Source organism: Melitaea cinxia, chromosome 9 (assembly GCF_905220565.1).
Source record: "Melitaea cinxia chromosome 9, ilMelCinx1.1, whole genome shotgun sequence".
In the NCBI taxonomy this organism is placed as follows: Eukaryota; Metazoa; Arthropoda; class Insecta; order Lepidoptera; family Nymphalidae; genus Melitaea; species Melitaea cinxia.
In genome coordinates, this window is record NC_059402.1 from 10,962,252 (window position 1) to 11,084,147 (window position 121,896).

The 121,896-nt window shown below is 32.7% G+C and overlaps 10 protein-coding genes across 11 annotated transcripts; 4 read left to right on the forward strand and 6 right to left on the reverse strand.

Annotated features, from left to right (window-relative positions):
* Window positions 1-30,023: 30,023 nt before the first annotated feature.
* Window positions 30,024-32,070, reverse strand: LOC123656249 (signal recognition particle receptor subunit beta). The gene is made up of 5 exons (XM_045591955.1): window positions 31,857-32,070; window positions 31,550-31,716; window positions 31,064-31,203; window positions 30,706-30,837; window positions 30,024-30,403 (listed from the first exon to the last, which is right to left on the reverse strand). Exons 1-5 carry the CDS (start codon window positions 31,963-31,965, stop codon window positions 30,193-30,195), a joined length of 759 nt encoding a protein of 252 aa, XP_045447911.1. The 5' UTR covers window positions 31,966-32,070; the 3' UTR covers window positions 30,024-30,192.
* Window positions 32,071-34,512: 2,442 nt separating this feature from the next.
* LOC123656759 (pyridoxine/pyridoxamine 5'-phosphate oxidase-like) lies at window positions 34,513-37,844 on the forward strand. Of its 2 annotated transcripts, XM_045592418.1 has the most exons (6): window positions 34,513-34,572; window positions 34,865-35,004; window positions 35,989-36,145; window positions 36,387-36,486; window positions 36,721-36,980; window positions 37,562-37,844. In XM_045592418.1, the coding sequence occupies exons 2-6, from the start codon at window positions 34,929-34,931 to the stop codon at window positions 37,725-37,727; spliced, it is 759 nt and encodes a 252-aa protein (XP_045448374.1). In that variant the 5' UTR covers window positions 34,513-34,572; window positions 34,865-34,928; the 3' UTR covers window positions 37,728-37,844. The 2 variants fall into 2 exon arrangements, with proteins under 2 accessions (XP_045448374.1, XP_045448375.1); XM_045592419.1 differs by lacking the exon at window positions 34,513-34,572 and having other exon boundaries at window positions 34,625-35,004.
* Window positions 37,845-38,054: 210 nt separating this feature from the next.
* On the reverse strand, window positions 38,055-39,664 carry LOC123656758 (histidine protein methyltransferase 1 homolog). The gene is made up of 4 exons (XM_045592416.1): window positions 39,610-39,664; window positions 39,299-39,526; window positions 38,534-38,700; window positions 38,055-38,451 (listed from the first exon to the last, which is right to left on the reverse strand). Exons 1-4 carry the CDS (start codon window positions 39,662-39,664, stop codon window positions 38,059-38,061), a joined length of 843 nt encoding a protein of 280 aa, XP_045448372.1. The 3' UTR covers window positions 38,055-38,058.
* Window positions 39,665-42,636: 2,972 nt separating this feature from the next.
* On the forward strand, window positions 42,637-45,289 carry LOC123656760 (proteasome activator complex subunit 3). The gene is made up of 5 exons (XM_045592420.1): window positions 42,637-42,657; window positions 42,985-43,122; window positions 43,241-43,459; window positions 43,868-44,083; window positions 44,918-45,289. The coding sequence occupies exons 1-5, from the start codon at window positions 42,637-42,639 to the stop codon at window positions 45,059-45,061; spliced, it is 738 nt and encodes a 245-aa protein (XP_045448376.1). The 3' UTR covers window positions 45,062-45,289.
* Window positions 45,290-49,922: 4,633 nt separating this feature from the next.
* LOC123656761 (stress response protein nst1-like) lies at window positions 49,923-57,743 on the forward strand. Its single transcript, XM_045592421.1, has 4 exons — window positions 49,923-50,474; window positions 50,947-51,196; window positions 56,677-56,823; window positions 57,488-57,743. Exons 1-4 carry the CDS (start codon window positions 49,923-49,925, stop codon window positions 57,550-57,552), a joined length of 1,014 nt encoding a protein of 337 aa, XP_045448377.1. The 3' UTR covers window positions 57,553-57,743.
* A 144-nt stretch (window positions 57,744-57,887) lies between these two features.
* On the reverse strand, window positions 57,888-97,926 carry LOC123656134. The gene is made up of 22 exons (XM_045591843.1): window positions 97,875-97,926; window positions 90,989-91,206; window positions 90,449-90,604; window positions 89,060-89,243; window positions 84,855-84,869; window positions 73,325-73,485; window positions 72,329-72,460; window positions 68,446-68,625; window positions 67,875-68,243; window positions 67,022-67,778; window positions 66,773-66,906; window positions 66,373-66,531; window positions 66,117-66,295; window positions 65,913-66,045; window positions 65,706-65,824; window positions 63,351-63,418; window positions 63,111-63,238; window positions 60,105-60,335; window positions 59,308-59,512; window positions 59,017-59,168; window positions 58,523-58,732; window positions 57,888-58,283 (listed from the first exon to the last, which is right to left on the reverse strand). Exons 1-22 carry the CDS (start codon window positions 97,924-97,926, stop codon window positions 58,104-58,106), a joined length of 4,122 nt encoding a protein of 1,373 aa, XP_045447799.1. The 3' UTR covers window positions 57,888-58,103.
* Window positions 64,058-65,434, reverse strand: LOC123656516 (arginine kinase Lit v 2.0101). The gene has a single exon (XM_045592185.1). The coding sequence runs from the start codon at window positions 65,432-65,434 to the stop codon at window positions 64,058-64,060; it is 1,377 nt and encodes a 458-aa protein (XP_045448141.1).
* Window positions 97,927-104,364: 6,438 nt separating the features above from the next.
* LOC123656136 lies at window positions 104,365-106,806 on the reverse strand. Its single transcript, XM_045591844.1, has 5 exons — window positions 106,680-106,806; window positions 106,470-106,594; window positions 106,285-106,342; window positions 104,558-106,198; window positions 104,365-104,468 (listed from the first exon to the last, which is right to left on the reverse strand). Exons 1-5 carry the CDS (start codon window positions 106,804-106,806, stop codon window positions 104,365-104,367), a joined length of 2,055 nt encoding a protein of 684 aa, XP_045447800.1.
* Window positions 106,807-112,636: 5,830 nt separating this feature from the next.
* On the reverse strand, window positions 112,637-116,964 carry LOC123656440 (malate dehydrogenase, mitochondrial-like). The gene is given in 8 exon segments (XM_045592125.1): window positions 112,637-113,042; window positions 113,730-113,876; window positions 115,121-115,246; window positions 115,326-115,544; window positions 115,891-116,154; window positions 116,218-116,325; window positions 116,430-116,593; window positions 116,862-116,964. Coding segments are annotated over 8 exon segments (1,338 nt in total). The 5' UTR covers window positions 116,932-116,964; the 3' UTR covers window positions 112,637-112,802.
* A 930-nt stretch (window positions 116,965-117,894) lies between these two features.
* On the forward strand, window positions 117,895-121,528 carry LOC123656678 (the record flags this gene model as incomplete). Its single annotated transcript, XM_045592336.1, has 4 exons — window positions 117,895-118,854; window positions 118,948-119,016; window positions 121,216-121,305; window positions 121,481-121,528. Coding segments are annotated over exons 1-4 (1,155 nt in total), but the record flags the coding sequence as incomplete, so codon positions are not given.
* Between the last annotated feature and the right edge of the window lie 368 nt (window positions 121,529-121,896).

Here is a 121,896-nt window from a genome sequence, read left to right on the forward strand (position 1 = left end):
CAGTATATTTTATATTTCATTTTGCCAAAAAAATCGTTTTAATAAAAAGATTGTGAAATTATAGGAAGACTACTTCACACAATTACATACCGGTTTTTTTTTAGTTTGGTTGTCACGTACGGCATTTTCAAACATTCTTTTTAAAACGAAAAAGTATCTTGAATTAAGTATAAATTAATCTATTAACAAATGAAGCTAAATATCTCAATAATAATGAATAGGGACGATAAAAACGATAGAATAGAGCTTTCAAACAATTTTGGTAAACATTTATATTGAATATAAGGAAAGATCTTAATATCTTAATGTAAATGATGCAAGCCATAAAGATTATGGTGTTATTTTCTATGACATTTTTTAAATTGTTCTAGTTGTCGCAATATTTGGTAAAACATTAAAATAACAATAACTTCAGCGCGGTAATCTCTCTTTACCTCTTTAACGTAATTTTTAATTTAATGTATTACGACGAGATCAGAAGACGTCATCACCAGGTCTGCTGTGGAACGGCTGGGAAAGATTTTGGGAGACAGGAGGATTACCAAGAAGACTAAAGTCAGATTGATGAAATATCTTCTTTCCAATTTTTCTCTACGGAGTCGAAACTTGGTCTCTGAGACTGCAGGATTGCCGTAAAATCGACGCATTAAAGATGTAGTGCTGGAGACGCGTCCTAAAGATCCCGTGGACCGCGGTTTGCACCAACGTATCCATCCTCAGAGAATTTTGCATTAAAGACAGACTGTCAGCAACTGTGCAACTACGAATACTGAAATTCTTTGGCCACATCTCTAGAAATGAGAACTCAATGGAGAGACTGATGGTTCAAGGCCAGGTGAAAGGCACGCGGTCGATCACCAACCCGCTGGATAGACGTCATCACAAGAGCTACTGAGTCCACCATTGTCCAGTGTACTCGTGACGCCTCTGACAGACAAAATGGAAGCACATCGTTAGGAGAGCTACCCTCAGAAATGTTATCGACCCACCAAACACCCCACCATGTACCTCGTCAGCGCAACCACGACCACTCTGATGTGACACTCCTGAGTGTACGACTGAAGAAGAAATTAACAATTACTCTTTGATTATTAATACTTTTAATGTAAATCGTAAATTATTTATTGAATACTTTAAAAAAACTAGTCTCGATGAATATTCGTAAGTCTACAATATGAAAAACGAAAATATTAAAAAATAAGAGTTGAATATTGACTTATTACAAGTGATATCCTGTTTTGATGACATCAGTACTAAGTGGCATGTTCAATTCAACTTATTCAATATATTCTACACGCAAACATGAATCACGTTTTTTAATTATCAAATCAATAATCGAAATGCATATTAAATGATTGTCCTTTAATTCCGAGTTACTATCTTAATACGTACGTCGTAGTTTTAAAATTAAAATACTAGTTGTTGTAGTGAACACATAAACTTTATTTTATACTTTAATTTAGTTTAATTGCCTAGGTATTTACCTGACTCAACAGACGTTGTCTTTTTTTCATTCTAGTAAAGGGGCATAGCCAAATCTAGTTATAGGCAAAACTGCACCCAAGATGACTTTTCTGATTTATTTTTATTTCCTTAATTCCGTCTACCGCAGTCCACTTCTGAACATGGGCCTCCTCAATTTAGCGCCAAATATTGCATTCCGTCTACTAGGCTGAAGGATGATCTATTTACAAAACCCAGTATCGCGTTTGCTAGCTGTCATCGGTCTTTCCACGTTTTTTAATTTCTACTGGGAGTGCGGCTCTTCTATTTTCTGCCTATATAGACATCGTTTCATGCTTGTAAACATGTCTATGTCATCCTTTTGCGAGATAATTTTTAATTGTCGATATACATAGGCGAGGTCTCTTTTACAGGTTCTTTGCTCCGAATCAAATTTTAGTATTGCTCGTCTTGTCTCTTTGTTTGTTTCATCACCATTTTATCTTCCTTGGTTTAAAATTTAAAATTTTTATTTTATATCACATGAATTTCAATATGCAATAACTGTCATATGACAAAAAAAAACCCTCTCTAAACAAGTAATTATTGACTTTAACGTTGGGTACCTCATTACATATTTTGCTCCTCATTTTCCATGCAAAGTAACTGTTTCTCGACTATTATACTGCACTCGTCGTGTGACAAAAAGGCGAGCGTTGACCGGTTGCCTCTCGGTCATTAAAAACACATCAGTGTCCGATAAATTATTTTATTAAATGTCGATTCACACCTTTGCCGCGACTTGAGCGTGTCTAATGGAATGGATCCTTAAACAAGTTATGACTGGTTAGTTTGTCGTTGTTATTGTTAGAACATCGATGTTTCGAAAATAGTATAAAAAGCGTTCGTCGTGGTGGCGAAGCGGTAGGTGACTTTTTATGGCGTCTCTTTGAAATGTGCCGATACGTTTATCATATTATATTTGTAATCCTAATCGACTAGAGCTTTTTGGCTAAAATGATTTTTAAAATTCGTTCCAACTGACTAGTCATTTTTATTTTTATTACATCTTAAGGTCAAGAAGTAGTATTTTTATGTAAATATAAATTTTTATTCTTTTTAATGAACGTGCCTTCAGTATTTTTGTACTTTACAGAGATCCAATTTTTTTTGTAATATCCTTATAGACTTTTTAAATAAATTAACAATATCTATATCTTAGATAATATTTATATTATCGTTTTTATTATCATTAAATTTCAAATAAGCAGGTATATAGTAGAACGTAGCCTGTAAAATAAATGTCTTACAACAGCAGTAGTCGTGTAAATGAAAAACATGATCACAGAGGCAGTAACATGACTTCGCTTCCTTGGTGTTCCGAGCTGATTAATACTTTACAAGCTCTTAGTACTTATAACACAGAGCTACACAAAGACACATTGAGCTGTCAACGTAAATCTCACGATCGTCAAGGTTGTTACCACGGTGGTCTTCATCCTGTCAGTTTATTTTAATAAAACTAGACATATACCCGTGTATAAGGAATATGTTAAATGGATGATCCTTCTCCTATTAAGGAGAACAATTATAGATAGGCAAATAATTGAGAAGCATGGCGAATTAATCTTTTATAAATTACATAACTAAGAATCTTAAAGTAATAGTCCCATTAATGTTCCCATACCGAAAACATATGACCGGGAACATTACAGTCTCTAAATCAACACAACTTGAAATGCACTAGGATGATGTTATTATCATGACGCCAAAAAGAAATGTTCACTTTGGGTCGTATCCCCTAAACTTGTAGTCCTTTGTTTTCATGGTTTTCAACACGGTATACAGTAGGTAACTATTGCCTGTGTCATCATGACATCAATTATTTTTTTTTGTGTCTTATAATGTATATTTGTCTTTAATTTTTTTTAAATTCCTGACATACATTTTAGAACACTGTTTTTATCCGTTATTGTTGATAGATATAACTTTATTAATTTTTTTTTATTTTAAATAAAACAAACTATTTGTTAATTTATTTATTTTTTGTTTGTTACTTTACTCGTTATTTAGGTACTCAAACACGTTATCTCTTTAAATCACTTAATTTTGTAAAAAAAAATCTATTAGAGATGATTATTGGAAAATATTATATGTGAATTTCATGCTATAATTTAGATAAAGGGATTAAAAAATAATCATTTCAATAGCAAATAAATGTCAAACAATTTGACAGAACTCGATACTTAACGAGTGTGAAATCGCGGCGACGCGGACGTCTAGCGGTTATATAAACATAATCTTTATGAGCTGTTTAATTGGAAGAGGGCATTTATTTAATACGTTTTTATAGATTATCTAGACGAAGCTTAAGTCTATCTTTAAAGAGTCAGTCAAACGCATTAAGTGGTAATATTTAATGTTGAAGTATCGAGTTTTATGTATTGTGTAAGTCGAGTCGTAACATATTATGAGTTAAAGTCAATGAATAGAAAACATTAATTACAGCGGCAATTATAATTTCATCTCGAGTATTGCTTCGATGATGTACTAATAAACGGAATCTCGGTTTCTCTGTTATTACATTTACATATCATTGACAATATTCATGAAAGCTCTACTTTTAGCTCATCAATTTTCATTTTGGTCAGAACGTAGCAGTTTTGTAAGAGCTATACTCTTTTTAGTGATGATTTAGAATTAAATTTTTTTAAGTTCATAAAAAGATAAAATGGTATATATAAACATAATGGTAGTTTCTTTATACCTGTTTCTATATATATATTATATATATATATATATATATATATATATATATATATATATATATATATATATATATATATAATATATATAAGGGAAGATAGGAAGAATAAATAATAAAAATAATTTCACTGCGCTATGCTATATCCTCTCTTTTCAGTTGTAGTAATCAATCATTTCATATACTTTCTCTGTCATAAAGATATGACAGCTTATTTTTGATATACCTAGTTGATAATTAAAAAGTTATCAGCGATGTCCTTCATAACGCGCGGCGCGGACGTTAGATCGCGATACGGTCTGTGGTGCGCGGGCGCCGAGACAGATTCGCTTTGTACGTTCTATGGTAGCGCTAGCAATTTGTAGATAATGCCCAGCTCCATCGTTATATAGATACGTATAAATAATAGTTGAAAAACATTTTTTTTTCAATGATCAAAAAATCGTTATGGACTAGTTATTATTGATTATAATCAAAACAAATTTAAACAAAAGCAGATATTATTATCTACAATTTTTTTTTCTCTTATTTAGCTCAATAAGTTAAAATTTATTAACCGTGTGAAAACCGAATTAGCCAAAGGTAAAATTATCTAATGCTTAATTAAAGACACTTCAATTAATTGGTCTTTTCGACATTCACACATGTTTCCTTTTAAAAATATTTTATATATATTTTTTATGAAACCGACTAACACTAATCGATTAAATCTAGATTCAATAAGAACCGATAAGACACTCGAATAAAATGTTACAGTACCTGAAGTATTTTATTTTATTCAATTGTTTATTAATATATTCATAAGAGAGTGTTCTAATAACACCCACCTAAAAACATTTTGCAATCTAACCTTAGAAAATATTGGAGAAGAACGTCAAAAGATAGAGATTTCTGAAGATACCCATCTTAGATAAAAGTCAAACGTCACTAGAACCGACAAATGAATAATTTTATTATGTTTGCTCGGAAACGAAAAAAAATCGACTTAAATTACATATATAAAACGTATGATACAAAGTGGGTAGACGAGAAAATATTCAATTTAATGAGCGTTATCAAAGATTACTCTTAAAGTTGTTATTAGTTCTCAATCACAGGACCACTAGACAAGCATCAGTTTTCGATTAAAACATCAAAATCGGTAAATCCACTAAAAAGTTATGAGGTATAATAGAACGTAGTTCGGCGAAAAAATAGTTAAAATAGACGCGTTATTAGACCACACGATAAACGCCACATTCGATTAAAATAAGAATAATCGAAATCGGTCCACCTAGTAAAAACTTCTCAGGTATCTATATTCATAATCATTGTGTTTGCTCGCAAACGAAAAAAAAAACCGACTTCAATTACATCGACGAGTAATACAACGTGGATCGACGAAAAAATAGTCAAGTAACTACGCGTTATCAAAGATTACTCAAAAAGTAGTTATCAGATCTCAATAAAATTTATATGTGACCACCTGACAAACATCAGCCTTCGATTAAATTAAAAATTATTAAAATCGGTACACCCAGTAAAAAGTTATTGCGGATTTTCAAGAGTTTCCCTCGATTTCTCTGGGACCCCATCATCAGATCCTGGTTTCCTTATCATGATACTAAACTAGGGATATCTTCTTTTCAACAAAAAAAGAATTATCAAAATCGGTACACCCAGTAAAAAGTTATTGCGAATTTTCAACAGTTTCCCTCGATTTCTCTAGGATCCCATCATCAGATCCTAGTTTCCTTATCATGGTACTAAACTAGAGATATTTCCTATTCAACAAAAAAAGAATTATTAAAATCGGTACATCCAGTAGAAAGTTATGCGGTATAACACAACGTAGGTCGACGAAAAAAGCGTCAAGTAAAAACGCATTATTAGATATAACTCGAAAAGTAGTTGTTAGATCTCAAATAAATTTAAATGGGACCAATTACATTTGCATACACCACCTTTCGATTAAAAAAAAAAATTGTCGAAATCGGTCCACACGGTCAAAAGTTCTGATGTAACATACATAAAAAAAAATACAGGCGAATTGAGAACCTCCTCCTTTTTTGGAAGTCGGTTAAAAAATACAGTTGAATTGAGAACCTTTTCCTTTATTGCAAGTCGGTTAAGAAGTAATTATTATAAAGGTGATAAGAAATTAATCTCCAGTTAAACTAATGTTTAACGTACAGTGACATCGGCTGCCTTAACAGGCCACAATCTATCAGTGGCATCGATTCAATTAGCAGTAGAACAATGGCACTGCCGGCCGGAAAATGTTCCCGCACCATCCGAATCGCTCGACCGTGCGATCGCAAGAATGTAACTAAAAACTAATTAGAAAACAAAGGTTCTATACAATAAAATCATTAAGAAAGTTGTATGTGGCTATTCTTCAACGAGATCTTAACCTATACCTTATATTTCAATGTTGTATAATAAAACTAGATGTGCCCCGTGGTTTTGCCTTAATTTGAAGAAATAACATGATATGTATTAAAACGTCCGGTAGCCTTATAGCCTTACTCGGTAAGTAAATAAAAATAACCTCTTTCAATTCACATTAGTAGCTCCTGAGATTAGCGCGTTCAAACAAACAAACTTTTAGCTTTATCACTACATAGTATAAAACAAAGTCGCTTTCTCTATCCCTATATCCCTATGTCCCTATGTATGCTTAAATCTTTAAAACTACGCAACGGATTTTGATGCGGTTTTTTTTATAGATAGAGTGATCGAAGAGGAAGGTTCATATGTATAATAACATCCATTAAATAGTGGAAAAATACTGTTATTTTTGAAGTTTCTAATGTAATGTTGTAAATAATTACATTTTTTCCGCTTACATTGCAAACGCAGGCTGAACGCTACGAGACGTATCAAAATAATGTACTAAGTATTGTACACGTGGAAAAGATCTACAGAAAACTCCGCTATTGTATATGTCTATCTCTTATGGATATCCCACAATAACATTTTTTTGTCATTTAATTTTTACGACAAATAATGGCTAATTTTCCAAGCGTTTTTAACCAATACAGCATTAATCCTTCCTAATTAAATACCTTAAATACATTGTTGATTTAATATAGATCTATAAGGCCCTTTACAGCATATACTTTAAATGAATATTTTCGAAGATATTATAGATTTTAAAATTGCGACTACAACTATCAAAACTACTGGATCGATTTTAATCATTTTTTCAGTGAATGACATATATTTTATATCCGTGCGAAGCCGGAGCGGGCCACTAGTTGTGTATAATATACTAACAACGACTGTAGTCACATTTATGATATATCATGATATATTTTTCTCAATGTTAGATATTCAAAAACTAATGTAAACAACTGTCGGTTAACCTAATCATTAATAAATATTACTGCATTAAATTACTTACTAGTTGCGTCAAATATATTTTCTTTCGTTTATTTGAGAGCAATACTTATTTGTTAGTAATATCTAGAGCACCGATTAAAAATAATAATTATGAAACTGTAACTAGTATTTTTAATTGGCCTTTTATTCAGGTTGCCCTTTAAAAAAATAAGTTTAGCCAAAATTTGAAAGGCACCGCTTCAATAATAGTTCTAAGCAATACGATGAAGCAGTACCTACTGCTTGCTGTCTTTAGATATTTTGATAAATTAATATTAATTTATATAAAGGAAACTTACACAAATATTGTTTGTATTGTACGTATTTTATTGTGTATCATACATATATATATATATATATATATATATATATATATATATATATATATATATATATATATATATATATATATATACGGTGAACATTAAACTATTTGATGTTCGAGAAATATTTAAAAAAAAAATTGTATACTCATCTAGGTTGAAAGATTTGTGTTTGTGTATGTAGGTGGGAAAAAAGTCTGAACACATTTGTAGACAACAATGAATCATCAAATTTTCAAGGGAGCGCCAGTACCGTGACGGAGTCAACATTAAATCCATTTAAACTTTTTAACTTATGCATTAGATTTGTGGGACATTTAAATTTACTTTTTCCACGACATTATGTTAACATTACATTACACCTAAACCAAAGTTACCTTATAAAACCGAATCGTTTGTTATTTATCGCAATAAAAGTTACTGGTTCTAATTGTTTTTTTTTAATGTTAAATAGCCCATTTAACGAGGAAGGCTATAGACTCTAGGCTTCATAATATCACACTAGTACCAATAAGAGCTAAGCTTTAATTTAAAAAAAAAGGTTGAAATGAGGCCGGTCGCATTACAGAGTACAGACACACAAAGTTAGTTATTATGTACATTACAGTAACATATCAATGAATCGTAAGTGCCTACGTGTGAAGTATCAGATGGTCTAATTTATATTCAATTTGTACTAAAACAGAGAAAATGTGGGAAGTTCAATGATTTTAATTAATAGTCGTATTCAGAAATGGCGAGGGCGAACATGCGTAGGCGACACGCGTAACACAGTAAAGTTCATTAGACACCTATTTTTTTTAACGCTTGTATAAATAAATAAATGCTTGTAAATAAAATAGGGATTTTTGTTTTTGACATTATAAAAGCTGCAAAAGTTATTTAAGTACGAGTATATCAATATAGCCTCTTTGTATATTTCTTTGATGAACATATTTTGTACTCTGTACTCTGCTTGGAAGATTTTTTTTTATTTTCATTATAGAGTACAACTACCAAAATATTGTTGGTATTGTTATCGTTGTCAAAAAAACGTATTTTTAACAAAGAAGCAAATAATAATTTCCGGGATCGTTTTCAGAACGCTTGTTTTTTTTATTTATTTTGTAAATCAATTAAATGTATAATATATATTGTATACTAAGTTTATATGTATTCATGCACGAGCGTTCAACTCATCTGAATATTTTATATAGCTCGACTTGGAACACGGCTGACACGTTGTATTAATGGCTTGGATTCGAATTGCGATACTGCAATCATTATTCAGGGCTAATAAATTGAGACATCCAATTGACCATTGATTGCGAATGACACAACTTGATTAATTACAAGCTAATGTTATTCCAATGTATGTGGTGTAAATTTTGATGTTATTTATGTTTTGCAGTAAGTGTTATATTTAGAAAAGATTTGTTCACTTGTAATAATTAACCAAATAACACACATCAGCCTATCGCAGTCCACTGCTGGAACATAGCCACCGAATTTTCGCGCCAAAAATGGGGGTAGTAAGTATCTTATATGTTGTGTTTTTAAAAGAAACTTTTTTAAATTGAAATGTTTGAATACCATGTTACAATATAATATTGGAGATTCGAACGCGTTTATATCTGAAATTATCACTCGAATATGCTTCAATCGATTTATTAGTCTTACGTTCGATAGCCAGTTTTCTGAGAAGATTGAAAAACATATAACTTCCCACAATAACCATCAACATGTGAACCGGTACCTAAATATAATGTGGGTTGAAATGGTAGGTCTCAGGTAGTCTATATGTTTATTTTTACACAAAGCGAAAATTTTGTAAAAAAAAAGGTTTAGTTATCCGACACGTACATTAATGAGATATCTTAGTCCAGCTTAACATTTCAATTAATGCGATTAAGAAATTACACGTAATGATTGAATCGAGGCGCTGATTATGAGCGGCTTCGGCACAAATAAATAAAATAATCGGTAGCGTTTTGGGTCCTGGCACATGTCATGTGTCATCTTTTTCAAAATGATTAATATTCAAGTTATTTTAAGAGTACGCATTGTAGAACTTAATTAATAATATGTTTCATTATTTTATATTTCACAATAATTGCACAGTGTTAAAATCATTTTAAAGGATGTGAATATTAAAAAAAGTGATCAAAACGTACAAATTACACACCTACTTACTTATCTACACATTTATCTATTTAAATCTTTTAATTCCGAAATTTAACAGCAAACACTGTTTCGACACTGTGTGTTAATTTAATAGAAGAAAGAAATAATTGAAATAGAAGCAATATTTGAGAGTACTGAACACCTATTTTGATGTACAAACCGGGCTACGGCGACGCGAGGCATCCACGAGGCATCTCATTAAAGTGACGAGAAAACGAGCTACTTATACGGCAATCTGTGAATGGATAGTTAGCTTGTTATACATTGTTTCAGATGGGGCTTCTTTCCATGCATACAGACGGTAATTGGAGGACGCAATTGTATCTGTATACGGAAATACTCCAAAAACGCAAGTAAAAACTGGCGCAAAATGCCTATGCGAAAGGGCCGCGGCCTTACCATATGAGATGACAGCGCATTCGCGAGGCCAGCAAAGAATGATACAAAAAATAATTACGCCCATTGATCGAGGCTCATTAAAATGAGCCAATAGCGGTCTTCGGTATTGGAATACAAAAGGAAAACACTCGGGACAATTTGCTTCGGCGCCGCCACTTGCCCTCTCTTATTGTTATAATTCAAGTCGGCTACCGCTGGATTCAATTAGACAATCCGTTAGCGATAAAAGAGATTTTAATGGATTAATCTGCTGAAAAATTATTTTCTGATAACATGTTTTTTATAATGCTTTTGAGCTTAAACTCAAAAGGGCACCTATTCGAAGTAATTTATATATGAAACCTGTCCAATAAAAACTGCAGTTCCCGACTGTAACTGAAATTACCGTAATATTTGTACTCTTACTACTTTAATCATATTCGTTAAATATAAAAGAAATTAAAGCGATTTTTTATAAAATAAGATTTAAAGAATATAAGAAAGGGAAATTTCTGAACATATTGGCGTCTGTGTGTATAGTTCAGCAGTAGAGATTGTACATATTAATGATAGCTTCATTAATATACGAGTATACAACTAAAACATATTTTTTGCTGTAATCAGTATCTTACCGGTTTTGCGTATTCGTTACACATACGGTGGCACTCTCGAACGATATTTTACCTTTTTAATGTGAGCTTCACTTATCGCTACCATCGCTTTAATGAGCCCCTTCATGTCGTTATTAATTTTATACCCGTTTCGACCATGTTTTAGTGTCTTGTGGCGCTTAAAACTTTGATATCGTTTGCTTCCATCGAATGCTTCGTTTCAACTAAATTATATTAATTAATAATGCCTGTTGTAACACTCTTAAGCGGTAATGCGCTGCTAACCTGCGACTACTTTACGATTATTTGCTGAGCAGTAAGGTACAGTCACAGTATTTATTTGTGCATATTTTATTCGTCATAAAATTTTGAAATACAACGTTTGGATAATAAGAATGATTGTACATACCAATCGTTATTTTAAGACCACGAGTAATATAATTTAGATTTGTGTAATTTATTACTGAAGTAATTTATTTTCCAAACGACTTTAATTAAAATACTCAACGATAACTACTGCGCTATTAATAAGTGCTTTTAAAATTGCCCGTTACAATTCTTTCTCGTCCATTACTCGGCACCAATTAAAGCAAATTATAAAGCAGCTAGCTTTAGGTTATTTCATTAGTAACTTTATTTAATTACAAAACGAAAGGCTTATTTGGAATCGAGTGGATACTAATAAAGAATAGTATGATATCTCAATTCGAAGACACGACGATAAATACAAATTAATTGCAATTTCAAAGTAGCATTGTTGTTGTGAGTCCACGTCCAGGCAATTGACAGAGTAATTATGGATTCTCATCACCTCGCCGAAACAGAACCGATCACGTCCTTGTCGGAGATAAAAAGCGGTAATGTTAGTTAGTAGGATGGACGAGAGGTCCGGCTGCTTTTTACCGTTCCCGTATCAATGGAAAGCTGAATGGACGCGGCCGTACAAAAAGCGGCGTGCCGCGTGTCGCCATTAGTATGTGCGGCGAGATCTCAGCGTGAGCATTAATTTATTGGCAAAATTGTATTGAATAATGCACGTGAAGCTGTCGGTTCAATTTCTTGGAGAGCACGCGCTGTCTTCCTGTCCGTGCCGAAATTGTAGCTTAGAGGATGTCATGGAAGTGCTGTCACTTTTCAGTATGCAATTTTTCAAATAAATTTAGACGTATATGTAGACTAATACATAAATAAATGTAATTGCCACTGCAATATATAGCTTTTTTTTGCATTGAATTTCAATTAGACAGTTAAAACGAGTGTGCTTTAGACCACACGACTGAAGTAAAGCTTCTTTAGCTCCATCTAACTTATATCTCCCTCTCAACTTCCATTCGCCTCGCCTGATCACACTTTTCGTAACGCTTTTGTCACACATTTACCAGCTTACTTCCCAAGTCAAGCGTGCGTAAAGAAGTTCAAAAACCTATTACAAAGGTTATGTACGAATCGTTACTATTAAACTTATGATCTTATATAAAAATTCTCGTATCACAATGTTGGTTACCATACTCCTCCGAAACGGCTGGATCGATTTTTATGAAATTTTGTGTGTATATCAGGTAACATCTATTTTTAATACCCCTAAGTAACAGGGGTGGGGATTAAGGGAGCTAATAATATATATGGCAAAACAACGTTTGCTGGGTCAGCTAGTTTTATATGTTTTCCAGCATTTACGCGATATTACGAAAAATCATGATATAATTATTAATAAAATAACATGAAAAATTTAAGTACTTAATGAAAATTAAATATACAATTAAAAATAATAAATAATAATAATTTAATTGATTTTCACGTTTTATATTGATGAACGATAATTTTTATTCAATACATCAAATATGAATTACAAGTTTTAACGAATAATTTAGGTACATTTGTTTATATTGAAGAGAAGAAATTAAGTTAATGTCCAAAAAAATAAAAGTTATAATTGTGTTTGCAGGCAAACGAAAAAAAACGACTTCAATTTTATATACTACGACTATTATAACGACAAGTATATAATACAACGTAGGTAGACGAAAAATTAGTCAAGTAAATACGCATTATCAAAGATTACTCCAAAAGTTGTGATCAGATCACGATGAAATTTAAATGTGACTACATGATAAACACCGGCTTTCAATTAAATTAAAAATTATCAAAACGGTACACCCAGTAAAAAGTTATGCGGAATTTCAAGTTTCCCTCGATTTCTCTGAGATCCCGTCATCAGATCCTGGTTCCTTCTCATGGTACCACACCAGGGATATCTGCTTTGCAACAAAAAAGAATTATCAAAATCGGTTCATAAACGACGAAGTTATCTCTGAACATACATTAAAAAAATACATATACGATCGAATTGAGTAACCTCCTCCTTTTTTTGAAGTCGGTTAAAAATATCCAGTTTTATACTGTGTGTTTAATTAAATAATTAGAAGTAATTAAATAAATATTTTAACAGGCTAACGTGAAAAATATTAATCACACAGAAGTAGCCATGTAGCTATGTAGTCATTATAATTAATAGGATAAATGAATTTCTTAAAATTTAATAACAAAGAAGAATAATAAAGTTAGCTTTGAGTAAGAACTTGTAATAAATTAAATCAGTTTTTATACGTCTTCTTTTTATATATTGCAATATAAATATTTTCCTATTCTATTAACTGATACTTATTTTGAGTTATTCAGTAAAATAAACAGGAATTCGATAACATTATTTGTATTTGTTCAACGCAACACAAACGAACAAACTATTAAGTCAATGGAATTTAAATTTATTTTCTGAATTTAAAACATTATGAATGAAACATTTTCACTTTAAGATTTTATTCCTTCCTCCCAAAGTCCGTCTTACTCGTATATCGGCATATCATGTTGCATTGCAAGAAAAAAATAACACCTGACAATTTAACGAAAATACTTCTAAAGAAAATACAGGTAAATGTAACAAACAATTAAATAAAAAGGCTCCAAATGTTCGAAGATGACTTTAATTTCAATAAAATTAATACTGAAAATTATTAACGTATGTTTTGTGCCATTTTTTTTAATGAGCACCAGACATGGCGCAATTCGTCAGGGACATTTGTTACGTGCGAGCTTTGATTAAAATTACTGATACTGAAGAGATTTATGAAATTAATTTAAACGCATAAACGGATGAGCGAAATTGATAATCTTGGCTAAAGAACAATCGAAATTTAAAACTTGGTACGTTTATTTTATTTATTTAATTGAATGTCGAAATTCGAATGAACTGGTATTTTGATATTTATATACTTTGATGTTATCAAAAAGATTAAGATACAAATATTCTTAACATACACACATGGTAGTCTGTTCGTAATTTAGGCTACATAGTGCCTGTGTTTTAGGTAACATCTGACTGATATACACATTACTTTTTCATAATTAAAGTAACAATACTTTTATTTAAGTAATAATCATTACATTTCAATAAAACTGCACTAACTTTCCGCAATGAACCATTTAAAAAATGTGAAAGGAGACATACGAGTGCATATCAGATGACCGTGGATGGTCCCAAGTTTGCATACCGTCTGACAATTGACAACCGATTGACAATAAGCTCTCATTAAGTCTCTTTACGGAGTCAATGCCGGGCGAAATCCTCATTTGCTCTTTTTTGCTCATACATTAAAGAATTCATGTTTAATCCTTTTCGAACGAAGACTCAAATCATATTAAGATATGTTATATTAAAAAATATAATATTATTGTTTTTCTTATATCCAGATTCAAAACTTTTACAAATAAAGCTTAAAAATGTATAATAAAAAATAAAATGCTATAAAAAACTTAATTACAAATAAAAGGTATAACTTAAAAATAGTAATATTCTTTGTAGTATATCTTTAAGAAAAATACTATTTTTAACCGACTTCCAAAAAAGGAGGAGGTTCTCAATTCGACTGTATTTTTTTTTTTTATGTATGTTACATCAGAACTTTTGACTGGGTGGAGCGATTTCGACAAATTTTCTTTTAATCGAAAGGTGGTGTGTACCAATTGGTGCCATTTAAATTTATTTGAGATCTAACAACTACTTTTCGAGCTATATCTAATAATGCGTTTTTACTTGACGCTTTTTTCGTCGACCTACGTTGTATTATACCGCATAACTTTCTACTGGATGTACCGATTTTGATAATTCTTTTTTTGTTGGAAAGGAGATATCCCAAGTTTAGTACCAATGATAAGGAAACCAGGATCTGATAATGGGATCCCAGAGAAATCGAGGGAACTTCTTGAAAATCCGCAATAACTTTTTACTGGGTGTACCGATTTTAATAATTTTTAATTTAATCGAAAGCTGATGTTTGTCATGTGGTTACATATAAATTTTGTGAGATCTGATAACTACTTTTTGAGTAATCTTTGATAACGCGCAGTTACTTGACTATTTTTTCGTCGATCTACGTTGTACTACTCGTCGATGTAATTGAAGTCGGTTTTTTTTTCGTTTGCGAGCAAACATAATTATTTTTATTTTACAAAACTTATTGTTCAATTTGTTTTGCGTGGTTTGGTATCGATACAGTCAAAGAACAAAAGAATAATTGTTTATGCAGACAAACGAGAAAAAAATCGACTTCAATTATATCGACAAGTAATACAACGTAGGTAGTCGAAAAAATAGTCAAGTAAATACTCATTATCAAAGATTACTCCAAAAGTTGTAACCAGATCTCGGTGAAATTTAAATGTGACCACATGGTAAACATCGGCTTTCGACTAAATTAAAAATCATCAAAATCGGTACACCCAGTAAAAAGTTATGCGGATTTTCGAGAGTTCCCCTCGATTTCTCTGGGATCCCACCATCAGATCCTGGTTTCCTTATCATTGTACCACACCAGGGATATCTCCTTCCAAAAAAGAATTATCAAAATCGGTTCATAAACGACGAAGTTATCCCTGAAAATACATTAAAAAAAATATATTCAGTCGAATTGAGTAACCTCCTCCTTTTTCGAAGTCGGTAAAAAATGGTATAATATAATAATGCAACCCTACTTTATGTAATCGACCTTGGTTTTTGGTGCCATTATAACTAGGACAGATCATTTATTTTAACCAGATTTCCATCTGGACATTATATCTTGCTAAATAAATTGTTTCACATAATTAACTCCTATTGAGGTCTATGTTCAGCAGTGGACTGCGATATACTAAAGTGTGATGTGAAAGGCTATTTGAAATACTTGCTATATATGAATAATCATTTATTTCAGAAATAAATCCATATTCAAAATCAAATTAAATTATGTGTTAGTAAAAAATACACATAAAATAAAACAAAAAGAGGGTTAGTAACAATTATATTACATAAATTAAATAAAATTAAAATTTGTGGCTTCCGGTGAGACTCCCGTGCTAACAATAGTATTTCGCAGCGGGAGCATGGAGCTGTATCCAGCAATAAAGCAATGGAGAGTCCCATCGGTGAGCCAACACACTCAGGACGGTGTTCGATGTTCCGCGCATTCGCTGCCACAGTGAGGCGCACCGCTTTCTAATAATGATCACGTAGAAGCAATTAGTACGCGCCTCGGCGAACATAGACAACGCGCTACAGAAATATGGCAGACCGAAGAAAATCCCGAACGCGTTATTGTATTAGACGCGCAGTGCGCTGTATGCTCGCTGCGTGAAGTCGACTCACAGACTGCAAGTGTAGAAAAATAGACAGTAAGCTTTGAAAAGTCATTGTCTATACTTCCCAGAAAGTCGTTGTCGTGTGGTAAGAGCCATGTCTCTTGTAAGGCAATTATATCAGAGTTCCGACAGAGAGACCTCAAACAAGGGACAGACCGATGTCCATTTTTACAGTAGAAACTAATTATTCTACTTAAACCAGCGATCATTGTTGTTGATCATAGGTATTCCTTTGCATTTGGTCACTTTTATATCTTCCTTTAAAGTCTATAAAACGTCTAAACGAGACTCCTTACGGCCAGAATTCATCTTTTAAAAAGTATTTTAATTTACTTTTAGCCACATAGACTTTGTATGCATTTATATTCGTACGTCACATTTTATTTTTCATTATTCTTTATCACATCTTTCGCTATGTTATAAATATAATACGGGATTCTTATGTCCACAGCCTTAAAATTCACATTTGATTCGACAACGGGTTTTTCTTTGTTACCAACAAATTTATTTTTAAATTTCTTTTTTTTTCTACTAATATCCATTGTTTATTTTCTTCTTGGGGCTTCCATTCACAGTGATTTAAAACTTGAAATTAAGTTTTTATTTCCTGCGACCTGAGGTCATTGTAGCACGGCCCGTCTGACGGTTTTGTAGGCAAAGGTTTAAACGACGTATGAGTCATGCTCTCGCTCGTCACTGCCATCGCGTTATTTACCTTTTCAAACGGTTCGCTCACAATTGACTCAATGACGTTCACCGCTGACACACCGTTATTAACCTGTTCAGCCGCTGACGTTTTTTCCTTTCTACCCTCATCATAGTGCAGATTTTCTTAACAGTTTTTCATATCATAAAAATCCATCTCACGACTAATAGGATGCAACCTCATAGGTCTAAACTTTCTAATCTACAGGCTCCCCACTTCGGATTTATGTGTCTAGAGAAATTGTTTACAAACGAGACTTCTTTTAGTGTTTCAATGTCACTTTTCAATTTATTTAAATCTTCCTTACTTGCACAACACTGAGAGATATTATTAATACCCTGGCGCATTTTCACCAAATCCTTAAGGATTTGTGTTACATTTACATGTTCGAAAAGAACCGGGGATAGTCTTTGCAACTTCCGAGCAACCAATATCGGTAGAACTTCAGGATCAGCTTCCTTCAGTGTACATAGGATGTCATCAATATCTCTCAAAGTCTTCCCATCACGCTTTCTGGTCTTCATCTGCTTCAATAGGGGCTCATACAGTAGGCGTTTAGCAGTCGTAATATCACTTTGACAAAACGCTGTGACGCATATGTGGCTAATACTTTCTTCCATTACGTCCACAAATGAAGGTAAGCACTTCATTAATTACTATATTACATGATACACATTTTACAGTTGACAATATTTTGATAAACGTCATCTTTTTTTAAAGTGGGGAAAATCCATCATGGATACCCTCCGGCGCGGGTGCGCCAGAGGGTTATGTCAGAATCCTACTGACTAAAAAACCACCACGTGTGAGCAGCCTGGGTGGGGCGAGATGGGGTCACGCTAGCATTCGCCGCCTCGCCCCGGATAGACATGTCACCATATAGCTCAGGAATTAACCTCCGCTTGCACGTGTCAAACCGAAGTGATATAACAGATTGTCCAAACAGATAAAAATTTTGTGTTGTATACCTATAGACATGTTTAAAGAGAAACTATCTATACGTGCATTTGTACAGTCCACTATGATGAATGATGGTCAAATCAGTCGCAAATAAACTTGCATTCAAACTACACGTCGTTTTCTTAAAACCAATCGCCGCAAGCGAATATCAACCTTATTCAAATGAACACAGATAGTAACAGTAATTTTCTCAACTCACGGTCACTGTAGCTAAGGGCGGCTCTAGCCTTATTTACCTTCTTCATTTATCACTAATCCCTAATCCCTACTAATATTATAAATGTGAATCTAAGTTTGTTTGTAACGCTTTTATCGATAACTACCTAACATCATGAAACTTTGTACACATATTTTCAGAGGTATTAGAAGTAACATAGGATACTTTTATTTAAAAAAAAAAAATCAATGCGAGCGAAGCCGCGGGTAAAAGCTAGAAGTATATATACCGGTACCTTGCTTTTAACGCCCCTTTACAATCTGGCGCCCGGGTGTACCGCAGCCCTTAGCGTATAAGCCGGATAGTTGCCCCAATTTTTGAAAATGCTCTATTATTAAAGATAATTATTTATTATTTTTTTGTTCAAAGTGTATATCAAAGCGTAGGTAATTAATCTAATATATAGAATTCTCGTGTCGCGGTGTTTGTAGTTAAACTCCTCCGAAACGGTTTGACAGATTCTCATGAAATTTTGTGTCCATATCGGGTAGGTCTGAGAATCAACATCTATTTTTCATACCCCTAAGTCATAATGGGAGGGGGGGATTGAGAAGGTTAATAAAATATATGGCAAAACAACGTTTGCGGGGTCAGCTAGTCTTCTATAAAAGCCTGTTTTTTTAATATAATATAATGGAATAATATTAATTTGAGTAAATTCTGTTTTATTTGACCTCTGAAAATGCCTGCCTACTCCGGCGGATAGTCAGTCAGTCAGTCAGTCAGCTCAGCCTATTGCAGTCCACTGCTGGACATAGGCACATTGCTCGAAGACTTTCGTCTTCAAGCGTTGCGGAATCTTCGAAGTGAAGACTCGATGAATAGTAAGCCTAACGTAAAAAGGGATACTTGCCACATAAAAGAATAGATGGCTCTCTTAAGACTCTGATATATTTTATACCAATCTTATTTCATTTTCGGTTCCAAGGATATTTTTATATATTATTTAATTTTTTCCAAGGATATTGATTATATATAAGGTATTTTCCTAGAATCCTCAAAAACACAGTTAGATAAGTCGTTAATATTTTTTTTTTTATACACAGCTAATCATATTATAACTTTGAATCAATGACATAGTTAGGATTTCATTTTAGAGTTCCATCTTCTTAAGGTTCTTCTTGTTAAGCTAATATTTCGCTTGGGCTTAATCTAACGAGGTATTTTGCTAATAAGTTCTTATTTTATTTAAGATAAATTGCAGTAAAAAAAATAACAAAAAACTAGAAAAAATGTGTCTTTGCTCGTTTAAATACTTTTAGTCTTATAGTTGCGTATAGTTGAGAGCGCCCCAAGAGTTGTTTTAGGGGTAACTATCCGTAAAAGTCAATTGGGCAACTATCCTTTTTGCTACGGATACTTTCTTTTTCTATTTGAAAAAGAAATAAAAATTATTTAAAACTATTTAATTTGAACGCTAGTCAAAGTTACAACGCGGAAGATTTTTGGTTACACGGACTAAAACCTGAGCGCTTACTTTAATGGCTTATGTGCCAATAAGGCCTACTCGGGGTGCACTTCCGATTATGATGAAAAGCTAACACAATCGACAAGACTAACATAGTGCATTCGAAACTGAGCCGTGTATCCATCCCATCGAGGCAACTATCCGGCTTATAACCAACACTTTAGCTCTGACTCTGGCTGTAACCTTAATTGTAGGGTATGTATAAGTAGAGCTTACAAAAGACATAGTAAATAGTGAACGCGCAAAATCTAATTTTCCTAAACAAAATGACAGACAATATTCATAGATCATTGAGTTTGAATAATAATTCCCAGGGGCTTTAGCATACTCAAAATGAAGTAACATGCCACTATCTTTTCTGACAATTTACATTGTAATAAAGAAAATGAAGCTATAGCCAAAAGGATACATTTTTATTATGATTAAGCCGCAAACGTTGGTCATTTTTTGACATGACACTGATGAATATGCACTTTGCGGAGGCGTTTAACTCCTCACCTCGAGAACAGTCACGTCATTACTTTCCATGGTGTAACTGATGAGAAAATGTGAAGCTACGAAATATGCTTTATTAAGATACCAGGGTAGATTACCAATTAATGTATTAACATAGTCAATTTGTACGTACATTTACTTATTTAATATTAATTATTTTATAATGTTCATTTCAATTTAAAAAAGGGAGCCATAGAATGTAGTATATGATCAATATCGTCTAGCAGAAACATTATGTTGACTAAATTAAACAAAAGTGAAGTACCAAAGGAGCGACTTATGTATATTTAGACGAAAGAACTGGTCATGGTAAACTATGGTGGCCATATCAGCTCTACAGCCAGTCGTGCAAAAACCTGACTGCACCCAACGCTGGCCAGTTATTTGTCAAAAATAAAAATTATATCTCGATTATTATTTCAAGTGGGAAAGACCCCCGGCATCCGCTGTCGGAGCGATACAGGCGATAAAGCGACAATAAAATATATAAATAATTCATACCGGGAACGCGAGTATTGATTCGTAAGAACGTGTCTCAAATGTTTTATTGTCGATGGTATTAATAAATGGGGCAGATGCACGGCCCCGTTGTTCTTGCTGACACGATTGCGTCCCGCTTGGCAGTTCAATTAATAAAAATCAAATAACTCATCTGTATGCATAAAACAAAATGGAATGAGATTGCTTAAGGAATAAGCATTTTATTTAGGAAGGCGAGATGACTTTTAACAGAAACTTAATAAATGAAGACGGGTGTTAATCTTGTTCCTTTATTTTTAAGTTATGTTATGATGTTTACGCAAAAAATGAAAATAGCGTTACTGTTGTATAACATAGCGTAGTTTATTTTGTTAGGTCCCAAAACATTGTTGATTAAAAAAAATCAGCAAAATTTAAATTTTTTAGTAGTTTTGCAAAATTTTTTTAAAGGTGACACCGATAGACTATCTGAGTACAATATTTCACTCTAAGCTTAAGTGGCTTCCTATTCGTCTTCGTCGAAATTTACACAGTCTCTCATTTCTGTATTGTGTACTATTTAAACCAACTAGTCCTTTATACTTCGTCTGGAAATCTTACGCTTAGGATGCCTGTACCTACTGACCAAATATTATTGACGTTCATTTGCTGTTCAGGCTATTATTAGTAGTTTACCCTTACACTTTCGCAAAGCTCAAAGTATTGCTTCATTTAAAAAACTTGTAAAAGACCATTATCTGCGTCTTAATATGACTTAATTATATATATATATATATATGTATATATATATATATATATATATATATATATATATATATATATGTGTGTGTATTATTTACCGTGTACTTATATTATTGTTATGTACGTGTATATTTATACTTATAGGAATATTTAATTGTTTATTGTATATAATTATCTGTATTATATGAATCTTATTTTGTTTGATATACGTTTATTATACATCACCTACTTATTTCTTTTTTCCATTAATCCTAACCCTAAGGTTGCCTGGAAGAAATCGCTACCGAGCGATAAGGCCACCTCATTGTGCATTATACTTTTTTCTTTACAATTCTGTATTAAAATACTCTATGTGGTGTATAATAAAGAATAAATAAATAAATAAATAAATAAATATTTTATTGTAAATACGAATAGAAAGTTGTTTTTGAGTGCACTTATTTATTTGGAAATATTAAAAAAGAACCTTGAATAAAATCAACAAAGTGCTCAATAATCTTTATCTTTCGATTACCTACTAGTAAATATTTCTTCATCTGTGTTCAATAATAAAAATATGATGGACGATCGGTAAAAAATGAAACTTGTCACAAGCAATAATTTATTATTAATGCGTTGAAAAAATAAAAATGGAGTACAGTAGTATTCAATGTCGAGTAGGTACGTACATGACAGCAAATTTCTTGTATTACTAAGGAAAAAAAACCAGTAAATCGTCCAATGAGAGCCGGGGATTGGGGTGAGCTACCGTTGTAGGCGGATCCAATATTTCGCCTTTCTAGGACATTTCTTGTGCATATCTCAATAATGTACATTTTAATTATATTTTGTAACTGGCTTTTTATTTATAGCTGAAATTACAATGTAAATCGTTATCTCGGACAGTATTGTTTATTATAAGTTCTGAAAATGTGTAAACCTATTCGTATTTGCATTTCTGATTTTACAAGAAGAGCTATTTAAAATTTATAATGAAGACGTTTTTTAGGTACCTTAGATCTTTTTGAAATTATATGTTTTTACATCTAATTAAATAAATATGTCTAAATTAAAGCTTTAAGTTATGTCACTAAAAATTGTAGATACATTTAAAATCTATACAAATAAATAAAATTGAATTATCTGTATGTAATATTAAAATAACCGCTTATTACTAAATGCATATGGACGTACGGTACATATACCAAAATAACATTTTTACAATTTTTGTCTGTCTGTTTGTTCCGGATAATCCCTGAAACGGCTGGACCGACCTGATGTAATAAGAAGTAACTTAGGCTACTTTTATTTTAGATTTTTTATGTTTATTTTTTAACTTTTTTTGTTATATTCCACGAGGACGAAGTCGCGGGCACAGCTAGTACAATATATTGTGTCTATCAAGAACCCACTCATAGATGTATATAAAATTTGCTAACTAATTTTGCTAAGTTCTTAAGTTGTAAATTGTAAATATGTATAATGTTTAATAAACTATTTTAATTTTATTTAAAAATATATATTATTAGTAAATACAATAACCATATTTTTATAACCACATACAACCGTGCCGCTGTGTGGTTACAGCAGTTAAGAATGTAGCCACCCCCTCTCTTCCCGTGGGTGTTGTAAGAGGCGACTAAGGGATACCAGTTCCACTATCACTTTGGAACTTAAAAAGCCGACTAATTGCGGTATAACCATCCAACTGCTGGCTCTGAATACACAGGGAGCAGCTGTCTGCCCAACGTGGTTACTGGGCAAAACACATGAGTTCACATAATTTTTGGCGCAAACTTTTTGAGGTCTATGTCCAGCAGTGGACTGTATAAGGCTGAAGTGATGATGAAATAAATGAATATCTCTAGAAACCGTACTCGTTCATTCACAATTAAAAATCGTTTTGTTTACCTTCCATGAATTAACGAACCATTAAGTTTTTGTACTGACTTCATGTCGCTATCAGATCGTTTTAAAAATGTTATTTACAAATAAAAGCTTTTGCTACTTTTTAATGTAACATAGAGTCCCACCTGCAAAGTAATCATTTGTAAGTTTATAAATAGAGCTCGAATTAAACTTATTTACATACCAATCTACGCAATTTATAAACGTATGACCATCCATCAAATAAACGATTATAAGTTAAGATGAAAGTGGCCGCGGCACGAAGATTTGCTCCACAAAATGTCAACAAGACTGCTCGCCGACAAAGGCCCGCCTCGGCTGAGCATGCACGGCCCGCAACGGTTATTTTAAAATAATCGGTTAATTGCGCACCCTTAACGAGACTGTGGAAAATGATTGCCTCGTTGCTCGCACTTTTTCCTACCATTTTTATGTACTGTTAAAATTTTATAATAAAATATGTTTATAATGCAAGTAAAACAGAATAATTTTAACTCAGACGCATTAATAGCTCTGTCATCAACTTATAAGCACAATAAGCAAGAATTTCATTCTAGTGTGACAAAAACCAGCCATATTGTATATAAATATATAACACTTATAAATAAAAAGACTACTAAGTTATACTTAAAATTATTTCATACAAAAAATGTTAAAAAATGATTTTAATTCAAACAAAATGATATTCTTCAATATCGTAAGTATGCATATAAAATTAGTATCTTCAAGTATAACTACGTAAAAACGATTGTCTGTCACTAAATCAATTATAATACTTGAAAAGAATCTTAAAAAGCCATTTAATATAGTGCTATATCCACAATTATACCTACTTGTTTAAATAAAACTGAACAGCGTTTTTATGAAAACTACATGAATATTCAATATTTTGTTTTGCATGCTTCATATCTGGAAGGAGCAATAAGCTCTCATTTGTCGATAAATATTGAAATTTGCATACATTTTCAAGTCGGACCACACACGGGGCGGCACTTTTGAGCTGCCCACGTAACTGTGCGGTGCTTTTACGGTTTACTGCTCATCTGTGACGACACCCTGCCTCATCTCGGACTCGATTACACATAATTATGAGTAAAAATATTAATGATTATTTGTAACACGTATTGCAAACTCTCTTACGAATAGTTAAATGTGATTTAGTCACAAAAGTTTCCAGTAGGTTTAGATTATTCTTGTAAATTAGATTTTTATAATTAGACAATTTTCACGTTATATGCTAAGATGTTGATCTTTAGTCATAGGAAATTAAAATCTATTTTTAAAATCATTTTATGCTTGTTTAGTCGATCATTGTTTTTAAATTTGTTATTGGATAATTTTTAGGTTGGTTTTAATTATTGTCACATACATATCAAGATAAAATAGAAGAGCTTGAAAAATAAACCCTAAAATCAGAAATTTGTAAGAAATTTTACTATTAAGAATATATTTGAACATACCTATACATTTTATTTTATGTAATATAAAACTAATAGTAGTAGTAAACGACAGATTTGTTTTGTGATTAACAATATCATAGACGTTAGAAAATTCTTAACACCAACTTGTTTTAAAATAAAGAAATAATATTTAAATAATACAAATTTATTTTGCTGATGATAAAAATTTTATGGATTTCTTTAGTCACATTAACCAAGAAAAGTTATGAAGCGTTCAACGGAACGACATAAACGCTGAACTTATCAGCATATAAACTTTCCGTGTTAATCCATCCAGTAGCAATATAATTGTAATGAAAAATTGTTACGAGCGAACATAAAATGTACGTCTTCGAAGTCTGTGACTGGACTATAAACCTGCAGATCTGAGATAATTATTCGCAGTTTTAGATGTATCGATAAAGGTTAATTTGCTGCTAAAACGCGCTAAAGGAAGGAGTAACGTCGTAACCGTAAGACGTAAGATAAAAAAATATAAATTAATTTCGAAGATAACATTTTAGTAGCATAAACTTTATGCTATTTTAACTTAAGCGCTAATGTCATGCAAAAGCAAAACCCAAAGTAACTAACTATAGGTGATTTTAAAGATATTAGACTGACGGGGGATTCTTGGTAATAGTTTCTCAGTTGGTATAAAACCCTTAAACGTGACAAATACTCCATTTCGAAAGGAGGCTTATAATAAAACTTTGATAAATGATTTTATTAACTATCGATTATATTATATTAACTGATTTTACTAATATTTTATTAAAATAGCCACCCCTCTCTTCCCGTGGGTGTCGTAAGAGGCGACTAAGATAGGATAACACAGTTCCACTACCACCTTGCAACTTATAAATCCGACCGATGGCAGGATAACCATACAACTGCTGCCTTTGAAATAAACTGGCTGAAGAAGGGCAGCAGCGTGCTCACACGTGGTGGTTTTTAGTCAGTAGGAATCTGACGTAACCCTCTGGCGCCCTGCGCTGGAGTATATCGGGTATCCATGATGGATATTCCCCACGTAAAAAAAAGGGCAGCAGCGTCTTCGGTGCGACAAAGCCTGCCCTACGGTCACAAGCCCGATTGCCCAGCGTGGTGACTATGGGCAACACACATGAGTTCCCGGCATTTCTTGCGCGAACGTGATGATGATGATGAAATTATTTTATTAATATGTTTTATTATTTTATTTCAATATTATTTAAAATATATAGCGACTTAATAACAAAAAAAAAAAAAAATAGCTACTTAAATAAAATTTAGAAGTTTCTCTGGAAGTAGATTCTTTCTTGTAAAACTTAAGTACATACAGACATGTCCCGGATAAACTCAAAAAGTACTGCATGGATTTACATCAAAATTGGCACGAATATTATTAAGAAGTCGGGTCAACATATAGGCTACATGTTATCACACTATCACCTACGGGGAACGAGCAGTGAACCTTTATTTCTTCAACGCATTCTGTAACAACGCAACGTGTAATCCATCGACGCATATTTGAATGTTGTTGTTATTATATTAATTACCATTGTATACAATGGTAATTAATATAATAACAATATAATCTAGCTTCACATTATAAATAAAGACATTTTGTAGTATATTTAGTATGAGCATTGCTCCCGTGCGAAGCCGGGGCGGTTCGTTGGTTTGAAATAAGTAAATATCTACTACATACATTATTATTTTGTTCATTCGGTTAACTAGAAATACAGAAACTCTCAGAGAGAGTTAATTTACCCACGAATACTTAAAGGTAATCAAAATTTCATGTAATAAGACGAGATTCGTAAATCACCATACGTGAACGTACATGTAAATTACGTACAATAAGTTGTCTGCGTATGTGCGATTTCTTTTTTATATTAATTCCGCATTTCTGGGTCACAAAAACCTAGATTTCTATAATTGTGTATATTTAAACTATTTTGTAAACTATTTGTATAATTGTGTATAAGTATAGATACATACTATTAAATAATTTTTTGTTGTTTACAGAACTATATGTTGTTGTGGATGGTTTAGTTGTCAGTCAGTCTGCTTTCCTCTACACAGCTGTGGGTTCAATTCTCGCTCCGATTTTGGGTATCATATCACTATTGTCTTGAAGAAATGGCCTTCTTCATGTTTAAACACATGGTTATGCTTTTAGGGTTAGTTGTGTATGTATCAGTTAGGATGCAAGGTTGAGCTAAATTACAAAAAAAAAATCAAGCATTTACCTCAATTATTTACGAATTTATGATAAAAAACAACGCTAATGTCGAAAAACATTGAAAAAAAATCATCTCCATGGAGTGGTCTAGCTCTGGACTTAACAGTCTTTCCTGGGACACCTGTATATCAGCTCTTTTTTGTAAAAAAAATAAGTTATGTTGTTAAATAGTCATTTCGTTAATTTAAGTTCAATTTATTTTGGTTACTTTGCATGAGGGAGATATTTTTGCTATTAGCATTGAAGTAAGGCATAGTTAGAAATATATTACTCATAATGTCAGATTTTCAGATGTCAGCCCGACTGGTTTAGTAACTCAATTTGAATCACAGCCAAATAATAGATACTGCTGCTCTCAAATGGTGTTGTGTTCCTGTGGTGAGTAATATAGCAAGAACTCCTAAGGCTGGGTTATGTTATTGTGTTGTCGTCTATAGGCATCGGTAACTGCATTCAATTAGGCGGCCCGTACCTCTCTACCTCTGATAAACAATCCTATGTTGGTAGTAAAAATATGAAACGTCGTTCTTAATGGGTTTTATGAGTACACAACATATGCACAAAGTAATAATAAAAAGATATTAATACGTTAAATTTTTTATCAAAAGTCCAGGTGCTAAAAAGTATTGATGATATACTTTAACCCTCTTTTCAAATCAGCTTTCTCACAACCATGGGGACCACCAATAAAGATTGCATAAAGTACCTAATGATCGGAATATGACTAAACAAAAAATCGAAATCAAAGCAAATATTGATTATTCTAATTGTTATGTATGAATATTCATAAATTTTATTGACAGAAATCGATACTCTTTTTGTTTGATATTGCCAAAAAGGGTTAAGGGTAAAAAATAACATTGATCTATTGTTATCGACGATAGGTAAGGTGCAAATATGCATATTCATGACTTTATCATTACGGTAGGTCCTTTAACATCATTAATTTTATAATTGGAACCAGAGGCGGCGAATTTATTTGTATAGAAAATCCATTCCGTCAACGCGGAATCACCAACACTGCAGGCGCCAGCTCCAAACACCAGACAACGAAAACAAAATAATTTATTGCTTTCTTCACATCCACACAATTAAGGTGTTTTGAAATATTGTTCGGATCAGAGGCGGCTCGTCCTAAAGAGCGCTGGTGCAGTGCACACCCACTCCAAATATAGTCAATCTATATTTCTTTATATTAAATACTATACTATACTACATTAAATTATTTTCATTCTACTTTGCCTGGGCTGTGTGGTTACTGGTTACGGAAGTACAGAATATAGCCACCCCCTCTCTTTTCGTGGGTGTCGTAAGAGGTGACTAAGGGATACCACAGTTTCACTACCACCTTAAAACTTAAAAAGTCGATCGATGGCGGAATAACTGCTGGCTTTGCACAGGCCGAAGACGGGCAGCAACGTCTTCGGTGTGACAAAGCCAGCCCTGCGGTCACCAACCCGCCTGCCCAGCGTGGTGACTATGGGCAACACACGTGAGTTCTCGCCATTTTAGGCGCAAATTTGTGGGACCTGTGGGGTCTTAGGTCCTGGACTCCCGTGGACCATAAACCGGCGGACAGATGGTGGTTTGGTCGCCCGCCCTGTGGCGCGAAAGCGCGGTGTGCTGGCCGGGTTGCGCTAGCTCCCTAGAGCTGGCTTGGTTGCTGGTGCAATCCGGCAGACCAGTTGCGTGAGGGCCGGGCTGTGCTGGCTCCCTGGAACGTTTAGCTCGGTTGTCGGTGCAATCCGAGTAAACGAGCGTTGGAGATCAGGCCTGCCTGGCTTAGAGGGGGGACGCTCCTGGACATGTGTCCCCATTTTGCAGACGGTAGACTGGTCTGGTTGAACGTCCTTTACGTGGGGTGGCAGGCTGGGGGTCGGGCGATCTTCGGCTGGCTTGAGACCCCACACGTCGTCGGGAGGGGTGCTCTTGTGGGTGCCGGGGCCCAGATGTTTTCATTCAGGCCGGCCGCTGAGGCGAGGTGGTGCATGCTAGAACGACTTCATCTCGCCCCATTTAGGCGGAGGTCTGCTCACACGTGGATGGTTTTTATTCAGTAAGAGTCTGACTCCCCTCCGATGCCCCCTCGCCGGAGAGTGTCCATGAGGATTTTCCTCACGTTCAAAAAAAGGATCTAAGACCCCTACCACTCGCTGGAACCAGGCGAGTGGCGTTCCCCCATCCGCCAGCTAAGGCACGCGCCCAGTAAGAGATCCGGCAACTTTCTCTGGGGACGTTGCTATACCAACCGCAAGTTAAAAATAATTGTGTTTGCTCACAAACGAAAAAAAACCGACTTCAATTACATCGAAGAGTAATACAACGTAGGTCGACGAAAAAATAGTCAAGTAACTACGCGTTATCAAAGATTACTAATAATGGGATTGAATAAAGCTCGACTCGGCTATGTCTGTGACACGCCAGCGCCATGTCAATGGATATTTTTACAAAAATTGTGAGCATGTGGCATATGGTGATTTCGGCACAAACGATTGACTGTCTAGTGTTTGTCATGATCTCATATCTCTGAGTTTTTTTATTATGAGAACGTAAATAATTTTGTAACATTCGATAAGTGTGTATAATCACCTTATGGCAAAATAAATATTTTTATTTCATCAGACTGTTACGATTTTAGTAAAAATATGGTATCTAAGATATTAGGTTTAAAATAAAAAATTAAAATTTTATTTAATGTTTTTATTAAAAAATACTTTATGCATAAATATTTAAATGCAGCACTTTAACAATTAAGTCTTAAATTACACATATCAATCACATGTTAAGTCTTTAAGCATTATATGGGAAAGAGAACATAGAAAAGGCTGTGTAAAAATATATATTTCTGAACTTTTTAAAGTTTAGAAATCCAGTCTTGTAGCTCTTTTATGTCAGTGGGATTATCATCATCACTGACATTAGCAGAACATTCTAGGAAATCAACTTTGCAACTGAGGTGTGTAAATTCAAACTCTTTGCCGAGTTTGCCAAGATACGTGGAATTGTTAGTTTGGTTTGAATCAACTGACTGCAATTGACTGGACTTTGTAATACGCACGAGATTTCTGAAACAAATATCTTAGTATTAGCACTTAAAAAGATCAAAACACTTTTAAATTGACATAAAATATGATTTTATTTCATTCCTGCAGTTCTGAAAATTTACCTACTACCCTATTCTAAATTACTCATTTGTTTAAAATATAAATTCAAATAAAATGTCAAAAAACAAACATCACAGTTCAAAATAGCACACACTAGTTAAATTTATAATCACAAGTAAATTTATCGTAGTTTTAATCAAAGTAAGATAGTTCCAAAATGTTTTTCGTAGTCTATTATATAGTAAATTTTTCAATTATCTTACATTTCTTTTTCAAGAAGGCCTTTAATGACTTGACTGCCCTTTGCCATAGGCTGGTCTTGTTTATTGCACAAAATAAGCAGAGAAGGGCAGTTGCTTTGAACAACAGGATCTAGCAAAATAGTATACAAATATCTGAAATAGAATAAAAGTTAATGTAAAAATTGTCTTGGGAGGTTTAATTTAATAATTACTTTTTTATTGTAATTGTTTAAATTTATGTATTTAATTGTCAGTTCAAAAGCTATTAGTGATTTAAAGTTACTTAAGCTCTAAAAACAATAACAACAGATAAGCTTTGGAGTAATAATAGGTACATATATGTGTTGTCCTTTTTAAATTATTTGTTTTTGATACTTACTCAGCTACATCTCTGATCTCTTTCTGGATTGTGACAGAGTCTATAACATATACAATAGCCTTTGCACTATTCTTATATTGATCAAAGAATTTATTCCTTAGCCGTTCTTGACCAGGCAAATCTACAATCCTTAATGTTTTCTGTAAAATGAAAAAGTGACTAATATTAGTAACTGTCCAACATGTTAAATTTTGTAATAAATATTAACATTTCTTTATAAATATTGTCAAATACATATGTAGTTAGTTATATATAATTTTTTTGTCTGATGAACTGTTTTCTCATAACCATGGCTTGAAAATTGTTATGATTTCACACTGATTTTTTTTACTGGAATTATGTAATTCACTAAAAATCAGTATCCAGAAAAAGTACAATAGATGTTTCTAGAAGGGAATTTAATGCCCTACAAAAATAAAGTTTGAAAGTTATTCAAAGATAAAGTTAAGTTTTTTGATAAATTATATATATATATTTCTTACTTACATTGGATGTTATGTAGTCTTCAATGTTTTCTTTCATAGATGTAAATGTTTGTCTGTACTGAGAATAGACCAGCCTCACGAACAAAAGCGTCTTACCGGCATCGGATAATCCCGTTAAAAGAATAGAACGGCGCAAATGGCGACGTCGTGAAAAGCAATACCAAAATACTGCAAAAAAAAAATGACAATGTTGATTTTATAGAAGCTAAAAGTAATTAGAAATTTTGTTAATGTAGCAAAACTAAAAATGATAATGATGATGTGATGAGTTCTGAAATTATATATATTATTTAAAAAATACTACTTACGGAAAGTGAACAATAGAACGATCAGACTTAACAAGGTTATGTACCGAGGATCATTCAATACTGGTTCAGTGTGAATTTTTTCTTTTGTAACTTCAGATTCGGCCTCCATTATATTTTTAAATTTATTTAAATTAAATCCACAAGTATTTCTTTCAAAATTACTACAGAAAGTCAGGTTTTGCAAATCTTAGGCTTTGACTTTTGACATATAACGAGTGACGTTTGACGCGGTGTAAATAAAATTTGGCAGTTTTAGTGATGTGTAAGTAATCAAATTTATTTTTCTTCTAATATATAAAATTCTCGTGTCGCGGTGTTTGTAGTTAAACTCCTCCGAAGCGGCTTGACCGATTCTCATGAAACTTTGTATGCATATTGGGTAGGTCTGAAAATCAAACAACATCTATTTTTCATTCCCCTAAATGTTAAGGGTAGTCCACCCTGATTTTTTTTAATTTTTATTATTAGATAAATTATTTATTTTTTATTTTATTATGATTTGGCGTTGAAAAATACATACAATCCTAAATGTTCACCCTTCTACCACCAACCCCTATTTTTAAATAGCGTTTAGTGGCAAGACAACGTTTGCCTAGTCAGCTAGTATTCTTATTATATTTATTCTTATAAAGAATCAATTCTGTTTTTCAAGAGTATTCATGAATTAACGACTGCTTGTAATTTTTTTAAAGATATATTGCACTACTAAATAAATAGTGATCAAATAACCTAACCCTTTAAAGCTAGTTGCACAATAATATGCTTAACTTATGATAGGTGTATAAGCGTAGATATTTAACAATCGTTAATAGGAGTCCGGTTATTTTGGTGATATAATTACTTAAATTTATATTATATATTTATATATATTTATAGTTTTTATTTTTTATTTTTTATTGATATATATTTATTTCTGTATGTATATGTATGTATGTATATGTATATGTGTATATCGGAATGTATGTATATGTATGTAAATGTATTTGGTGTGCATTTACGTATGTGAGTATAATATATTCATGTGTATGTTACATAACATTTTTGCGCCCCATCCCACAATTCTTATTTAGTCCTCTGCCTAAAGGTTGCCTGGAAGAGATCGCTGTATTAGCGATAAGGCCGCCTATTGCAACTGATGCAAATTCTATTTTTATATATCATTTGTTATGTTATTAAAACCTTGTATTAGTGTGCGAAAGTGTAAATAAATAAATAAATTCATTATTTTATGGTTTTATACAATGGTCTTTAAATAAAGCTTGCATATGAGCTGAATTGAACAACCAACGACAAACAAATACATTAAACAAGTGACCCGCCCCAGCTTTGCATGTAGAGCACCTGTAAGGGGACACCCATTAATTGCGTGAGCTCAGAATGAGTGGGGAGGGGTCCAATGAAATCTCACCAAATCTCATTTAAATCGAGGGAGGGATAATCGAAAATCTCACCCCTACCTCAAAAAATATAAGATATTACAGATATTCAAAAATTAATATTTTGAGTGTTCATTTTGCCTGCTTAAATAAATATCATGGGTATTATTAAAAACATTTAGTTTTTTCTTCGAATTTAATTTAATTTAAGGGATTTGGTCACATGAACCAAATCCTGTTGTCAGTGTGAGGGGCTTGGATGGATATTTCGAACGCGTTATTTTGTCATATTATAGCCCTTTAATATTAGGTGTTTACCAGTTTACCTATGAAATTGCCGTTTTTGATGAAATAAGATAACGCACTTATTATTCTATATTTTTTATTTTTATTATTCAAAGCTACCCATGGAATCAATGCATTTGACTATAGCAGTTTTTAACACTTTGAGCAATTTAAAATTTTGTATAAATCAAAAGATATAGGAGTTTGAAAATATTGATAAATGAATTTTTTTCAACGACTTTATTGATTTTTAATTAAATAGTTTTAGGTGAGCAATTTAAAAGGACAACGTAGTTGAATTGAGCTATTGGAAATCTATCGATTAGTATTTTTTTTTATTACGAATACCCGCAATTTTTTTTTTTCCCATCATTGTCTATGCGCATCCGCAGCGCTCACCTGTCTTATGATATAAACGTTAAATTTGTTCAAACTATATAAAATCTATCGATTAATATTTTTTTTTACAAATATCATTATTTTATTTGTTCAAACTATTTAAATTTATTTAAAAATTAAGGTAAGTAGATCTGTTCCAAACTATGCTTGAGAAATTATAAATGCAACTTGAGCAGTTTTTTAACACTTTGAGCAATTTAAAATATTGTATGCATCAGAAGATATAGGAGTTTGAAATTATTGATAAATTAATATTTTTCAACGACTTTTTTTAATTCTAATTAAATAATTTAAGGTGAGCAATTTAAAAGGAGAACGTAGTTGCATTGAGCTATTGAAAATCTATCAATTAGTATCTTTTTTATTACAAATATCCGCAACTTTTTTGCTTCGCATCCATTGAGAACAAACAAACAGATAATCAACGTATAAAGAATTTTGTTTTATAGTATGTAATGACATTGAAGTAAAATATTCTCAGATTTTTTTAAGCTATACTTCTTATGGCACGTTAGGAAAAAATTAGGAGTCAATTTTCACGAACGCGCGCACACCGTCACGAAAAGAACCGACACCCGCAGAAACGCGAAAACGACGTAGTCGATGGTGTTGTGGGCCTTTAGTGGAACGCACCCATTGTGTTTGATTTTGAATTAATTCTTAATTTCTTATCAATTCTATCATAAATACTCTTTGAATTCTAGGTCAATATGAATACTACTTTACTGATAAGGTGTTGTTGAGTAAAAGAAAATATTTCGTTTTTCTAATCAAAAACTTTATCTATGTCATTAATAAATGTAAGATAAGATTTTAAAATAAGACCGTGACTTTAAATCACCTCTCTTGCTAGTCCGTCAATTAAATAGTATGTTGTGTTAATAATACAATTGTCGATTACGTTGGAGGTAACCTTACATTGAATTGCGTTTACATTTTTTTATTTAAGAAAACTTCGAGAATTCTAAAGAAACGCTGTAACTGTTGTAGTTACTAGTTATCATTGAAACGTATGGGAACAAAGTTTTTACAATTTTGCTACAGCAGACAATTAGCAAGTTTTCGAAAAATGAGTATTGATATTGGTGGTATGTTTTTATTTAATTATGACTTAAGATTTCTTTGATTTTGAACACCTGTAGTGTATTTTTTTTCTTCTTTTTGGTAAACATTTGTGAATGTTTGCCCTGAACATGTTTTTTTTAATGTTTAATCTTTATCAATTTTTTAACCGACTTAAAAAAAAGAGGTCACTCATTTCGACCGTATATAATATATATATATTTTTAAATGTACATTCGGGGATAACTTTGTCGTTTATGAACCGATTTTGATAATTCTTTTTTTGTTGGAAAGAAGATATCCCTGGTGTGGAACAATTGATAGGGATACCAGGATCTGATGATGAGATCCCAGAGAAATTGAGGGGAAACTCGAAAATCCCCATTAATTCTTACTGGGTGTACCGATTGTGATAATTTTTAATTTAATTGATAGCCGATGTTTACCATGTGGTCACATTTAAATTTCATCGAGATCTGATTACAACTTTTGGAGTAATCTTTGATACTCCGTGTTTACTTGACTAATTTTTCATCTACCTACGTTGTACTACTTGTCGATATTATTTAAGTCAGTTTTTTTCGTTTGCCTGCAAACACAATCATTTATCATAAATTATAACACATTGACGCCGCGTTGGCGCAATGGTTACAGCCATGGATTGTACTTGTTGCACTGGCGGTAGCGGGTTCGATCCCCGCGCATGACAAACATTTGTATTGGCCATACAGGTGTTTGCCGTCGTCTGGGTGTTTGTGCAGCCCTTGTGGGCCTCCCCACCGTGCCTCGGAGAGCACGTTAAGCCGTCGGTACCGGTTATTATCATGTACACCTGATAGCGATCGTTACTCATAGTAGGGAATATATCTGCCAACCCGCATTGGAGCAGCGTGGTGGATTAAGCTCTGATCCTTCTCCTACATGGGTAAAGAGGTTTATGTCCGTAGTGGGATATTAGTGGCTGAAGCGTATAACACATTGATATAAATTTTGTAATGTTTTATTTTTAGGAATGAGAATAAAATATAAGGATAGGGAAGAAACATTTCTGGAAAAGCATTTGGTATCAAAGGAACCATTCAATCAATTCAAAGCATGGTTTGAAGAAGCTTGTGCAAGAAAAGAAATCTTGGAACCTAATGCCATGTGTCTCGCAACTGCTACTAAGTATGCCAAATATATATATGTATATATATGTATATATATATATATATATATATATATATATATATATATATATATATATATATATATATATATATATATACATATATATCCTTAAAATTTTAATAAATTAAACACATTGATTTACTAAAAATGTTGTTGTTTTGTATAATTAGTATGATTTATTGAAGGGGATTGAAAATAACCTATTATCTTATTTTTATACATGTTAATTTATTTCTAGAGAGGGTGTACCTTCAGCGAGATTTGTATTATGTAAAGGTTATGGAAAAGATGGTTTTAAATTTTTTACTAATTACGGTAGCAGAAAAGCTAAAGAAATGGCAAGTATTAGTATTTCAGTCCTCATTTTCAATGACGTGTCATATGAAAAAGTGGTCTGAAAGAGATCACTCTACTAGAGATAATTTATTAATATTCTTTCTTATATTTTTTTTAATGGGGTACATAAAAGTATTTATTATTGTAATGATTATTATAAAATCACAAATGAAATTTGATAAGATATTAGGGGTATGTAAATATGTTGATTCTAATGCTTATAATTGATACTTTAGGAAGAAAATCCTAATGTTGCAGCAACATTCTATTGGGAAATACTGAACAGATCTGTAAGGATTGAGGGTGTTGTTGAAAAACTGTCTGAAGAAGAATCCACAAAATATTTTCACTCTCGACCTGTTCCAAGTCAAATTGCTGCATCCACTAGCTATCAAAGCACTCCGATTGAATCAAGAGATGTACTTTGTGAAAGAGAAAAAGTTTTAGAAGTTGAATATATGATACCAGGAAAGGAAGTTCCAAAACCTACATTTTGGTATGTCATTTTATATCTACTGTCAATAATTTTTTTTATTACGTAAGAAGATAGACTAGCTATACAAATTTTGCATGTGGTTAGTTCAATTTTCAGAATTCTTTCTACAGATTTAAGCAAAAAGTGTGTGTCAGGTCCATCAATCAACCGGAGTTATCTCCTTAAGAACGATTACCGTGATATTTATCTCTCTCTTTCTCTTATACATTTTTCATACTACAGGGCTTTTTTTCATACAAAAAGTTTGACAAACAAGCGTATCGCTCAACTGATGATAAGCGATTTCTGTAGCTTAAAGAAACCTGCAACATCTTCCAACCCTCAACATACTTCCCCAGTCACACTGTTCCAGATTTGGAGCAGTATATTTCCTGCTGTGCTCTACCTCAGTTATATGCAGAAGTTGTATAATTTCTTACACTTCAAATCATATTTAGAATGGATAGTCAAATATCTGTACTAAATTCATCACATCATCATGATAATAAATTCATCACATCATCATGATAATAAATTCATCACAATAATAAATTCAAATATAATTTCGTGTTAGTAATACAGACAATTTAATTCAATTTTAGGGGTGGATACATCATTCGACCAAGGTCTGTTGAATTTTGGCAAGGTCAAAGAGATAGACTACACGACAGAATTAAGTTTAGGAAGCCTAAGGAAGGAGAGCTTCCAGATGAAAAGCTCTTACATCAAGGTGAAGATGGCTGGGTCTTTGAGAGATTGTCACCTTAATATTAAGCAAAATGAATTTTGATCAGTACCAGTTTTTAGCCATTTCAACGCCATGTCTTCCATTTCTTATTAGTATATTTTTTGGTGTTTTTTTAATAATGTTATATCACAACATAGTATAAAATGAAGTTGCTTTCTCTGTCCCTATGTATGCTTAAATTTTTAAAACTACGCAATGGATTTTAATGCGGTTTTTTTAAATAGATAAGAGTGATTGAAGAGGAAGGTTTATATGTATAATACATACATAATATAGTAGAGGAATACTGGTAGTTTTTGCAACCGTGCGAAGCTGGGGCGGGTCGCTAGTTATAAATAAACAATAAATATTTCAAGAATGTTTTATTTTTAAAATTTCTCTTTGTATCCCATTAGTTGTTTTCCATATAACTTCATTATCTAGAGATGAATCTTTTATAGCAGTTTCAAATTGTCTTGTACCACCTCCAACACCAAAATAATATGTTTTAGATGCTATAAAAATGTCACCATTATCGCTTAATCTATCTTTGAATAGGCTAATAAGTTTATTGTAATTGCTTGGATTGTACAACGTTTCTGATGTGAGTATTATGTCAAACTTTTCAGATTCATCTAAAAGTTTGTTGAATGAAGCCCAGTCCCCTGAATAAAATTTACATTTTTTTATTTCTGCACTCAATTCCTCCTCTTCAAAGTTTAAGTAAACATTTGGTATGGTAGAGTATTGTACTATTTCTTTGTTCTGAAAATAAGTAAATTGATAATTATTTTTATTGCAATTAGTTAAAATAGATAAGTATATATATGCATTTTAATTTTCTTACATAATCTTGAAAAGTGGCAATTCCACCTTTTAACAATGAATATATTCCCAGTATACCAGCACCACAGCCTAAATCTAAAACTTTTTTATTTTTAAACATAATAGTTTTTGAATTATCTTCGAAATATTCAATTAGATCATATGTACATTCCCAAATTTTCAATCCTCCTGTAGCAAAATTATCATTAGATTAGATTTAAAAATATTTATAAAATATGTATCTAATCATTATTTCTGACATGCACAACTGCTTACATTATATTTAATTGAAATTTATAGTATAGACAAAATGTATAGAAAAAAAATGTTAATAAATTCGATAAGGATATTTGGACACTAGCATGACTCCAGTGGTAATTTAGTGTGACTGGCATTAAGTACAGTTTTAAACCTATTGCGGTTCTGTTTCTGTAATTTAATCATGCTGAATACTGAATACCTCTAGTGCTCTTTAGAAGCAGGAGGTGGGGAGGGAGGTCCACCCTGCTCGCAAATGCAGACAACGCATTGTGGTTGTCTGAATTTTGTTACGCAAGGGCAAAGGGACTGCACCTTCCGAAGCGCCAGAGATGTCACAGAACGAAATTATGCTTAACGGTCTAATTTTCAGGTTAGGTTTACGGGATTTCTTTTTTTTTTTCAACAAGTACCAGTCACGCTAAATTACAACTGGAGTCACCTAGTGTCCGAATATCCTCAGATCCTCCTTAAATTATATACAGAAAAAAAAATATTTAAAGAAATGATTTATGATAATTATTTGTACCTTCATATTTACCGGTGACTAGGTCACTGTGTTTTTTCTCAGCAAGTTCAAGAACAGTTCCAATCCCCTTGTATTTCAAATACGTTATCATATTGTTAACTGATACATGTCCTATCTCCACATCGCCGCATACAAACATTTTAGCATGAGACAACAAATCTTTAATTTCTTTTACTTGATGACTTGGGATAACTTCTTCACTATCGAACCATTTGATTTCTTCCTTATCTTAAATATAGTCAGTTTATTTAGTTTTCTGTTGATTTGATACTTTTTAAATTCTAACCTTAAATCGGATTTTTTGTTTATACCTTTCTCGTGTAAGTCATCGGTATTACCGGAGAAATTAAATTTAAAAGAGGTCATAACTTGTTATTTTATATAAGTTTTACTGAAAACGTTTTATGTAATAAAATCGTTTTTATCAAATAATCAATGTTTTTTCGTTTGTAGGTTTGCAGCAAACAAGTACCAAGTTTCGTCTTTGCTCGTTTTGCTCAAGTTTTGCTTTTGAAGTACTCTACAATTCTTTATCACTGCTTTCAGCTTATAGCCTGTGTCCAAATAAAGAAAGAAAGAAAGTATCAATTGGACACAAATTAGATCACCTCCCATGTGGAGTAGAAAAGACACAGTGGAGAGTGGAGACCATAGATAATAAATACACTTAACCCTTTCACCGCCTGAGTCGGATTTATCCGACAAAAACTTTCGGGCTCATTCCGCCTGAGTCGGATTTATCCGACACAAAACCCTGTGTATTAAATATTCAATTTTTAAACGTATTATGATGTTTTAGCCTATAATACATTTTTTTTCGAAAGTTTATCTTTCAACCTTTTAACTAGTGTTACAATTCATATTTACTATATCCAAAAACAAAATAAAATACTATTTCAATTAAGGTAAATTTACTAATATTATCCCGGAGAAAGTCTATTGACTTCCAACGCCTATGTCGTATTTATCCGACATTAGTGATGAGACATAATGCTAGAATTTATAAGATATGGAATATTCATAAACAAAAATATTATATTACCAAGTTATTGAATAAAAAAACGTATATTACATACATACATTTAATAAAGTAAACGTGTTGTTTTTGCTCTGTGTAAATCTATATTTTGTAAGAAATTAGCGATATAGTTATTTTTCTACGGACAACTATAAATGCTAATTCACATCCCTAGACTGAGTCCTTTACGCCAGTATAGCCAGTACATAGCCAGAGCCAGTGTCGGATAAACACGACCGCTCATGACGTCACAATCGTATGGAATTTTCCATTAGTGTTGCGCGTGTTTTTGTGATATAGTAGTGAGTTAGTTTTACGTTCGTGTTTTTAAAATTGAAATTTACCATGACGACTGCTGAAGAATTAATACGAATTCTAGAAGGTGATGACGATAACGAATTTGTGTCAGACGAAAAATTTGATATTGACGAAGAGATAATTATATCTTTTATTAAATTGTTTTATTTAAATTTATTGTGCAGTGAGAAACGGTGATTATACGACGACGAAGAACCAATAAATATAGGATTAAAGAACTTTTTTGCTCATAATAATTTAACATTCACTTAAAATGAGATATATTTCAGAAATCAAGCAATGCTATTTGTAGTAGTGGCAATTTAACGGAGTGATATTGAATCGGTAGGTTATTTTTTTCCGTGTCTCTCATAGGTGTATGAACATCATTTTTAACCGACTTCAAAAAGGAAAAGGTTACTCAATCCGACCGTATTATGTATGTTCGGAGATAACTTCGTCGTTTATGAACCGATTTTGATAATTCTTTTTTTGTTGGAAAGGAGATTTTCCTAGTTTGATACCGTGATAAGGAAACCAGGATCTGATGATGGGATCCTAGAGAAATCGAGGGAAACTCATAAATCCGCATAACTTTTTACTGGGTATACCGATTTTGATGATTTTTAATTTAATCGAAAGCCGATGCTTATCATGTGGTCACGTTTAAATTTCATCGTAATCTGATCACAACTTTTGGAGTAATCTTTGATAGTGCGTATTTGCTCGAGTATTTTTTCGTCTACTTACGTTGTACTACTTATCGATATAATTGAAGCTGGTTTTTCTCCGTTTGCCTGCAAACACAATTATAATACGTAATGCTCGTGCAAAAGACTTCACACAAATTAACACAAAGTCAAGAGACTTTCAGCCCGTTTCCATCTCCAGAGTATTAATTTTTTATGAAGAAATAACAAACAAGACTGATTAAGCATGTTTAAAGACTGATTCGCGTATGTTTGAAGATTAATTAATGTGCAGTACTATACTTAATAAATAAATTAAACCTTTGATTAAAATTTTGTAATTTTTATTCATTTCATTACTTTGTTTATCGATAACTATACTTAACACTATGTAAAATTGTACCTAAAGGTTGCTGGCGCTACAGGCACTTCAAAGGGTTAAACTAGGTACTGTTGTCATTCACCTGAGCGATACGTCATTAATAGCTGAGTTACTTACAATCAATGATGAACCGCTGGATCGAACGCCGTATAATTAAAAAAAAGACGAGTTATAAGAATTATTTATATTTATAATTTATATATTTTTTATAAGTATTAAATTAACCTAAATGCTCATTGAAAATTATCTCATAACCAGTGTCAAGTAGTCTTTATTACTCTTTATAAGAAAAAAAGTACTGCGTAATTCGTTGTCTTTATCTTTTATTAATAAGTGTTTAAAATTTAAATAATGGAAGGCTAGCTGTTGTAGAATTATTTATTAACAGTAAAAAAGTACTGCGTAATATATCGGTAAATCCAGAATTTAATTTAAATCAGATTTATTGATAGTTCAGTATTAGCCTTAATTGAAAATTAATATTAATAATGAACATAAAACATTTCTTTCAGGGACATAAAAACGTCTTAATTTTTACACTTATTTGTTTTAATGTGTGTAATAAAATAATTGTATTATTTTATTAATTTGAAAAAAACTTATCTAGTAGGTAGTAGCAAACAAGTGAAAGTCATTCGTTTAGAAAAAAAAAATTTAAAAAGTATAAAATACTTCATTATCTTTATCTTTTGTTAATAAGTGTTTAAATAATGGAGTTAAACAACGAAAAGCTAACTGTGGTAGGATTATTTAATATACCTTCACTACAATAAAACTAATATAAAAAATTGCAGTTGGATGAGTGAACGCATCCAATTATTTCAGCTATTCATTCGTTCAAGCACACGAGTCAAACTAAAGACACTAAAGAGTCAAAAATTGTGCGGTTTCAACTGTAATTCACTTACCGAAATATTTATAAGTATAAAACGAGCAATAATATTAATAAATAATGACAGACGTTGCAAAGAAGGTAAAGCTAAATATATGTAATTCGTAGGTCTTCCGTTAATATAGCATGAGCGGTATGTTTGTATCATCCATTGTGCGTTTTATTGCACCATGCTTTTCTCTAATTTTCAAGAGTTTACTAAGCAGGTAGTCATTTATATTAGTGTTCCCGTATAAATTTCTCATTATTCAATAGATTATTCTTTATAAAGTCAACATAACCTCGTTGATGTTCGTGTGGCCATGGGGTCGGTGATTTGTGTGTTCGTATAAGACCGTGTTTGCTGACTTGTGTGTTGTGTTTGCGATCGAACTTGGAACTTAAATATGAATTATTTGTTAATTTTAGGTCCAGGACTACAAAGATTCCCTGAAACAGAAAGCAGAACACTTAATTATAAGAGGATTCCCAGAAAAGATAGTTAAGTTGAATGAACTTCTAGAAACGTCAAATTTTCAAAATCGGGATCTGTCAGACGTACATCAGGTAAATAATGTATTGTACATAATATTACTTAGTAAAAACTCTAATTTTAGTTATGGTACTATTAGTATATTATTAGTAATTAATGGTCAGTCATGAAATTACTTATCACACATTACAGGACTTAAACATTCCAGTGCCTCCTCCAATTCAGCCTCAGAATGAACCAAATGCTAAGAGGCAGCGTGTAGACTCATCGGAGGTATCAAGTAACTCATCAATTGAGGGTACTCGAGTGTATGCGCTGCCAAATGGAACAGTACCATGTAATAAGCCACTTAGTGATCTAATACACCTTGTCAAACCACATATTAGAGAACTGGTTGAAGATTCAAACCTGGTATGTTTCCTTCATTTATATAAATTTATTATACTTACATTTTTACAATACATCAAATGTAGTACTAATGAGTTCAAATATAGGAAGTTGTAATCTTATAAATATTTAAAAGTAAATTTATTGTTAATTATTTTTATAGAAAATCTAATTATTGTTCTGGTTTTTATATATTCTAATTATAATAAGCAACTTAAGTTGGGTTTTAAACTCATATTAATCATAATCATAATTGGAATCATTATGTTAATTGGAATGTTAAGGGAATGTAATCTGTAATCGTCATTAATACTGAAGAGTTTGTTTATTTGTTTAAACATGAATATATTGTAAAAGTACAGTGAAACTACAACTATGAATATAAATACAACATAAAAGTCATCTATAGTATATGTATTTTTTATTTTCTAGCTTAAAATGTGGATTTCATTTATGATCCCAAAGATAGAGGATGGCAATAACTTTGGTGTATCAATACAAGAAGACACCCTGGCTGAAATACAATCTGTTGAATCAGAAGCCGCAGCATTCTTTGACCAAATTTCGAGATACTTTATATCCCGAGCAAAGATAGTATCAAAAGTTGCGAAATATCCACATATTGACGATTACAGAAGAGCTGTAAGAGTGAGTAATATGTTTCATAATATTATGCCATATAGATGTAACAAATATAGGCAAACATAGGTAGGAGGAAGATGTTGTACAAAATTATACTTAGTATACAATTTGAATTACAACCGATTGAATTTGAACTGATTGTCAGCTTATTGAGAGCATAGTAGAAAATATCTTAGTCTAAATCTGAATGAGTCTAGCTTGGGGAGTACCTCATTGTCATAGAATATAAAGCAAAATAGTACTGCTCTTATAGAAAAATCTTTGTAGTTTTATGCTCCTGTGGTGGGTAAGGTAGCCTAGGCTACTGGGGACTAATGGGGAGAGTCAGGGTTAGGGTCATCACCAAGCTGTTAATGTGATTAATTAGCATCAGGCAGACAGTTTCCTTTTGTTTATACAATTTTTTTTTACATTTTTTTTGTATTTTTTTTCTGTTTTACATTATTGCATACATTTTAATACAAAAAATTCGTTTGTTTGTCATTTATTTTATGGTTTTGAATGCCAAGAATAGTTATGTGCTTTGTATTTTTTAATTTGGAAATAAATAACATTACTTTTATTGTCAGTGGATACTACAGTTTTCTTAGGGATAAATTTGGAGTCTAACTTCAGTGGAATTCTCTTTTGTCATCCTTGAATAGTAGACTCAGCTCTGCAGCATTCGCAAGCTGGTGGCTAGGTTCTACTGGAGTATCCTCTTATGTAGAGTAAAACACTCTTTGAATATAAAATTCGCTGGCACAAAGCCACGGGCACAGCTGGTATATATATATTACTTATCATAGTAGGCACATAAATTATCATGTTTTTTGTTATTAACGTACATCTTTGTTTCAGGAATTAGACGAGAAAGAGTATTTGTCTCTTTGGCTTGTAATGTGTGAGATTCGCAACCGCTACTGTTCCTTACATGATATTGTCATCAAGAATTTAGAAAAAATCAAAAAGCCACGCTCCTCCAATGCAGATTCATTATACTAGGTCTTAACTTTAATCTCAACTAGTATTCTTAGGTGCAAGGATTACTTGTGAACTTTAAGGGTAACTATAATACAAATTTATTTGGTTTTTTATTCACTAGATGAGTGTATACAGGCGACTGTATATATTTAATTGAAATATTAACACTAATTAGGTTAAACCTAATTTGCTATACTTAAGCACTGTAACAGTTTAATTAATAAATATTTTTCTGACATATCTCAAAAACTTGTCTTTACTCTTTGAATTATTTCTTAAATAAAATAATTAACGAAATTACTAGTGAGTAAAAAATAGATATAGGATACATATGGCATTGTGGTCTTGTAGCGAGAATTGTTAGTATTATAGTGTGACTGAAATATATGTAGCATTTTAGTGTTTGTTGTTTCAAATGTCATAGTGATAAGAATGTTTTTCATATACATGTAATATATCTGTTTGAATTTTTATGAAGTTGATATATTTTGCAAACAAAAACAATTAATTGTTTTGCTTCCATTAAATTTTGTAAAATAAATTGTATACTTATTGCAGATATACTGAATCTGTTCTGAATGAATAAAAGAATTATATAAATGACAAAATAATAATAAGAAATGAACTTGAATATTGGGATATTCTGTATAAATATTGCACATTTTACTCTAATAAGGTGTCCAAAATAGGGCGTACAATCCTGCAGCCTCATTAGTGGTATTTGCAGGTTACAGAATTTTCAACTCTGTGGGATAACTGTATTTCATGATAGCCATCCTACTCCATTTTGTCTTATAATCGATAGACTATCTCTATTCTTGTAGCAAGTAATTTTTAGTTGGTAAGCCTTTTAAAAAAGTGTACACGTTTTTGAACTTTGTTAAAATCAGATATCAATTCTCCATTTGTGAAAATGCTTCGTTAGCTGTGAAAGAAAGTCGTGTACATGCTTATTACATTTCCGTAAATCTAGCTAGATCCCGCAATCGTAACCCCATATCACGCGGGACTGAAAAGTGTTACGGGATTTAGGAATCCCGAGATCTCGCTATTGCGGGATTGGAAGCCCTCATCCTACAAGGGAATAAATATGTGTATCCAAATATATCTCGCTACAGGACTGCTATATGAATACTTTGTTTTACCATCAAGTGATTCCAAATTTTATTCTTTATGAGACATTAGTTTAGTAAGTGCCTAATATTGTATTTACATCATTAAAATGATCCCTTTAAACTTATAAGTTAATTTTAATTTATTGTACCTCAGTTTCATTTGAGAATGTCAGTAAAAATTTCTATTTTGATGATCCTACCAAATACTGTCTCCCGGTATTAAAATATCCCTACAAACAGAATGTTAAGTCAAATTATAATCAATTCAATAAATCTGTTTCTACTAATGTTTGTCTTTTAATTGTGTTTCTATAACGTAAAAATTAAAACAGTTATTTTTCGATGTAACACTGCGTAGCGAATAATTTCTTGATTTTCACACAATTTAAATTTTTTAAAATTGTAATTAAATTGAAGTTAATATAGGAGCCGAGACGTGGACACTGACAAAGGGACTGGTCCACAAGTTTAGGTTAGTCGCTCAACGTGCAATGGAACGGGCTATGCTTGAGGTTTCTCTCAAAGATAGGATTAGAAATGAGACTATCCGCGAGAGAACGAAAGTAACCAATATAGCCCACAGAATTAGCAAGTTGAAATGGCAGTGGGCTGGTCATCTGTGTCGCAGGACCGATGGCCGTGTGAGCAGACGAGTCCTGGAGTGGAGACCGCGTCTTGGCAAACGCAGTGTGGGACGTCCTCCGGCCCGTTGTACCGATGATCTACCTAAGATTGCCGGTGTAGGCTGGATGAGGATTGCGGAAAACCGGGATGTCTGGCGCGAACCTGGGGAGGCCTATGTCCAGCAGTGGACTGCAATAGGCTGAACTGACTGACTGACAGACCGAAGTTAAAGTGCTGCTCAACACGCTGCACTGAAGACCGAAAGTCGTTCTTCCCAAGTATAATAGGTCCTAGTAATATATCCTCCCAAATAGGTATAGTAATAGGTCCTCCCAAGTGAAATTACACTTTCATTTTACTTTAAATAATTGTCATTAAATTTGATTTATTTATGAAAACATGAACTTCGAAGAACTTTTCGAAGACCTCACATTCCAATTTGTGTATTTCACTCATTGTAAATATCAAATCGACGGGTGCAAAGTAAAAAGAGTTATATACAAAACAGCAACTTTTCAGGAGAGTGCAAAATAGGAAAAAGTGCTCCCATTTTGTCAGTTTCGAACCAAATTTGTTGAAATTTTCATCACTGCTATATTTTTTAGAAAGACAAACAATTGTATAAATCATTTCTTCTAATTATGTTTAATTTACGAGATATTGCAGTTGTCTGCCTATACATCGTGCTTAAAAATATGACAAATGAATTAACTATCACTTGGTCGTTTCTACATAGGAATTAATAAATCTGGATTTAATAAAGATGTTTCATATATTTCAGTAAGTGTAAAAAGTATGACTTTTCCAATTCCAAAAATTTTCAAAAACGTCTTTCCATGTCTATTGTAATATATTCAAATGGTTTATTATTATGATAACACTTTCACACAAACCTTAATACGTAAAAAGCCAAAACAAACAAACATTGTTAACTAAGGTAGGGCACAGCAGAAATTTTGCTGCTCAAAATATGGAGCAGCCTGACTGGGGTAGTACATCGACCTTACAGAAGATCACAGCTAAATAATACTGTTTTCAAGCAGTATTGTGTTCCTGTTGGTGAGTAAGGTGACCAGAGCTCCTGGGGGGGAGGGGGATTGGGGATTGAGTCGGCAACGCGCTTGCGATGGTTCTGGTCTTGCAGGCGTCTATAGGCTGCGGTAACCTCTTACCATCAGGTGAGCCGTGTGTTTGTTTGCCGACCTAGTGATATATATAAAAAAAAAACATTGTTGCCGGCCGGCGAAGCACATGACATCTGACTGATGGCACAATAGGATGAACGTTCGCCCCCCGCACGGACTGCGTAAAAGCGGCCAGGCGGTAGTTGAACGCACGTACGTCGTGTAATTTTACAAAACAGCAGTATTTGTCTTCTTTTACTTGACAAAAGTACAAGAAATGAGGCGATATTTGTATTTTTTTATTTTGCCATGTTTTAAAATATAAATTTTTTAGTTAGTTACTGCAATAAAAAAAAAATCTCAAAATTGTAGTTAACTTTTTTACTTTGCACCCGTCGAAATATAAGCCAAATTTTGAGCATTCATGACGAAAGTCAAGTAGTCGAAAGCAGAAAGAAAACGATTGGGTAACGTCTGATTCTGCTGGACAAACGTGTACGCACCTAGGCTTATTTGTTGTCTTTGTTGAAAATAACGTGATTTGTTTGTATGTAGGTAACATAGAAAGACAGAGTGTAAATATTTATAAATTTAACGCTGTTTAACCAATTGCCTATTTCGTGTATCCAAATACGATAGTAATAACTCTGGAATGTCAAAGATTATATGTAAGTACGCAAACTTATGCAGATATTATGGTGCAGATATTAACTAGAGATAGAGAAGAGCAGCTCGAAGAAAAGAATTCCGCTCTTCGCCAACAAAACTTTCGGTTTGGCTACTACAATTGCTTTTTATCACGTTATTTATTTACATTATCGCATATTTTAAGCCTAATTAAAATCTGTGGTCTATTTTTTACCGAAATTTTGAAAAGCACGACAGCAATAAAGACAAGTTTTTTTTAGCTTTGCAAGAGACGAGACAAAATAGACCTAACCACAGTCACATAGTTCCGAAAAAAGTATGCCACTGCGCTTAATGGTTTCGAGTCGTAAGATGGCTATACAAATGTTTTATATACCTGTGCTTTATGTGCGTAATTTTTGAAGTGCAAACTTCTTGTGGCGCACCGCATACACATTTTTTCGTAGGTAGTAAGTTAGGCTGATCCGTCACGATCTGAGGTGAAAGGTTCGATCGGGTGAACTCGGGACCGGTTATTGCTTGGTTGTGATAGCCAATGAAGATTTCACTTCTGCTGTGCGGTCTTAAGCACATTCCTAAGCTTTTTGTCCAGTCTAAAATTATGTTTGATAATGTTTTAATCAAACTACAAACAATTAAACAACAAATTAAATTAAAGTAAAAACTTTGACAAACGAGCTTTTATTTTAATGCGCTAAAAAGAATGAAATATAAAATTTCCTTTAAAACTTTTACTATCAACATTAATTTAACATCAGTACACAATTTACATGATATAAAAGGTTGTTGCGAGATTCCAGTTCTTATTTAGTTACTTTGAAAATAATAAAAATTAAAATCAATTAGATCAAGTTACCGAAGTTTAAATTACCGACTTGATTATCTGCGTAGGTAAACTTTGCGACTAACTTTTAATTGTAAAAAGTTGAACAGCATATAAAATTTAGTTCTTCATATACGGTACGGTACGGGTACGGGCTCTTTGTGTCCTTATGTTACAGACGGAACTGTCTCGAAATTATTGACGACCGTTCTGAGTAACCTTAACACCGACCATTGAGGGTGTGGTTGCGCCTACCACTCCGTTCGAGACAGATATTTGTTTTTATAAGAACATAGAACATAGAAACACGCAAAATAGACGCATTAAGACGTCGAGTTGCGGAAAATAGCCCGTGTTTATCAACAAGAACATAGAACACGAGGTTTATTATTATATTGGCGATAAACTTACTGACGTTCATTTTAGAATGAAAAAAGCATATTGACATATGTCAGTTTTTTCGAGGCTCTCTTTTCTGTAGTTTTTAATTCATAAATTTTATTTTGGTATTCCTGTTTTATTAGGTATGGTATTTTATTTTTGACGTGATGACAAGCGAAATCGACCAAGGGAACTTTGGCGATAGCGCTCGGAATCGATATCATTACGATATAAAACTAAAAAGTTCACATCATGTATTTGACGGTGCCGGGGAGAATATTCAGTACCACAGCGACAACGAATCTTTAGCATCGAGAAAGAGTAAAACTCGATATATAAATCCAGCAATTTATATTGAAAAAGTTGAATCTACTCATTCGGTGACGTCACTACAAACAGATTCCTCATATGTAGATGACGTCACTCCACACCCGCATAGTACCTATAGAAGTAGTTCCACGCCTTACCTAACGGGACGTATATCTAGTGCGTCTTCTACTAGCGTTAAAAGAAAGTCATGTAAACTAATAAGTCAGGATGAACAAGATCGTGATGACGAGACGCCGAGATGTCAAACCTACCGTGAAGATGCAGCAGACACATTTCGCTTATCTGTCGCGTCCGTTTCAACAACAACTACAGCTAAAGAAGAACGTGAGCGAACCGAAAAGAAACGACAAGAAGCTTTTCAGCAGTGGTTAGCACGTAAAGAGCAAGAGGTAAAATATTTGATAAAATTCTTTTAATAATTAATATTATACAAATTACAAACGAGTATTAAATGTAGGTAATGAAATAAAAATGCAAAGAATTTATGAAAGTAAGCTATGCTATAAAAATACAATTTCCATAATTTTGTTGTGTTGCTTACTAGCAATAGGAAGTGTGTTAATCGCATGATCTACACGTTCTATGTCCTTGACTTGAAGTGGTAGTCGCTTATAGAGATTTAAATCTTGATAGTCAGTAGGAACTCTTTTATTTTGCGCCTGAAAAAACCATAAAACTATTCATCATATCAATTTTCATTAAAATTCCTAATAGCGTCTTTATTACTAGGAATCCAAAAATAAAATCTAATTTGAATTTACTTCCGTCACTACTAATCTTAATATCTTGAAATACAACTTGTAAGACATTTCATGTAAAAATAAATATGTACAATAAAATTAATTTAAATAAATATATTAGAAGAGAGAAAAGGAGCGCCTTGAAAAAACGAAAAGACAACTAGTACCTACAACCACAGCAGAACAGCGAGAGGAGTCATTTCGACGTTGGCTGGAGCGCAAACGAACTCAATCTGAACGTCGCAAAGCCGAGGAAATCATGAGGAAATACCCTCAGAATGAGAAGCTTGAACAAGAACGAAAGCAACGACAGCAAAATAAAGAAGAAAAATTAGCAGAATGGATACGAAAAAAGGAAGAGGACATGAAGTGTATGTTCTTAGCGTTTTTATACACGTAATCTATTTTCCAGCACTGAAATATTTCCCTTCGCTTCACTTGCGTGATATGGCAGTTACACATATGTTTATATAAAATATTATTATATACTAGCTGTGCTCGCGACTTCGTCCGTGTTGAATAGTGACTTTACATGTTCAACGTGATTCTTTAAATTATCATAACTTTTTTATTTGTGAACCGATTGACATGAAACAAACATTAAATGTTAAGCTAAGCTTGTCACAATATATCAGTAAAACTACATCGGATATCATCGGACATAGGATCTAAATCGGATAAGTCGTTTCTAAGATTAGCGTGTACAAACGCACAGACAAATAGACAAACAGATAAATACTCTTATAATCATTATTTTGGGTGCTGTATGCGTTATAAAGGATATCCAAAAAACGTTTTTCTCATAAATCTTAAATGTACAGACAGCGATCCGTTTCATTTTTATTATATGTATGATGATTCATTATTATCATTGACATCAATAGCTCTTGTACAGGGTGACAAATGGGAAGTTGCCTAAAGTATATGCATCTCTTTCCTCCTTTATTCTACCGTATAAGACTGGGCCCACGTAGGTATATTCTAGAACGTTGTCATTTTCAGCAGGTATAGAATGGCCCCCGTATTCACCGGACTTAAACCCGTGTGATTTCTTTTTATGGGGCTTCCTGAAAGATTACTGTTCGGTCAATTACCGAGCATTTAGGTGTTGCTCAGCACAACAACACCGCACATGCATGGCGCCGCACTAAATAAATTAGGCCGACGCCGTGCATGTTACTTCAGTGCATAATTCACCGTGTCTATCATCGGATGCGCTCATTAACATTCTTTAACATTAATAACATTTAAATTTAATAAACATCTTGAACCTATAGTTCTTTCTGATTTAACATTTAAACATAAACAAAACATTTCGCTAATACTTAGGCACCCTACATGTGGTCCTTCGGGCAAAAACCTCGCGCGTGTTAAAATATTCGTGGTTTGAGGTGAACAGAGAACTTTGGAGAACAGTCAGTGCTTGAACTTAGTGATTAACATTAACAAAGTCACAGCGTCGGGCTACTGTTCGTTGTAATCCGAAAACAAAGGTGGTGATATACTCGGCGTCCTGCTTGAGTAACGTCAGCTGCTGCAGAAAACAAGTAAGATCGTTTCATTTTATTTTCTAATAATGGAAGACTACGTTAGTATTGTAGAATCTCAAAACGAGATCATGGGTGCAATGGAAAAGTTACTTACTAATTTTAAAAAAGATTCATCGGAGCGTAAAACTCCGTCTTACATAAGACGTCGTCTTGAAACTCTCGAGGCATATTGGAAAGAATTTCTAGAAAATCATAACAAATTAGAACAAATACCGCAGAAAACGAACTATCCGTATTTTATAGAGAATTATTATCAACAAACATTACAGTTTTATACTGAAACAAAAAATTATTTGGAAAAGTTTACATAACAAAGAAAACAAGAAGTAGGTATGTCTAAGGAGTCGTATTTTAAGGAGTATACGAAGGCTACTACCGAGGAGAATTCAGGGTCTACTTCGAGCTTAAACTTGAGTAATCTTTTACGAAAACAGGAGTCTAACTTTAAAGCATTTGAAAGGACTATTAGGCTCATAGACGTTGGTTGCATATCCGAAAAATGGGAGTTTGAAGACGCGCTTACATCATTACAAAACAGGTGGTCGGCCGTGGATAATTTACACTGGGAGATAGTTTGTGAAATGGGTGAAGAAAACATTTCATACGAAACACGTTTTGATTCCTACGAAAAACAATATAACAAAATTAAAAGGGACATTAACTCCAAGATGTGGTCAGTCACGCATCGCGAAAAATCAACCCCTCAACTAGAAATTCCGGTTTTCAACGGCAATCATAACCAATGGGTGTCGTTTAAAGATCTATTTACGGAGGCTGTGCATAGCAACCCTACTCTCTCCAATGCCCAAAAAATGCAGTTTCTTAAAAGCAAGGTGCGCGGAGACGCGGAAAGACTTATTCAACATCTCCAAATAAGCTCTGAAAACTACAACACTTGTTGGGATATACTAAACAATCGCTATAATAACAAAAAATTAATATTTACTTCTTACATTTCAACTTTATTAAGCCTTCCTAACATACAACAACAGTCAGCGGGACAACTAAAGAAAATGCATGACGTCACCATTGAAACCTTAAATGCTATCAAGAATTTACAGATCGATATATCAACGTGGGATCCAATATTGGTCCATTTGTTGTCTCAAAAATTGGATTCAGAAACCCACGCTGAGTATATCGGATCTCTAAGAAAACCTCAAGAACTGCCTGTACTACAAGAACTTTTAGAATTTTTAGAAAGAAAGTTCTTTGCCTTGGAATCGTCACGACGAAAATCTGATAACATTCAAAAAACAAGCTACTTTAACAAAGACATACCACAAAAATCAACATTGCAAAATCATCAAAACCAACATTCATTTCCTAAACAACCTTTATTTGTTCAAACAAAAAATAACAATAATTTTCATATAAAAAACACGAAACCTTTTATGAAGACATTTCACATTTCATCCAACTTCGAATGCCCTCTCTGTAAGCAAAGCCACGGGCTTTACAACTGCAAAAAATTCTTGGAAATGTCGAATGAACAAAAATTAAAAACAGTAAATAAATTAAAAGTATGTAACAATTGTTTATTTCAACATAACGGAAATACATGTATTTCAACAAAAACATGTCGCAAATGTCTTAGTCAACATAATACTATTTTGCACGACGCATATGAGTCCGCGGTGCATGATCAAGGGTCAGCTAGGTCATTGACTGGAGACATGAAAACAGAAAATGCTTCGTCAAACTCACATGTGTCACAAAATGATTATTCTGAGACTCTGCTAGCAACAGCGATATTGAAAGTTAAAGCAGCGGACGGAACCCAGCGTCAATTACGGGCCTTAATCGATCAAGGGTCCCAAATATCATTAATAACAGAGAAAGCGGCTCAACTACTGCGTCTCACGCGACAAAAATGTAAGGGAGTTATCTTTGGAGTAGGACAAAAAGAAAACTCTTGTAAAGGAGTTGTAAACATCGAGAGTAATTCAATCTTTAATAATTTTACATTTAACGCAGAAGTACTTATTATGGACAACTAAATTAAAAATTTGCCTAACAACACTTTCAAAAAACCAAATTGGGAATTCTTATCAAACGTTCAGTTAGCGGACCCAGACTTTTATGTAAGTCGCTCCGTCGACTTATTATTTGGAGCCGATATATATTCGAAAATTATTTTAAGTGGGATTATTAAAAACGACGACGACAATTTGCCTATTGCGCAACAAACTCAGCTGGGCTGGGTGTTATGCGGTAACACGAGAACATATCAGTGTAACGTTATATTAAACAACGTACAAAACATCGAACGGTTTTGGGAAATTGAAGAAATAAATGAATCGTCAACAAACTTTTCAGTCGAGGATCAGGAATGCATCGATTTTTATTTAAAAACAACAGTAAGAAAAGAAAATGGACAATATGCGGTTAGACTTCCCCTTAAACAAGATTTACAACAAAAATTAGGGTCCTCGAAACAAATGGCTGTAGCACAATTTTTAAATCTTGAAAGAAAATTCGAAAAACAGGAACAGTTAGCAAAAGATTACAAAGCATTTATGACTGAATACAAAATATTGAAACATATGAAATTAGATGATGACGTTAATCCCGAATTGGAAAATTATCTACCACACCACGTGATTCAGCGCATCGTATCCACTACCACCAAGAACCGATTGGTATTTAACGGACGGGCCCGAACGAGTACTGGATACAGCCTTAGCGAAATAATGTATACGGGTCCCAATCTCCAACAAAACATACAATTATTATTAAAGTGGCGACAATATCCTTTATTTATTGCTGATATCGAAAAAATATATGGTCAAATTTTAATAAATGAAGTTCTAGAGTCAGCATTTTACATGGACGACTTAGTTCACGGATGTTACACCTTAGAAGCAAGCAAAAAACTAATTAATGACCTTATTTTATTATTAAAAGGGGCTGGCATGAACTTGAGAAAATTGTCGCATAACTAACCCTCATCCAGCATTGTATCATATTTTAAATTTTTAAGTTTTTTGTGATCTTTTCCCGCCCGGGAATATGTTCGGTCAATTACCGAGCATTTAGGTGTTGCTCAGCACAACAACACCGCACATGCATGGCGCCGCACTAAATAAATTAGGCCGACGCCGTGCATGTTACTTCAGTGCATAATTCACCGTGTCTATCATCGGATGCGCTCATTAACATTCTTTAACATTAATAACATTTAAATTTAATAAACATCTTGAACCTATAGTTCTTTCTGATTTAACATTTAAACATAAACAAAACATTTCGCTAAGGCTCAGGCACCCTACAATTACTGTTATGCGGAAAAACCCAAGACCAAAAATGATTTGAGAGAAGCTATTAGAAAAGGAATTTCTAATATTTCTTCATCTACAATTGAACAAAGTTTTTATAGCTTTCAAAAACGACTTGATTATTGTGCAAGTTCAAATGGGGATCATTTCGAAAATATTTACCATTAATAGTCATTCCCTAGCCAGATTTTGTCATTTTTTTTAAAACTTAATTGTGCCTATTGAAAATGTTCAATTAAACTGAAACCTATTTCAAATAAAAATGACTACTTCAGTGATTCAATGTATGTTTTTATTATTTTTTTTCCTGAACCTATCTCAAAATTATAAGTGATTACTTTAGGCAACTTCCCATTTGTCACTCTGTACATCTACACGATGACTGCTTTGGTCTAGTTGCGCGCATGCCGTCTTGGCGCCTACACACCGGCGGTTGCGAGTTCGATTCCCGCTCGGAGTGAATATTTTTAATTTTTACAAATTTTAATTTCCGTTTTGGGTGTCTGTCCTTGTGGGTATCTCCACCGTGCCTCAGAAATAACGTCAATCTGTCTGTTTCGGTTATTATCATAAATACCTGATATCTATCGTTACTCATAGTAGAGAATAAAAATCGTCAACTGGCAGTGGAGCAGCGTGGTGGGTTAAGCTCCTATCCTTCTTCTACATGGAGAAAGAGACCTATGCCCAGCAGTAGGATGTTATAGGCCTAATCGTGAATCGATACAATTACATATGTACCTATAAGTATGTAGCTATAAATGGGCAGTGGCGTATTTTAAAATTAAGCGCCCCGGACGATAAAAATTATGCAACATTAGTAAACAAGTTTTAATAGTTTGATATTGAGACAGCGATATAAAGATAAATGTGTAAGACAAAAAGTTCTCGAACAAATCATTCAAGGCCATTCTAAATTACTCGAAGAAAAGAGCCCAAAACAGGGTATTTTATAGCAATTAAAAGTTTGTGGTGTTTGACATTTATCTCATAAATTATAATAAAACATCTTCAATTGAAAAGTAATGAAAACAAAGGCGGAGCGTCGTGCCGCGCGTCTCGCAATTGAGGAAGAACGTCGACGCGTGCAGGGCGAGCGAGCTTACAGAGACTGGCTGCGTACGAGCAAGAATAAACCGTTGCCCGTGCCTCTAAACCAAGGAGAACTCAGTTAGTATATGTACAAAATATCATTGTTAGTTCAAAAATGAGTTTCCATGTGCAAGAGGCATCATTTTATCGGCATAAGGATGGCATAGTTAAAAATGCATGTAATTATTTATTATGAATCAGAAGCATTATCCTATTATTGTAAGATAAATAATTAAAGAAGTAGTTTAACTACCAATGAAAACATTTGACCACAATAAGGAATTCCTTCCTTTAATAAATTATTCCTTAATTTAAAAATTGCTGAAATTCATATTTACTTCTAATCAAAATCTTAGAAATAGTAAATGAGATAACGGATTTTGGATAAGCTTTCAATCATTATTTTGTTTCATTTTTTTAAAATATCTTTCCTTATTCGGCGTAGTTATACGACTTTTACTTGCCCAATTTTATGAGGCTATTTCGTTAAGTTAGGTTTGGCGATAGTAAATCAGTCAGTGAGACATGCATACATCAATATAAATCTTATATTATGTAGAATAAAATATGGAACATTTACATTGTGATTTAGTTTTTTCATTTTGATTTGTTTAGAAATACGATTGAGCTTATTAATTAGATAAGATATATATGTTGTCTATAAATAACTGAAAACTTATAAATAAATGATAAACTTTTTCAAAAATGATGACCTGTAAATTATTAACAATTTCCATTCTAGGTATGCGTGGCTCGGTGTCTCAAATGTACATAAATCCTATCCCCTGGCAACCATTAACGAAATGAGGATTGAAAATTTAGATGGAAGAATGACTATAACATATGATACTTCAGTTCAAATATTCGTTTTTTTATGTATTTTTTATTGAGATGCGATAGGTATTTAATTACGTAGTGTTAATATACTGATCTTTAACGATAATCTCGATTTTACTGTGTACCAAATAATATGAAAATAAAACAAGTGTTTTATTCTACGAGACTTTATTATTGAATATTTACTAAATTGACAAATAGCATAAAGGGTCCCTACAAGCATTAATACTATTAAAATTACGAAAATATAAAAAAAAAAGTCCTATGTGACACATCAAAATGTTTTATTATAAACGTGGTTAAAAATTTTGTTAAACAATTTTTTTAAAAATAATTGGTTTATAACTGTTTTGCCACATTTTAAGTTCAAGCAACATTCATAATATGAATAGGTGATTTATGGTTTTCATGTTATTAGTATAAAAGTCATGGCAAGACAGACAGAAAATACGATAAAAAATATATTCGCCCTGTCTAGAACTTTTCTGTGCGTTACTTTAACATTCTTCTTTTCTTTCAAATTAATAAGCTTCTTCTTCCTCTTTAAGGCGCAAAATATCAGATTTGTTCATAAAGTAGTACGACGGTTGTCGACCTTTGAGATCTTTGAGTACCCTTTTAGCACCGGCCCTGATGAGTACGCGGCTTAAGGATTCCATCTTTTCGACACCCATCGCGTAATGTAATGCCGTGCGTTCCAGCTGTAATATAACCAGTCATTAAAACAGTTGCTTTGAAAATCTACTACTTTTTTACTTTTGTTTATCTACTATTTACAGATCTTTATTATACCTCTATTATCTACTATTACAAACCGAAGTCATAGATCTATATTTGTTTAAATTTAATATTACCCTATCGTATGTATTTAATCACAAAGATATTTTCCTTTAACCAATTTTAATCTAGGAAAAGAGTTCCAATATCAATTCTCTAGTACATTATCACCGAGACGTAGTATTTCCGGATAAGTATTGGCCAAGTATTCCACAATGTCTTCTTGTTGGGCTAGCACAGCTATGTGTAGCGCATTGCGTCCGAGCGCATTCTGAACGAGAGGGAGCGTGCGACCGCCCTCTCCTGCCAGCAGTTCTTGAACAGAAGAGAGGTCGCCTTGGCGTATGGCTCCGTGTAGAGCTTCTCTTGATTCCTTAGGACAAAAAAATTGTTACATTATTAATTGTGTATCTGTTGTGTAGAGATTATTTAGTTTGTTACATTATAGGTATACGAACACATTCATCTATTAGTGCACCTAAAATGAAAGTAGGTAATGCATTTACATTGGTGTACATGCATTTTATTCATTAACAGTACTGATTATTTTAAATTACAAGAACGTTACAAATGTAATTGTTCAGACTAGTTATAATTTTGCAAGAGACAATGATTAGATTATATTTATGTTACTTTATTTTTTTTTATTTTAATTACTTCAAAAGCCGGAATTGATGCAAGAAGATCATTCATTTCTTTGTCGCCGCGTTGAGCAACTACTTCGGATATCGGCACGCCTTCTTCGTCTACTACGTCTAATATATGGTCGTATCCTTGAAATAGCAATTCCATAATTTTATCAGCGTTTCCTGAAACAATTTTATTTTATAGACCTAGTAGATATCAATACATATTCATTAGTGACTTATTATTACCCTTCTATCTCTTTAGTGTAGAGTCTCTTTAGAGTATCTATTTATATTGCTCAAGTAGATGATGATGTCTAACCTCTGGCGGCTAAATGCAGAACCCATCGATCGATCTCGGCAGTGTTTTCCAATAGATTGGCCTGTATGGACACATCACGCGCAGTACGATACAGTTCATCTCGGTAGCCAAGACTCACATCTGATTCCTGGAGTAGTTGGAACAGTGCGTTGTTTGTATGAGTTCGAGCAGCTGCGAAATGTAACATCGATTGCCCGTGCTCGTCCTTTAAAGATATAATTTCATCATATATTCGTCATAAAAATCCTAATGAAGTAAAACATTTATCCAGATCTCTCTCTCAGACATTTTAGACTTTTTTGTCAGAAGTATCTTTAAAATCATCACTAATATTATGATAGTAAGTATTGAAATTAGTGATTAGTCATTATTAGATAGTTTATCATTTAAGTCATCATCATTTCAGCCTATCGCAGTCCACTGCTAGGCATAGGCCTCCACAAGTTTGCGCCAAAAATGGCGTAAACTCATGTGCGTTGCCTATAGTCACCACGCTGGGCAGGTGGGTTGGCGACTGCAGAGCTGGCTTTGTCGTACCGAAGACGCTGCTGCCCGTCTTCGGCCTGTGTATTTCAAAGCCAACAGCTGGATGGTTGGTCGGCTTTTTAAGTTCCATGGCGGTAGTAGACCTATGTTATCCCTTAATCGCCTCTTACGACACCCACGGGATGAGGGGGGTGGCTATATTCTTTACTGCCGTAATCACGCAGCAGACAACATCAACATCATTTAAGTACTTTTATTTAATGCCTTTTTTACCAAAATTTATATAGAAAATTTATATTTTACTTATTTACTCTGTTAGGACTTGTAAGAGCAGTTTCAGGCGCATCTGGATTATTTTCTAATTGAGGATCCACGGTAATCACGTCTATTGGTTTATGTGGTCGAATAGCCGTACGCATGCGATCGGTAGGCTCTTGATTTATTTCTTCCATCGCTTTACCTTCAGTGCCGTCTTTGTAATTAAACGGTAGATGTTCATTATCTACTTCAGGTGCTTCTTTTGTTACTAATATATTGGATTCCTGTTTAGGCAATGCACAATAATAGTTATTGATTTTTATTTATGTTTTCTGATAAAAGGAGTTAAATTATAAAGACTGAGTTCGAGAAAAAAGGCAGATCTAAAAAGTCATAGAGTTATATATCGAACTCGTGGCTGTATATTCTTCCATGAAGGGTTTACGAAAGATGTTAATGATATTTATACATACAGTTAACAAACTGTTGGATATATTTTTTTAAATTATTTTTTTCTTAAATTTACAAACTATCTACAAAATTATAGACGACATTCCCAATAATTACATGAAAGGCTATAATAAAATCAAAATTATTACTAATATCAGACAAAAAACAAACGCAATTGCTTCTAAAAAAATTACATAGAAAATAGCCATTGCTTTTGTATTCATAGATAATTTGAGTAAAACATAATGGAAGGAATAATTAAGTTATTAACTGATTATAGTTCATACAGTCAATATTTTTACAAGTATGTATATTGCTATAGTCTGTTTTTTTTAACAAATGAGTACTGAGTAATGTCTCTCGCACATTTACTATATTGACAGAGTGAGTTGGGTCATTGTTTGGGGTGAGGCCGGCGCCTATATTATTAACTAGCTGCCCGAATATACTTCGTTCTGTCAAAAGTTAATAGTAATTTGTTTTTATTTTTTTTTTGTATGAAAACCTGCCGTGGGCCCGAAAAAATAAATTAACCGAATTGGTCGAGCCATTCTCGAGTTATGCGCTGAGCGACATTCATTTTTATATATTAATAATCATATATAATATAAGTATACTCATATGTCATAATTATAGTGTGTATCGTTAAAGTATATATGTATATAATTAACGGTTTTTTTTTTATTGGAACGAAGTTCCTTACGGCAGGCTTGACATTAGGACATTGACATTTGTCAGGCGCGACCGAACTGAACAAAATGTGATACTAAAACCGTAAGAAAAATATATAACGGAAGTGACGTAATATCAGTCACACGACTGTATAATATGACGTTTGTAAAACTAAAATATTACTAGTAAACTTTTTTAAATTATTCATGTAATTTTATACTGTCGACAAAAATAAATAAAGACATATGTTTTTTTATTTCACTTAATAGTTTGAATTATTATTATTATTATTATTTTGTTTGATTTATTTTATTTTACGGTATTTATTATTTTCTAAAATACTAAATTTCCTAAATACTTTTATGTACCTACTTAATTAAAAACCAATCAACAAAATTAAAAAAAAAATCAAGAATTAGAAAATATATATAAAATTCAATTTTTTTTTTCAAATTGTGTTGTTTCTATACTATGCGAAGGAACTTCGTTCCTACCTGGTGTCCCATGACACCACAATTTTTTTCTAATAATAAATTATTTAGTTTATTTCTTTTTTAATAAATACTTTGTATTCATATAGTATATAATTAGATATTTCATAAAAGTTTAAATCAGATGGCACAATATACAATACAATAGTAGTTTCAGGTCTACGAAATAAGATACTAGGAAACTTCACGTGGCGTAACGAAAGTTGTTATTGATTTATTTCTCTTACACAACCTTTACGACGATTACTAGCATTACTTCCGGAAAGAAAAAGCATAAAAACTGTTAGTGTTATACTATGTTTAAAAGAGTTATATAATATTTAACAATTAAACGAGGGTGCGTTTTTAAGTTCGCGAAATGAGAGGGTTGGAGAGGGGTGATTAGGCTCGTTAGGATCGTACCGTGTTTAGTGACTCATAATTAGTATAAATACGAGATTTCATTGTTATTAGACTATTAGTCTTTGAACTATCGTCAACCAAGCAACATAATTAGGAGTGAAAAGTGAAATATGTAAAAAATCGAATATCGTGTCGTTATCACGTTCCTTACCAAGCAAGGAAAATCAGTTGCGACCATAATGGATGAGATGTCATCGGTTTACGGTGACGCTTGTCCAGGAAAAACCATGGTGTACAAGTGGCACAGTTTGTTTAAAAAAGGAAGGGAATCCCTTGCAGATGACCCGAGGCCGGAAGGGAGCATCGAGGTGACCACGCCAGAATTTATCCAAAAAGTCGAAAAACTTGTACTCAACGATGCTCGACTAAAGAAGAAACAACTCGCAGAAACGGTTGGCGTATCCGATACAATCATTTTTAAAATACTGCACGATCATCTTGGCATGACTAAGATCAACGCAAGATGGGTACCGAGAATGCTCACGCCGCCGCAAAAACAACAACGCGTAGAGTGTTCACGTGCATTTTTGGACCTCTGCAATGAAGACAAGGATGGTGTATTGAGTCGAATTGTTACTGAAAACAAAACTTGGGTTCATCATTATGAACCTGAGTCGAAACAAGACTCTATGCAGTGGCATAAAAAGGGCACAGCACCCCCCAAGAAGTTTAAGGTGTCACAGTCAGCTGGGAAACTCATGGCAACGGTCTTTTGGGACTCAGAAGGAATATTATTGATCGATTATAAAGATAAAGGTGTTTCTTTAACCGGAGAATACTACGCTACCGCTTATTTTGAGGACAAAGACAAAACATTTTTTTATGAGGGTATAAATAAATTAATTGAAAGATTTAAAAAATGTGTCCGTCTTGCAGGTGAATATATTGAAAAGGAAAAATAATTTGGTTTTTTTATTTCAACCCCTTACCCTTCATTCCGCGAACATAAAAACGCTCCCTCGTACTTCAAACGAATGCCTATAGGAGCTGTTAATTTGTACTTTAATTCTTTACATGTTAAACAAAATTACTTAAAAAATGCACCTGTGTTCTCAATCGAGGCTTTTCGTGTTCTGGAAAATTGTGAAGAAAACTTGCAAGAAACGCTACGGGATCTTTAGGTTTTATATTAGCCACTTCGGTTAGACCTTTGATCAAAGGATCTCCAAGTGCTGTAAAAATTTCGGAATCCAAGTCATCGTTGGTACTATTAACACGTTTTCCGCTCATTTTCAATTAAATACAGAATTTAAGCCTTTTAAACAAAAACTGTAAAAACCTTACACTTTGCGAGATATCTGCCTTCTTCGGTGTGAAAGATGGGAATGTCCATGTGTCCGTTAGCTGCGTGGCTCATACCTACAAGAAATCAATTATTCACTAAGATGACCTTCGATATAATACCACCGGGACGTTTAAAAGAAAATACGTGTTTGTATACGACAGATCGATCGAACGTACTTAATGGTTAAAAAACAAAGGTATAAGTAACACATAACACGATGATCTAATCTTCATTTAAGTACCAGTACAATACACGTAAATTTGGAATACACAAACACACATAAAAATTTTTGTTCAGATATTTGTAAACGTTAAAAAGCTTTTGTGAAAACACTAATGTAATAAACACAACACTCATTTTTACATAGTATTCAAAGTATTGGAAAGACAAAAGTGATTGTGCCTTTTAATGTGCTCTATAATGCATAAGCTTTAAGTACTTTATAAATCTACGTGAAAATATTATAGTGACTACTTAAACTCCAAAAAATTTCACACGAACTGTAAAGTTTCAAGAAACTACTAATAAGTTTGAGTACTGACCTACATAATTTGATGACATTAATCCATATTATACGTACTCTATTTATGTAACGCACTTTTGTCTTTTCAATACTTATTTATTCAAAGGAAAATGTGATAAAACTTATTTTAATCATTTATTCTAAGATGTAGTATTTAATTATTTATTATATAAAAGTAGAACATTAGTGGTTTTCTCGAAATTTATCTGCTGATTCGTGAATATCAGCTAAGCTGCTTCTTTTTCTTTTGAATATATTACTTAGCATTGTTGCGATATGGTCCGAATTTTGCATTGCTAAATCTTTTTCTAGATGTAAAAGGTTAGATGTTGCTCTAGTAAAATCGTTGAAACAATTTGATTCTGTTATACTTAAACATTGATAATTGCTAATTCTAGCGATATGTGTATTAAGCGTTTCTCTATACTGCAATCCCCTCATTGTGCATAACTGCTTAATATTTTCAGAGTCTTTTGCAAGGCCGGGGATGTTCACAATTATACTAAAGCGGATTCCGGCTCCTAAAAACGATGGTCGACTAGACAAGTGACCGAGTTTTCGATCCCAAACAAAGTCAAGTTTATTATGTAAATAAGCCATAATTTGAGATAGTTTACTAAAGGTTAAGCCAATATGTCCCGGAGAATCGAATGGTGTGGAAATGAGAACGCGTAAGTGATCATGTACATTGATCCAAATGGCTACACTTTTATCATCACTAACAAATACACCACGGGCGTATGGCCAGTGTTTTCCGTGAAGAAGATTAAAATCATCAATGTCATCTTTATCACACAGAGGTATTAATAATCCTGCTGATGCTAAAGTAGCCGATATTTCAGAAGGTTTTTCTAAGACTTCATTCAATGTATAATACGTGCCTCCCTTTTGATCTGGTTCAGGGCTGAGTTGTCCAATTATTTTAGAAAAATCTTCTCTCATTAGTATTGTTGTAATTATTCTTTCTACACTTTCTAATTTACCAACTTTAAGATTAAGTGGTAACTCAAAACCATCTAAATTTCTTGAGCATTCCATAGTGCCCGATAAAACAATTTCATTGTTAGGATCAATGTTTATTTCAATTAAAGGTTCTGATGATTCAGATAGAAGTCTATTTTTTACAAAATCTGTTATTGGATGATCGGGTAAATCAGAGTGAATATTTATGTTATGCATATCCTTAATGAGTGGCAATAAAAATTCCGCAAATACTTCAAAAACATAGTAATCTGGAGATGAAACTCCTCCTGAAAAGTCTTCTTCTACTGTTTGGATAATATTCTTATTATCGGGTAGTTTTTTGACTGCTGGCCATATAACATCAAACAGGTTATGGTCAAGTTTTGTCGTTCTATATTTGATCAAATCAAATATTTGTTTCTTCAGAAATCTGCCTAAGACATTTGGTGGAGTAGCATTATTAGACGATGCAGATAATGGAGTTCGAGCTGGTCTGGCTGATGCTAGAAGTCGGTAGCACCGGTCTAAAGTTTCCAATGCTTCAGGTATATCTAAGACACGTCGAGATGATACGTGGTCATCTGGTACTGAATACATTTATATTATATTTATGACCACTTTTACATAGTCAAAAACTTAACAAAATAAAAAACTAAATAATTTGTAAAGGTGTGACGATGAGAATTCTTAATAAATAATAACACCCATTACATTCTGCGAGAGTGGTAAATTAATTTAGAAATATAATTGGTTAAAACTTAAAAATTACTTAAAAAAGCTCGATTTAGTGAAGTATATTTATAATTTAAATTTCATGATAATCGGTGTTGTTTGCCATTTTACTTATTCGTCATATGTTTACATATACGCACCCTTATCAGAAAACATAGCCTCTGCAGTCGCGTCACTTATCCCGAAATCTATTAACATTTGTTTAAATGGAAATAGAGTGGGATTCTTAAAGTAATCTTCAGCTGATCGACCATTCTGGAATGATATTAGTTCTTGAATAATAACATCATTAATTTATGCATTAAACAAGCGTATATATATATTAAATATAGTTTTATCTTACGTCATCCAGATCTTTAGAATTAGCTCCCAACTGTTGCAATATGTTGTAATAATGACCATTGTCTGGTAGAACAGCTGCATAATGCAAAGCGGTTCTACCTTCAAAATCCACTGCAGATAAGGTCTCGGGAAATCTTCAAAATAATTAAGAAGTAAATAAATGTTTTATTATTATAAAATGTACGTTCTTTTTACTTTTACTTACCTCCCTCCTAAATATTTCATAATATTACTTTTTCCAAATACAGTGGCCACATGTAAAGGTGTAGCGCCATTTGGTGAAATAGGATCTCGGGCAATTGCAAATTTTCTACGATCTAGAGCCGCTTGCAAATCTTTTAATTTACCTTCTCTAGCTGCTATATGAACTTTATTTATTTTTTGCTAAAATTGTATAGGAACAAGATTAACAGACAATTTATTTTTAAATTTTTAGCAACGAGTATTAAAAATCTCCTCACCATATAAGTGGGAACATTATTCAAAAAAGCTTGTAATTCAGTATTTCTCGACTGGCGGCCAATTAATCTAGATCCCTCGCCATTTAATACTAAAGTTGCTAACATTTCCATATTAGCAGTATTTATTAAATCAGTTACTTCTGGATCTATTTCATTGTCCTGTTTAATAGAACATTTTTTTCACATTATTTATCAAAAAGCCTAGCATTTGCGAGCTAAGTTCAACATATAAACTAAAAAGCTAGCAAATTAATCTAATTTTATTGTGTTAAAGTGTTTTGTGAAGTATGCAAAGTGCTACGTCATTACTACTCTAAAAACACAACAAGTAAGATTTATTTTTTCTATAATGTTACCTTTCACATCAGGCCGAATTGAGATAATTATATTGTATACTTACTACAATAAGAATGTCGTTGTGATATGGGCTATCTCTTTGCGTTATACTTGCGTCTTCTGTTTCTTGTTCGGCTTCACTGCTAATTATACCTTCTATAAGATTTTCCTGAATATTTCGGCCGTTGATGAGGTTTCCTTAATTAGCAAAACAATCAAAAATATTGAACTCGTCAGGGACCCCGTAAAATAGTATAGTAAGATGAATATAATTATATTTCGTGTGAAGAACCAGAAGAGGTGTTAGTATCACCTCTGCTGGGACTGCCATTGCTTTGTCTTAATGTTGCACTTTTAGTGTGAATGTCATTGTGTTCTGGGTGAGAATTTCCTTGTACTTGTACATCGTCATCATCTTCAGCATTACCTTCGTTTGGTGTAGTTTTAGAGACCTCCTCTTCCTTACTATTTTCTTGTTTTACATCAGATTTAGGACGATCATCAAAATCATTTGTTTCGTTATAAGTTTGACTGTGATTATTAGTATTTTCATTTTCAACTTCTGCATTACTAATTTCTTGAGATGTTATTTCAGGGACTTCTTGCTTATTATTCTCTTTTACTTGTGTTTTATCAGTTTCGTTATCAAAACTATCTGTAATATTGACTACAGTTATGTCAACTTCTTTTTCTTCTCTTACTTCCTTACCTACCCCTTGTTTTTCTTCATCATTTGTATCATGTTTTTGCTCTTCTACGGTTTCAGTATTGTCTTCTTTATCTGACACAGTATCTTTTTGGTGTACATTTTCTATTACTTTAATATGTACCGTGTCATTAATTTTCTGACCAACAATTTCAGAATCACTATTTTTCTCTTTGTCATGTTCAAGAATACCATTCGTATGGTCATGGTGTTCGTTGTCTGTATTTTTTATTTTTAAATTTTCTGTTTCATTAGTGTCAATTTGTTCGTCTTCAATGTTTTCAGCTGGAGTCTTAATATTTTCACCAGACTGAGCATTAATTTCAGTAATATCTAATTTTACCTTTTCAATTTCTGTTGTATCCTAAAATAAAAAGAACATGTTTCATGCAAATGTTTTTAAAAAGCAATGCAAATTATTTTTAATGACTTTTTTATCTGAGACACATGCCATACTTACCTTGTTGTTTTGTATATCGTTTACATTAGATTCTTTATTATTTGCATTATGTTTTTCACCATCATTTAAGTCAGGTAAATCACTTATAAGTTCGTGTGTACTACTATTTTTCATTACGTTATCAATATTTTCTATACTGTCTGATATCGTATTCGTGTTAAGTTTTGATGAAATATTTTCATTTGACGCCTTTAAATTTTTCTTTCGATTTTTTTTATTCAAATCTATAAATTCCGTGTCTAATATTTTCCAATCCCATGAAGCAGGATAAGCACTAGAAGGCGTTCTTGGTGCTTCGGGTAATATTTTAAAGAGGTTTTTATCGATTTCCTGAGGTCTATTAATGTAATAAGCTGGTGTTTTGTTTTTCTAAAAGAAAACACAATGTATTTGGAATTATAATGCAAATTAGCGTATCCTTAAAGTACTAGTATATTTTAAATAACTAAAACTTTGTTTTTATCAGAAAAAGTTTCAATATTTATTCATATACGTAGTTAAAATTGTTAACTTCGATGCACGAATTAACATTAATTTGTTCCTATCCTATGCGTTTTTAAATGTAACTTACGTTATCAATTGCGCCTTCATCAGCGCCAAGGCTAATAAGAGTATTGTAGGTGTGTTGATCATCTTTTACTACAGCAGCGTAATGTAATGGTGTTCGTCCATCATTATCTGAGTCATTTATACCTTGGGGATACCTTTCAACAATGTACTTCATAATACTACCATGACCGAGACCCGCGGCCTATAAAATTAATACTTCAAGTAATTATTACAACAAAACACATTTCTATAATATCAGAATTTTGAAACAGATTGAACAACAAATGAACATGATAAATCAAAGTTTTAGAGTTTGAGTTTATCTAAATATCTACAAATATAAATATAATTGAAGTGTGCATATAGTTATTTACAGAATACCAAAACAAAAAGAAATGATTTAAAAATTTTCCTCTGTCTTTTTGTCGGTCTTTTTGTTTGTTTAGGTTTATCTTCGGAACGTTTCAACTGATTTTTGTGGGACTTTTAATGGAAGGTAAAGGAAGCTGTGGAGCAAGATATTGTTTTTTAAGTGAAAAAAAAACGCATATACCACGCGCGAATATCTACCTCCTAGATAGATATGAAATAACCAAACATTTTCTGTTAAATATATATGACAATTTTTGCAAATAAAACAACTAAAATCACGAAAGGTGTAATGATTTAAACCTTAAAGAAACATAAAATAAAATTTGTAAATAGTAAATGAACAATTAAAATTAAAATTCTAAATGCTACGCACCAAAGCACTTTGTTTTCACTTTTGTTATTTTTCAATTTACATAATAAAATAAAAATGTTTTTAGATGTTTGTATATCTGTCTCTGGAACGGCAAAATAAGATAAAGGATAAGAGGAAGGATATCATGGTAACTATACTAACTGGTATACTACTTTTTATCCTATAACTTCCATGGGATCAGGATTAGAATATCCAGATAGAATCTACCACGCAAACGAAGTCGCGGGTACAGTTAGTATATAATAAAACCTAAACCTATATTCAACAAAAAAATACTTTTCTACGATAAGTAAAGATAACGTTTGTAATATAACGGTAAGTCAGTAATAATTCCACAATTAAGTTATAAATTTAAGGGAGAGATTTTCTTAAAAGTTGCGTAATGATTTTGTTAGACGTTAAAACAAATAATTGTATTTGCTCGCAAACGAAAAAAAAAAAACGGACATCAATTACATCGACAAGTAATACAGCGTATGTAGACGAAAATATAGTCAAGTAAATACGCGGAATCAAAGATTACTCAGAAATTTGTTATCAGATCTCGATGTAATTTAAATGTAACCACAAGATAAATATCAGCTTTCGATTAAACTAAAAGTCATTAAAATCACTACACCCAGTAAAAAGTTATGCGGTATAATACAACGTAGGTCGACGAAAAAATAGTCAAGCAAAAACGCATTATGAGATATAAGTCGAAAAGTTGTTGTTAGATCTCAAATAAATGTAAGTGGGACCAAATGACACACACCAGCTTTTGGTTAAAAAATTTTTTGTCGAAATCGGTCCACCCAGTGAAAAGTTCTGGAGTAACACACGTAAAAAAATACAGTCGAATTGAGAACCTCCTCCTTTTTTGGAAATCGGTTAAAAATTAAGAATGACCGTCTTCAAAAAACTAAAATTAAATAATGAAAATTAATGTGACAGTAATTATTTTTATACCATTTTGATATGACTTTTTTGTAAAAGAATTAAATATCAAACAATTATTGGCGTAAGCTAATACGTTTTAAGACATATTAAATAAAAACAAACATTTCCGTTACTTCTGGAATTTTCTAGAACTAGTTTCATCAAATTTATTTATTATTTATTTACTTACAAGGGATGGTACACAGCACAGAAATAATTATAAAACAAACTAGAATGATATAAAATCAAAAAGGCCAATTACGACCATCCATCCGTTTAAAATTTAAATTAACAAACGTGAAAAAATAAAATAAAAGGAAAAACACAAAAAAAAAACAAACTTGTTTTCATATTAAACCTATAAATACCCCTGGGAAGGATAATTTGAAAACAATTAATTCTATATGGAAGTAAATATAACATATATAATAATGATAATAATAATAGTGAACATTACATAAATATTTATGAAATACTAGCTGACCCGGCGAACTTCGTATCGCCTAACACAAACTTTATCGTATGGTATTAAAGTTCAAATTGACTTTTAAGTATTATCACAAATCTTTTGTATGGGAGTATAGAAAAGTGTTGTTTTTAGACTTTTTCAGAAAATTTTAAATTTTTTTTTTTTTAGAATTTTTTTCTCCGTAAGAACCATCCTCGTACTTCAAGGAACATTTTAAAAAAAGAATTAGCGAAATCGGTCCAACCGTTCTCGAGTTTTGCGCTTAGCAACACATTTTGCGATTCATTTTTATATATAAGATATATAATTTATATATATTTAGTTGTAGTTTTGATTATTTTTTTTAAAGAACTGTTGTTTTATTTTGTTTTGAAAAATATTTTTTGAACCATTGAAAATATCTACGTTTTGAAATTTCAAATTGTATGAGTTAGGTAATTTTGTAAGTATAGAATTCTGTGCATAGTTGGTGGAGCAGTTCGGCACATAAAATAAAGCAGTGTGTCTTGTGCGCCGTGAAGGGCTGTTTAGTATAATGCGTTCAACAAGCTCCGGGCAGTTGATGCGGCCACGAAATATATCATACCCCCATGCCTAATACCTCCCTGCGTTCCGATAACGTCAGAAGGTTATAAGCTCGGCGGATATCTACGTATTCATCACTTATATTGGCTTTTTTACACTTAAATTTAAGGTGATGAACAAATTTCTTTTGTACACTTTCAATGCGTTTTATATAAACATCATACCTTGGAGACTATATAGGAGCAGCGTATTCTAAGACGCTTCTAACGTATGCATAATAAACTATTTTGAAGCTAACAGGATCTTTAAAGGGACTACAGGTTCGTACGTATGACAAAACCAAGATTTCTTAGTGCTTTGGATCTAATTATATCAATATGAGAAGACATTAACATTTTGCTATCAAAATATACACCTAAATCACGGACCAAATTTGTTCTGCCAATTTCAACACCATTAAAATTATATTTAAAAAGAATGGGGTTATTTTTACGAGTAAAACTAATACATTGACATTTCTGGATACTAACATTTATATTGTTCTTTGTATAGTAATCAAATAGGTTGTTAAGATCATGTTGTAACCGCTTACAATCATCAACCGTGCGTACACTCATGTATACTTTTTTGTCGTCAGCACAGAGTAAGTGTTTTGAGTTTACAAGAACCGTACTTATGTCATAAATATACGCGCTATAGAAAAGAGGGCCGAGATGAGATCCCTGGGGTATCCCAGAGGGTACATGGATGTAGTCGAACCTATAACCTCCAAGAACAACAGTCTGCGTACGGTTTTTAAGATATGATCGCACCCAACGTAACAAATCACCATGAATTCCGACACCGTGTAGCTTTTCAAGAAGGATGTCATAGTCTATACGGTCGAAAGCTTTCTCAAAATCCGTATAGACCACGTCAACCTGTCCACCCTTCTCTATTGCTTTTAAAACAAAATCAGGAAATATAGCTAAATGAGATAAGGTTGACCTACCGCGTATGAATCCGTGTTTTGTATGTGGGATGCGCTTAGCAATAATTGAGTAGATATCTTCATACACTACTTTTTCAAACAACTTAGCGATAGTATTGAGGATGGATATTGGAAGAATGATACAAATGATCAAATAATGTTTATACGTGTTATCATTATACTATAATTACTAAACTAAAGTGATTTAATTGGTTTTATGTCTCGCAAGAACAGAATTAAGGACACTTTTCTATGCAAGTTTAAAAGCAAAATCGTACCTTGTGCAAGGCTGTCAAGTTGTTTGCATCTCTGCTGGACAAGGTTTGAGGTGGTATTGGATCACTGGTGAGCTTCATTACGCCTTCCAAGTCGTTCTGGATAACAGCGTTGTGTATGTCACGGATTGTGTTCTGCAAATAAAAATGCAATTGTAAAAGAAACATGTTTTTATCTTCGAAATAAACTTACGAATGCTGATAATCAAATCTCTAATATAAATATTAAAAGATGCCTTAAAATATTATTTTATGATCTTTTATGTATATAATTATATAAGCTAAATATCGAGTTACTGTTTTAAAGAGAAATGGAGATAATTCATAGCATTAAGTAATTGTGGTTCCGTCAATATAGGATTTACAAACTGATATTGGATGAATTAACTCAATACAATATAAAATAGGTCTACAATGTAAATCAACGTAGACATCGTAACTGATTGAGTTTGACTTGAAGCGATGTGTATGTCGTAGTAATTGTTTAAGTTTTACGATCTTCTACATATATCTCCCACAGATACATACATAGTATATTATAATATGTGTAGCATCAAAACGCGGGTCTTGTGTTATTAAAATGTACAAAATGTTTTGAGAACTCTCTACATATTCTACATATAATAAGCGATAACAATAAGAAGCGACTTAATGTGGTGGTCATTAATTGTATGTTTATTTAGGTACATTAAGTAAATTTTATGGTGGTATGGTATGGTTGTAACTCTTTCACATAAAAACTACTGAACCGATTAAAATAAAACGGGTATGTACATAGCTGGAGAGTAAATATCTAACAATGACACAAGCTAATATTTATCGCGATATTTTTACACGGTTGAAAGTAAGGTAGCTAGTCACAAGCCACAAGATTTTTTTATTAAAAAAAAAAAAACCTCTGACATATGCCTAATGTTCGTTTCTTCAAAACTTTAAAATGACACAGGCGAAAATGCAAAGACATATATTTTGTGTGAAATATTAACTATACTTGCTAACCATTATGTACGGAACCGCTTCTAAAAATTTCTTGACTATCGGCTGGCTAGAAACTTCGCTAAGGAGTCTCGCTCCTTGCCCCTCCCACACGACGCGCTGTAGACGTCCCATGTCGCACTCATGGCACCATATTCGTATATTGTGGCGTTTTATAACTAAACCTGTTAAACAAATAAATAAACACTTAAAACGAACCATCAACTGACACGGGAACTTTGTCGCATATATTTTTTTCGTGCATACGAGTGTATGGATTTTTTTTCTATTTAACGATAAAAACTTTCAAATTGGTTCAGTCGTATCGAAGTTATGCGCGTAAAGTACGTCATTATTAGATTGATTTATTATTTTAGTATAAATTTTCTACAAGCCTAACAGTTTTGCAAAATCCTGAAACCTTTGGTAGCTTTTTTTTTCAAAATTAGTTCGATTTCAAGGCGAACGACTCACGGTGCTTGATTTTTATTTACGTACAGAGATATCATGATGATCAATATAACTTAACTAGCTGTGCCCGCGGCTTCGCCCGTGTTGAAATCAGTCTGTCACAAAGTTTTCCCGGGAAACTTCCAGTGAAAATCTCATCAAAATCGGCTTAGCCGTTCCGTAAACCTTGTTCTTGAAGCCCTCTCTCTATTAGTGAAACCGCATGAAAATCCGTTCAGTAGATTTTGAGGGAATCGATCACATACACTTTTGGGGACTTTGTTTTATAATACACTAACTGTTGCCCGCGACTACGTTCGCGTAGTTATGAAGATATGCATTACTATTTAAAATGCTTAAAGCAAATTATTATTTTTATTTCAGTCACTTGAAACGCTTATCACACTGAGTAACTTTTTAAAAGGCCCAATTTAGTATAATTTAATAGTTATTTTTATAAAACCTTCATACACCACATTTTTAGTTTTATTTTGAGGCTGCATTATAAATAACTTATCAGGCGAACTTATAGCTGCTGTATATGTTTCATACAATCTATCAACCCCAATTAAACATCCTTAGCGGTGGAATATCGTAAAATCCGTTCTTAGCGGACGTCTACTAACTATAATCTACCTCCCTGCCAAATTTCATTTTTTTCTATCCTGGATGGATGGACCATCCAGCGGTTTTTGAGTTCTCGTGAGAAAGGTCACTGACTCATCAGTCAGTGACCGCCCAATGGTTATCCCGCCATCGGTCGGTTTCTTAAGTTCCAAGGTGGTCGTGGAACCTTGTTATCCCTTAGTCGCCTCTTACGACACCCACGGAAAGAGAGGGGGTGGCTAAATTCTTTAGTGCCGTAGCCACACAGCAGCACTTCAAAAACATAGGACTTTCATACAAACTTCCAAACCCCGTCTTATCCCCTTAGGGGTCGAGTTTCGTAAAATCCGTTCTTAGCGGATGTCTACGCCTTTATATATAGATAACGGGTGAGCGGTCATAGTACTGACTGTTGCGCTGGCTGTCGCGGGGTCGTTTTCCATTAATTACTAACTACTACTAGGTATTAGTATATTAGGTAGTAATGGATTAGTAAGCCGAAGACAGGCAGCAGTATCTTCGGTGCGACAAAGCCAGCGGTACCATAACGCGCGGTCACCAACCTGCCTGCCCAGCGTGGTGACTATGGGCAACACACATGGGTTCACGCCATTTTTGGCGCAAGCTTGAGGAGGCCTATATCCAACACTGGACTGCGATAGGCTGAAATGATGATGATGATGATGACTAGGTGTTAACTACGGACTAAGGGTGGTGTAGGTCATACAGACTTTTGTCATTGTCTGAGCGTCAGTGTTTTCTTTTCACTTTGTATAATGGACACTGAAGGAAAGTTTTTATTTCTTGTCTGTCTCTTAGTCTGGCAGCCAGTACAATAGTTTATATGTATCTTAGACGTATATGACATTGAAATAATTGAATATTTGAATGAAACCTGGTATAACTAATTGTGTTCACACTGAGCTAGACCAGTGGATACTTTTATCCCAAAATTCAGTACTGATTCTTTGAAAGAGTGAACGAAAGTCAAAATATGCAATGTCCAAAGTTTATTACACGTAAATTTGCGTTGGCTCGCGGATGTTGAATCCAATTAATTAAAATTGAAAATTTTAATTTATTTATTTTAAATTAGTAGTCCAGAGCTGTCAATAGCAACAAAACTTCCCGCGTAAGGATTTAAACGAGTACTTCTTGAAAAATGGCGCGCTTTATCGGAAAAAGTAGAATTAAAATTCTTTCCCCTAAATTGAGACCATTCGTTTAACATTACGTTTAGACTTCTTGTATACCTACTTCGTGCTACGAACGAACGAATTTTACGAACTATTTCTAGAATCAATAATCGATAAGTTCAAGGTAAGCCTGCATAATTTATATTTAAATGAATTAATTTAAGCATATTTTAAAAATAAGAGATTTTAAAAATTGAGTTTCGATATTTTTAAAACCTATTTTTAATAGTTACAAAAGAAAATTCCGATAAGCATTACGTAAATGACGTATTTATAGGTATAAAATGAATGCGTGTTTTCTTCAGCCGACGCCATTGATTTCTGTCAATCGAGCCACGTGCCGCTTGACACATAATTAATTATATGTGTCGATTGTCCTCGATTCTGAAATCGACTTTTATTGACACTATTCTATTAATTGTCATTTTAAAGAAAATAATACATACAAATAATATGTATCTAACATATCGTCGGTGATATTGTAATACCGCGTAACTAACACTTGCTAATACAAACCGCGTAACTACAAAAACATCAAAATTGAGATTTCCTACGTAGAGGCTCTTACACTTATCCCAGAAGCCACTTAACCAAATATGTGGTGGTGCAAAAAAAAATTTTGCTATCATTTCTCTGAATTACCCCCAGACTTGATGACAGATAATGTGTTTGCAGGCAAACGAAGAAAAGCCAACTTCAATTATATCGACAAGTAGTACAACGTAGGTAGACGAAAAAATACTCAAGTAAAAACGCATTATCAAAGATTACTTCAAAATTTGTAATCAGATCTCGATGCAATTTAAATGTGACCACATGATAAACATCGGCTTTCGATTAAATTAAAAATCATCAAAATCGGTACACCCAGTAAAAATTTATGCGGATTTTCGAGAGTATCCCTCGATTTTTCTGGGATCCCATCATCAGATCCTGGTTTCCTTATCATGGTACTAAACTAGGGATATCTCCTTTTCAACAAAAAAAGAATTATCAAAATCGGTTCATAAACGACAAAGTTATCCCCGAACCTACATAAAAAAAAAAAAATATATATATGGTCGAATTGAGTAACCTCCTTCTTTTTTGAAGTCGGTTAAAAATAATAATAGATTATTCTTTTAAGAAATATAAAAGTTGGTGTTCTAAACATTGTACAACAAACTCCAATGTCTTTCTATCGAACATAATAACAACCTTTGTGATCTAGCGTTATAATAAATTTCTGGTCAATGCTTTGAAAGGAGATGTATTAAAAAAAACGAACGGCTAATCTCAATACTTGGAAAAGATAATCAAAAAGAAGGATACAAGACTAGAAAAGGAAATCGAGCTTAAGCACTTCGATAATAAATGCTGTCAAATGAAACCAAAGTCTGAAAAAGCTTTAGGTTCTACATGTAACTGTTTATTTTGTGTTTCTAATGAAATTTTACTTTTCGACAGCAGATTTTGAGACGTTTTCGGATCATGACATAGACGAAGAAAAAATCTTAAGCAATTACGAGTAACTTGCAGGAATGATCAATTTCGATAAATTTTTGAAAATGCAATAGAGCGAAAGTATTTTTTTTGACCCTCAACTTAATAAATAATTAATAAATTAACGACTGTATCACGAATGGATCATAAAAAAAAAACCAAGTAAATAAATGGGTAGTCATGTTACAGTTCAGTTGACTTCATCACAGCAAAATAATACTGTTTTCAAGCAGTATTGTGTTCCTGTTGGTGAGTAAGGTGACCTGAGCTCCTGGGGGGATTGGGGATTGGGTCGGCAACGCGCTTGCGATGCTTCTGGTGTTGCAGGCGTCTATAAGCTACGGTAATCGCTTACCATCAGGTGAGCCGTACGCTTGTTTGCCGACCTAGTGACATAAAAAAAAAGAATGGATCATAAAAAAAAACCAAGTAAATAAATGGGTAGTCATATTACAGTTCAGTTGACTTAAGACTATAAAAAGATTATAAAAGTAAAATACTGTTGTAAACAACAGGTTCGTTTTTTATTTTGTGGTATGTAAATGTAAGCTTTTTTTATTATTTTATTATATAAAACTAGGTTGGCAAACAAGCATACGGCTCACCTGATGGTAAGCAATTACCGTAAGTTATAGACGCGTGCAACACCAGAAGTATCGCAAGCGCTTTGCCAACCCTACCCCCAACTCTTTCCAGGATCTCTGTTCACACAGGAACACAACACTGCTCGAACGCAGTATTATTTTGTTGTGATCTTCTGTACGGTCGAAGTACTTCTTCAGTGGGGCTACTCCAGGTTTTGAACAGGATTTTTCCTGTTATGCCCTACCTAACTTAAATTGAACAATATAAATAAAAACACTGCTTTAAAATTACTGCTGAAAGAAATTTTTTTTGTTCAAAAGGTTTATTGTAAAAAAAATGGATTCCAATTATTTAATTATTTAAATTCGATCTAAAAACCTTTCAATTTAATTCCTTTATTTGAATGAGCCTCAGTAGTATCAATAGAGGCGGTTCTATAAAATTGATTTCTAGAATAGAACAAATGTAAATAGGAACGACCTGTAATGCTTCTACTCTAGTTGGATTCAGGGTAATCTAGTTAGTTAGCTTATGTTTGATTTTATTCATGTCATAGATTGCATTGATAGGACTCGTTACGGTACAGCTCTTTTAATCTTATCAAGATTCTGTTAAAATTGATGGTATTGTCTGATTTGACGCATTCGTTCCCAGGTTAGGTGCTTACATTAATTTCAGCGATTTAATTTTATTTATATAGACATAGATATAGATAGATTAGATATAGATAGATTAGATATAAAAGATAATTTAAAGGAGGAATTACAAAGGTCCAAGGTCGCTCCACATTCAGACCAAGCTCAGACAGACACGTTGTTAATGTTTAATGATGTGGCAGTCGATCGATGGTGTAGGCCGATCGGAACTACGTAGTTTATGTAGGACACTTATTAGCTTATGTCACTTTTTTATAAACCGACAATAAAACAACAGTGTAGATATTCTGTTCTACAGTAAAAAAGGTGGTCTAATGATTGAAATGTACAAGATAAAAAAAACATTCAAAATAAGTTATGTCGAGAAATTGTGAAGTTTTTTCTAAAAAGGGAGGCAAACATTTTAACCTTAGCGTATTAATATATATGATGATAAACAATGGTTGATTTTGAATGTCAAAGTTACATAAATATAATTCACTTAAGTACTTTGATTATTTACTTTAGGTGTAAGTGTTTTTGAATAAAATAGTAAGTTATAGTATCTTAATAAGTATGGTAATAATTCTAATAGATAAGAAATACATTGAAAACCAATAGTCTTTTTATGACTGATTGTATAGTGCTATTATTATATTTGATTGTACCATGGAGAATATGTGATAATCGGCGCAATCAATATATAACAGCCTTACTAAAAAAAAAAGTGGTAGAAATTTTGTTACTAACACTTTCAATACTATCTAACTATAAAAACATTAAAGTTAAAGATATACACTTATTAAATGTTGACTGACGCTAACAGATTATCAAGGAAAATTAATGGATATAGTTAATTTTTACATGCAAAAAGCAGACGTACGTTTACATACTCAAGCAGAGTCGTGCTGACACATACACATCTCTACACGAGTAATCTTTGAATATTACTTTCAACAACTTTTCACCATTTGCTATAGATGTAAATTTTATAAGTTTATTATAATTAAAATATGTTCATAACTTGATGTACCTTTATATATATTTAGACCTGCTGTATGGAATCATTTTATACTAAAACCGAAAGTATGACGTAAAAATTACAACTAAAAGAGCCATAAATATCAGTTTTTATTATAGTGTTTTCACTTATACCATTTATCTTGCTTTTTAATTATAAATAATTTTTATCAAACTTATATTTATTTATTTTACTTGACTGCATAAGCCTGTTTTTATTGAGTAAAAAACTCCAGTTTTGACATTTATTGTTTACATCTTTATATTAAGCTCAATGAAGCAACAAGTTCGCGTGTTTCGAAACCAGAATCGTTACTGAGATTAGCATAATAAAAGCTTTCCCAAAACACCACGAAACGATCGAAATCCATGTTCTTCAATAAAATAACATGCTTAAAAGTTTAGAGTTGAAAAATTATCTATAGGAATTTTATGAAAAAGAAAGACTTGTTTTTGATAAATTCAATCACTATAGAGCGCGTACAATTTTTTTTGTCTATATTTTTTAACTAGTTGTGCTCCGCGGTTTCAACCGCGTTAATTTGAGGAAGAATGTCAGTCAGTCAGTCAGTCAGATCAGCCTATTGCAGTCCACTGCTGGACATAGGCCTCCCCAAGTTCGTGCCAGACATCCCCGTTTTCTGTAATCCTCATCCAGCTTACACCGGCAATCTTATGTAGATTGTCGGTCCAACGGGCCGGAGGACGTCCCACACTGCGTTTGCCAAGATGCGGTCTCCACTTCAGGACCCGTCTGCTCCAATGGCCATCGGTCCTATGACACAGATGACCAGCCCACTGCCATTTCAACTTGCTAATTCTGTGAGCTATGTCGGTTACTTTCGTTCTCTCGCGGATAGTCTCATTTCTAATCTTATCTTTGAGAGAGACCCCAAGCATAGCCCGTTCCATTGCACGTTGAGCGACTTTAAACTTGTGGACCAGTCCCTTCGTCAACGTCCACGTCTCGGCTCCGTATGTTAACACAAGCAGGACGCATTGCTCGAAGACTTTTGTCTTCAAGCATTGCGGAAGCTTCGAAGTGAAGACTCGACGAGGCCTGCCAAACACCGCCCAGCCCAACCGAATCCTCCTATCGGTCTCCTTCTCGAAGTTGTTGCGGCCTAGTTGGATAGTATGGCCTAGGTAAATATAATCCTGGACTCTCTGCAGGATGTCATATCGACTGGCGATGTATTGAAGTACTGAGATGTATGTACGACGCGGGGACGATGACCGTTCATATCGGGGACCAGAGAACAAGACCCATTTTCCTCCGGCGTGGGGTAAGACTGGGAAGTGTAATATCACCGAAACTATTTACTACTACGCTGGAGGATGTCTTTAAGACCTTGGGTGGGGGGGGGGGGGAATGCGGCATCAACGTCAACGGCGAATACATCTCTCACCTTCGTTTTGCCGACGATATCGTCATCTTTGCGGATACGTTGGATGAGCTAGGCCAAATGCTGGCCGGCCTAAACGAGTCCGTGTCGGTCTCGGTATGAACTTGGACAAAACGAAAGTTATGTTTAAGAACCAAGTCATACCGAGACCGTTATTGGTCGATGGCACCCTTCTAGAAGGAAAAACGTACTAAAATATTTTTAAAGTATTACTGTGCAACTCGGGCGACTTATAAAGACGCGCGACAAGACACGGCGTCGTTTCGTTTGATGTTACATTATCTCCTAAATTATACGAGGAAGTAAATTTCTATAAAAGACAAAGTTTTGTCTTCATAAAATTGCCTTGTTGGTGAAATATTTTTCATTCGTTAGGATTCATATGCCTGGCTAATAATAATGCAACAAAATTATCTTAAATTTTTTTGTGATCATTAATTTGTTGCGGAGTTTTTTAAAATTATGATATCTTCTAAAATATTAATTGAAATCAAATGATATCAAGTACAATTTTGTTAAGAAATACTTATATGAATAACGTATTTATTTGGATAAATACGTTATTCGTATAAGTATTCATATAAGTATGTCATGTCTATAAAACGCCCTTCGCAAATAATGTGATTTTTAGAACAAATTTGATTGAAAAAACTTATATGAGTTGGTCTTTAAAGATATTTGAGAAAACTTATCCTGTTGCGGATTTTTTTTCTTAAACGGCGATCAACTCCGTCATACATCTTTTTTGGGTAGCTATAACTGTTTACGACGCATACGCAACGGAAGCTTTCAATAATTTCAATTTTCAAATGTGTTTATTGTTTAAAATGTAGTTGTGGTGTACAATAAAGTATGTATAAATAAATAAATAAATAAAAATAAATAAATAATTGTTTGTTCGCAAACAAAAAAAAACCGACTTCAATTACATCGGCAAGTAAATTAACGAGAAAATAGTCAAGTAAATACGCGTTATCAAACATAAGCATCACCAGTCGATTAAAACAATAATCATCAAAATCGATCGAAGAAAAAATAATCAAGTAAATACGCATTATCAGATACAATTCGAAAAGTACTAGTCAGATCTTGATTAAATTTAAATAGAACTACATCTACACGACACGCACCACCTTTCGATTAAAAAGAATTCATCGAAATTGGTCCACCTAGTCAAAATGTCTGAAGCAACATACATTTAAAAAAATAATATCGAATTGAGAACCTATAGACATAATTATACTTAAAAAATAAATAATAATGTACGGCATAAAAATAAAAAAATCAAATATAATTCATATTGAATTACTCGTCAAAAAGGCTGCCAACTTAATAATAAGATCATGTATGCTTAAAGTTTTTTAATGAATGTGACAAGTATGAAAACTTAACGTGGATGAATCTGCGAAGAAAATACTGAACAGTTTTGGGTGAAATTTATCTATTCACTCTTTATTTTAAGTGCTTCGTTAGTTATATACAGAATGACTATAGCTATACAGTTTATTATTAAACAAATAAAAATAATATCTATTAATAATTCAAATGTGACATTTTTATTATCACTAACTGACGCGGTCGTTAAATATGTACCATGTTTAAGTTATATTTCTTGTAAAGTCTTAACTAAATACATCATCAATCAACATAATATACAAATTACTTAGAAAATTCTTTCGTCTTTGTATTTCATTTAATTCCAAAAATAAAAATCAAGATTAACCACATTTCCTACACTTACTCTTTAGTTTTTATCAATATGCAATTTACAAAATATTTCCTGTTTAGACGTTAAAATAAAATGTACTTTTTCTCAGTTTTTTTTTTTGTTAATAAATTTGAAAAGTACAAAACATTTATAAGGATTATATATATAATTATGTGTTACATTTTTATACCTTATTTTACCTCTTTAGTGGATTAATTTCCAAAAGTTCTGTTTTAAATGACACAGTATAAAATCAATAAGTATAAATTAAAATTTCAACCATTACTGGCTTAAGCTGGGCATTGATTGTGTTAGTCAGATATCGTATTTTAAATATACGAGGTTAGATAGTATTTGTGAGTACTTATATTAGTTTGGATGTTCCGGACATTATTGATACCGAATTTTCGAAAAATGAAGTTTGTCAAGGCAAAATCACATTTAGCAAAACAAGGCAGTGGACAATTCTTACGGCTTAACTATAAAGGAATAAGGAAACCAAAATAATATATTATTTACTTGTAGATCTTTAAAAAGGCTAGAGAAAAGTTCGCAATGTCGATTAGTTCGATGGAATTGTTTGTCTCAATATTGTTATACCAAACCTAACATCCTACGTTTGCGGCACCTATTTTACCTAAGTATGTATATTTCTCTAGAAATTTCAAGAAGATAAAAACTCTCATTTATAAGTGAATATCACAGTTTAAGATAAAACCACCATCAAAAATTTAGAACATGGCAAAATGACGTGAAAACGTAGCTCTTTATAAATATGTAGTTGTTACCCGCGTATTCACCAACATGTGAAGAGATAAATTATATTACAAATATTTTAATAATTTTACCACTAAAATTACTATATAATATAATATATCAAAATAAATTGTTTAGAAAAATCGAATAGTTGCTCCTAAGTTTTCCAGATTAATAAGTTTTAAGCTAAAATAGGCAGATGATTGTGAGATCAACTAGCGTCGAGTTTTGTCGGAAATAAAAATAAGTTTTTAATATGTAATGTAAATCCTTACTGCAAATAAGAGAAACGAATGAGAAAGTAACAATAAATATGAATATTATTTATAAAACTTGTTGTAACTTTTGTAACAAGTTGTAACAAGGCTTAGCTAAGCAGTGTGTTCACGTCAATTTGTTTCTAAATAGTTTAATCTGAATGTGACAAAAAGCCTAGATCTAAAATAAACAGACATCTAGATAATGTGGTGTGATAACGGGCGGGGCATCAATTCGGTGAAAAGGCCAACATAAAATAATATTCATGACCACGCAACATTCAACCCCACCTCTAAAAGCCAAGCCTTTACACGCCACTAACGTCAGATATTATAATCAGACACATTTATATATACAATGTATATAATATACAGGCAATTAGAGAGAATATTTTTTATATTAACAATGTAGCCTTTACTGTAGGTAATGCGTGTAATAAGGGTATATATAATACATTTTCCAACAGAATGCATGTTGAAGTATGTGCATTTTAATAATGCAGAAAGCACTACGATAGCCATGCAATGATAACAATTAAAGCACAATCGAGGCATGAAAGTATTTATGTTATTATACGTGGCTGAAATTAAACTATGACTCAGGATTCATGTTATCATCGCTTGTACGACTATTTATTGATTTGTAAACCCAACAAAAGATATTATCATACACAAACACACATATGTATGTTCGTTGTTATTTGTTGCAGTCAAAGAATAAATATTCAGTGACTATTAAGTTAATTGGTTTTTAAATGTCTTTATATAACGTTCTTAGTCCGACAAGGTGTTTTTTTTACTAAGCTTTATATTTTAATGGTTCATTCCCAGTATAAACAAAAGTGCCTGGGTGACCGAGCTTAGCTCGGTATTTTTATTAAATCGTTTAAATTGATAAAATATGAATAATATATTCCGATTTTACCGACGTAATAATGATAAAAAAATGAACTGGTTATTTAAATAAAAAATCATGAGTGATAAGAAAAAAAAAAAGGAAAATTGGAGCCGTTTCCGAGATTCAGATTATATATCTATATTATACTAGCTGACCCGGCGAACTTCGTATCGCCTAACACAAACTTTATCCTATGGTATTAAAGTTCAAATTAACTTTTAAGTATTATCACAAAATTTGTATGGGAGTATAGAAAAGTGTTGTTTTTAGACTTTTTGAATCCATAGCTGTGACCGCCGCGTTGGCGCAGCGGTCACAGCTATGGATTGTGTCGGTTGCGCTGGCGGTTGCGGGTTCGATCCCCGCACATGACATACATTTGTATTGGCCATACAGATGTTTGCCATGGTCTGGGTGTTTGTGCAGTCCTTGTGGGTCTTCCCACCGTGCCTCGGAGAGCACGTTAAGCCGTCGGTCCCGGTTGTTATCATGTACACCTGATAGCGATCGTTACTCATAGTAGGGAATATATCCGCCAACCCGCATTGGAGCAGCGTGGTGGATTAAGCTCTGATCCTTCTCCTACATGGGGAAAGAGGCCTATGCCCAACAGTGGGATAATACAGGCTGAAGCGAATTAGACTTTTTCAGGAAATTTAAAATTTTTTTTTTAAGAATTTTTCTCTCCGTAAGAACCATCCTCGTACTTCAAGGAATATTTTAAAAAAAGATTTAGCGAAATCGGTCCAACCGTTCTCGAGTTTTGCGCTTAGCAACACATTCAGCGACTCATTTTTATATTATAGATATAAAATCGAAAGGTCATCACTCATCACGAAATATCCGAACTATAACAGCTATAAACTTGAAATTTGGCAAGTAGGCCCTATAGGGCGTAGACATCTGCTAAGAACAGATTTTACGAAACTCGACCCCTAAGGGGGTAAAACGGGGGTTGCAAGTTTGTATGAAAGTCCTATGTTTTTGAAGTAAGAGACTTGAAATTTAAAATGTATGCTCTATAGATGGTGTCTAAATAATGTATCTTTAGAAATCAACTCCCTTTTGGAGTTAAAACGGAGGATGGTAGGTTGAGTCACTTATCACGAAATCTCCGAAACTATAACAGCTACAAACTTGAAATTTGGCAGGTAGGTTTCTTATAGGGCGTAGACATCCGCTAAGAATTTTATGAACCTCGATCCCTAAAGGGATAAAACGGGGGTTGAAAGTTCGTATGTTTTTGAAGTAAGAGACTTGAAATTTAAAATGTATGCTCTATAGATGCTGAGGAGGTGTCCAAATAATGCATCGTAATCCATATATATAAAAGAGAAAGGTCACTGACTCATCACGAGAACTCAAAAACTGCTGAGAACTCAAAATCCATCCAGGATGGACAAAAATGAAATTTGGCAGGGAGGTAAATTATAGTTAGTAGACGTCCGCTAAGAACGGATTTTGCGACATTCCACCGCTATGGGGGTTTAATTGGGGTAGAAAGTTTGTATGAAACATATACAGCAGCTATAAGTTCGCCTGATAGGTTATTCATACTGCAGCCTGAAAATAAAACTAAAAATGTGGTGTATAGAGAGGTTTTATAAAAATAACCATTAAATTATACTAAATTGTGCCTATAAAAAGTTGTTCAGTGTGATAAGCATTTCAAGTGACTGAAATAAAAAAATAATTTGCGTTAAACATCTTGATAGTAATGCATATCTTCATAACCACGCGGACGTAATTAGCGAAAGTATTTACCAACGGAGAGAGGGCTGGCTTCAAGACGAAAGTTTACGGAACGGCTAAGCCGATTTTGATGAGAGTTTCACTGGAAGTTTGTCGGGAAAACTTTGTGCCACACTGATTTCAACGTGGGCGAAGCCGCGGGCTCAGCTAGTATATATATGTATACGAGAATTGCTCGTTTAATAGTATATGATATAATAGTAACAATCAACATAAAAAATCGTTTGTTGTAAATTTTGTTGTTTTTAACAATAGTACAGAGGTCGTTGATTTGACTAAAAGAAAATGATGAAATGAAAATAAAATATGAACATTATATTTAGAGGTTACTTGATATTAGTATAAAATTAAGTCGAGTTTGTATTTCCATGACTGATAGTTCTAGAACTGCTTTACAGCTTGTCAAAGGCCTTTCTTATGATAGGGAAGGGTTGGAGCCTAATTTGTTCCGTCGTTTCGTTAGGTCTTGGCAAAGATACATTATTAAGAATTTCTTTTTGAACATGCTGATGGAAAAGAAAGTTTTCTATTATCACACACGAGGTAAAAACTATTACTTTGTACTATACTGTGTACTATTTATTACATTATTATTTAATACTTTTTACTTTGTAATATTTACTTTTTACTTGATGAAAATTTTTAATACATAAAATAAATTCGATTCGATACAGGTAAGCGTTATTTTGCTATGTGGCTACGGCAGTAAAGAATATAGCGACCCCCTCTCTTCCCATGGGTGTCGTTAGAGGCGACTAAGGGATAACACAGTTCCACTACCACCTTGGAACTTATAAAGCCGACTGATGGCGGGATAACCACCCAACTGCCGGCTTTGAAATACACAGGCCGTCGGGGCCACAGACCCAGCCCTGCGGTCACCAACCCGCCTGCCCAGCGTGGTGACTATGGGCGACACACATGAGTTCACGCCATTATTGGCGCGAAATTGTGGAGGCCTATGTCCAGCAGTGGATTGCGATAGGCTGAAGTGATTGGTGTGATTGATCTTAAATGTACAGACAGCGACCCGTTATATTTTTATTATGTATTGATAATCACAACATTTCGCGTAGCGGATTAAGCTTAAATAACGAGGAGATTTCTTTGACCGGTCTTGGTATTTACAGTACACTAGACTAAACCAAACATTTAGACTTCTAATTCTTATTTTATATTTTAATTATCGATAGTCGTTACCAATAGCACAAAAGCCTTAGATAAAGTTAAATTACGATACGAATTAAAGATGGTATTTTAAATTAATATTTCTAATTGTATTAGGTATTTCGGTAGATAATTTTATAGTAGAAAGCTTAACTTTAACCAAAATTTCACAGTAAATAGAAAAGATAAATCTTAACCAAAACAAAACAAAATATAGTTAAAAACATAATCATGAACTCATATGTCTCTCTCTCATAGAAATAAAAATGTGTGTATATTTATTCTTATGACTTTAACAAATAACTTTGAAAAATAAAATTAATGTGTATGTACAGTTTTCTCGTATGTACTTTTTTTAACCGACTGAAAAGAGGGTAACTTCGTCATTTATGAACCGATTTTGATAATTATTTTTTTGTTGGAGAGGAGATATCCCAAGTGTGGTACTGTGATATGGAAACCAGGATCTGATGATGGAATCTCAGAGAAATCGAGGGAAACCCTCGAAAATTGTACTGGCGACTAGTGCGTATGTTAGTTTTCGTCTACCTACGTTGTATTACTTGTCGATGTAATTGAAGTCGATTTTTTTCGTTTGCGAGCAAACACAATCATAAACTTTTTAAAGCTTTAAAAAATAAAAAGAAACTAACAAATTAAAAAGAAAAAACCCGTTTTAAAAATACTTGATAGGTAGGTGATTTGAAATTAACTAAAAACATTAACACGTGTTAAATAATCTACGCGTTTACATTTGCGTTGATGTAAACTGTTGTAATTAGTAATTTGTTGTATTTAATATATTTGGTACCTTCATTAATAAATATGCTTTCTAAGGCAAAAGGCTTTTAAAATCGTGTCGGTAGATCCCAAGATTAGCGCGGCATATGAATTAACTACTTAGCTTTATTTAAAAATAATACATGTAGCATGTACTATATATAAGTTTAATTTATTAAAGATGTAAGCAAGTTATATTTTAATTTTTAGTTACAGAACATAATGTAATTATTTTAATTAATTTAAGAATCGAATTTTAAGTGCAAACTTGATTTATTGGTTTTGTTGAAATTAATACAAAAGGAAGGCTACAATTAGGTCTATTAAGGGCTTTTTCACTAGTTGTGGATAAAGTTTATCCAGCAAATAAGGTACAAATAGACTTTAACAGGATGTAGAATAGGCCATGATTTGTTTCACCTCAGAAATTAAAAAAAAACTTAAAACCAACATTACATTATAACATTATTTTATAAAATATATTATTGCTTTTGGATTCATTTTCGCAAATATAAATATCTCATTAATACAGTGTAATTCGCTGATGGAAAAGAATACGCCAAAAACTTTTATCTGTTTGATATTATCATACGTCAAATAGCGTTGTTCACAACTGGTGAAACCGGCCCTTACAAAAGTACATTAACCAATAAACTATATCGTTTCTACGCGATGCCTTTCGATTTGCAGCACTATTTAATAACTGTAAGAATATAAATATATTTGTTGTGTAAATATACAACTCACAAAGAAACGGTTAGTTTTATCGCTGAATTTGCGTTTTACTTTTTAACCATTTAATTATTGTTCTAATGGATGGATTACACACTTACTTCAATTATGTTTTTCTCTAATTATACGAAGTATTGATTTGAAACAGAAAATATATGAGTAAGAAAATTAATATAATTTTTTAAGTATGGTTTTCGCAATTATATAATTTAAAAAATTAAAAATATAATTTAAATGAAATGTACCTAATTAATAATAAATAATAGAAAAGCCTTAAATTAACTTTTCTGGTTAAATAAAGTGTTTCGCAAATAAGGGCGAGCACTCACCTTTTGATCGCGACATGTTCGCAGCGTCTGGTAGCGCGAGTGAAGTGCGCGCAGCGCGGAAGTGTGCGAGCGTGCGGCCGCTCGCGTCCCGCGCGCCCCGGTCCGCGCCCGCCCGCTCCAGCAGCGCTGCGACTGCTGCCTCGTCGCGGCAGGCTGCGGTGTAGTGCAATGGTATACGACCTTCCTGTTACAAATTATTAAACATTAATTTTTTTACAGTATTTAGGTCGGAAAATAAGTGTTCGGCTCCCCTGTTGGTAAGCGGTTATCGTAGCTTATAGAAGCCTGCAATACCAGAAGAATCGCAAGCGCATTACTGACCTTACACCCAATTCCTCCAGGAGCTCTGGTCATCTTACTCACCACAGAAACACTACACTGCTTGAAGACAGCTTTATTTAGCCGTGATCTTCCTGTTGCCCTTCCTCAGTTAAAATAATTTAATCGCCTGCCCAGCGTGGTGACTATGGGCAAAACACATGAGTTCACGTTATTTGTGGCGTAAACTTGTGGAGGCCTTTGTCCAGCAGTGGACTGTATAGGCTGTAATGATGAATGATGAATCACCTTTAAGAATATTTTATTAAGAAGGCACTTTAAAGGTTTCTTATTATTAATCTATACAAGTAAATAAAATTAGAGTGTCTGTTTGTAATATTAAAATAACCACTTTTTACGAAATTCATATGAATGTATATACGGTACATATACCAAAATAATATTTTTTACAATTTTTGTCTGTCTGTCTGTCTGTCTGTCTGTTTGTTCCGGCTAATCTCTGAAACGGCTGGACCAATTTTGACGAGACCTTCACTTGAAAATAGCTGATGTAATAAGGAATAACTTAGGATACTTTTATTTTAGAAATTTATTTATTTTATAACTCTACGATTTGAATAATAACTTTTTTGTTAAATAACACGCGGACGAAGTCGCGGGTATAGCTAGTTTTATATAAGTGTACTTTCCGTTGGTGTTTTTTAAAATAAATAAACGAATGAATAAAACCCTTTAAGAAATTTTGGCTAAGGGGATTGTGGATTGTGTTCCCGCTCTGACTCGGTCATCTGATCCTAAGATCCTATGACTTAATTCATATGTTATAAAAAACAGTCGACTGGATAATATCTAGATATTTTTTAAATGTACATTATTAGTGTTATATGTATCTATATGATGCAGTTATGTACTTATACGTGTGCGTAGACTACTGTAGAAGATCGATTCCATAACTCTTTCCTAATCCTATGTAGAGAAAAAGTCAAGTGAGTTCACTCGCATCAACTCTTTGACTCGAAACAATTACATCAGAAGATTCTATTTAATACGTACGTAAGGTGTTTAATTTAAATATCAATAAAAATATAATATTTTTTGTATAATACTTACGGAATCTTTTTGATGTACAAGATGTGGATAATTGCTGACAAGCCATTCAATAATGTCCATGTAGTTATAGAAGACTGCTTTATGTAGAAGGCCAACGCCGGCTTCATCTAAACATGCTACGTATTTGTGGCGATTGTATTCATATTCCAGCAGTTCCTTTAAAAAAATTGTCTTAGTATAAACACATCGGATAATATACAGGATTAAAGCGATTTTGGTAATAAAACAGTTAACTGTAGTTAGTAGTAGAGTAAGATAAAAATTATTCTCGTACTTAATACTAATGACACAATGTGATATCGTGTTATCATAATTATACAATACAGAAATATTTAATTTTTTCTTTGTTTGTAATATATAAAGTCAAAAACAACGGGACTGATTACGATTATTTTTTTAACAGTAGATTTTTTACATAGGCTATGTTGACAAGAAGACACTTGCTAGCTTTTATCAAATTTCTGTATATCAGGTTATTTATTATTTATTTATTTAATAAAAGAAAAATATATACGAAATAAGTAATCAAGTTATATGTACCATCGCTACCTGGAGTTCTAAAAGCGACCCTTTTTCAACCGCGGCGTGTAGAGCCTTGCACTTTCTAATGAGATTGACGAGGTATCTTGAAAGCGGAACAGCTTCAGCCTCCACCAGGAGATGGTGGCCTTGTCCTGCTAAGATCGCACGCTCCAGTTTAACTTCTGCCCCACAACGAGCCCATTGACGGAGTTGCGCTGATGATACTCTTCCCAATACTAAAACAATATTTTTTTTTTGTATTACTTCTATTTCAAAGAGGTTTTATTTTTTCAATATAAATATTATATTATGCTATACTTAAACTTAAGTTATACATAGTAGTATAATCGATGTTATGATTTTATCAAGCTTTTGAATTTGTACTGTTTCTTTACTCTCACTCTATATTCGTCACTTACCTAATTATTTAAAATATTTTTATTATGTTATTGTACTTAAATATATAAATTAACTAGCTGACCTGGCGAACTTCGTATCACCTTATTTTTTTCTGAAATATAATAATAACATAATATATCAAAATAAAATATAGCCTATCTTTTAAGTTGGATCAAACTGCACACGGTATGCAAATTTGACTAAAATCGGTTAAGAAGTTTAGGAGTCCATTGAGGACAAACATTGTGACACGAGATTTATATATATTAAGATTACAGCATCTTTATTTAATTTTTTTTTATTATAATATTACAAATACACAGATATAATGAGAATAAATAAACACAGATTTGCTACGAGAATGCTACGACGTAGGCATTGTAGCGAGTATCGGAAGAGTTTAAATAGTTAAAACTGATGACGACGATAATTTAAAATGGTACGAGCATAGCGTAAACGAATAATATTTCTATATTTTGAAATTTTGAAGTTGGTCGTATCAAAGTTAGGAACAGAATAAGCTTACTGACTTAGCAAGACTAGCCGATTGTTTTACTAGAGATCGACTGATTATCTAGGGTGTGTTCTTTCACCAAAACAAAATTTTATTTTTAAAACATTATTGGAACAGATGTGTGTGATGATGTGTAGATAACATGTATAAAAAGGTAATTTTTTTTGTAATGTAGCATATAATAAATACTTTATAAAAAATATGAGTAAAAATATTTGCATTATTACGTGTACTAACATTAAATATACGGTATTTTTAAATAATAGTTTCAAATGTGTGATGATGAAGTGATGAGTCTAAACCGATAATAATAAGTGTAAAATATCATTATATAATTGTGTTTGCAGAGAAACGAAGAAAAACCGACTTCAATTATATTGACAAGTAATACAATGTAGGTAGACGAAAAAATAGTCAAGTAAATACGCATTATCAAAGATTACTCCAAAAGTTGTAATCGATTAAATTAAAAATAATTAAAATCGGTACACCCAGTAAAAAGCTATGCGCATTTTCTAGAGTTTCCCTCGATTTCTCTAGGATCCCATCATCAGATCCTGGTTTCCTTATCATGGTATCAAACTAGGGATATCTCCTTTCCAACAAAAAAAGAATTATCAAAATCGGTTCATAAACGACAGAGTTATCCCCGAACATACATAAAATATATATATTATATAATATATAATATATATATTTTATGTATATAATATACGTATATAATATTCGACCATATATATATATATATGGTCGAATTGAGTAATCTCCTCCTTTTTTTGAAGTCGTTTAAAAACCACCCTGTTCTCTAAAATCGTACAACGTTGACAACTTCGAGATACAAGATTATAAGATTTATTCTTTAATAGCCGGTAGGGGTTTTAGTAGTTACCGCGCTGACCTTAAGCCGATCCTGAACTTGCATAACGCTGCCAACATAATTGCGTAGCAAGTTCGTGTCAAACCACTTTAATGGCGTCCGTTTACCGGGGATTTTTATGCAAATTGAATAGTCTACTCGCCTTCACGGTTCTTTTATTTAAGCGAAATTATTTACAGCGCAGTACTTCTGTTCCGTCAATTATAACGTGACCTTCTTTGATGTTTTATGCAAATGTTTATTGTGTTTTATATTTCGAATAAATGTGAATGTTTGTTATGATTATTCAAAATTATTGTGTTATTAAAAATATTTCTTTTGATATTGTTTTATTTTATTTTTATATAAATAAATAATCGATTTTTACGTAATTAACACGATTGGAAAATGCGTTACATTCATATTTTTTTTTTAGTTGTAGTAAATTAAAATGATGATTATAAGGCTTCATAAATAAGGAGTTCATGTCTGAGTATATTAAAAAAAATATTCATCAAAATTAAATAGTCACACGTTAAGATGTAATGAGTTAAAAAAGTACAGTTAAATTGAGAATCTCTTCTTTTTTAAATCAGTTAAAAAAGAAGAATAGATACACTCATATTCAAAATAAATATGTTTTGTTTTAAATCCCTAATATAAATATCTTTTATATAAAATTCTCGTTTCACAATGTTAGTTACCCCTAAGCTATAAGGATTAAGGGGGTTAATAACATATATGGAAAAACGACGAATGCGGGGTCAGCTAGTATTATTATAAATGTAAATGTAAGTTTGCTTGTTACGCTTTCACGCGAAAACTACGTAACCGATTATCATGAAACTTTGTATACATATTCTTGGAGGTATTAGAAGTAACGTAGGATACTTTTTGTTAAAATTCAATGCGAGCGAAGCCGCAAGTAGCTAAGAGCTAGTATGTAATAAAATATTATTAAAAAAGTTTAACTTTAACCTTAATCATAATTTTGTTGTGGTTTATGTGTTATGGAATCGATGCTATAGTCGATTGATGTGATTGAAAATGTTACGATTCGATGGAACTCTGCGTCTATAACAGAGAACAGAATATTGAACAAGGAAAATTGTTGTTGAATAAAATATTAAATGAGATATCCGATAATCGACTTGACCTACAAATTTACCAAATGTACTTATTTACAAAAAGAACTAAAGATATTTTAACATTAGCTCAAGATTTTTTTAACACTTTGAACAATCAATTTTTTGCAGTTTTTTTAATTTTTAAATTAATTTTAATTTTAATATTCAAATTTATCATTCCAAAACTATATTTATTATAACCGTTACAAGTTCAATTTTGTACATTAAAGATATTTTGTAAATTGTTTTTGGAAGGAACTCTTTTACAAGGAATTTTATTAATACTGAATCCAAAAATATATTATTTTAACCGGCTTAAAAAAAGAGACGGTTCTCAATTTGAGTGTATTTTTTCTGTGTGCTTTTTGAGTTATTCCTTATAACACGTATTTTATTGACTGTTTTACCGACTACCTAAATCGTATTACTTGCCAATGTTACGAAAATACACAATTATTTTTCAATGTAGCGTAACGCATATTTTGCGTTAAATTTGGAAATTTGGTAGGTTGGTTGCTAACTTATTCTTAATATCATAATTTATTTAATCTATATAAATTTAATTCTTGTGTAGAGGGTTCAACGAACTCGACAAATCTTTTATAACATCATTATTTTGGTCAATAAATACCATCTATTTTTTACTATTGATGTCAAGATTTTTAACAAAGTTTACAAAACATAAATACTCATTCATAAATTTAATCTAGTGACGGTTTAATTGTCGAAGAGATACGATTAGTACGCAGGTCTCACGTCATTGTTACGAAATGACGCAAGGCGTTTTATCGTTGTAGACTATATATATATTTTTAATTGATTTATGGTTTACCAGCAGTTTTACGATTAGTTAACTCAATAGATAGGTATCACAGATGACACTGGAAATTATAATTAATCTATATTAATGTAAACACAACATACTATAAAAACTTAAAGCGTTTTAATAAGTATATAACATTACTATATATGTGTGCTAATTTGCTATTTGTAAGAGATTATACAATTTTTTTAATACTGAAATAGAAGCGCTGAAATGTCAATTGAGCCACTGCATTTATTAAATGTTTTTGTAATTCGCGGAACCGTGGAGTTCGCTCTTAGCAGCGTTTTCCTAAACATAACATATTGCGTCTATACTATTGTTTGAATCAAATAGATTCTTGGACGAATGAATAAAAGTGTTAAGATTATTGAAACTTTTAGGTTTGAAGCTATAAACATCTAAGTGACGAAGTATTTGATGATGTGTTGGCGCAACAGTCACAGCACTGGTTTGTGGCTGTTGCCCTAGCGGTTGTGGGTTTGATCCCCCCATGGTAAAAATTTGTATTGGCCATACAGATGTTTGCTTCTTACGGATTAAAAAATAAGAAAGGAAAGCGAGAAATGGCGCAGAAAATAGGAAAAAATTAAAAAACATGGCGATTTTCTAAACAGTCTGACAGTTTGCAAGATAGGACTATGTCGTCAAACGTAAATATAGATAGATATACAATTAAGGAAAAACAGTCACAGTGACAGTATATCTTAAGCCTATTTAAAATAAATAAAAACCGTTTTAGACGTAATAGAATATATGAATTGTCTACTTTCAAAATGTAGGTATAGAATATCCACGTGTTAAACATTCTCATACGGTATATAATATTTACCATACAGAGGGCGACCAATCGATGGTCGTTGAACTTACCTCAATTATGCTCATTAGACTTGACAACTGAATTCATATTATTTTTACCCTATGTTTCTATCTCAAAGGCGAAGAAGAAATTATTCATACAAATGACTAAAAGCAGTAACGGTTAGTATTACAGTTAAGTAAATTGCACTAATTATTTCAATAATTATTTTTAGTTGTGTTAATAATTTACATTCAATATACGTCTAATATAACAGATGAAATATTGGAAATACTTCGCAACATCGTTGAAAATTTAAAATATGATACTGCTGGTTGTTCCAATTTCCGTTTCATTTCAATTTTTTCACATTATAACATCAAAGAAACTTAATAGTACACACTACAAATCTTCAAAGTACTAATACGATAAGTACTAATACGATATAGCAAGATCAGCTTATTAATAGAGCCGTAAAGTTAATCGTGATGATAATTAAATAGGCCACTTAGAGGTTCGACAGAAATAAAATACAGTCATTGATGTCAATTAGTAATTAATTGGCGCACGAACAAAATCGCAGAAAATTTTTTAATGTATTCTTTTGGCCTTTTCGTGTAATCTATATAGTTTTTGCTTCGAATATTAATATACCTATATTAATACGTGAAGCAAAAACTTTGTAACCCTTTTTACTAAAATTGCGCGCTCGGAGGAGTATGAAATTTTGCACACTTGTAGTTTATATAGAGAAGGAGTCATCACAGCAGCCTTTCGCAGTCCACTACTGGACATACGCCTCCACAAGCTGACGCCAGAAATGGCGTGAACTCATGTGTTTTGCCTATAGTCACCACGCTGGGAAGGCGGGTTGGTGACCGCAGGGCTGGCTTTGTCGCACCAAAGACGCTTCTGCCCGTCGTCGGCCTGTGTATTTTAAAGCCAGCAGTTGGATGGTTATCCCGCCATCAGTCGGCTTTTTAAGTTCCAAGGTAGTAGTGGAACTATGTTATCCCTTAGTCACAACTTACGACACCCACGGGAAGAGAAGGGGTGGCTATATTCTTTGATGCCGTAACCTCACAGCATAATAAGATATAAGAGAAGGAGTGCAGAATGCTAACGTTTTTTCTTACGTAATGCATAAAAATACAAAAAATCAATTAAAAAAATTACATATACTAGTACTACCATGTATTTGACACAACATGCATAAATACTCTTTTGTTTAATGTTCAATATTATAATATAAATTATTTATGGTCGAATTTCGACCCCTGGGCGACAATTAGCACATTGAAAATTTGAAATATTCAGAATATTGGCTCTTTTCATTAAATTTGTATATTGATAGACGAACACGATAGATCGTGACGTACCTATATATTTTTATATTTATTGATATCTTTATTACATAATTATATTTAATACTTTCGGGTATTTAAAATGATATTTTAATAATGATTATATTTTTATGGATTTCAGCGTAAAAATTTGAACGTTTATACTTAAGTATAGGATGTAGTCAATTATTACGTAACAAAAAAACCTACTTACTTTATATTTATTCAATCGAGCAGTAGGTAATTATTCCTTAAATGAACAAATTATATACCTATCACTTAGGTATCCGTTACTAGTAAAAATAGTAAATTTTTTACATACGAAATCCGATTCTAAATCAATTATTTAGATCGATGAATATTTCTAAGCAAATACAATTATTAAACATAATCCGCGTATACAACAGGGAATCACAAAAACTTCACGGTAATTTTCTCAAGTTTACACAGCCTGTTTTCCTGCGATTTGTATGGACTTTTTAAATAAGTGCTTCTATACTTTATGCAATATGCTTTTCACGCGACATCACGCTAAGGTCGCGTCTACATACATTTCTTAAGTTTCCCACTCAAATGATGCATAATTTCGTCATTAATTACAATGTTAACTGACCATGAAATGTTCCGGTTAATGTTTTAATGTGATAAATGATTTATTGTTGTATATTATTAGAAATATCTAATATCTAATATAAGTAAACTAAACATATTAGGTAATATTAAAAACAAGAAATATGTAACATCAATTTTCAGTTATGTACCTCGACTTTATCTAAACGTGTATATCGACTTTGTCTAAACTTTATTTCTATAAGTCGAATTTATTTTAAAAAAAATCGTGTACATTTTTTATTTCGATATTCTTTTGCTGTAATAATTGGAGATTGTTTCTGTTCACATTTTTAATTACACAAATACTTTTATAAAGTAAACAATATAAATATAGGTAATTTATTGTTTTAGTAAGCGTTTGTAAAGCAGTATAAGTACTTCTTATAAAATATGCATTAAACTTGTGTATACCTGCTGTTTGCTTAACTTACATTTCACTATCATTAGGTGCGGGTTATTAGAACCCGTATCACTTGCTAGCATATCAGCGACATGTTATACCTTATTGATATACCTGTACAGTTTTCTTATAGACCTAGTTATTTTATAGCTACTCTATTGCTACTGACATAAAGCTTATTTTTGAATGTAATATTAGTATGAATAGCTTTTATCGGCAAAGGAAAACGTCGTTATAACTTAGGTAAAATTTGAGTTTAAAAGTATGACGTTTTGTAGAGATAGACATGACGATGGTTGTTATCTTTAAATGTTTGTTATAAACTTTTTTAAACGGTTTTATTTAGCTCACCCCGTTTGTTTTATTATTTATTCTTGGGTCAAATTTAGTAATTCAAATTTCACCCTCTTCCTGTCAACCGATTAATCTGAAATTTTGTATACACTTCGGATTTTGGTGACAATACAATTATGTTTACTCATTATCATTATAAATTCAAGATGGCCGCCGCTACAAAATGGCGGATAATTTATGTTTTATTAATCCCATCAATATGGGTATCAAATGAAAGGGCTCAACAAGCAGAATACAATATACTATAAAAAATTGAAATCCAAGATGGCGGCCGCTACAAAATGGCGGATAACGTAGGTTTTATCAATCCCATCAATATGGGTATCAAATGGAAGGGCTCAACAAGCAGAATACAATATACTATAAAAAATTGAAATACAAGATGGCGGCCGCTACAAAATGGCGGATAACGTAGGTTTTATCGATCCCATCAATATGGGTATCAAATGAAAGTGCTCAACCAGTATAATCAATGTACTTTAAAAAATTAAAATCCAAGATGGCGGCCTCTACAAAATGGCGGATAACTTAGGTTTTATCAATCCCATCAACATGGGTATCAAATGAAAGGTCTCAACAAGTAGAATACAATTTACTATGCAAAATTGAAATCTAAGCTGGCCGCCGCTACCAAATGTCTGATAACAATTTTTTATCAATCCCACCAATATGGGTATCAAATAAAAGGGCTTGACAAGAAGAATACAGTGCACTATACAACCTCAATATTTAAGATGGGCCTTGCAATAATGAAGCACTAAATGAATTAAACAGAATGCGAAATAAAAACTAAAAACTAGAAAATAAAAATAGGTAAAAAAACTTTTTAAGTTAAACGGTTTTATGTTAAACATACATTGCAATGTTTAAGATAAATGTACTAAAAACCAAAAAATAATAAAATAGATACAGTCGTGGGAATTATAAACATATGCATAGACTAGACTAAAATAAAACCGTGGGGCACGTCAATTGTCTACAAATTATCGACTTAATGTGCGATAGAAGAATCGTTTAATTCGTCGTTAAAATAGGCAGTTGGCCCGCAGACGGTGAGGAAATTACTTACTATTTTCTTGCTCATGGAAATTCCAATAGTTATACACTCCATGTAAATAAAAGAGATGTTTCAACTAGTTTATCGTTGGACATTCACACTGCTGGCTGGCGAGGAATCGTTTCACTGCTCGTAGTTTGTCTTTAATCGACAAAACATATGATAAAAGTACTACTCGCTCACCACTATGAAACCCTAAAACTCGCTTATAATCGAGCTTGCTAGCTTGTTTCCACATTCTAGCCCTACTTATCACACGTCCATCGTTGTCGGTTGAACAACTGCCTAATTATAGTGTAACATTACAAAACAAACATTTTAATCAACGATTGTAGACAATTGACGTGCCGTCGTCGATTAAAGACAAACTACGAGCAGTGAAACGATTCCTCGCCAGCCAGCAGTGTGAATGTCCAACGATAAACTAGTTGAAACATCTCTTTTATTTACATGGAGTGTATAACTATTGGAATTTCCATGAGCAAGAAAATAGTAAGTAATTTCCTCACCGTCTGCGGGCCAACTGCCTATTTTAACGACGAATTAAACGATTCTTCTATCGCACATTAAGTCGATAATTTGTAGACAATTGACGTGCCCCACGGTTTTATTTTAGTCTAGTCTATGCATATGTTTATAATTCCCACGACTGTATCTATTTTATTATTTTTTGGTTTTTAGTACATTTATCTTAAACATTGCAATGTATGTTTAACATAAAACCGTTTAACTTAAAAAGTTTTTTTACCTATTTTTATTTTAAAATAATTTTAGTGCTAATGCATAATTTATTTCTAATATTTAATTATTATTTTTATTTATATTTGATTGATTGATTCAGCTCTGTCCACTGTTGGACCTCTTTCTCCATGTAGGTTATTTGTTTAAATTTAAGTAAATATTAATTCTAATAAAGGTCTATTAGTAATAATACTACCGAGCGATTTAAAAAGCACATGAAAAGCACAGTCATGTACTTAGATTGTACGCTGCTAACGTTTTAATCGTTATCGTTATAAACATAAAATTCTATTGTAATGTTAATTTAAAATCATCTATATCTATACAAATAAATAAAATTGGAGTGTCTGTTTGTAATATTAAAATAACTGCTTTTACTAATGTATACCAAAATACCCTTTTTTTACAATTTTCGTCTGTCCGTCTGTCTGTTTGTTCCGGCTAATCTCTGAAACAGATAGGCCGTTTTTGGTGGCAATTTCACTGGCTGATAGCTGATGTAATAAGTAGTAACTTAGGCTACTTTTATTTTAGAAATTTAGTTATAAACTCTGCGAACTGAAAAATGTGTTTGTTAAATTCCACGCAGACGAAGTCGCGGGCATAGCTAGTTGCGTAGTAAAACTTTTAAAATACGTCTGTTTTCCAATCGTATAAGAAACCATAAGTCTAGAAGAAACTAACGCAAATATTTTAATTAAGATTATAATTCATTAATTAATAAAAAAAACCTATAGCAGCGTGATCGCGGCCGTGCTGCTAACGCTGCAAACGTGACACGTCTTGTTGCACGCGAACTTGTTCCGTCCGGCGAAACATTTAACTTACTGCTAGCTTGTTTGTCATCACTCTCTTGGTTACAATTTTATCAATTTTTAAATATAATGCCTTTGGAATTGAAACAAAATTTTGAAGAACAGTAAGTAATATGAGGGTCAAAATCCGTTGAGACATCAGAGACGTTATATATATACAATGTTATCTTTTAATTTGTAAAATATAATTATAAAATTTATGATTCCTGCAATTCAAAGTTTCGAAGTTCAATTATTAAATGAAACTTAAAAGCTCACATGCAGTACATTTCACAGACTGTTTCAAAACGTATTTTTTTTAGATTCTTTACGGCTACACATGAAAACAATTTTAGAAAAAATTAAGTATTCGAAAATTTTGTGGTGTTAGTGAAAAATGAGAATAAGCGACTTTCAGACTAGACTAGACTGTTAGATGGTATTTGAAATATGAATAAAAATGTATTTCAATTCATTTCAGTAACAAAGTAAATCAATTTATTTCCAAAAATACTGTAATGAAAACCTTAAAAAGTCTAACATACTGTTACGAAAAAATTAAGTCTTAAATGTCTTTTAGTATTATACCTAATATATAAAATTCTCGTGTCGCGGTGTTTGCAGTTAAACTCCTCCGAAACGGCTTGACCGATTCTCATGAAATTTTGTGTGTATATTGGGTAGGTCTGAGAATCGAACAACATCTATTTTTCATCCCCCTAAATGTTAAGGGTAGTCCACCCCAATTTTTTTTTAATTTTTTGATATTTTTTTTTTATTTTTTTATGATACAATATTAAAATATACATACAACCCTAAATTTTCAACCCTCTACCACCAACCCCTATTTTTAATAGCGTTTAGCGGCAAGACAACGATTGCTGGGTCAGCTAGTATTATATATAGTTTTTTTATATTATATATAGTTAAAGTAACTGATAAAATAAGTAAATAAACTTTCCTACCTTTAGGAGGACTGCTGTGTGTAAAGATTCCGTTTTGCTTCTCCTTTCGCTGAGACAATTTTTTTTTCATATTTTCCATTACGTTTAAAGTAGATACGTTTAGTTTTTTTCACATGATTATATCTTAAACATAACCTATGTTTATGTTTCCTTAATTCAATTATTATCACATAAAGAAATAATACTTATCACAATGATAATCGAGAGTTCGACAACAAATCATCAATAAAATATGAATACTTAAAAAATATCTAACAAAACCCGTGTGTACATTTATTACAGGTGTTACGACTTCATAAGCAATGAAAAAATGCAAGAATTACAAATATGTTTTTTTTTTTATTAATATTATAAATGATAATAATTAATTATTACTTAAAATCCTTACAAAGTCCAATTTCAGTTAAGCAAAGTTTATTTCCAGTAGTGTAGGTAATGAAGAAAGGAAATAAAAACGCTACATCAATTACAATCCAAACCAATTTAAGCGGCAATTAGATGTTAGCGTTAACATAGACATGGTCATTTAAAACTATGTAGGCAAACATAAATCGATTTTATAGCTGGTTGGCACGAACGATCGAAAATGTTCCTTATCAAATATTTACCGGCCGTCCTTCTGACATCACTTACTGGGCCATCGAATGTTCTATGTCACAACGAAAATAAAATCGAAACAAAACCTACTTAATATGAATTTTTAAAATTTGCTTAGATAAAAGTTTGTCTAGCAAATTATTATATTGTTTAGTAAATTATACGTATATTGTTTTAATACACTGATATACTGGAATTATACTACACTATAGTATACATATTAAAGTTTCTAATTATCTTGAAAAGAGTTAATTTTAACATTGTACCGTATGGAAGTAGCACTGTTATACTAAAGAAAATGGTAGAGAAAATTTTATGCATATACATACACATAATTATAAACTCGACTACTTCTAGTCTACAATAGGTACATGCTTCCTAATAGGTTTACGCTCTTAAGAATTGAATTAATTTTACTGTGACTAAAATTATTTATTTCTACATTCTAAGAAATTACTAGTTTTACATAACATTATTTAGTTGAAGAGTGTAGTAATGAGTAATGGGGAAAGCCTGGAAGACATGGGACACATGAATAAACATCTAATTTTATTCTAAAATTTGTGCATTTTCTTTTTACAAAATGGTCATAATGTTTTTTATTATTTGTCTTTTACGGTTCAGGTTTTATAGAATTTAAATTAATTATTGAATTAACTATAATAAAATATCTCTTGTATGAATATATTGTATACTAGTTGTGCCCGTGACTTCGTCCGTGTGTAGTTTATAAAAAAGTTATTCTTCAGTTCCCAGAATTATAAAATAAATAATTTTCTAAGATAAAAGTAGCCCAAGTTACTCCTTATTGCATCAGCTATCTGGTAGTGAAAGTCTCGTTAAAATCGGTCCTGCCGTTTCAGAGATTAGCCGGAACAAACAAACAGACAAACAGACAAAAATTGTAAAAAATGTTGTTTGGTATATGTACCGTGTATACATCCATATGCATTTAATATAATAAAAAGCGATTATTTTAATATTACAAACAGACATTCCAATTTTATTTGTTTAGATTTATTTTAAACTATTATTATTGGTCACGTAGAAATTATTTTCTTAGAAGTAAAACTACGATGGCAGCAAACGTAAGATACATTAGAAATGCGTTTAGATTTAAGAGACTATTAAATAAAGTAAAAATGGAAAACTAAACAAAAAGTTACTTTTAGTACAAAATGGCATTAATAGTTTTCTTAGTAGTATTTTTCTAAATTGTTATCTTCAATTTAAAATCAAAAAATTACAAACGGAGACCATACATTTTTAATCAAACTTGGTCATAAAATTTTGACATGAAATTAAACAACAGGTTCATAGTATTACTCCCTGGCATAATATACAATAATCTTGGAAGAACTCCTTACTCACAGGTTTATGATTTATTTAATACGATTAGAAGTTAACCTCAAAACATTATGGAACTTATCGCCATGATTGTCCATGATACAGCAACATTACTCGCAAAAATAGGGCGATACGAATGCTGACGTTATTAATGACTGTAGTATACTACTCTTTGATACTAATTGATATACCTAACTCGATTTACTGGGTGTAAACTATTGTTTGTCTGCACCATGGAAATAAGGGCTGTTACATCAAACTGGATAATCATCACAAGGGGAATTAATTTTACTCGATTACTGACTGTCGCGTATTGGAAATGTTAAAATATGTGTCATGTATTCATACGAGTACAACTTTTATGTGTGTGCCACAGACATATAATGAACTCTTGATTTCTATAATATTTCTTAAATATTATATATAGATGTAATGTAATCAATTAAGCTGCTTTCAAATATAAATTGTAATTTTGAACTCAACATCTTGCACATATGTATGTATGAGTAGTATTAGTGTCTTATACGAAATATTTGCACAATTTCTGATTTCGGTGTTTCTGTTCGCTGTGACACAACGGTACTTTTATAACTATTTTTAAAAGAAAATTCTTTGTTCTTATAAATTATATATTTAAAAAAAGATCTGTATCAGTTATATTATCGGTTAATTATTTAAAATACTTTCATCACTGTTTGACATGCTTATATTTTTATATTGATTTTTATTTTGATTACCATCTAAATTTTTACTCTCAGCGACGACTTTAGCTGCAATTAAAAAAATAGTGTTAAATAATGCCGTAAAGCTTACAAAATGTATGGAGTAATAATAAATTAAAAAGAAAAGAAAATTTCACCTTTATTAAACTGCGTGTTAAGTATTCGATGATAGAGTTCGTTAAACTTTTTTTGGCGTTTCATATTAGATGGAGTTTTAACTACCAAGGTTGGTAGTAGAATAAAATGTTCTAGATTAGGTTCTTCAGCTTTATACCTTTTTCGGAATGAATTTTTTTTAACAACTAGGCGTGGATTCTTTTGACGAACTTGATTAGTAGTTGTGCTACTGGTACTAGTCAAATCTATGGCATTGTTTCTTCGAATTGCAGTAGAATCTTGTTTTGAATTTTTAGATTGTTTTGTGGGATTAGAAGAATGGTAACAACAAGTTGCTTCTCTGTTTGTTGTGGAATAACGTGTAGCTCGGCTAGGACCTGGTGAACAGTCTTCTTGTCTAAAATGTCGCTTTTGTCTGCGGGGACTGCATATTTTCGTATTTCGTCCTTCCCGTACGGAAGTTTGAGCAGATGAACGACCATTAATACTATCATTATCTTCGTTACAAGGCTTGTCTTTATGACTAGCTACTATTATATCTCCAGTTTTTCCAACTGGTCGACAGTTTTCATGACGATGGTTCAATTTCACAATACGGTAATGCCTTCTTTTTCTCCTTTCAACATGAGCAACTCGTTCTCTAAGCAGACTGTCAATTAAACGCTGCAGCTCAGATCTCGGTCCGTATCTTTCTGGATGAGCAATTCGACGTGCAAGTCTAGTGGTGGGCCAGTGTGTACGACAGACATCTTCCCATATTATGTCACTCAAAACGGCTTCACGAGAAGGAGTTAGCTTTATTCCATCATCACGTGGGGCGAATTCACCTTGTGCTAAATAATGCACCGTATCCATAAGCCTATAATCCCTCACAGGATTTAGCTTATGCCTTATCTTGTGTACTCTATCAGCAGCTGACCTTGAACCATCGTCTCTTTTGCATGGAACTGATGCACATTGACGTCTACCTCTGGCAGTAATTCCATCATAGAGGGTAAAATCACGTCCATATTGTTCTGAATTGTGTTCCTTTTGAATAGTTGTCGCTTTACTAGCCGATAAAGGTGCCGGCTGTTGAGGAAGTCGTTGAAATGCTGATGTGGCCGGTACTTGACTATATTCGACATAACTACATCCTGGTCGCCCCTGGTTTGACGTAGTTTTCATTATTTGATCCTTTGAATCTTCATCTGACGAAGATAATGGTATTTTGGGATTCATAGAACGAAATATCATTTGCTGTCTTAAAATTTTTCTCTCCAACTGTTCTATTCTTTGATTTAACTTTTTAATGTTCTCCGAAGAAGTAACTATGTCTTGGGAAGAAGAATCAAAGACAAACGTACCAATATCAACTTTATTGGCTTTTCTGTGATTATTTTGATATGTTTTCGATATTTTGGGAAAAGTCATAGTAAACTGTGGTTGAGTGTAAACATAACATTTTTTGGCAAACTTTTGCTTAGAATTGTTTTTGAAAACAGTAGGACAAAGAGATGAAGAATTAGTATTTATACATTTTGAAATTTCCGTCAAACTTTCTTCTTTTAATGTACTCGTTGAAGTCTTTTCACGTAAAATTTCGCTTTTGGTGAAGTTTCTCAGTAAGTAATTAACGGATTCCAGCGAATTTAGTTCGTTAGAGTCATTATCGCTAAGGTCTAAAAAATATTTATTGAATTAAAAACAAATAAATAATTAATTCATTACCATAGTTTAGGCACATGCCACAAAAATAACTACTTACGTGTTGTAAATGATGAGTGATCGCCTAAAGCTAGTCGCGAACCTGCTTTATTAGAATGCTGCAATATTTTTTTTCATGATAATTTTGTTAAAATTATAAAATTACTCTTAAAATAACAAAAAAAAAAATGCATATATAAATTTAATAGACTACGTAAATTAGGTATTTGAATACTGTCTGAGTACCTTTTTTGAATGAAATCGATTTTTTTCAGCTAAAAATAAAGTTTTGATCGCTGGAGTTTTTGGTTTTATGGACACAAGTATTTTTTGAGATGATTGTTTAGAAGAAGAACTTTTTCGAAATATCTCTACAAAATATGTAATATTTTATAATCTAAACTGAAAACATAAGAACATTTGGATGTGATTACTAAAATTAATTCAAATAATTACCTAACAGTAATTTTTTAGGTGAACAATTTGAAGATTCAGCAATGGAATCATAATCCACTTGACGTATTACTTTTTCTTCTTGGATGGATATTAACTTTTTGCTGGACGGAATATTTTTATTTTCCATCACATTTTATTCTCTTTTTCTCGAGCATAGTTTATTTGTATTAATAAACCAAAAAAGAAATAAACACTATAATTCCGATTCAATTTAAAAATTTTACATATCTCCTAGTTCTGTAACATGATAACTGACATAAAATATAAAACATTTAAAATGGCATAAATCATTCTACTTCTTTGGACGAAAATAAATGAAAGAAAAAAATTACTTCTTTATTAACTATTTTTATTTTCGAAAGAAAGAAGTAAAATGAAAAGGAAGAACAAATTAGAATTAAGTTAGAGTAAAAATTACTCGTGTTTGTAATATTATTAAATATATTTTTTACTTCTAAATGTAATGTAGGTACTATAAATTCTATTTCAAAATTAGAAGATGAGGAAAAACAAGAAATAATACTGTCAAAATTACAAGGCGTGACGTTTTCAACAATAATTATACATTTGTAAAAATTGAAATAGAATTTTTTATTGTTAAAAGAGTGGGCAAATCGTTTCGGGGAGCGAATGGATATTTGAGTTTTCCTGATGTCGGAGCAAGAGACAAAGAGTGGCGGGAACGCCATTGAAGGTTCTGTAATGATGGTTGAAAAGACGCCTGGCGGTCGACTCAAGCAACCTTATCGATCCAAAGAGCTGCAAGATGATATTAATCACCACCAAAAACGCAGAGCATCCATCGTTCCGTGTATATATATATATATTTTTTTACATATAACATATTATTGTTTTTTAATTTTTTATAATTATATAAATATCTAACAAAATTTTAAAATCGCCGCAAAATTAAAAAAAGTCCAATGCTTATGAAATGTGTATGAATGTTAATCAAAAGAATTCCTTAAGGTTTATTTTATTAAATAGCCTCAAAATGACTGCTGTTCCCTTTCAATAATGAGTTTTAATTTATTATTTAATAAGGAAACGATACTCGTTTTAAGTGAAACTATGACGCCTCCACAAGTGATCAGATACATTTCCGGTTATATTTCGTCTCACGTACTAATTTCGCACTTGTGAAAACAATGTTTTTATTTTGTTCATGGTAATCAATTTTTTAAAATACTACTTCACTCTACACTGAAAATAAATCCTTTTATTCGGAAAGTAATTAAGGTAAACCCAAGTCACCCAAATCCAGCATTGTTTTTACAAGACTATTGGTAATCTACTAAATTAAGTTTGTATATAGAGTTTTCTTTTGAACAGCTGTTGCGGAAGAGTTAAAATATTTTTCAGAAGATACAGCCCTTAATGAAAATGAGATCAAGAAGAAGAAGGAAAGCGAAGGAGGTTAATTAATCTATTTTTATCAATAGCATGAGAAAAGTATTATACGTTAAAAAATCATCATCTATTTTATTTTAGGTCTATTTTGTGATAGTCAAAAGCAGAGTGTTACAAAAAAATTAACATCCAATATAGAGAGGCGGGACCACTCACCTGAAACTATCACATTACAAACTATGGAAGTAGATATTAAGGTAAACTAATAAAATTAATACGAAATAAATAGCTGTCACGCGATAAGTCCAATTTTTTCAATGATAATTGAATGAAAGATACTACCACTGTATGTACTATAATGTACTGTACACATTTAGATAAACGTAGCCAAAACTTGCGTGATTCGTAAAACAATGGTATTTTTAAATTGTTCATTGTACTAGTTAACTAAGTTTAGTTAATTATTAAATTAAAATTTTACTTAGTTTTAGTTAGTTTAATACATTTTAAATAAAACGTTTTTTTATTTATTTGTAGTTAAGTTTTAAACAATTCTATTATTGTTTTAGAAAGGGGCTAATATGCCTTTGTCCCAGCCCATACCCGACATACAGGCTAAGTCCGATCTTATTGCTGCTAACAAAGAAGCAGTAGGCAGGGCCGATGAAGACAGCATAACAGAAGAAGTTGAAGAAGTACGAACGCCTGAAGTTGCGAAAAAACATTCCGATTGGGTAAGGCTTTTATTTGATATGTAAAGCATCATCCATCCATCATGTCAAAAAGAGTGATGCGCGGCAGCCCATTTTATATTTTTACTCACCTTAATACTATATGGGAAAGACAAAATCTTCTTAATTGCTTTATCTTTATAATTATAAGATTTCTAATTTAATTACGGGTGACAACATTGCTCATATTGTTTCTATTATTATTATTATAGTCCGATGACGAGGAAGCAGGCGGGCTGCCGCGCAGCGACTCTCGAGCTTCGCGTGTCTCTCGCATGGTGAGACAGTTCTTCTGTTGCGGAGTGTCCTACGAGGCCCCCTCCGAAGACAACGTTTCAACGCATCGCGCCTTCGGCATTTGAATATATTATATTTGTGCCCATTTATAAAGAGTTTCTAGTGTGTCTGTCTACATTTACGATTGTTAAACGATCCGACTAGTTCTACCATCCGCTTAGATTGGTCGTAGTTAAGAAATAAATGAGAACTTGTGAAATAGACATGAAACTATTGCTGAACCTGCTCTTTTTAACTAAATTTTATGGTATTAATTATAAAATGAACCGCCCAGCAAGATTAATCATCGCTTTGTGTTTTATGAAAGTTACGTGTTTAATATTATGTATATAAAATAAATAATAAAAGTACTCTTTTTGGTATGTAGGTCTATGGAATGGTCGTTGCAAAATTTTTAATAATGACGGTATAAATGTACGTAACGTATTTGAGATATTTTTATTTATAAAACTGTTCTAATCTAAAGAAAGAACTAAAAATACTATTTTTTTAAGCGCATACAGCCAGCACGTCAACAGTTCTTTGTGCTTTGCTTACTCTTCTTGTAGATATAGAAATGCCTATTATTTCCTATGGTTATCATGATACGGCTATTTTTTTAAAAAATAAAGAAATTGTAAATGTAAAACATAATTATTTATATGTTTAATAAATAAAAAACGATATTTAAAGTTATAAAATTGTACTAATCTAATTTTCCCTACTAACCCGGCGGACGTTGTTTTGCCGCTAAAAGCTATTAAAATTAGGGGTTGGTGGTAAGAAGTTGAAAATTTTAGGGTTATCTGAATTTTTATTGTCAAGTCATAGTAAAATAAAAATAATATTTGCCAAAGAATGAAAAAAATATATTACGCGGTGGACCACCCTTATAACATATTTAAAAAATAATTTAAGACCGATTCTAAGACCTACCAAAATATCCCAAAAAATTTAATAAAGAAGCGGTCAAGCCATTTCAGTGGTGTTTGGCCCCTAGCACTGTGACACGAGAATTTTATGTATTAGAATGGTTAATTTAGATTCTTCAAATCCATACAAATAAATAAAATTGGAGTGTCTGTTGTAATATTAAAATAACCGCTTTTTACTAAATGCATAGTTATGGATGTATACACGGTACATATTCCAAAATAATTTTTTTTACAATTTTTGTCTGTCTGTCTGTCTATCTGTTTGTTCAGGGTGATGTCTGAAATGGCTGGACCGATTTTAACGGGACTTTCACTGGCGGATAGCTGATGTAATAAGGAGTAACTTAGGCTACTTTTATTTTTTAAATTTATTTATTTTATAATTCTACGAACTTAACATTTTTTTTTAATTCTAAGCTTACGAAGACGCGTTCGAAAATAACCTAAAGATTGCGGTAATATAAACAAAGTAAAAGTAGGATAATTATATATATTCTTGCTCGCAAAAATTAAATCCTTTGCGAATTCAACACACAGGAAGAGATGATTGTTTTCAAAAAAATATTTTACTCTTTAATAAAAAAAAACTACCACTTGTGCTACTTGAACAAAAAAAAAATTCAATTCCTTTAAAGCTCTTTTTTTGATGAATTGATGATGAAAGACATAGGGTTACATAGCGTGAAAAGTATTAATATTTGTTGAGGTAAGGCTCAGCAGGATATATCCTGTTCAAGTTCTGAAGCAGTCCGTAGGTGGAAGTATCTTAACCTTACAGAAGATCAGCGCCAAATACTACTTGCTCTCAAGTAGTATTGTGCTCCAATGTTGAGTATGGTAGCTATAGCTCCTGAAGATCAGAACAGTATTAGTAATTTATGATCTTATATACAGATGTACCTTTCCAGCCGGCCTGCTCACAATTTGGAGCAAGACATGTCCTGCTGTATTATAATATATTATGCGACGAGTATACAATATTCTTGTTTAAAAATAAGATCATCACTTCATGACTTCAGCCTGTCGCAGTCCACTGCTGGAAATAGGTCTCCCCAAGTTCGTGCCAAACATTATGGCGCGAACTCATGTGTTTTGCCCATAATCACCACGCTGGGCAGGCGGGTTGGTGACCGCTGGGCTGGCTTTGTCGCGCCGAAGACGCTGCTGCCCGACTTCGGCCTGTGTATTTCAAAGCCAGCAGTTGGTTGGTTATCCCGCCACCGGTCGGCTTTTTAAGTTCCAAGGTTGTAGTGGGACTGGAATACCTGGAATCCCTTAGTCGCCACCTCTGACACCCACGGGAAGAAAGGGGTGGCTATATTCTTTAATGCAGTAACCACAGAGCACAAAAAAAAGATAAAAGGTAATAATTAACCATTTCCTGTATGTTTCCATAATCACATTTTTAGAGTGAAACAAAATGTTGTACAAGTCATTTGCTAATACTACATTTTATATTTATACCGCGGCAGCTTGAAGAACCTTTTTACTGTATTTTTTTCATAATTAATCATTATAAAACTTTCTATAGCTAGAGATTATTAATACTTTTTCAGAAAGATAATTCATTCCCAATTAAATCAAAAGAAATATCTTGGAGCATAAAGGAGGATATTATAGTCAAGGTATCTACTAATATAAATTTGTAATTAATAATACTATTCGTATGTACCTACATATTTTCATTTTTTTTAAATAATATTAAAGGATATAACTTCAAAAAAGAGTGAAGCGATTATGTTAAATCGTAAAGCTTCCGTTGGTCCTTACATCAAGAACGCAGCACTTTACGCAGGTCAATCGGGAATAACAATAAATCTACCTAAGGTAATGTAGTTGTTTTATTTATTCGGTGTCATTTTGTAACTATCGCCCAGCAGAACTAATGGAGATGTTATATTAACACACTCAACATATTCATAGGATACTTTAAAGTATACTTGTAATAAAACATGTTAGAATCGATCAATCGATGAACTTAGACTATTTGTGGAAAAACGCTTCAGATGTTCGAAATGTAATGTAGACTGTGCTTAGGAACCAAGTGCATTTATAAAAAAAATCTTATTCTATAAGAAATCTGATTGTTAATTATAACTCGTAATTACAGAAATCATCAAAATGTGTAAATCAACCTTCCGGAATAACTGTCAACATATCGAGGGTATTATATATATATATTTGTTTAATATAGTTTTGTTTTTTTTTACGGAATACGTGATTGTCATTGAACACTTAATGTTCACAGAAATGCTTAAGTAAATCAACTATTAACGAAATATATCCAGCTGAACAAAATAAAATAAAAGCAGAGGGTACAACACTTGATGAGGTATGAAAAATATATGACTTACTTGTTGATTTTTCATAAAAAAAAATGATATTGACTAATATATTTGAAAGCAAGCTGTAATTATGTAAAACGGGTAAAAAATAAGTTTATTGACTTATTAGTTTTTTATCGTTATTTCAAAATATTTATCTTTGATTTATTACAATTGGCCATTTAGGTTTTCTATAAACTTTAAAATTATTGTAAAAATTGATAAAATGGTGATTCCATTGATCGATATCTCTGTAACTATAATGAATACTTTTTTTCAGGCAAATAATAATGTTGAAGCAACAAATTTCTTCGGTACAGTCAAAAACAAAGTTAACAATGTTACAAGGAAAGTCAAGAGCTTATTTTATTCGTAATCCAGATTTAAAACAAAAACAAAATTTTTACTTGTTATAAAAATTACATTGTTCATTTATTAATAAAATTATCAAATAAATGTTATATCTTAAAAACTTTTAAATAAAAAAATTGTCTTATACACGTCATTTTATACAAAGGAATTATTTGCATTACAAGACATATTTTTTGCTAGTTAAGAATCTTTTACTTGATTTCTTATTGCTTGTTCAATTCGCACGCTTCTGGGCACGTTGTAAACATTGCACGACAGGCCCTTAAGTGGCATTTGGTGTTTTAAGTTAGCAGCCCGCGCCGCGTTGTAGTCAGCTTCACGAGGTCTCCAGCACAACTCCGTACTTCCACATTTACAGCTCATTTCACGGCATATCTAGAAATTCCATTGTAAACGATATATTTTATTTTTATATTATAATGCGGCCCACCAAATTCATAATCTCGAGGTTTATTTTACCGGTTTAAAAAATTATCGAGCTCGTAATTACTTATTTTGCACGAAGTATTTTATTATTTTTAACAACTGCGCTTTTGTGGTGGTACGAGTAGTCGCCTAAAACACCGACGGTTTGCGGGTTCGATTCCCGCTCGGGATGGATATTTGTATTTGTACAAATATTTCTTTCCGGTTTGGATGTCTGTCCTTGTGGGTCCCCCAAACGTACCTCGGAGAGCACGGTCGTGGTTGTTATCAAAAATACCTGATAGCGGTCGTTACTCATAGTAGGGAATATGTCCGACGATCCGCAGTGGAGCAGCGTGATGAATTAAGCTCCGATCCCTCTCCTACATGGGAGAAAAAGGCTTATGCCCAGCAGTGGGATATTACAAGCTAAATGCAATGCGATGTAATGCACGAAATATTTAGGCATATGATCATTATTGAGATGTCAATTATTAAAAATAATTTATAGAAATTTTGTTTTTGTTTACCAAACAAATTCTTATAGATTTCGTTCACTAGTTACATATTTGAAAAGTTGCTATAAAATCCTCTTAAAACCGCCGTTCATCGATTTATTAGACGTTATCACGTATAAAAAATTCTCATAATACTTACGGAAGCCAGATATTCATCTCGACAGGAGTCAGGGCAATCACAGGTCCAGACGGAAGGCGGCACACAAGGGACGATTGGAGGCGTAAAGCACGTGCACGGATGTGCCACGCAAGTTGAACAACAGCATTGATTACACATTGTGTAAACCTGTGATTTATTGTGATAAAATATAACTATTAAGATTATAAAAAAGGTTAAAGGAGCTATTGATCAGCAGCTACACCAGTATCTACTATTTTTTTATTCTGACTTGAATAGAATAATAACTATTCAACTATATAACTATTTCAAACACAAGGCTATGAAAATATTGAAAATCTATTCGTACCAATAAAATAATAGGTCAAACTCATTCCAAATCACAGCAAAACGCAGACACGTTTTTACATACTCAGACGCACACACATACACACACGCACACTCCCACTTACACATATCCACACACACACACAAACATATCCACACACAAACACATATCCACACTCCACACACACACAAATACACACACACATACACACACGCATACACACACACACACATACACACACACGCACACATACAATCAATCACAACTAAACACACACTAATGAAAAATATTTTTTTTCCATACTTTAATAATTGTCAACCTTTTTTGTTTTCAAATTTTGTATTTATAATTTTTGTTTTATTATTGTGTTATTGTCATCCTTGTCTACAGTTTCATTTAAGTTTTCGCTATCTGAATGCAAAGTCTGATTATGTAACAAGAAACTAATATTTGGGGAAGACACTGTGGCCTGTAACACAGCTTTTTTTAAGCTAGCACAGGTCGCAGGGCTTCTAGATAATGTAAACCACATAATTTGAGCAAATAAAACTATTTTATTATTTATTATTATTTTTATTTCAATTGAAATTCCTCTAAGTACGGCAAACATGTAAGTGTAGACTATGTAGGTGTACGTAACTTGTTTACCGTGCTTTATATAAAGTTTTTGAGAAGTTTCGAGACATTGAAATACTTTTATGCATTGTTTTTAGAAGGATAGATGTTTTTTTTGCTTTTTGCCGTTTTAAATTTCAGTAAAGAAACTTTTCCGAAGCAAGAGAAAATAAAATTTGTTTAAACAGATCTTAATTATGTAAAAAAAAACAACTTATAGACTATCCGTATTAACTATGTGTATCTCAGCATTTGACGATAGTTAACTGATACATAATTGTCTATGTAAATGGTCTCTGATAAATTACAATTACTAAGTACGTCTACGTTACTAAGTAAGTCAGTAAGTACATTTTCTAAGTAATATGTTTTTGATTACGATATAATAATAAATGGTATGATTATATTTATTTATTTAGAAACTACGTAAAAATAGATCCATGTATAAATAACGTTATTAGTATATTACCAGCCATATAGCACGACCAATCTCGTTACGAACGTACGGCAAGCAGTTGAACAGTAGACAATTCTCGAACTTGGATAATTCTGGAATACCTAAGTTCTTTTCTATACCAGAAGGTCCTAAATTAACCTAAAAATAAAAAACATACTAAATATTGCACGTTACATTTTATTTTAGAATACTTAACGCATCATAATTGGTTTCTAACCTCGCTGGCAAAAAATTGGCAATCAGGCGCGCATGTTCCAAGGCTGTCCACGTATGCGCATTGTACAATATTTCTGCCTCCTTGCAAGCCCTTCACAACGTTTATAGTGTTTCTTGCGACAGCGTAAGCGCCTGCCAGGCATGCAGTTTCAGTACTCGAGCCTTTTGCCGCACACACTGTCTCTTGTCCATTCATTATAGCCGATGTTACACACTCAGTCTAATTTTGTAAAAATTAAAATATTTAAACCATAATAAAAGACAAAAATTAGGCACGTTAATGAGTATCTTTAGGCGATCTGTTTATATTACGAAGCGATAATGTTTGTCTGCTTTAAAAAAAAAACGAATATACCCTCTAGTCTTAACTAGCTTTCAACCATTAACCAACAGATATAGCTACTCGTATATATCAAGTATAATTTTTGCGTTCAAAAAAAGTCATCAGGGAAGTTTATGAGGTATCACGATATGATGGACAGAAATGGAACAGTCAAAAAACACGTCTAACTAGGACGTCTTAACCTAAAAAAATATTGTAAATATAGTCATAGTTAAAGATTTACCTGTTCCTGTGTTAGTGTACCCGGATGAACAGCAGCGGACAACACCGGGACCATGGTTTTAGACGTAGCTCCGCCAATTACAGGAACACGAACTGATTCAGGAGGTACCCGGAGAAAATCCGCTAAAACAGTGTTTGCTCGAACGCAGTTTAACTCGACACAACCCAGAAGTAGTCGCGGATTGTACGTTGCACGCAGTCTTTGAATCTCACTAACGAGCGGGACCAAACTTTCTATGGGTTCAGTCGCTACTATCGTAAAAGCCTGCAAGAAAGGGTGATTAAGTATTTGGATCGATGTTTTTCCTCGTATTTATTTCATACTTACATCAGGGCAAGTATTACACATTTGTAAAGCGATTTCTGTTACGACCGGAGCGTTATTTTCAAAAGTGTCGCATTGATTTCTTGCAACTATAACCACAACTTTTGCACCCTGTAACAATACTAGTATTAACTAAACCACATACATACAATCTAACCTTTATAGTTTAAAAATCATAAAATAAATTATGAAAGTATCACTTCAAGACATATAACCTTAAGAGCATCACAGAGCATGTGACGTCCAGAAAACGAAGACACTTTGCACTTGGTATCAACATGACTTAGCTCCATACCGTAGCCACATGTTGCACAGACATCGTACAACGCTATCTCGTCTAATAATGGACACTGTTTCAACAACAATGCTAGGGGTTGTCCTGTAAATATGAAAGTGTACAGTAATAGAAAAACCTTGTAAGCCATTTGTTAACAATAAATAGAAAAGAAAAAAAAATGTTTGCATATAGGTACGCGAATTTATTTTAACACATACCTACTATACAATTAATATAATTCTACATTATTTTACATTTAATATTATTTGATAATAATTTTTACAACCAAAACAACGAAATTTTCGCTCCTAGGGTTTACGGGTAGTAAGTATATTAATAAAAAAAAAAATGTAATTTTAACTCAACGAACCTGTACATCCTGCAGCGCCGCAAATTGTGACCTTCATCCCAGCCGGGCAAGTGCTATAGTAACGTTTCATTCGGTTTAAACAGGGTTTTTGGTTTACAGTACAATAATTTTTGATATTAATGTTAACTATTCCCATGTATTTTTTACCTACATTCCACAAATATTTGGAAAACATTTTTTTTAAATTAAATTTTTTTTACAATTTTTTTAAAATTAGTATTTGCACATTGTATTTAAGGTCGTGAAATTTTGACTGTCTGTCATAATTTTGATAGATGATAATAATTGTCTTCAATGTATTGGGAACTTATTTATACTATTTTTAACTGGCTTCCTAAAAAGGAGGTGTTCTCCATTTGATTGTGTTTTTGTAACGTATGTTACCTCAGAACTTTTTCCTGGGTAGACCGATTTCGATGATTTTTTTTTAATCGAAAGGTAGTGTAAGTCATGTAGTCCCATTTAAATTTAATCGAGATCTAACTGGTACTTTTCGAGTTATATCTAATAATGCGTATTTACTTGACTATTTTTCGTGTACCTACGTTGTATTACTTGTCGACGTAATTAAAGTTGTAAATTTTTTTTCATTAGCGACCAAACACAACTATTATTTATTTAGTATCATTTCACACACTATGCTATAACGTTATCAGATAAAACGGAGTAGTCTTGAATTACTTATAGTTTTATCCAGTAATATTTAAGTCGTAGCCTCATTACATGTGCACTTGTTTTGAAATAATATAGTACAAACAACAATTTGTTAGTTACATCGACAAAACACGAATGGAAAATTAATGGCTGTACAATAACATTTGACACGCATTAAAAATGAATTTTTAATTATACGACGTTATTTTGTTGTTAGATAACTAATGGCAATTCACTAATGTACTGGTGCAGTCAGCTACAATTTATAGCAATAAAGTGACTTGTTTAGGAGCACATTCGCTTCGCAAATAAAGTTGATTTTCTGTACAAAATGTTAAGTTTAAGGGAAAAATGTTGTCATGTTAAAAATATAACCGAACGGCTGATAAATATGGAAGAAATCATCAAACCGATATATATCGTTAATTCACTGCTTGGATTGTTCCCGTATGCCATAAAGTATAATAAAGCGAAAAAAATATATGAAACCGTTAACAAATCAATGTACATTAATTCCTTGTGTACCATATCTGTGATGTTGATTATTTATATATTTTCAATCCTATTTACTAAGAATATCATGCAAACTCCAGAAGACGTTGAAATGATTGAAGTGATTATGACCAAAATTAACTGTGTGTTGGAACTATCCACTTTAGTAATATTTATTACAGTCGCTTACATATGTGCTTATCTTCATCGTGATAAATATATAAAGGCGTTGAATATGATAATAAGCACTTGGTATGACGTAACAAATAATAGCAAAAGTCAGGCTATTCTTTCTGACCTGCGACTTCATGTGAACATTGTAACGATAGCAAGTTTATTTACAGTAATAATCGCGCAGTTTGCAATGAATTTTACTCGAAATAGTTCGATATGGAAAATAGTTCTTGTTACATTTACTTTCGATATGTCACAAGCTATACAGTTTATTGTATTAGCTCTACACTACACAATGACGATGATGCTCGTTGCAATCCTTGAAAACCTAAATGAGCATTGTTTATTACTTACATTTAATAACAAAATTATAGTTAGCGATGTTGTTGAGGTAAAGCCAAAAGCGAGGCTTACATTGCGTCAGATGGAACTAGCATACATAAAGGCGTTTGAAATTAAAATATTTATAAACGAAATATTTCAAGGACCTATTTTAATTTCTGCGCTACAGTGTTTTCACTCAATCGTCAGCGAAGCTCATACAATATATCACGGAGTTTTGGTGGAAAACAGCCTTTCAGTTCATGATACTTTACATTGTTTCATCTGGATTGTTTATCAGATATTCAAAATCTATTCCTTTTCTTACGCTGGTAATTTACTAAAGTTAAAGGTATAGACTAAAACAGTAACTTTATATAATTATATCGCCGATGACGTAGTTTTGTTTTGATAATGGAATTTAGAAACACTTTTGACTTTTCAGGCGTTTCGTATTGGTCAATCTTTGCATAACATACCAACAGATAATCAGGATTCACGTTGGTTTATGGAGGTATGTAAATAAATGTCGAAATTGTAAATTGTACGAGTCGTTTTTTTTCAGAATTTTTGACAAAACTGTTGTAGATGAGGATAGGTATAATATATTTCTATCATTTTTAAAAATTGTTTGCCAGCTGTTTGTTTATTTGAACTTGCTTCCCTGCTAAAGTACTTATTATTGTAGTTCGTATTCTCAGATTAATAAACAATTCGTATTATTTATTTTTGTGTTACCCACACATTAGGGAATTCTAAACATTTTTAATATCATATCAAAAAATCGACCTGCATCGCATTGTATCTCTGACTAATCGTGTCGGTGCTCTAGCCAATTAAGCTATCCAACGATATTATCTCTGGATCGAAATTTTTGATATGGTGATTTTTATGCTAGGGGTTCTGTGAAGAACTCACAATAGACGGCCCCGCGGTAACTCAGAACCAAATATCAAAATTATTTAAAAAAAAAACATATTAAAAATGTACACATAATTGGCTGTATAGGAAATTTTACAACACCGCATCGTGCCTTCTCGCCAGCAGCCCTGCGTGGGACTTGGAAGTCGAAGTCCTCGCAACTGTCTTCTGGCGCACGACGGAAGCGCATCTGAGAGAGGAACCATCTCTTCCGCAAGAGGTCGTGCGATGGAGGAAAGTTGTTCGCGACAACCTCTTTCGGAAGTGGTCGGCCATCCTTGAGAATTCAGAGGTGAGCCGGGAGCTGGTGGCGGCGATTCGGCCCTGCCTGCGTGAATGGGTTGAAAGTAGACACGGGCGTTGTCGTTCCACTTGGCACAGGTATTGACTGGGCATGGCTGCTTCGGCCGCTACCTGTGCCAAGTGCTGGGGCGGGAGCCAACGTCGGAGAGTCATCACTGCAACGTCAGCGCTGAGGATACGGTGGAGCACACGCGCGCGGACTATCCAGCGTGGAGTGAAAAGCGCACCGCCTTATCGGCAGTTGTTGGGCTGGATCTCTCGCTGTCGGCTTTAATTAGGGCTATGGTCGACCGTGAGGAAAAATGGATAGCAGTTTCCTCCTTCTGCAATTCCATTATGCTGCAGAAGGAAGCGGCAGAACGGGAGCGAGAACAAGATCCAAAGTCGCTCCTGATTCGTCGCGGAAGGCGCGGTCGGCGACGCAGGGCTTACCTGGCCAATCTGCCGCCGTAACGCCGGACCAGTGGGCGATAGATCGGGGGATGTATTTTCCTCATTGCACGGTCCTGAGAAGGGAGGCGACCTTTGTGTTCGAGGGAGCCTCTCAGGAGTTACGAATCGCGTCGAGCTTTTAAGGCAATCGCTACCGGTATCGCGGAAGTGCAACTGCATCCCCGTGATTCCGCTCAGGCGTGTCGAAGAAACACCCCAGAGGTTTTAGTCCGTGCGACTCGGACATACCCTCCAGCTCCCCCGGGCTGTAGGCATCCGTTAGGGATTTCCTCCGGGTAAAAAAAGGACTAAATATTTACAGCTAGTTTTGGTACAAATCATGTCCCCGTGGAATTATGCCAAGAATGCTGACAGCATTTCACCGTTGAGTTTCGTCTAATTTTATTTTAACACACTCTTATTTTGTATTAAATAGTACCTAGGTGACCGAGATTAGCTCGGTATTTTTAGTAAATCGTGTTTTTTTGGAAATCATATTTAAATACGAATTACATATTGATAAAATATGAATAATATTTTCCGATTTTATTATACCGACATAATAATAAAAAATATGAACTGGTTATTTAAATAAAAAATCATGAGTGCAATTACAAAAAAAAAAGGAAAAACATGGGGATTTGAATCGTGGTCTTTTCGGTCGATCCCGACCGGCCGACTCTCAACTGATTTTTTAGAACTTTATAGACAATTGCGAAATTTACCTTCGTATTCTAACGATATTGTAGCCATTTTTTTATTGCCTAAAAACAGGGATTAAACGATATTTTCTAAAAAACGATCCTAGCTATATCGATTTATCGCCCCGAAATCCCCTGCATACTAAATTTCATGAAAATCGTTGAAGCCGTTTCCGAGATTCTGATTATAGGTACGTATATACAAGAATTGCTCGTTTAATAGTATAACATATATTATTCTGATAAAAAATAACTAGATTATAACTTGCAATATAGTGTAAATTTTTGCATAAGAAATTTATGACTGTGAACCGTTTATTTATTTTATGTATTTATATAAACGCATTTTCTTTCAGATACAACATTTTTGTTCCCTCATGTCCCACCAACGAATGGAACTGACTGTGTATGAGTTCTTTCCCTTGGATGGAACACTTTTGTATAATGTAAGTAAGCTACAAAAATATAGTAGTAACTATTGATAGTTATTCAATTCGTCTTATATTATAATGGTTCTCGTCACACCAATACAAAATAACATTAATATTTTTATATTAAAATTTTATTATAAAACACTGAGATTGACATATTTTTTTAACATTGTTAATATTTTTTTTTCAGATGCTGGCATCGGCTATGATGTTTATAACAATTTTAGTTCAATTTGATAGAAAAGTGTAAATAATATTACATAATTCATTTTATTATTACTTATTCTATATAGTAATATAATATGACGAACACTCTGGCGTTATGGTACGTGTGCCGAGTCGGCGGCGGGAGTGGATATTAGTGTATAAATATTTATTTCCGGTCTGGTCATTTGCCCTTCTGGATGTCTCTACCGTACCTCAAACGGCATGTTAAGCTGTCGGTCCCGGCTGTGACCTGATAGAGATCGTTACTCATAGTAGGGAATATATCCGCCAACCCGCAATGGAGTAGCGTGGGGGATTAAAGGCTGATGCATACGTAACGTGGACGGGACGGGGACGGGGTGGGGACGGGACGTGAAGAGTAAACACTGACAGGGATTT

Bases quoted from the DNA above. Each gene is read 5' to 3' on its own strand.
- LOC123656516 (XM_045592185.1), bottom strand. From the start codon at position 65,434: ATGTATTCAGTACCAGATGACCACGTATCATCTCGACGTGTCTTAGAT.
- LOC123656761 (XM_045592421.1), top strand. From the start codon at position 49,923: ATGACAAGCGAAATCGACCAAGGGAACTTTGGCGATAGCGCTCGGAAT. The intron at 50,475-50,946 runs GTAAAATATTTG...TAAATATATTAG, and splicing joins TAGCACGTAAAGAGCAAGAG to AAGAGAGAAAAGGAGCGCCT. The intron at 56,824-57,487 runs GTTAGTATATGT...TTTCCATTCTAG, and splicing joins TCTAAACCAAGGAGAACTCA to GTATGCGTGGCTCGGTGTCT.
- LOC123656758 (XM_045592416.1), bottom strand. From the start codon at position 39,664: ATGACCTCTTTTAAATTTAATTTCTCCGGTAATACCGATGACTTACAC. The intron at 38,701-39,298 runs GTACAAATAATT...ATTTTGCTACAG, and splicing joins AGTCACCGGTAAATATGAAG to GAGGATTGAAAATTTGGGAA. The intron at 38,452-38,533 runs GTAAGAAAATTA...ACTTATTTTCAG, and splicing joins TTGCCACTTTTCAAGATTAT to AACAAAGAAATAGTACAATA.
- LOC123656760 (XM_045592420.1), top strand. From the start codon at position 42,637: ATGACAGACGTTGCAAAGAAG. The intron at 43,123-43,240 runs GTAAATAATGTA...CACACATTACAG, and splicing joins ATCTGTCAGACGTACATCAG to GACTTAAACATTCCAGTGCC. The intron at 43,460-43,867 runs GTATGTTTCCTT...TTTATTTTCTAG, and splicing joins TGGTTGAAGATTCAAACCTG to CTTAAAATGTGGATTTCATT.
- LOC123656134 (XM_045591843.1), bottom strand. From the start codon at position 97,926: ATGCTAGCAAGTGATACGGGTTCTAATAACCCGCACCTAATGATAGTG. The intron at 89,244-90,448 runs GTAAGTATTATA...AATTTGTAACAG, and splicing joins TTGTACATCAAAAAGATTCC to GAAGGTCGTATACCATTGCA. The intron at 58,284-58,522 runs GTACTAGAGAAT...GTTATATTACAG, and splicing joins TACTACGTCTCGGTGATAAT to CTGGAACGCACGGCATTACA.
- LOC123656249 (XM_045591955.1), bottom strand. From the start codon at position 31,965: ATGGAGGCCGAATCTGAAGTTACAAAAGAAAAAATTCACACTGAACCA. The intron at 31,204-31,549 runs GTAAGTAAGAAA...TTCATTTTACAG, and splicing joins AAGACTACATAACATCCAAT to AAAACATTAAGGATTGTAGA. The intron at 30,838-31,063 runs GTAAGTATCAAA...ATTCTATTTCAG, and splicing joins GAGATCAGAGATGTAGCTGA to ATATTTGTATACTATTTTGC.
- LOC123656759 (XM_045592418.1), top strand. From the start codon at position 34,929: ATGGGAACAAAGTTTTTACAATTTTGCTACAGCAGACAATTAGCAAGT. The intron at 36,146-36,386 runs GTATGCCAAATA...ATTTATTTCTAG, and splicing joins TGTCTCGCAACTGCTACTAA to AGAGGGTGTACCTTCAGCGA. The intron at 36,981-37,561 runs GTATGTCATTTT...ATTCAATTTTAG, and splicing joins GTTCCAAAACCTACATTTTG to GGGTGGATACATCATTCGAC.
- LOC123656136 (XM_045591844.1), bottom strand. From the start codon at position 106,806: ATGGAAAATAAAAATATTCCGTCCAGCAAAAAGTTAATATCCATCCAA. The intron at 106,199-106,284 runs GTAAGTAGTTAT...AATATTTTTTAG, and splicing joins TCACTCATCATTTACAACAC to ACCTTAGCGATAATGACTCT. The intron at 104,469-104,557 runs GTGAAATTTTCT...TTTTAATTGCAG, and splicing joins TAACACGCAGTTTAATAAAG to CTAAAGTCGTCGCTGAGAGT.